The sequence below is a fragment of the Oryza sativa genome, chromosome 3 (genome assembly GCF_034140825.1).
Source record: "Oryza sativa Japonica Group chromosome 3, ASM3414082v1".
Lineage (NCBI taxonomy): Eukaryota > Viridiplantae > Streptophyta > Magnoliopsida > Poales > Poaceae > Oryza > Oryza sativa.
The window spans coordinates 33,744,973-33,860,625 of NC_089037.1; the positions used below are offsets into that span (position 1 = coordinate 33,744,973).

The 115,653-nt window shown below is 44.2% G+C and overlaps 13 protein-coding genes, 2 long non-coding RNA genes and 1 other non-coding gene across 22 annotated transcripts; 8 read left to right on the forward strand and 8 right to left on the reverse strand.

Moving 5' to 3' along the window:
• Window positions 1-5,064: 5,064 nt before the first annotated feature.
• On the reverse strand, window positions 5,065-9,399 carry LOC4334368 (fasciclin-like arabinogalactan protein 16). Of its 2 annotated transcripts, XR_003241385.2 has the most exons (4): window positions 7,924-9,399; window positions 7,063-7,178; window positions 5,979-6,176; window positions 5,065-5,279 (listed from the first exon to the last, which is right to left on the reverse strand). XR_003241385.2 is itself a non-coding variant. In XM_015776920.3 (2 exons), exons 1-2 carry the CDS (start codon window positions 9,287-9,289, stop codon window positions 7,105-7,107), a joined length of 1,440 nt encoding a protein of 479 aa, XP_015632406.2. In that variant the 5' UTR covers window positions 9,290-9,399; the 3' UTR covers window positions 6,816-7,104. The 2 variants fall into 2 exon arrangements, 1 of the variants encoding a protein (XP_015632406.2); XM_015776920.3 differs by lacking the exons at window positions 5,065-5,279; window positions 5,979-6,176 and having other exon boundaries at window positions 6,816-7,178.
• Window positions 9,400-10,216: 817 nt separating this feature from the next.
• Window positions 10,217-13,875, reverse strand: LOC4334369 (E3 ubiquitin-protein ligase RHF2A). The gene is made up of 9 exons (XM_026024119.2): window positions 13,763-13,875; window positions 13,314-13,498; window positions 13,169-13,215; window positions 11,909-11,971; window positions 11,736-11,835; window positions 11,257-11,624; window positions 11,060-11,167; window positions 10,630-10,975; window positions 10,217-10,504 (listed from the first exon to the last, which is right to left on the reverse strand). The coding sequence occupies exons 2-8, from the start codon at window positions 13,443-13,445 to the stop codon at window positions 10,675-10,677; spliced, it is 1,119 nt and encodes a 372-aa protein (XP_025879904.2). The 5' UTR covers window positions 13,446-13,498; window positions 13,763-13,875; the 3' UTR covers window positions 10,217-10,504; window positions 10,630-10,674.
• Window positions 13,876-16,092: 2,217 nt separating this feature from the next.
• On the forward strand, window positions 16,093-16,164 carry TRNAC-GCA (transfer RNA cysteine (anticodon GCA)). The gene has a single exon. It is a non-coding gene; the product is annotated as a tRNA-Cys (tRNA).
• Window positions 16,165-17,228: 1,064 nt separating this feature from the next.
• On the reverse strand, window positions 17,229-21,818 carry LOC4334371 (calcium-dependent protein kinase 11-like). The gene is made up of 8 exons (NM_001418752.1): window positions 20,867-21,818; window positions 19,871-20,014; window positions 19,632-19,784; window positions 19,423-19,538; window positions 19,173-19,340; window positions 18,523-18,747; window positions 18,320-18,445; window positions 17,229-17,830 (listed from the first exon to the last, which is right to left on the reverse strand). Exons 1-7 carry the CDS (start codon window positions 21,666-21,668, stop codon window positions 18,323-18,325), a joined length of 1,731 nt encoding a protein of 576 aa, NP_001405681.1. The 5' UTR covers window positions 21,669-21,818; the 3' UTR covers window positions 17,229-17,830; window positions 18,320-18,322.
• A 2,862-nt stretch (window positions 21,819-24,680) lies between these two features.
• On the forward strand, window positions 24,681-25,184 carry LOC136355696 (uncharacterized). The gene has a single exon (XM_066308519.1). It carries the CDS (start codon window positions 24,681-24,683, stop codon window positions 25,182-25,184), a length of 504 nt encoding a protein of 167 aa, XP_066164616.1.
• Window positions 25,185-27,269: 2,085 nt separating this feature from the next.
• On the reverse strand, window positions 27,270-29,668 carry LOC4334372 (myosin-binding protein 7). The gene is made up of 3 exons (XM_015775889.3): window positions 28,594-29,668; window positions 27,765-27,811; window positions 27,270-27,673 (listed from the first exon to the last, which is right to left on the reverse strand). Exons 1-3 carry the CDS (start codon window positions 29,512-29,514, stop codon window positions 27,571-27,573), a joined length of 1,071 nt encoding a protein of 356 aa, XP_015631375.1. The 5' UTR covers window positions 29,515-29,668; the 3' UTR covers window positions 27,270-27,570.
• Window positions 29,669-36,644: 6,976 nt separating this feature from the next.
• LOC107280339 (protein argonaute MEL1-like) lies at window positions 36,645-38,171 on the forward strand. The gene has a single exon (XM_066308636.1). The coding sequence runs from the start codon at window positions 36,938-36,940 to the stop codon at window positions 37,358-37,360; it is 423 nt and encodes a 140-aa protein (XP_066164733.1). The 5' UTR covers window positions 36,645-36,937; the 3' UTR covers window positions 37,361-38,171.
• A 2,467-nt stretch (window positions 38,172-40,638) lies between these two features.
• Window positions 40,639-49,618, forward strand: LOC4334374 (protein argonaute 13-like). Its single transcript, XM_015775890.3, is given in 27 exon segments — window positions 40,639-40,744; window positions 41,144-41,349; window positions 41,434-41,569; window positions 41,683-41,816; window positions 41,907-42,016; window positions 42,088-42,194; window positions 42,651-42,789; window positions 42,868-42,984; window positions 43,176-43,283; window positions 43,372-43,443; window positions 43,709-43,828; window positions 43,910-44,075; window positions 44,159-44,280; window positions 44,401-44,507; window positions 44,509-44,539; window positions 44,728-44,867; window positions 44,952-45,014; window positions 45,094-45,157; window positions 45,253-45,388; window positions 45,493-45,566; window positions 45,662-45,756; window positions 45,853-45,884; window positions 46,436-46,566; window positions 46,687-46,919; window positions 47,008-47,815; window positions 47,907-48,065; window positions 49,204-49,618. Coding segments are annotated over 23 exon segments (3,150 nt in total). The 5' UTR covers window positions 40,639-40,744; window positions 41,144-41,349; window positions 41,434-41,569; window positions 41,683-41,794; the 3' UTR covers window positions 48,060-48,065; window positions 49,204-49,618.
• A 1,994-nt stretch (window positions 49,619-51,612) lies between these two features.
• LOC136355747 (uncharacterized) lies at window positions 51,613-53,726 on the reverse strand. Its single transcript, XR_010740073.1, has 2 exons — window positions 53,565-53,726; window positions 51,613-51,906 (listed from the first exon to the last, which is right to left on the reverse strand). It is a non-coding gene; the product is annotated as an uncharacterized lncRNA (long non-coding RNA).
• Window positions 53,727-55,839: 2,113 nt separating this feature from the next.
• LOC4334376 (uncharacterized) lies at window positions 55,840-61,452 on the reverse strand. 2 transcript variants are annotated; one of them, XM_015776536.3, is made up of 6 exons: window positions 59,755-61,452; window positions 58,815-59,608; window positions 58,405-58,476; window positions 57,516-57,626; window positions 57,301-57,396; window positions 55,840-56,664 (listed from the first exon to the last, which is right to left on the reverse strand). In XM_015776536.3, the coding sequence occupies exons 1-2, from the start codon at window positions 60,799-60,801 to the stop codon at window positions 59,603-59,605; spliced, it is 1,053 nt and encodes a 350-aa protein (XP_015632022.1). In that variant the 5' UTR covers window positions 60,802-61,452; the 3' UTR covers window positions 55,840-56,664; window positions 57,301-57,396; window positions 57,516-57,626; window positions 58,405-58,476; window positions 58,815-59,602. The 2 variants fall into 2 exon arrangements, with proteins under 2 accessions (XP_015632022.1, XP_025879778.1); XM_026023993.2 differs by having other exon boundaries at window positions 58,405-59,608.
• Window positions 61,453-78,127: 16,675 nt separating this feature from the next.
• LOC4334379 (carboxylesterase 15) lies at window positions 78,128-79,450 on the forward strand. Its single transcript, XM_015773454.3, has one exon. The coding sequence runs from the start codon at window positions 78,156-78,158 to the stop codon at window positions 79,236-79,238; it is 1,083 nt and encodes a 360-aa protein (XP_015628940.1). The 5' UTR covers window positions 78,128-78,155; the 3' UTR covers window positions 79,239-79,450.
• Window positions 79,451-79,699: 249 nt separating this feature from the next.
• LOC136355832 (uncharacterized) lies at window positions 79,700-80,591 on the forward strand. The gene is made up of 2 exons (XR_010740323.1): window positions 79,700-79,976; window positions 80,084-80,591. It is a non-coding gene; the product is annotated as an uncharacterized lncRNA (long non-coding RNA).
• Window positions 80,592-85,468: 4,877 nt separating this feature from the next.
• LOC4334380 (probable glutamate carboxypeptidase PLA3) lies at window positions 85,469-93,239 on the forward strand. 4 transcript variants are annotated; one of them, NM_001402289.1, is made up of 10 exons: window positions 85,469-86,747; window positions 87,647-87,889; window positions 88,106-88,327; window positions 88,473-88,541; window positions 90,779-90,866; window positions 91,245-91,328; window positions 91,592-91,680; window positions 92,031-92,144; window positions 92,611-92,745; window positions 92,945-93,229. In NM_001402289.1, exons 1-10 carry the CDS (start codon window positions 85,698-85,700, stop codon window positions 93,167-93,169), a joined length of 2,319 nt encoding a protein of 772 aa, NP_001389218.1. In that variant the 5' UTR covers window positions 85,469-85,697; the 3' UTR covers window positions 93,170-93,229. The 4 variants fall into 4 exon arrangements, with proteins under 4 accessions (NP_001389218.1, NP_001389220.1, NP_001389219.1 ...); NM_001402291.1 differs by having other exon boundaries at window positions 88,175-88,327; NM_001402290.1 differs by having other exon boundaries at window positions 85,475-86,747; window positions 92,611-92,835; window positions 92,945-93,239.
• Window positions 93,240-94,320: 1,081 nt separating this feature from the next.
• LOC112938269 (LOB domain-containing protein 24-like) lies at window positions 94,321-95,687 on the forward strand. Its single transcript, XM_026023997.2, has 2 exons — window positions 94,321-94,521; window positions 95,373-95,687. The coding sequence occupies exons 1-2, from the start codon at window positions 94,321-94,323 to the stop codon at window positions 95,685-95,687; spliced, it is 516 nt and encodes a 171-aa protein (XP_025879782.2).
• Window positions 95,688-96,025: 338 nt separating this feature from the next.
• Window positions 96,026-103,959, reverse strand: LOC4334381 (probable aldehyde oxidase 3). 2 transcript variants are annotated; one of them, XM_066308185.1, is made up of 10 exons: window positions 102,913-103,021; window positions 99,703-101,379; window positions 99,339-99,601; window positions 99,009-99,218; window positions 98,574-98,792; window positions 97,298-98,251; window positions 97,015-97,110; window positions 96,780-96,878; window positions 96,459-96,648; window positions 96,026-96,374 (listed from the first exon to the last, which is right to left on the reverse strand). In XM_066308185.1, exons 2-10 carry the CDS (start codon window positions 101,156-101,158, stop codon window positions 96,166-96,168), a joined length of 3,696 nt encoding a protein of 1,231 aa, XP_066164282.1. In that variant the 5' UTR covers window positions 101,159-101,379; window positions 102,913-103,021; the 3' UTR covers window positions 96,026-96,165. The 2 variants fall into 2 exon arrangements, with proteins under 2 accessions (XP_066164282.1, NP_001405682.1); NM_001418753.1 differs by lacking the exon at window positions 102,913-103,021 and adding an exon at window positions 103,737-103,959 and having other exon boundaries at window positions 96,034-96,374.
• Window positions 103,960-106,078: 2,119 nt separating this feature from the next.
• On the reverse strand, window positions 106,079-113,133 carry LOC4334382 (probable aldehyde oxidase 2). Its single transcript, NM_001418757.1, has 10 exons — window positions 112,800-113,133; window positions 110,139-111,815; window positions 109,715-109,977; window positions 109,380-109,589; window positions 108,781-108,999; window positions 107,506-108,459; window positions 107,097-107,192; window positions 106,862-106,960; window positions 106,541-106,730; window positions 106,079-106,458 (listed from the first exon to the last, which is right to left on the reverse strand). The coding sequence occupies exons 1-10, from the start codon at window positions 112,948-112,950 to the stop codon at window positions 106,250-106,252; spliced, it is 4,068 nt and encodes a 1,355-aa protein (NP_001405686.1). The 5' UTR covers window positions 112,951-113,133; the 3' UTR covers window positions 106,079-106,249.
• Window positions 113,134-115,653: the final 2,520 nt, after the last annotated feature.

The following is a 115,653-nucleotide window of genomic DNA, read 5'->3' on the forward strand; positions in this document are numbered from 1 at the left end:
TTCTGGTGGATCTGTGTATGAAGAAGCTACCAAGAGCTGGAGAGTCAGAGAGCTCTTATTCTAAAAACCCTCTTCTCCTTTTCTTTTTTTTTTCTCGTGGGATCTCCTCTCCAGATCATCCCCCCTTCCAGCCTCTCCTCTTAAGTGGGCAAGGTCCTCCTTTTATATCTCAAGGGGATACCACATGCACCACTTCTCCCTCTCTCTCTTTTTGGGTGGGGGCCCATCCTATCTATAGTAAAACTTGGCTTGCCTTCTCTTGGAAGCTGAAACACTGCCTGTTTTTGAGTGTGGCCACGCGTCCTCGTTCGTCTGACCTCGGGGATCACCCTGTCATCCCTTCATAAATGGGCGGAGATTTGCAACGGCTGCTGCCCGAGTGACCCTTCTGATGGGACGGCCCATACCTACGTCCACTCCGCCGGAAGCAGGTGCAACGTGGGAACACGGTTGTCTTCCGGCGACATAACCAGTGTCAGACCGGTCACCTTTGTCCACCACGTGTCAGTTTAGCAATCTGCATGTTCGCCCTTCTTCATACAACGTCTTGCTTATAATGGTTGGGATAAAGCCTGGCATACATCTGACCAGGACCAACGTGCCATCTCCAGGAGCTAGCACGCTGGCTCCGGCTAGGGACGAGTGCCTAGAGACTCTCATCCTGATGGGACGGGGCGAGGCGTGTGTCAGATCGCCTGTTGCCTCCTAACCCGCAATCTGACCGATCTGTGACCGGTCACAGACCGGATAAATGAGCGTGCCATACTGCGCTACATGTGGCGTGACGCGCTCGTCCAAACCGCAATAAATGCGGTTAGGTGAGCCCCGCTATGCTCACCTACCCCATATACGCGGCGCAAAACCCACAAGGGGTCGGGGCGCCTCGGCCCTCGGGGCCGAGACGGGAGCGGTCCGACCCCTCGGGGAGACAAAGAGAAGGGCGGCCGTATCACCCTCGAGCCCGACCCCCCCCCCCCGAGGGGGTTAGGCCACGTGGGTGATCGTGTCTGCCTCAAGTCTCTAAGTCATGATACTCCCGGTCCCATGTCACCGACAATGTGATTTGTAGAATTTTCTAAATCTCTACCGAAAATAGGTGTCATTTGTGTGTCATTTCTTAAAATAGACGTAACTTTCTCATACGAACTCGGAATCAGGCAAATAATATAACCACAAAAATCTACAGAAAAAGTTACATCCGATTCTCCCCCGTTTTGCTGGGTTCGGCGAAATTAAAATATCCAAATTTTTCTTGCAAGATTGTGTTTTCGAGGCGATAAGCTTTTCGACGGAGCTTTGGAAAATTCTACATGCCACATATTTCGTCCGTTTGAGTTTATTTTTTTAGGGTTCGTTCTTGTGGGTTCCTAACTGTGAAAAAAATATCAAAAAAATAAAAGAAAAATAAAAAAAAAGTTGCACATCTCTCTCCTCTACACTAGAGAGGATAGAAGAGAAAAATTCTGCAGGTCACATATTTTATCTATTTGAGTTTGGTTTGTATATCGTTGGTTCTTGTATGCTCCTAATCGTGGAAAAAAAATCAAAAAATAAAAGAAAAATAAAAAAAGTTGCATCTCTAGACTGTTTAAGTAACTTATGGCTATCATTTTCATGTGGTTATATTTTGAGTTAGATTAAGCAATTTCATCTAGTGGTAGAGTGCATTATGTTTAACATGCTGACCGAAGGGTTTTGCTAAAAGAGTTATGGTATAATTTGGTGAAGGTCCAAAATTTGGTATGTTGTTTCCAGACTTTTAGCTAAGTTGAAGGATTTATTACATATTCCATTCGAGTTTAATTTTTTTTTGTGGTTTGCATGTATGTATCGTGATTCTAAGTGTAAAAAAATATCAAAAAAATAAATAAATAAAAAGGGTCAAGATTGGAAACGAGGTGTTGGGGGGGAGCCATGGTGGCGCCTCCCCCTGCCACCTCAGCACCACCCCGCCACGTTGGCAGGAGGACGGTGCCAGAGTGCCTGGCGCCGTTCAGTTAGAGGACGGTGCCAGCCACTCTGGTGCCCTAAAAGAAACCATTTGTAGGATAAATTTTTTTAGAGGTCTATTTTGCGAAATAATTTTTTTAAAAGGACTTAAATGTGAAAAATCCAGGCCGGCGTGCCGGTCTGGGGACCGGACAGTGATGAGTTAAAGCCGGTGAGATCCGCGTGATGGATTCGTACAATCGTACTCGGGTGAAATGGAGTAAATCCTGTGGTGGATACAGGAGTTGAGTACAGGGTACAGGCCTACAGGGTGAGTCCGAAAGGAGAGGTTAAGGAGCTCACTAATGAAAGTGGCCAAGTGCGTCGGTTAGGTCCATATGCCACCGGAACCGGATCGTATACGGATGCACCTAACTCTAAACGGGGTGTTATCGTGTTGGAGAATGGAGTTTTTTTTTTTTTAAGAACTTGGAGAACGGAGTTAATCTTTTATTTCTGAGGTCAAACAGGAGCCGCCATGTGCGTTCGCGATGTAATTAAGACGCACTAACAGCTCCCTCGAGTGCACTCGTGCTTAATACTTGCAGGCTTGCATGCTGCCAGTCAATGCAGAGCATAGTGCGTTCACAGATCCAAATGTTATACTCCCTCCCCTTTCATTTTAATTAACGCTGTGACAATAACACGCTCTACAAGATATACCTTTGACCTTATTTTTTATTATAATATATATAATAAATAAATGCATGTTTACTTTTATTATAGTGTTTTGAAAGACAAATCTATATATGTTTTTCTAGTTTCTTTAAACTATATATTTTTAAAGTTATTGATGGTCAAAATTATAAAAGTTTAACATCAACCTTATCCAAACGTCAATTAATATAGAACCATAGGGATTATTTATCCTGTCAGGTGTATCAACAGGTTAGGTTATGCATAATCAAATGGCCTCCCCCGGAAAATCCATTCGGAGACAGCTATACTAGCATCTCGTGATCTTGCATTGTGTTTACAAAGGACTAATGATATACAGTATCGATCTTCCTTTTTCTTTTCTCCTTTCCAAACATATCTTCTTCTTGGCATTTTTATCGTACAACCCAATTCATGAAAAAGAACACTATCATGGTGAGTTGGATGGTGTATTGTCCCACGGTGGTATGACCATGACTTTCGGTGTTATGCTAACATGTAGCTTCGCAGCATTGATCGTGATTTAATGATAGATCGTTGGATGGTCACCGTCGCCAAATCGTGCTTCAATTCGTCAATGAGCCAACGCCCTGAAAAAAGTAAGACGTACAGATATCACCGTACGGCCGCTTCATTAGCTTTCACACAATCAGATATCATTGTTGCTTTAATCCACTTCTTGAAATCATCGTTTAATTAATACGATCAGCCTCCATTTTTCTCATGTGGTAGTGTCACTTTGTATCACAAGGTATTAGGAGTACATCCAGCAATCGATTATCGGTAGTCACTCACTTTTGGTCGTTTCAATCGTCGGATTTTATTGTGTTAATGTCCGGGCAATAACACGTAAAGTGAGCCGTCCAACTTCTGGTGGATTTGGCCTGACGCGTCGCCTTTTTTTGTATGACGTGGGTTAGTCTCCACGCTAAGCTACCGGACGATCTACAGTTCAACCCTGCAGTTTTTTTTTTTAAGATAATGGAATAAACCCTCCAGATTTATGACAATGTTTTTTCCGATTTCTGATTCCTCCAATAGTTCGACGCTGGTGGGCTCGTTTATCACTTGGGCGGCTATTCTCCTTCCCGTCGTTAATTAAGCTGCATCCGGAAGCACAGCACCGGATGTACGCGCCAGATTGACGTGCATGTTCCCTCTACCTGGCACTTTCACCGGTAGCCTGTAACCCTTTTTACCCCTTTCGTCTACAACGGTAGCTCGTGAGCCATACACGTATACACATACGAATGCCGTGGTGTCAATCACCTTTGAAGCCAAGTTTTCTGTGACATCTCGTCTCCCCCGGCCGGTCGCTGCACCACCGGAGATCCAGTCGTAGGGTTCACCAAACCGTTTTAAGTGTGTTACTATCACTTTATAGTTTGGTGGTTATAGTAAGATTGATATACTGTGATTTTAAAAACTTAAAAAAAATTACTATACATGATAAACCAGCCGGTCCAAAGTACTGACCCCGCCACGAGCACGGCACGGGAAGGAATTCGGAATAACGGAAGAAAGAAAGGCGCCGAGTCGTTTCGTTGCGCGGATGCGCCAGCTGCCGCGTTGATTTCGCGGGGGGCGTCCGCGTGTGGTGCGGGGTCGCGTCGTCCTCGCGCGCGCGCGCGAGCGAGAGACGAGAGAGGGTGGATTCGTCGGTGACTCGGTGTCGGTCGGTGGTTTCGTCCGCTGCGGTTGCCGAGACGGGAGCGAGCGAACACCGTGCGTGCGTGCGTGCGCACCTGGTTCTCGTGAGCAATAAGCTGGCTACGGCCTACGGGCAGCGCACACATGACGCATTCTTGGTTTTGTTGGTTTTTGCTAGCGAGACCACCACCTGCGCTGCGCTGCGGACGCACATGGAGTGGAGTTCACTGGGTTGAGGTTTTGATCTGGGGAGATCATTGTCATGTGAGGGGCTAATCTCCGCGAAATGCTTGATGCCAAAGTTAAAGAATCACGAATCACGCATGGGACAATTCTGAGGAACTCTGATCATCATGAAAGCGAGGGCATTTGGATGGCAGATTTTTCTTTTCAGAATGTTCACGTGCTAGTACTGTTTTTTGTATTGTGGACTACCCCAGCTTGTAGAGACCTTAAATATTTCCAGGGTGTTCAACAGTAAAAAAAGGAGAGGGGAAGAAAATGAAACAAGCATGTCCAGCGCAGGGAAAAGGTAGGTAGATGCAGTACAAGGGATGCACTTCTGTGTGATTACTCACAAACTTATGTGTGATCACTGCGAACTTCCGTGAAAATTTATGTGTCTCATACAGAAACGTATCACTTCTATGCTTGTGATTACTGCGAACTCCTGTGTACATGGCAAATTTCCTCATAGGCCAAATTTGCATATAAGCTTGATTACTCACAAGCATAGGCAAAGCACAACAGGGGTGATAAGTGACGAACTGATGAATGACCGTACCCTTGATTTATAGGGATACCAACAAGAATTTCACAATCGACATTCGTTCTGTTGTGAATGATAACGATTACAATTCGTAACGTCCCGTGATCTGAACGCAAGAGCTTCCAACGACTTTTGAAGCACACAAAGATGATGAAGGCATGAAGCATCGCTGGATATCTCAGGTGCTCCGAACAAGCGGCTTTTCTCTCTGGACCTGACGAAAGTGAAATTGGCGGCGGTTAGAGAAACTTATGAAGGCTGAGTTTAGTTCCAAACTTTTTTTTTCAAACTTTCAACTTTTCCATCACATCAAAACTTTCCTACACACAAACTTCTAACTTTTCCGTCACATCATTTCAATTTCAACCAAACTTCCAATTTTAGCGTGAACTAAACACACCCAAAGGAAAAATGTTTGTTTCATCCTCTACAGGATCGAACACTCCTCTAAAAAGAATTGACTGGACGCCATTACATACATCATCTACCCGTGTAGCATTTTGCCCCAATTCCTGTCTTCAGTCTTCACGGCCAAGAACTACTGTAGGATAACGCAACAATCCCGGACCTCCCCTCCTTACTTCAAAGCTAAGAACTACTGTGGGAAAATACCTTTCATTCCATCTTGTGCGTACTCGTTGTTTTAGACCTGGCATTCTAATGAATGCCCATAAAATGCATATATTCAATGTGAAGGTGCTTTCAGGAGTTGGAGATTACTTCGTTGAAGCTGATAGCTAACAAGATCTCAACACGTCAGAGAAAAGCTACAAATCAGATGGTCCTACTGTATCTTTATTACAGGTGTAGATTGGTTTTCAGAGGTCCTGATTAAAATCGACATACAACGACAGTAAATCTCTTGAAAGGAAAATCATGTAAACATAGTACCATAGGTAGTAGGAAATAGTACCTGTTCATGTTCATTGCTCTATCACCAATTCACCACGTAGAGATGGATCGGTAGCTGTGAGCCTACAATGGCCATCTCTTCTACCATGATGGGAAATTGAGGGTGCGAAGTTCAGCATGGTAGAAGAGATAATGCGCAAGCGGCCAACTGCTGTATAATGCGCTCGCCAAGTTCAGCATCATCAGCTCCTACAGGTACCTGAAATCAGAAGGGAATGCGTCAATAGAACTGCATGGTACAAGGGCTACCTCCAGGGTGCAAACAGGCCACTGCACAAAGTCGCAAAGATTATGAAAATATCAAATGGTAGCAATATAATCGCCAAATCACCAACTGCTGGATGATGAAAAATTATCAGGAGGTTTGAAGCGGTTAGCTTGCATATTCCTCTCTCTTGTTCAGTCTCAGTAGTTCTTGGCTGCATACATTAAAAAAAAACAAAACAAAACGAGAACCACCTAAAGGGTGTGTTTGGATAATGGGAAATGGAGTGTGAGATTGAGATTGGGAAATGAATGAAGGGTTAGGATTAAATGAAAGAGGAAGAATGAATGGTTAGGATTTAAAGATGTCTTTTGGTGAGCGGGAAATCATTTCCATTTCCAATTAGCCAAACATTGCCAAAAGGTACATCAGCTCACTAAGGAGATGCAGAAAAGGTACATCATGTATTCATGTTCTCACACCGATTCATCCGGTGTCTCTACCAAGTAATGCAGGCAAAGACAATCACTAGTCTTTAGATAAGAAAAGGCAAGCATTTACCAGAATCTTCAGAGAAAAACTTACAAGGATTTGCAAAATTATTAAATCCATAAAAGATGCACACACAAATGATGAAGCTTTTAACCCATGGGATGCTGCGATCTTTACTCAAGATTAAGATTCTGTCAGAAACAGTAGCAAGAACAACGAACAAAACAAACCCTCCTATACACAGAAGATTTTGGTGTTCAAGTATGATTTTTTTTCCTGCCGTAAGACACACCTATACACACCTGCTTATATTGCCCACCTGATTTACTACTCATTTTTAAACAAAATAAAACAACCATATGTGGATGGCCCCAGCAGAGTCTATCACCTCTAGACCGTGTTTCAGTATCATGAGATCAATCTTTCCTGTCTACTGGCAGCGTGTGAATTGCGATCGCTGGCCAAGGATGCCAACCATTTGGCATGCTGCTTCTAGCAATTTGCCTGCAGTATTTTAAAAGGAACAAAGTATAAGAATACTATGGAATGGTTAACAAAATGATTTAAGAATATGAGTCTAGGGAGTCAGAAGATTATTGTCATATTACATTTAACAGACACCCTGTCAAAAAGAACAGCAACGGGTGTCAGGAAAATCTTGGCATTTTTGTTGTAGTATGAGATACGACAATGGCTTGAGGTAACTTAAACTCAAATGTAAAACCGTACAAGCAGTAAAAGGGTAAAGCCCAAATAATTTATCTATGCCACAAAGGCACATCCTATGTCACAAAATTGCAGTCACAACTGAAAACATAGGCCATAAATATCCAAAGAACTTATATAAGTTTGTAATCAGCATTGTTGCAATCCTAAAATTGATTAATCAAGAAAAGGAATCACCAAGGGAGCAAGATTCACAATCCATGGTCAGCTAACAATTGCACAAGGAATACTATATGCTTGCTGCTCACTATCATCCAATCTTGTAACGAGCACTCTTGTTCGTTCCCTATAGATTGGACAGCTTTGATTTACCCACTACTGCACTTTACTTGGCTATTCCTAGTATCCAAATCCAGCTTCATCGCCACTATTCGTAGCATCAACATGCATGGACTTAAACAATTTCAGAAAGAACAAAAAAACATCGACTAACCTCCCGAATCTAGGATGTGAACTGTAAATTTCTGAGGAAATTTTTGTACGATTAGGAAATTCAAGTTCAGATCTAAAGACATTGGCTGACCTCTCCGGTGTTTAATCTTGCTGACGCCGGTGATAGCGGGCGCCGTCCTGATCCGGGCGGTGGCCGGCTTCGTCTTCGTCTTCGTCTCAGCCGGCGGGAACAGCACGGCGTCAATGCCCTGCACTGAGATCCTGCCGTCGGCGAAGATGTCCGGGTCGAAGAGATACGCCGAGCCCTCGCCATGGCCAAACTTGACTGAGCCGTCGGCCTCGCGCGCCACCACCTTGTGCGGCAGCCGCAGCGTGTCGTAGCGCACCTTGCCGAACCGCCGCACCGCGTTGTACATGCTCTCCTCGGTCTGGTACTCCGGGATCATGTGGTAGTACAGGATGTTCTCCGGCGAGCCGGGCTCGCTGAGCTGGTCGGCGGTGAGCCGCGCCATGGCCTCGTCGTTGGGCGCGAGCACGGTGAGCGCGTACCCTTCGGAGACGAGCTGGGCTAACTCGGTGGCGAGCGAGGTGAGGTTGACGAAGATGTCGGCGAGCTCGTTGTAGCCGCCGTACTTGAGCAGGGTCTGAATGAAGTCCTTCACCTGGCTGTCGCCGTCGTAGTGGTCACTGGGCTCCGACGCCAGCGCGACGGAGGGATCGGGAACAGTCGCGTCGGAGATCGGGAGCACAGGAGAATCGCCGGGTGGCGCCGGCTTCTTGAGGCGATCCGTCCTCGGATCCACCTCGGGCGCGGCCGTCGGCGGCATGGCGGAGATGTCGGCGAGGCTGCGGCGGCGGTTGAATTCGTCCTGGACGGAGCGCGGCACGAGGAGGCGGTCGATCCCGTGGATGACGCCATCCGTCCTGACCACCGCGTCCGGGCGCGAGACGGCGGCGTGGGCGACGCGCATGCCGCCGCCGCCGTCGGCCGCGGCGAGCTCAACATCCTCGCCGGCGAGCGTCGGGTGGGTGGCCGCGGCGGGCCAGGAACCGGAGGGGAGGCGGGCGGGGAGGACGTGGAAGAGGAGCAGCGACTGGAGCGAGTTGAGATTCCGCGGCTCGAGCAGGAAGCGCTTGAACTCCGGGTCGATGTCCCGCTCCAGCGCCTCGTTCCGCGGCGCGAGGATGGTGACGTTGTGCTCGGCGACGGCGTCCTCCAGCGCCTGGAGCAGCAGGGCCTTCTCCACCAGCTCCGCCATCTCCGTGTAGCGCGAGTCCAGCAACGCCACCAGCACCGAGTTTGACACGATCCCTCCTCCCACGGCGCCGGCGCCGGCAGCTTTGCCCGCACCAGCACGAGCGCCGTTGCCATTACCGTCGATGGCGACGTCGGCTGAGGGCAATGTGGGACGTTCCACCGGCGCCGTCTCCGCGGCCGCACGGGCAACGAGGAGAACGAAGAAGCACACGAGTGCGCCACAAACCGGCGCGCCCATCGCTGCGGCCTGCGGCCACTTCTCTCCTGCGCGAATTGCTTGTGCTGCTGCTACCGCGCCCTCGTCGGCGAGGGATCCTTCTGCGGCACTACTACTCCGGCGATGGACTCGGGGAAGGAGAAGGGAGTAGCAAAGTAAATGGAGTAGTGGAGGTGGGGTTGTCGTGCCAGCGTCGTGCGCCCGCGCCGCCGCGCAGTGCGCACACAAGGTCGGCACGCCGTAAGCGAGGAAAGGCAAGGCCTCGCCGCAGGGATCGCGGGAACGCCGCCGGTTTCGTTTTGGCCCCCGCCATGCCTGCGTTGCCAGCACTCCAGCACAGCACCGACTCGACTCACACTGGGGGCGCCTAGTTTCCCGCAGGAAGAAGACGACGCGTTGTTTGGTTTCCTGCAGAAAACCGTGGGCCGACTCTAGCAAGGCCCTGAGAGAGGCATGCATAGCTGGCTCCAGCCCAAGAATGTGGGCCTCATATGCAGCCCAATGTTTAGCTTGCAGGACAGCTTATGTGCTTAGAATATTGAGCTCACTATTGTTAAGGATTAATCCCTCCGTCCCATGATATAAGGAATTTTGAGTGGATATAACACATCCTAGTACAATAAATCTGAACAGACGACCTGTTCAGATTCATTATATTAGGATGTGTCACATCCATCCAAAATCCCTTGTATTATGGGATGGAGTATCTACTAAATTCTGAGAATAAATTTAGTATTTTAAAAACAAACTTAACAAATATCTTAGAACAATTAGTCTAAACAATACAGTAGAAATGGAATTTTGAGAAAATGTATTTTTTGAAGAGTGGAGCAAATAACTGAAAGTTTTCTGATATCAGAAATTACCCCAGCAAAGTTGTATCAGATAAACTAAGGGTGAGATTATGAGTGTGAAGATTGAGTACTCACAAGTCAAGCGACGAACTGATGACTCATGACGCCCTTGGTGCACTACATTTATAGGGATATCAACAAGAATTTCACAACCGACATTCTTTATGTTGCAATTTACAGCGATTATGATTTCATAACAACCTTGCATATATATTACACAAGGTAAAAAAATGTAAAGGTTCATCCGCAAGCACAAGTCTTATGTCCCGCGATCTGGATGCAAATGCTTCAGCGAACTTCCTGAAGCACACAGACCTACCAAAGATCATGAAGCATCGCTGGATCTCAGGTGGCTCCGAACAAACGGCGTTTCTCTCTGGACCTGATCCAAGTGAATTTGACAGCGGTTTCAGAAACTACTAAAGGAAAATGTTTCTTGTGACATTTTGCCACCCCAAAACCTTAAAAATTTTAAAGCTTTCTCGTGCACAAGAAGAGCATATATACCTGTCTTCACAGTGTATCCAATTCTTCAACGAACATGGAGTGGGCTCATTGAGAGCCAGATCCTGACGCACAAGTCGTGGAAGAAGTTTCATTTACAACAGCAGCATGGTTGGGGGATACCGTCCTTTGATTATTTGCGTCTGAAGGAGAGCAAGCACTAGCTGCAGGAACAGCAGATGGTCCAGTATCGTCCTTTGTTTCTAGCCGTTCCATCATGCGAGATACCGCAGCAATCCCAGCGTTGACCTCCCTCCTTACTTCAGTGCCAAGACCTGATATAGTGTTACTCCGAGAAAACCATCTTTCCTTCCATCCACGCGTACTCTTTGTTATAGAATCTTTATACCTGGCATTGTAAAGAATGCCCACAAGTAAGACACTGATGCATACGTTCAATGTGTAAGGCATTTTCAGGAGTTTGAGATATTACTTCATCGAAGCTGACTGTAGGCGAGATCTCAGCGTGTCAGAGAATGACTGCAAATCAGATGGTCCTGCTGTATCTTGATTGACAGGTGCAGATTGATTTTCAGATGTCCTGATTAACATCAAGATACAAAGAGAGTAAACCTCTTGAATTTGGATAGGAATAGCATGCAAATATATACCGTAAGTTGTAGGAAATACCTGCTCATTGCTCTCTCATCATGCAGAGATGGATTTGAAGCACCCTGGTCAGAATGACCCACGTATAGCTGCGAACCACCACTCATATGTCCTTGGTCTACAGCAGCAAGAGCAGCAAAAGGATGAGCAGAACCTAAGTCAGAAGATTGTTCATGGTCTTCATCTTGGCCTGAACTTGCATGCAGGGAGCCACCAGGAATAGCCTCATTCCTTGAAAACACCACGATTTGTGGGCGGCTATGAGATCCAGATCGGCTACGATGTCCATCTCTTCTACCATGTCTGTGTGACCTACGCATTGCAGCAGCAGCAGCCAAGTGTTGTATAATGCGCTCCTCAAGTTCAGCATCATCAGCTCCTACAGGGACCTGAAATCAGAAAACGGTACATCAATATAGTTGTATGAATTAAGCCTACCTCCAGGGTGCAAAGAGGAATCATCGCAAATATCCAAATGATAGCAATAAAACGTGCTGCACCTCAAAATCACCCAATACTGGATGGTGAAAAACAGCGGCAGTGTTCAAACGGTTAGCTCGAATGTTCCTCTCTTGCTCAACAGCCTCAAGTAGTTCTTGGCTGCACAGTTCAAATATAAAATGAGAACCACTAAATTGGTTCACTAGGGAGATACACAGGATGCAAGTTCTACCTCATAGGATCCTTCATGCTGATAGGCTGCCAACACATGGGACACTGAGAGCTTCTCTGGCACCTAGATATCAAACAGTGAGAAGCACACATCAAAAATTAATATTGTCGAGGACAGTACAGTATTTTGACAAATTTTCACTACATATCGATTGGATATTGACTTTATATACAGCATTATCCTTGATCACATGAGCTCACCCTCAAAATCGTTCGTATTCATAAAAAGAAAGCATGAGAATATATTATATCCTCCATTTCAGATTGATCGCACATAAATTATTTTTTTGTACATCTCTAGTATCTGCAAGCTCGTATAGAATAAATATTTAGAATATGTCCCCATCAGTCCATAATAGACACCAGAAGGGCAACGATAGTTTTATGAGCATACTGCAGAAGAACTGCACGCTCACAACTACTACGACAAAGCTATCGTTCTAGACTGCTTGCACAGATGAAGGAAATCTTCCAGCTGGGCAGCTCAGAAGCCTTACAACCCCTGCCCCACCTGATGGAGGCTGGTATTGCTGAAATAATGAAAGTCTGTGGATCATATGCTCCTTAATGGCTTATTGAGTCTCATATGCTGGAGAATTTCTGTATGGTTATTCACTGCTTAAAGTGCAGGTGATCATCATTAACCTTCATATACAAGTCGATCATGGTTGAAGAGCATTGCGATGCCTAACACATGATCTGTTTCTGGAATGTAAGATCCCATTTTCGTCTTATAAATCATGTGGTAGTTCCACTTTACTGACAGCATTTCAGCACGACAACAAGCATAGATTCAAATAGTGTAAGCAGATAATCACCATCACCTTAAAAACAAATATTTTTTGCAACCCTAGCAAATTAGATGTAGTTCCCACAGCACAGTTAAATTGAACCATCGATGTGTAGTCACAATTGCCAGACAAACACTAACTTCCTTTATCACCTTGCAGCTAAAAGCACGGCCGTTTATTTTACTTTATCTAGGTGGAAAAGAAGATACAGAAACAAAACAAACAATCAGGGATTGCATCATATAAAACTGAGGTACACAAGCAAACTAGTCATGGTGATATCGGATAGTTTGCTTTGTGGAAACAAGAGCAACCTTAAATTTAGAATAAATTATGCAATATGCATGATTCAATTACCGTAATTTACATCTATATCGATTGCAATGCATCACCAGCTCCACAAAGAAGTACAGAAAAAGAAAAATACCACACAACAATATCGTTCCAATAGGCCAGAAAGGAAACATTACCATTCAAGAATGCACTGCAGATGGTACTCATGCTTGCAACTCGTCACCTGCAAGAGAAAACGCCAACATCCACACCAAGAAAACAAATGAGCGACTCGATCACAATCATATCGAATCCAAAATTTTCGCCTCGGCGGATGCAGACCGTGGAGGGGTCGTTGTCGCAGAAGGCCTCGAGGCAGATGCTGCAGGCGTCGTCGCAGGCGTCCTGCACACCTCCCTCCACGAACGCCGCCGCGGAGGACAGCTTGCTCTCCATCTTCACCTTCTCATCCATCTCCGTACAGCCCAACCGATTCGATTAGCCCTTCCCGCGCAAGATTCCTACGCCTGATGACCAAAGAAAAAACGAATTCTATGAGCAAAAAATTCCACGGATTAAGCCAAACCAAGCCAATCAACGATCGAAACAGGAGTCTCTTGCTCAATAATCCCCCCATCCACGATACGAAATCCACCGAAATGACCATAAACACACCACGAAATCGCCCCGCCCCCATGTCCCCAATCCAACCAAAACGATACGGATAAATCAAAAGAAAAACACCAAAAAAAACTATCCAGAAAGGAAAGGCGGATGGATTGCGAGGCTACCTTATCCCGATTGCTCAAGGGGAATTTCAGGATTCGGCCGGATTAATCAGCGAACTCCCCGCGGAATTGTTCCGCCTCGGCGGCGAAGGCGAGACGACGACGACGACGACGACGAGGGGAGGAGGAGACGGAGTCGGGAAGGCTTTCTCTTAATAAAAAAAAATACAGATAAAAGAAAATCCTAAATAAAAATCCCCCCTCCCGCTCTCTCCCTTCCCCTCACGCCAATGACGGGTGGGGCCGGAGAGCGGTGGGTCCCCCTTATCTAGTGAGGCTATTGCGGGGGTGTGGGGGCATTGGCGCGTTGCTAAAATCGACCGGCGCGCGTAGGGGGAGGGGGAGTGGGTGCGCACGAAACGTCCCACTGCGGCGTGGGCCCCACTCGCGATTTCGGGGGCCCACCTGCGAGTGAGACGTGCATTTCGGGGCCCCTCCCCTCGCCTCGGGTTCCGAGATATTATTTTTAGACCCGCATTTCGGTCAAGGGTGCGATAAATGCGTGTGTAAGAGCAAGTTCAATAATATAGTCAATTACTAGCTCCAATTTATCTATAGTCAATCTAATAGCTTATTCATACAATATTTACATACTACACTATTAATATTTGGTCCCACATGTCATAAACATATTGTGTCTTAGAGTCTATGCTACAGCTGGCTACAAATCTGTAGCCCGCTGCTCTTCTCTCTCCTTATTTATCTCCTTAAAATATGTTTACAGCTGGCTTATAGCCTACTATTGTACCTGCTCTATGGGCCTCCAATGGCTGATCGTCTCGTCTCAAAGAAAGTACGGTGTCGTCCAAACGTCTGACCAAGAATTGGCGTTCAAGATCAAACAGGGGTTGATGAGCAGAGTGGTTGGAAAACTTTGCGATAAGTTTTACTTTTCCGGTTCGATCCGTTCATGTACACAAAGTGGCCCACGTCTATAATTGTATTTTAAATTAATAAAAAATAGTGAGAATTGTGAGATCATTAATATATCATTGTTGTTTTTCTTTCATTTAAGCGTGTGTTAAGAAAAGTATTCAAGTGATACATGTGTGATATTGTGTACTTCTTCCGTCCAAAAAAAATGAATGATATGACATTGTAATGCAACGTATCTGAACAAAGGTACGTCCAAATTCGTAGTATTAGAATATGTCAAATCCAGTATTATATTGATTTTTTATGGGACTGAGAGAGAAAATATGCCCATCTTCAGTTTGATAAAAGAAAACGATGATGGCTAGAGCTCTTAAAAAATACTACTACCAAAACATGATTGGGTACGAGTAAATGTGGTGAGCATGATTAATCTATGACATACTACTAATTGTTGATTAAAATATACTCTCTCTTTTTTTAGTTAGTGTTACATGTCACATGTTATACTGGATTTATTTATTCGAGAATAGAGAGAGTGAGTGTTATTTATGACGAGAACAATATTTGTGTTTTATTTTTACGGAGTAGCGTATCTACTACTTCAAAGACTTAGTACAGTTAGTACAATTATGTGATACATCTACTTTGCATCAACACTTATATAAAGTTACAGACAATAGTCATAAATTGTGGTTAGTGCCTCTAATCACAAAAGGTTAAATGTAGTGCGTATTTGTCGACGGAAGCTGAAATCACTATAAAGTGCGAACTCATTTTTACGATGTTATGCCTACCAGACACAAATGCCTTCGTACAACAAACACATGCTTCATCCAATTGATTTGGAAAGCTTGAGCGCCGGGAGAATGTAAGTCCTATACATGACTAATCATCTAGAATAGGGTCTTGAACCTCGGACTGCCTGACGACGAGAGGGTGGCAAAACAATATACATTGTCCTCTCTGACGTAAAGAAAACGAAACAACCCTCTATCTCCTGGTGGGAAGCTATAGAAAATGTACAAGCTTGGTGGAAAAACCTTACAAACATGACATGTGTGCCAAAGTAGGGATTGCGCTCCCTAATCCTTCTCGTCGTCTGGGAGATACAGAAGAAGTGGAACCAACGAATTTTTGAGCACAACGAGAGCATGACAATCACCCTCCTAGCAAAAATTAAGGAAGAAGCCAAAATTTAACCCTAGGAGGAGCTAAACCACAGTTAATTCCTAAGAGCGTATAATCTGTAAAGACGGGCTTTTCCCTTCTTTTTTTTTTTCGTTACCAGGGGTGTATTTTTTTCCTCTCTATCTAACGAAAGATAAAGCACAATCTCACGCTGTCTCCTTTTAAAAAACACTTTCTTTACGCTGTTCATTGGCTGTAGCGGGTAGAATTCGCAAGGAATATGAATTAAATTTGGTTATAAATGAACGTACTTTTGTAATCACAACAAAGGGTCCATAGCTCAGTGGTAGAGCAATTGACTGCAGATCAATAGGTCACCGGTTCGAACCCGGTTGGGCCCTTATTTATTTATTTTTTTAAAAAACTGAATTGGGTTGCTATTTAAGACCGAATATAATTTATTTGAATTGGATAACTGTTTTTGAAGACCGAATTATTCATTTCATTTTAAAAAAACTGAATTGGATTACTGTTTTTGAAGACTGAATTATTTATTTCATTTTTAAAACTGAAATGGATTATTGTTTTTGAAGACCGAATTGGATTAATACTGCTACATAATTTCACATTTTTAAAATTTGTTGGAAAAACAACTGAATTGGATTATTGTTTTTGAAGACCGAAATGGATTAGTACTCCTACATTATTTCACATTTTTTAAAAACATTTGAAAATTGAATTGGATCAATACTCCTGCTTTAATTTTACCAATGCTTTTGAGTTGACTCCTACAATCATTTATCGGTGACCCTTTTGAGTGGTCAGGAAACATCTTTTGAGTTTTGATACATGATCCTGAAAAGGATGCCTCTTGATTTTATTTTTTTTTGACGTAAAGGTAAAAAGCCTTTGAGTTTTCACTTTTCATACATAAAATATGATCCTAAAAAATAATTTTGTTTTTTCTTCCTTTTGCACAATTGCCTTTATTTATCTTTAAAATAGCGAGATATGTAACGAAAGGAATCACATAACCTTCCAACAGAAGGAGCTTTCAGCTACCTCCCTTTTATCCAAGATCAAGGAAGAGGCCAAAACTTGGGCCTTAGCAGGAGGCGAGAAGTGTTAATAGCTGGCTTTTTTTAGTTAGCTCGGACCAAAGGTCCTAGCTATTTTTTTTCCTTTCGCTTTATAAAGTTCTCATTCTCTATTCAATGAAATTGGCGCTCGTCGATTCATTAAAAAAAAATAGCGAGACAAAACTGTAAGAAGGTATCAGCGCTACGCACCATCCACCAAATCCACCACTCGGTTTCACCACACAAATAGTCTTTTTGGATGCTTGGTTGCTTTTAACTTCCCTGTCAATGTCGTGAAAAATTCAGCACCAGCCGGCGGCGGCGGTGGCAGCAACAGTAAACGGCCGGCACGCCGCCGGCACAAGACGCAGCCGGCAACATGAAACTTCAAACAATCGTCATCATCAAGATCAATTAATTTGGTCTCTTCCATTCTTCTTACATACACCAATAGACCGGACAAAATTAACGGAGAAGATTCGTTTCATTGGTCAGACCTATAGTACAAAGCCTATTCTTACACGCATGACAACAGCTAAAACTGCTAACCAATTAAACAAGAAGAATAAAATGTAACAAATTAACTGGAATTCTACTCAGGAACGCTGATGCCTTCCTGTCGCTGTGGTCTTCAGACTTCAGGTTGGGAAAGGAGCAGCAAGAAACGAACCTTGCCTGCTCTCATGTGCTTTCCCTACTTACAAATGCATATACAAAGAAGATGAGCTACAGCGTATTTTGCCAATGAAGATGGGCTACAAAGATGGACTCCATACTTAATGGAGGCAAGTCAAAAATTGCTGCATTGTTCGGTCTATTGACAGTTAACTGTGAGATTGAAGCCTAGGAAATGTTGATGCTCAGGCATGTGGTAGCTTTGCTTGAGAGATCCAAAACTTAGCTTGCGGTGCGATGGTAGTTTGACATCGTGATATTCTGATGTTGGGTTATAGCCATTGTCTGAAATGGCAACTTCACTTAGCAGCACCTATAAAGAAACCAGAACAACCAGTGAGTTTACACTATCTTAATGAGCGTGTTCAATCAGTTACCCTGATGAGAATGACCAAAGTTCTAACAGAAGATCGTGGTGATTTTTCTCATTCAGAGCATGCATGATCCAAATCAGGAGTTACTTTAAACTGCATTACATAAGTACTGCAAATGTTTTTTTTTTTACTAGCTACTACAAATGTTTTAGTTTAGAAGAAGCGCAAAAGTTTGTTTTCAGGCCTATTTCACAAAATTTGAAGTTTTGGGCTACTGCAGATGGTACTCTATAGAGGAAATTCTTATTTTAAATTCACAATTACCGTCATAAGTAGTTCGTTGCCCAATTTTTATCATAAGATAAATGATTATAGACTGAAACAAATAATCCTGGTTCCAAGTAAGGCAACCGAAATCATACACTTTTGAAAGAATATCTAATATTGTCAAAGGATAGGAAAGAAAAGGTAGAGAAAACAACAATTACCTTTTACCGAAGTTTTAGCGCTTCCCCGAGGCCAAAGTTTCCGGTACTATGCTGACCCATTTTACCCATTGCATTATTTCCCTTCTGCATCATTTCGACAAACTCATTGTAGTCGATCCGTCCATCCTGCACAAATGATAGTCAAATGAGACAAAATTGTTGTTTGTCAATTTATCATGAAATACTTAGCATTTTCTACTCACATTGTCCTGATCAATGTCTCCAATAATATCCTCAATACGGGTATCACCTATACCGAATTCCTCACATGCCTTTTGAAGCTCATCTTGAGTAATGTAACCGCTGCCATCTTTATCAAAGTATGAGAAAGCTGCAAACAGCTTATCCTCCTTCTCTACTTTGTTTATATGCAAAGTTGCAGCAATGAATTCTCCATAATCAATTGTTCCGCTGTTGTCAATATCTGCCTGACATATTCAAGAAAAGGAGCTTCATTTGAGAAACAATCCAAAAGTCCAGTGGATATTCATCATAAATGTAAAGCGACACTGATATCCAAACTTCCCAGAATGTTCCGCATTTAGGAAACAGTTAATCCTCCTCACTACAAGCTATTTTCACTCAACAAAATTACCATATATTACAAATGCTGATAAAAATTCAACATGAAGCAAGCTCACGTTTCAAAAAAGAAGTGTATGCCAGTACTTTCGTGGTCAACACTTTACAACCAAGAAAAGGAGCCGGTGGGTACTTGTAAAAATTGATTAAAAAAACTTAATAAAATGGAAATTTGTTTGCAAGATACAATTACAGATCAGAACAAAATCTTGTTTACTAATTTCAGTATAAATGATGAATAGATGCGCAGAAACCTTCTTAGAATACTTACTGCCTCCATTAGAGCATCAATTTCCGAGTCCATCAAATTAGCACCAACTCTCTGCAAGCCTGTTTTTAGTTCTTCCAGTGTAATATGACCGCTGTTGTCAGTGTCTAGCATTTTGAACATCTCTTTTAATCCTGCAATTTCTTCTTCTGATAAACTCTCAGCAATAACCTGCAGTCACATACCAGTTCATATTAAAACATCAACATGAAAGCAGCCTATATATTACTAATTAGAAAAATATGCTGCTCACCCTAAGCGCCATTTTCTTTAGTTTGTTCATTGCAGAAAATTGTTTTAACCGACTCAAGACAGCGGAATCAAGAGGCTTGTCAGGAGCAACTCCATCAACACAGACCCAAGGATGACCTAGAAAATAATTGGATAAATTTGGTTGGAAGTAAAACTAGATGACTAGCAACAAATTATTTACAAATCATTGCATACTTCCAAACTACTCACATAGGGCTTCATGGGCAGTCAATCTCTTTTTTGGATCACGAATAAGCATTTTTCTGACCAAATCCTTTGCGCTCTCTGAGATATTAGGCCAAGGCTCAGATGAGAAGTCCAGATCACCTTTCAAAACTTGTTCAAATATCCCTTGCTCACTTTCTGCTCCAGAAGCCAATTTATCAATTGCATTAGTATTGCAAATATTACAAGGAAAATATATTTCACTAAAATACATATGATCTCACCATCCCAAAATGGAGGAACCCCACTCAACAAAATGTAGATTATCACACCAGCACTCCAGACGTCAACCTCACGACCATAATGTTTCATAAGAACCTCAGGTGCAACATAGTACGGGCTTCCAACAACATCCGTAAATGTCTCACCTGTCAAAGCATTTTTTTTTCCAATTAATATGACACATGAAGAATGGTATTTATAATTACATGTGCGGCATATACAGGATTATGTCAAACACATAGTACCTCCCATGCTTGGTTGTCTATAGCTACTTTAAGACTGTCATTTTGGGCCAACATATAGACGGTTCTGTTTCATATTTTATATAGCTAGGAGTTTGTGTAAGCGGAGCTAGAAATATAAACCTGTGGGGTCAATTACTAATAGCTTGTATTTAAGAGATGTCAATTTTCTAACTTTTTTGGATTTATACATGAAAATCAGGGGTATTTTTTAAAAAGCTGTGAGGTCAGCTGTCCCCACAGCTTGTACATACATCCGCCAGTTCACATATAGCTGTGGAGAAAATTTGACTTAAATATCCAGGTGTAAGCTCTCAACTTCACGTATATATGCTCATGAGTATTAGTTGGCACCTAAAAAATTAAGTTCTGGAGCAATTTTTATGAGCAAACCACAATGACATGGTCTACCTACAATCAACGTCAACAATCAGTAAGATATACTCTAATTGGCACCAGATTGTTTAGGACTTAGCATCGAGACTATAACAAATGTGTGCAATGAGGTGCACAACAAGATTAACCCATGGAAATGGAACTAATCCCCACAGCCATCTCAAAGTATAAATACATTTTTTAAAAAATCTTCTGATTAGATTAATCATAGCACCAATGCTAATGCTATCATCACATATACAGTCTCCCATTTTGCAGTCACCACAAATGCTCACATTATTATTAAAGTCTGAAACTAAAGTATATATTTTTGCAGAAAATTGCATTGTTAAGAGTCCCAGAAGGGGGAGGGCGCCATACCTGGCTTGAAGAAGATGGAGAGGCCGAAATCGATGGCCTTGAGAGGCGAATCCTCCTTCTGGTGGATGAAGAGGAAATTCTCCGGCTTGAGATCCCTGTGCATCACGCCGAGGGAGTGGCACGCCTCGATGACGCCGACGATCACCCGCGCGAGCTGCGCCGCGGCCTTCTCGGAGTAATGCCCCCTCTGGATGATCCTGTCGAACAGCTCCCCGCCGGCGCAGAGCTCCATGACGAGCTGCACCGCGACGGCGTCCTCGTAGGCCCCGACGATGGAGACGACGTTGGCGTGGCCCGCGAGGTGGTGCATGATCTGGATCTCGCGGCGCACGTCCTCGACGTCCTCCTGCGTGAGCAGCTTCCTCTTGGCGATGGACTTGCAGGCGAACTCCCGACCTGTGGCCTTCTCGACGCAGAGGTAGGTGGTGCCGAACTGCCCCTGCCCTAGCTTCTTCCCGATCGTGTATAGATCCTTGAGGCGGGCGGTGTTGACGTCGCGCTTGAGGACGGAATCGGCGAGCAGCCCGGCGCTCTGGACGCGCTTGACCTTGGGCGCCGCCTTGTTCGCCGGCTGCTCCGCGGCGGAGGTGGGGGTCGACGGGTCGGTGGAGCGGGAGGAGTGGTGGGAGGAGTGCTCCGATGGGGGGATTGTGACGGGCTCGGGCGCCTGGTCGGACGGCGCGGAGGAGGGCGGCGGGAGGGCGGGGGGAGCCGCGTCGGCGGGCCTGGGTCGCCAGAGGGCGACGTTGGCGAAGAACCCGTTCTGGCCGGCGGCGCTGGGGCCGACGCAGTTGTTGCCCATCGCCGGCGGGATGCCCCTACCCTACGCGGACGACGGCGGCGGCGGCTGCGGCTGCGGCGGCGGTGGCATTGGAGACGGGCGGTGGAGGGGCGGCGCGCGACGAGGCCGGCGGGCGCTTGGTTGGTTGGGTGGATCGGAGGAAGACAGAGAGGAGAGCGAGGAAGGACCTTCCTGGGACCAAATGAGGTGGGCCCCCTGGAACGGACCCTCTATCACTGACGTGTGGGCCATCCTCCCGTGTGGGGCAACTTGTCAGTGGGTGATGAGGGATAGCGGTGAGGCGACGGCGCGGGATGCGGATCGGGTTTCTGCGCGCCAAATCGGACGGTCTGGATCGCCCGGTTTACTTGTGCAGGCCCGAATTTGGAATGCCTTTGTGTATTACTTTGGGCTTTGGCCCATTTACATAGGACTTCCATAGTTCCCTTCCATTGGAGCATGAGATTGTTTGGTTTCAATGCAAAACTTTATCGATTTTGCTATATCTCACTCGAAAGATTTCTTCTTATCTCTCACTTGATTTTCTCACTCAAATTTACAGTGTGTTTTCTTGTAAATTATAGTGTAATTTATGAAATTTACAGTGTAACTTTTGTAAGTTACAGTGTAATTTTTGAATCTTTGCATGTAAGTTTTGAAATATATATTAGATTTGGTTTTTTTCTTGAAGATATGGTAATTTAGTGTCCATTATGGTGTTTTTTAGTTGCTTTTTTGCATTTTACTGTGCCCATTAGATTTTAATCTAAAGATTAAAAATCTGTGTGATATGATCATAAAAATCTTTCGAAAGATGCATAGGTACTCCCAAACTTTATTACTAGATTTTTTTATTACGCAGAAAATATATGCGCACACATATGTTTGTGTCCACCACTCCACCCCCCTAACACAACCGAAGAGTGAAGTACCTTGATGTCACTAGATTCCTATGAAGTATCGTGTGTGCACAATATTTATGGGCTTTTCTGTTAGAGGAACTTTTGGGTTGCGTTTTCTCCTTTGAATCCAAAGCTCCATAAACTTTTTTTTTTCAGATTATGAGAAGTTGTGATTGTAGAATAAAAAATAAACTAGGAAAGAAAAATTGGTTTTTACAACTTCTCCATATTCTCACCAGTTGAATTCCTACCCATGTTTCTCGTAATCTAAAGCTCCTCCAAACAAAAATCATGCACTCACAACTCCACTCTCTACATTAACATTCTGGATGAGATTATTGGGCCTGTTTGGCAATTGGCACAGGAGCTCCAGCTCCACCTCTTCTGTAACTGAAGCTCAGCCAAACAGTTTCATCTCTACCTAAAATAAGAGCGGAGTTAGGTAGAGTGCTCTTACAAAATAAACTAAAGAGTTGAAGCTGAATTTAGACTTTAGACAGTTCCGCAACTCCACTCTAGACTCAACTCCTGAAACTAAATTTAGAAGTTGGAGCTCTACCACAAACATGCTAGGAGTAGTGTTGCTCTACCATGCATGTTTCTTCACAGCCGACGAGTGTAGCAATCCTACGCGGTACACAAAGCCTTTCACGAGAAACCGTAGTGACACGCAAAATTCTTGTGTTCAAAACGGTGGTTGCATTGCAGGGTCAAAGGCTCATGCGTCATGGCGACCACGATGCCTGCTTAAACAAATCCGTGAATCGTCAACTTAGTTTTAACCCCGAGTAGAATTCAACTGCTTTGATTTTGATTTTGACGGTGCAATCAGATCCCGAGTACTGTACTACTGTATGCATCCCTCGTTTATAGGGGCGCCGTATTTCATTTGGCCGCGTAATCAATGCGTTTCCTACTCTGAAAGTCTGAATTTCTCAAGGACTGAAAACGAACAGAGGCATTTCTACTCGTCAGTTGACCTGCTCCTTCAACTTCAAACAGGCCTGGTAAAATGGTACTAGTAGTACATGGTGTTCTCGATCTTCCAGTTAATTAATTAAGAAACATCAAAATTCATGTTACATGATGTCACTAATTAAGAAACTTAAACGGTCTTACTGGTACATATATATGGATATCGGATGTCATGATCTTCTCGACCTCCCGATTAATTAAGAGACGATACGTCGACGGTGGACTCAACTGTGCCGTGGAAATATATGCAGTCCCATAGTCGAATTCTGCTCGGATTGAAGTCGTACGTAATTAAGCCCTTGAATTTTGTCAAATTGAGTGGTTAGTTAGGACAAGCAGCTAGCCAAATCGATCAACAGGACGCCTTTTTCAGCTTCATATCCCAAGTGGGATTGCAATTGGGGTTCTAGGTTAAATTTCCAAGTAAACGATCAATCAAAGGACGTGCAGAGAATTCAGAGTCTTAGCTAGGGATTCTTGTGGTCGGCTTGGGTTCTTTCTGAAGAACTGTCAGAGATTGAAGATAAAATTAAACCAGAGCTATATCTGAACACTCGATTAAAAGTTCATTCTTGTCCCGTTCAAACAATGGAGAAAAGTTCATTCTTGTCGCTGCAAACTTGCAACCCCACAGCTTGAGATTACCACATTACGCATCAGACAAAAGTGTTTGACATCGTAGTAAAGTATAGCTAGGTAGGTTTGGCGTTTGAACGCCTTGACTGATCAACTGTGGACGCGAGCTGATAATCCATACCGATTTGGTCAACGTTGGGCTGCAGCCGAAAGTAATACTAGTTATCATCAAGCCAATAAGTGAAAACTATCGCTAACCACTTCTAACCTACCTTGGCTTGCCTTCCAAATGGAAGTGTGTAACGCGTCTGACTTTTTCGCTAGCTAACTAATAATCGTAATCGATCGAAAAAAAAAGTCAGCAGTCATGAATCTGCCGTACTTGACCGACGACTTTTGACATTGTATTGCTACTATATCCATGTCTTTGCTACTAGTAGCATGTGAAAGTGTTTGCTACTCTCTATCTATAAAAGCATTGTGCAAAGTGCAATCCATTATAGTTGTCAAAGCATTGCAACTTTACAAGAAGCTACTCTTTACTCGTAGCGAGTTGAGCAAGGAGAGCTAGGTAGCTGCCATGACCATGACAGTGGCCATGCCGTCGTCGTCGTCGTCGAGGAGAGGTGGGCTGCGAGGGCCGAGGCCGCTGCCGCTGAAGGTGTCGTCGTCGTCGTCGAGGGGGTCGTCGCCGTCGTCGTCGGCGTCAAAGGGGGCATCCAAGAAGTCGGCGGCGGCGCCGGTGATCGTGTACGAGCACACGCCCAAGGTGGTGCACGCGCGGCCGCAGGAGTTCATGACCGTCGTGCAGCGGCTGACGGGCAAGCCACCGGCGGCGCCGCCGGTGATGATGCCGGCGTACGACGCGCCGGCGATGGTCGAGCAGGGCGCGGCGGCAGCATGCGGCGCCGGCGGCGACCCGCTGCTCCTCACCCTCGGCCAGCGCCAGGCCGCGGCGTCGGCGCCGGCGCAGCCTCCGGCGGTGCCGTCGCCGATGATGGCCGCCGGCATGCTGCTGTCGCCGGGCTTCGTCTTCTCCCCGAACACCATGCAGTCCATCCAGGAGCTCAGCCCCTTGTTCTAAATCAAACCGTGAGTTCACGTAGAATTCATCTAGAATGTACGATGGTATAATTGTATAGTGCACAGCTCACAGCAGATTAAACTGAAGGGAGAGTGTAAGCCAGTTAATTATCCGTGCTGTTCGTGCAAAATTTTGCAAGCGAAATTGAAATTTTGCACGCACAGCGGTTTGCATGGTGGTACAAAGCTTTGTAAATTTTCATCATTCTGTATAAGCAGTAGAGCACTTGTAAATTTCTGTTACCATGCATGGGAGCTTCCTGATACAAGTTCATATATAGGGCTGTTTAGATCCCTGACAAAATTTTTTACCCTGTCATATAAAATGTTTGTACACATGCATGGAGTATTAAATATAAACGAAAAAAATAACTAGTTACACATATTGCGTGTAAATTGCGAGACGGATATTTTGAGCCTAATTGCTCCATGATTTGACAATGTGGTGCTACAATAAATATTTGTTAATGACATATTAATTAGGCTTAATAAATTCGTCTCACAATTTACAGGCGAAATCTCTAATTTGTTTTATTTTTAGTCTACGTTTAATACTTCAAATGTGTATCCGTATATCCGATGTGACACGCCAAAAAATCTAAACACAACCATAGTATGTAGACAGTGTATAATAAATTTCATATATGCCCCTAACATTTACCAATTTATCATTCACCGCCTGCTGTCTAACTGACATGTGGGGCCCTGCGAAATTTTCAGTGGCAAACAAGTAAAATACAGTGTTCTTTTTTTTTTCCGCTTTATGAAACAGACTCATTTTGTTTGACCTGCTCCCAAATGCTCATGGCTATTTGAGATCACACCAGTGAATGGCGTTGCCGGCCCTACGAGGAAATCTTGAAAAAATATTGATTACAAGCTTTGGCACCGGCTGTAAGCATCGTTGTCTTCCTCCCTGGCATTTATATATGTTTTGACTTCTTGAAGCAGATTTCGGAAGTATTCAATCCAGTTGCACATTGCTGATAGTAATGCGTTCATCATGACCAAACAAAACTGAAACTGAATTTTTTTTTTGTAGAAATGTTATCATTTGAGAAATAGGCCTGGCTGTGAATTTCGGTGCAAATTTGACAGGCTATTTCAGGATAACAATGGAGCAGCTACGAGGGAAAACAATGACAAACGAAACATAAGAAGTGCAGTCTGCAGTTCAGCAACATTCCTATTCTGAGTGCATTGATCATATCACACAATCACAAAGCATAGAGAAAATCCCCTATGTACCCATGAAAGTTCATCTAATTCCTTCTATACCCCTGAATTTTGCTCAATCCCTTACATACCCCTGAATTTTAGTTTGGATCCCTTCCATACCCTTTCCGCTAGTTGACCGTTAGTTGACCGTTAAATTCTTTTGAAAAAGTCCATTTTGCCCTTTGCTATGAAGAAACATAATAAATTAATGAAGTATATTGTTGGAATGTAAAAATTTATTGGATGAGACTATTATATTTATGAGTATGTGATGCACCATATTATTTGTGACAAATTTACTTTTACATATGATATAAAAAGTTGATACTTATTTATTAGTTATTAAAAGTTCTTTTATGTAGCATATGTGTTTTCATAGTAATACAACATATTTGTTTATTACTTCAGAACACATAAGCTAAAATTTTTTTTAATAACTAATAAATAAGTATTAATTTTTTATGTCATATCTAAAAGTATATTTATCGCAAATAATATGGTGCATAACTATCTCATAAACATAATAGTCTCATATAACAAATTTCTATGCTCCAACAATATACTCTATTAATTTATATGCTTCTTTATACCAAAGGGCAAAATGGACTTTTTTATAAGAATTTAACGGTCAACTAACGGTCAACTAGCGGAAAGGGCATAGAAGGGATCCAAACTAAAATTCAGGGGTATGTAAGGGATTGAGCAAAATTCAGGGGTATAGAAGGGATTAGGTGAACTTTCAAGGGTACACAGGGGATTTTCTCCAAAGCATATGCCACTGTATTCAGACTCACAGGTAGAAGTTGCCATTCAAAATACACACCATTTAGACAGAGCAGACGTGCAAACCAGATGCAACACTCCAGCATTTCGGCAACCGCGCAAACAAGATCAGATTCCATAGCTTACTATGATGTACACTCTACACAGAGCATGTCAGTTAGCTCCTGATTACAAGCTATTCACGCCTAGGTTTGAATAAACACACTATAAGACAAGCTCAAAGCTTCCAAATAAAAACATACAGCTCAAAAACTGTGCTTGGGCAAAAAAGAAAAAAAAAAGAAGAGGAAGAACATGTCAAAGAATGCAATACACACACTTACAATGAAGCTGTAAACAATGATTCCAGGTTCTGATTTATAGACAATATGCCCGGGAAGGTCGTTTCATTGCCGTGGGCTAGGCAGACGACGCCAGGGACTCAACATGGTGGATCTGTCGAGCAGCAGTAGGAAGCCAAGGAACGTAGTTGACAGACCGAAGGTATACCTGCGAAATATCCATGGGAACAGATTTGGTCTCGATTCAGAACAAAAAGGATAATGATATATTCATAACCAAGCCATCATATCAAATCTACCTGGCTGTGGAACTTCTGTTTCTCCAAAAGATTATCGAGAGCACCCACTGCGGCAAAGAGATACAAGACTGTTAGTTTCTGATAGATAAACATAGCCAATGCTATTGGTATGGAACACAGAGAGAGAGAACTTTAGACAAATCGAAAAGGATCAATTATTAACTGCACGTTACGTTGGAAAGAAACAATCTGAAATATTTTATAGATTTCCTTCCAATTACAACTTCACATGTTGGCAAGCACACATTATAGAATTCCAGATATGGAATTGAGGTAGCATGCAACACATGTTACTGTGGTCATAACTCCCATACAAAACTGGGGCTCAAGTTTTTAGCAGTTGACCACATATAGCACATAAGCAAGTCTACAAATGAGTCCAGCGACAGTAAATCTAGATATGCCAAAGGACTAAAATGACTGACAATTAGATCTACTCAACTCAAGTGTACAACATAAGGAAAAACTTTGATAACCACAACTTAAATTTCCATTGTTGTACCAAAAGTACCAACTACAAATTGTTGTGTTACTGCTTTAATCTATAACAATGCAGTTATTCTACCCACCATATAGGTTGATTTCATCTACAGCTACCACAAGCAATTGTCTTACAAATGTAAGAATGCAATTTTATATCCCAACCGTCATTGATTTGGTGACATTTCATTTGGTTTTAGGCAGTAGTAGAAATGCTCCAACTAAATTCATCAATCTAAACTAATGAAACTACAAGTTCTCTGGATGTGCTACTCTCTAAATTTAGCATAAATGTGTCAAATGTGAACAACTTACTAACAGTGACCAATGTGAGCAAACTTAATTATACCTTGCAAACCCCTAGCACCGAGAAGCTTCGTGGTGAGGCAGCCACTTTCTTGGCTTTCTGTTCAGCAACCACCTCCCGGCACAGCCGCCGCGCCATCGCCCTCGCCATCACCAGCTGAGCTCTCTCTGCTCGCAATGCTGCGATTTCCCTCCGCATTGCCGCCCTGTCCGCCTCCAGAGCCTCCACCCTGGCGTACAATCCCCCTGCAGCTGCATTGCCCTCCCCCATGAACTCCCCAACAACCACCGCCCCGGATACCTTCGTCGTCGAGCTCGCGCACCTCACATCCACCGTGTACTCGAACTCCTTCTCCACAGGGGTGAATTGCTCTTCCTCATCATCGTCGACCATGGCTTTCACCTGCATGCCACCGATTGAGTCGCCGCCGCTGCTTCCATCTGTCTGTAGCGCGGCCGTGTCGATCTGTTCTACCTCTTCGCCATCTTCCTCGTCGTGCTGCTCCTCCTCGCCGTCGTCGGAGAAGGAATCAGGGTCGATCCCGTGGGACTGGAGGCGGGAGTGGTAGGAGGCGGCGAGGTCGGAGAGCGAGGCGAGCTCTTCCTGTACCTCACGCTCGCGATCCTCGCGGCCCTCGGCGTACCGCCGGAACTGGCGGGCCTCCATCTGCGCGGCCGCCTTCTCCCGCTGCAGCCGCTCGATCATGAGCATGGCCTCGCTGGTCGCCGTCTCCGCCGACGCCCGCTCCGCATCCAACTCGGCCTGCAGCTCCCGCGCCGCCTCCTCCGCGGCCTCCTTCTCGCCCCGCAGCCGCGCCGCCGCCTCCTCCAGCTCCTCCAGCCGCCGGATCAGCTCCGGCGCCTCCCCTCCCCACGCCTTCGGCGACAGCTCCGGCGATCGCGCGGGAGGCCGCCGCTTCACCGACCGCCGGGACGACGGCGATGGGTCGCCGATTGGATCCATGGAGGCATCTATATATCCAGCGAGGTTCGATCCCCCAATCCCCAACCCCACCCTCACCGCCGCCGCCGCCACCGCCGCTGCCGCCGGCGAACGAAGCAAACGAAGCGAAGCGAAGCGGCCGCTGCTGCTCGGAAGGGGAAAGGCAGTGGCGTCTGGTTGGAAGCGAGTCGAGCCAGGTTGGAATTTGACGCGAACCGGATCAAACTAAATTTTAATAAACTAATCAAATAACAATTGAATTTGTGTCGTACTCGATTAATTTGGCATTAGATTGGTGAGCTTTCCACGTCGTGGTTGGATAAACAAACTGTTTATGTATGTGTGTGTCCTTGGAAGCGAAAGGCTCGGTGAGATTGAAACAGCGGCTGTTACGATCCGTTTTGATTAAGCTTGGTGGGCCCGGGATTAGGGGGGGCGCAAAAGGTGTAGTAATACTAGTTGGGTTGTGTGCGTGGGTGGGGGTTATGATTCTACGTGCGCGGCCACTACCCGTGGAAATCGTGGAAGGGAATTTTTTGCGGCGAAAAGGTGGGGGAATTAGAGCGAATTTACCTATGCCGTGACAGATAACGATAAAAAGACACACGATTTTTCAGTGGAACTGTGGAAGGGAGTTTTTCTCTCTTTTTTTTTTTTTTTTGAAAACCGGAAGGGAGTTTTTCTGACCCTACAGAGACCAAACAGATCGCTCGTGCTCGGTGCTCCCTTCGCGTTGACACGGAAGGAAACGACGCGACGGCTCGTTTGTACCGAGAAAGCTAATGAAAGCCCACGGTTGCTGTTTCTTTTTTTGGCCCACGGTTGCTTCTATTTTGGGTTAAGCCCATCTTTTTTTAGCAGCCCAAATACAAGAAAGAGGAGAAGCCATGCACATGGGCCTCGCGGGTCACATATACGTTTTCGGTTGTTTTTGAAATTGTATTTAAAATTTATTCTCGAATTTATATGTGCAAAGTTTATGCATACAGGGTTTATACATGTACAGTTCATACGCACATGCTATCTATGACTCTATGTATTTCAAAGTTTAGGGTCTCGTTTGGTTTGCAATATTTTTAAAACATAGTAATAGGGAAAACATAGAAATAGAATGGGAATACATGTGTAAACTTAAGGATTAATAACCATATGAAACTTTTCTACAGTTGCGTACTAAACGATCAAAGGATTAAAAACATTAGATTGGAGTGGAGGGATATGAAATTTTCCTTTGATTTCTTTGAAACGAATGACAATTAAAAAAACGTAGATATTAGGGAAGTACCTAATATCAAATATAGAAGTGAGGCTTTGAATTTAGACCGGCTAGTCCACCATCTTGTGAAGCTAGCCGGAAGACAACGGGACGTTTCTCTGAAAAGAATGACAATTTAGTGTCCATTCCTAAAAGCTGTATATGCCTATACTTTTCCTTTACAATTCCTCTAAAACGAACGAACCCTATACGTATAAAGTTTTCAAATACAAATCTCCTGAGCTAAAAAACGAGTTGACCCAAACTCAAACAAGCCTAATGCAGGCCTATAAATACGGTACTGATGCACCTATGGGCTGAGTGATGAGAGGAATATCACATGGGTCAATATAAACTTGTTTTGGATCGAGGAACGTAGACTGCAACTCTGGGTAGGCTAAGAGCAAGTTTAATAGTAGAGCCCACTACTATCTCCAATTCATCTATACCCGATATAATAGCTAATTTATACAATAGTTGCTTACTATATTATTAATATATGATCTCACCTGTTATACACACATTGCGTCTTTAAGTCCGTGCTGCAGCTGGCTATAAATTTGTAGTCCACTGTTTTTCTCTCTCATCTTTTATCTCATTAAAATATGTTTATAGCTGGCTAATAGTCTGCTATTGTACCCGCTCTAAATCCACACGTTATAGCCACACGTGGGCTTTGGCTAATAGTCTGCTATTGTACCTGCTCTGAATCCACACGTTATAGGCACACGTGGGCTTTCTCATTGTTTTCCACCCGCTAGGCTCACCCGGCATGAATCGTGTGTTTCCTTATCGGAATTGTCTATCCATTTGTCAGGTGATTTTTAACAACACAAATCACTAAGATTTTTTTCTATTATTATATTTGCATTCAACGGACTAAAAAAAATAACAAATACATATTTACTTACATATTATTTTTTATCAAAATTACAGTGCACTTACATGCCATATCAATTAAATTTACAAATGTAATATTAGTTATATTGAACTGTAATTTTATATTTTAAAGAAAATAACAAATACATATTTACTTGCACATTATTTTTATCAAAATTACAGTGCACTTACATGTTATATAACTGAATTTATAAATGTAATTTTAATTATATATGACTGCAATTTTATATTTTAAATAAAATAACAAATATATATTACTTACAGATTTTTTTATCAAAATTATAGTGCATTTACATGTCATATCAACTGAATTTACAAATACAATTTTAGTTATATATGACTGTAATTTTATATAAAATGCAATTTTATATTACAACGTTAATAGTGTCTTATATATACAGTCAAATTCTCCTCATGCTCAATTAGCCAAGAGCTGCACATGGTAAGCATCTGATCGTGAGATTGAATCCTACCGCCCGAGGTTTGGTGGTAAGCTGCGTTAGTTTTTTTGGATGTTGTTAGCACGAATCTCACTATGAATTGGAGGGTTGAAACAACGAGTGATTTCCAACGAAAAATCTGTCAGGCGAAGATTTAGCAAAATCGTTTCCTTCATGCCATCTGACGTGAAAATGCATAGCGTTTCGTACATTATTCCATGCAAATTCTCATTCTTCTTGGACGTTAAACAGAGTTAAATCGACCGCCGACGCTGTATCCGACAAGATGCCCTTTTACTCCTAGAAATACATGCATGCCAGATGCTTGAGGAAATCTATCTTCTATCTATCTATTATATAATTAAAGGAATAGAAAAATGAGCCTCCACGTTCGCTCTCATAGCCTAGAAATTCTCAAATTAATCGGAGAAAAAGAAAAAACAGAGTCCATATAGAAATACAATTTAGAAATAAAAAGAAAAAGCAGAGTCCATATAGAAATACAATTTAGAAATAGCTGAAATTCGGAATTAAAAAATAAGGAATATTAGAAGAGGGGACTAGAGTCCATATAGAAATACAATTTAGAAATAGCTGAAATTCGAAATTAAAAAATAAGGAATATTAGAAGGGGGGACCAGAGTCCATATAGAAATACAATTAGGAAATAACTGAAATTCGGAATTAAAAATAAGGAATATTAGAAGTAGAGTATAGAGTCTATATAGAAATACAATTAGGAAATAACTGAAAATTGGAATTAAAAATAAGGAATATTAGAGGTAGAGTATAGAGTCCATATAGAAATACAATTAGAAAATAACTGAAATTCGGAATTAAAAATAAAGAATATTAGAAGTAGAGTATAGAGTCCATATAGAAATACAATTAGGAAAAAATAGAAATTTGGAATTAAAAATAAGGAATATTAGAAATAGAGTATAGAGTTCATATAGAAATACAATTAAGAAAAAAAATAGAAATTCGGAATTAAAAAATAAGAAATATTAGAAGTAGAGTATAGAGTCATATAGAAATTTAAAACTAACTAAAATTTGGAATAAACATAATAAAATTAAAAAAAGTGGAGACTAGAGTCCATATAGAAATACAATTAGGAAATAACTGAAATTCGGAACTAAAAATAAATATTATAAGAGGAGTATAGAGTCCATATAGAAATACAATTAGGAAATAACTGAAATTCGGAATTAAAAATAAAGAATATTAGAAGTAGAGTATAGAGTCCATATAGAAATACAATTAGGAAATAACTGAAATTCGGAATTAAAAATAAGGAATATTAGAAGTAGAGTATAGAGTCCATATAGAAATACAATTAGAAAAAAATAGAAATTCGAAATTAAAAAATAAGGAATATTAGAAGTAGAGTATAGAGTCCATATAGGAATTTAAAACTAACTAAAATTTGGAATAAACATAATAAAATTAAAAGTAGAGTTTAGAGTCCGTATAAAAATACAATTTACAAATAACTAAAATTCGAAATTAAGAAAAACATGGGAAGAAGAGTTTAAAGTCAATATAGGAATACAATTTAGAAGTAGCTGAAATTCGAAATTAAAAATTAAAGAATATTGAAAGATGAGTTTAGAATCCACATAGAAATACAATTAGAAATAATAAAAATTTAGAAATAAAAATAAATAATATTGGAAGAAGAACATAGAGTCTATATAGCAATACAATTTACAGAAAATTCGGAATTTAAAAAATAAATATTAAAAGACGAGTTTAGAGTCCATATAGGAATATATATAATTTACAAATAAATAAAATTTGATATTAAAAATAATTAATAACTAACACGTATATAAAATGTAATATGAATATTACATATTAGTAGTTTTGTAAAGTTAATGCAAAATTTAAAATTATGTTGTCATTTTAATATATTTGAATAATATAATGAGAAAACATATATGCTATTATATGAGACAAAATATAATGATGCTAGCCGCGCAATCTGCGCGGGCCACCATGCTAGTTGATATTATGCCATTATAAAAAGGCAAAATTGGTTCTATGGCATCGAAAGTACTCGATTTTGGTTACATAGCACTAAAAGTTTATGGTTCATTTTAATAGCACTCAAAACTGGAACCGTTACTATTTTTAGCATTCCGTCAGCAGTTCGTCTCCTCACCCCATCCTACATCTGTCTTGTTCCTCCTGCACTCTCCCTCCTATGGTTGACCACTCTTCGATTCAAGGCAGCAGGTGAGCTCGACCACGACAGTATAGCGCTGAGCGAGTTGGAGCCTTGGATGGTGGCTGGTTCTGGCAAGCTAGAGGCGGCGGCTCTTGACTTGGGTCAGCAGACAACGGATCCAGGGTAAGGAGGAGCAGGTCGGTACTCAGGCGAGCCCGCGACGAGCGCGAGGGTGGTGCTTCGGGGGCCGATGGATGAGCTCAAGAGCAGCATGTCGGAGCGAGCTCAAGGGTGCCGACAATAATCTGGAGGACGTTGCTTCGCTTCGGGCATTCATGGATCGGATGACGCATCTAGGGGAGAGACCGAGAGCAGTGCGCGCGGACGAACTCGGAAGCGGCACAGCCGCATTTGAACAAGCTCTAGCATGGCGGAATGGCAGATGAGATCGATCGACGATGGCGCTGTCCGGGCAAAGCTAGAGCCTAGAAAGTGGATAGATCACACCTAGCAAGCGCGGACGAATACAGTGGCTTGCGGATGATCAGCTTGTGAGGCTGGGCTCACGTACGTATTACATGACGAGCTTGTGGAGCCAGCATCGATCCTGTGTTCGCACCATGACTGACCGCTCTGAGCTCCTGTACGACTGCTGTTTGGAGGTGACAAGCAAGAGGAAGAGGGCCACCATTGGGGTTTGATTTAGTTTTTTGTTGAAGAATAATACTAATTAGAAAATAAAACTAACGGAAGTTTGGACGGAATGCTAAAAAGAAGCAACGGATGTAACTTCTGATGCTATCAAAATGAGATGTGAACTTTGGATGCTATAAAATCAAAATGGACAACTTTCAATGCTCCAGAACCAATTTTGTCTTATAAAAAATAGTAAAAGATTAAAGTTGTGTTCTTTCCGAGGGGTTGGGAATGCCCTCCCCTCCGCACGGAAAATGGAGCAAGGTTGGAAACCATTCCTCTCCACACGGAAAATGGAGCGATAGATTACCATGTGATAATTAAGTATCAGCTATAAAAAATTAAAAAATAGATTAATATGATTTTTTTAAAGTACTTTTCTATATAAATTTTTTGTAAAACACATACAATTTAACAGTTTGAAAAACGTGTACGTGAAAAACGAAGGATATGAGTTGGGAACTCAGGGGAAAGAAGTCAAAGAACCCTGGTTCGGAATCGGAGAGATGCAGGTGTAGCGCATGGGAACAATTAAAATCGTGCAGCATAGGTGCATACGTACGCCACCCTCTCATCCGATCGGCCGGTCACCTTTTCCTTTTCCTTTTGGGCATTCATGCATGACGTCTGGGCTGGGTGGACCCGTTTGGACGCATGCATGGAAGCATGTTGGCAACGCGGCTGCGCGCTGCGCCTTTCACCGGAACGGCACTGCGAGCGATAGACCGGGCGGTCGTGTCGTGTGCCTGCTTCTGTCTCGCTGCACCTCGCCGACTCTTTCAGCTGAAACGATCTTGGCGAATCTATTTGCAGAGAAGCGACTACTAGTGTAATCCAGGAATCCAAACCTCAAACGCGCCATATGATCATTAGTTTAGGGGTGTTTAGATGTTTTAGTCCAGTCTCATTGGATGTTTAGACGCTAATTTGGAGTATTAAACATAGATTAATAATTAAACTAATTGCATAGATGAGAGCTAATTTGCGAGACGAATTTTTAAGCCTAATTAATACATAATTAGCAAAACTTTTACTATAAACTTTTGATAATTATGAATTAATTAGGCTTAAAAAATTCGTCTCGCAAATTAGTTCTTATTTATGCAATTAGTTTTATTATTAGTTTATGTTTTAATACTTTAAATTAGTGGAATTTAGTCCATGTCTTCTAAACACCTCATTAGCTATAGCGAGTGCATAAACATTAAACATGCGCATGATGCGTGCATGCATGTATTGGTCATTCTTGTGCATCAGACTCTTCTTTTCGTTTTGGCTTGCTTTGCACAGAGAGAGAGAGAGGTGCGGGATTGTGTGCTTTTGTGAGGTGGGCCGAGGGGAAGCGAGCGACGGTGTCAGGCGGAAGTGGGTGTTCTGCTCATCTGCTGCTTTTGTGCAACGTCTCTATACGGTACGGTTTGGTCCTTCTCGAATGCGATCGAGGTTGGAGGGAGCAGATATTTGCATGCCAAAAGCAACATGGGAAATGGTTGCCTTCGATCGACCTCCATTTTGCCTCGTGTAGACTGTAGACCTCGCCTCGTTTCATTTTCCCCAGGGTTATGGTTGCCTTCGATCGACCTCCATTTTGCCTGTGTCTGGCACGTGGCACCATACTGGAGTACAGTACATGGTAAAAACAGGACAGGGAGAGTAAAAAAAAAAAGGGGACATTAATTTACATTGTCAAAACCTAGACTTGAGTAGCAAGTTTGATTAGCTTAATCACTCTTCCGTACAGACGAGCATACAGTCACCGAGCGGTAAGATCACCACCCCCTCCTGGCCTTCTCGATCCTTCCACCGGTTTAGGGTTTTCTCATCGCCTCACCTCTCACTTGCATCACCCCCCCTCCCCTCCCTTCCCTTGCATTCCCATAGGATCACATCACCCACTCCACCACCCTTCCCTCCTCCCTTTCAATTCTAGCCTCGTCACCACCCTCCCCTCTCGTTCTTGCCTTCCTCCACCCCTATGCCATGGCGGCCTACTGCGACGGAGGCGGTGGCCGCGGCGACCCCAGCGGTGGGGGAGGCGGCGGCGGCGTTGGAGCCCCGCCGTACCGTCCCGCTGCTGGCTCCGTGTGGTCGCTGCCGGGGATGACGCCGCGGCCGCCAGGGCCTCCTCCGAAGTACCAGCAACCCGGGCACCAGCCGGCCGTCGTCTACAGGGCGCCGTCGGCCAAGGAGGTCGAGCAGAAGCTGTTCGTGTCGGAGACCGCGCTAGCGCCACCCGCAGCGGCGGCGTCCGCGTCCGCTGGCGAGGCGCCGGTGTCGAAGAAGGGGCTCGCCCACCCTACGCGGCGGCCGGGGTTCGGAACGGCCGGGAACGAGGTGATGATCCGCGCGAACCGCTTCCTCGTCAACGTCGCCGACAACAACCACTACAGCAGAACAAGCTAGCAGTGACGGGCTCAAACCCTCAACTGTGACGGATAGACCCCCTCGTCACAGATCAATGGTCACTGATGACTTAACTCACCTTTGACGGGTGTAGGTCCGTCAGAGGTGACAGACACCTTTGACGGGTTGTGTCATGTGGTCACATATGAGAAAAATCACCCAAAGAAAAAAAAGGAAAAAAGAGCCACAACCACAGCTCAACACCCGTCACTGATGTAGATTTCGATAAAAAAAAACAAAAAAAAAGTGCTTCTGGGTAGTTGCCATCGCATTCATCACACACAACATTTCATCACACAGAAAAGTCTTCACGAACATTTCATCACACATAAAACAGCCATGGCAAGCAAGCAATTCATCAATCACCTGACGAGCAACAAAAACGAAGGGAATAAATGGTTGTGGGTTTTGCCGGGCAGGGCTTCTTCATACCACGGTGGGCTTGAACTCCTTGGCGCGCTAGACCTTCTTGAGCTCGGCCTGGAGGCGACCTTGCTCCTCCTCCTTGCGGATGACCTCGTCCCTATTACTGCTCCTCGACGCCGCCCTCTTCGCCTTCTGCACCCGGAAGCAGCCGACGGGGGAATCTGCAGTTCTGCACTCGTCAGTTGGGGACGCAGCCGGCGGACGGAGGAGACGACGCCCGGTGGCCGGATCCGCGTCCCCTGACCTTGTGGAGGACGGATCTAGAGCCAGGCGGTCGGAGGTGGCGCCCGTCAGTTGGGGGATGGAGGTGGCCCCCGGCGGTCGGGGATGGAGGCCGCGGCGCCGCCGTTCACCTCCTCCTCGCCTCCTCACCGCTGCGTCGAGCCGCCGCACCGCAGCACCGCCGCGCGCCGTTGAGAACTCCACGCCGCTGCCACTTCAAGAAAAACCGGATTGAGAAATAAGAGAAGGGAGAGGAGGGGAGAAAGAAGGGGGAGGAGGATGGGGGTACTGCCGCCGCCGCTCGCAGCCACGCGCCGCCGCACCACCTCGCCGCTTCACCTCCGCACCGCCGCCGCTGCTGCCACGCACCGCTGAGCCGTTGCCGCCACGCGCCGCCGCACCACCTCGCCGCTTCGCCTCCGCACCACCGCCGCCACCACGTATTGCTGAGCCGCCGTCCAGCGCCGCCTTGCCCGAGGGCGTCGGGTCCTCCGCCGCCGTCGCAAGAGCGGCGTCGCCCGAGGCATTTTTTTTCGCGGTGGAGAAAATGTGTGGATAAGGGAGAGAGAGAGAGTGTGAGGGAGAGAGGAGATATACATATTAGTCTGACCTAGTCAAGTCCCCACCCACACCTGTGACGGGCCTAGTGACCGGACCGTTTGAGGTGAGTTAACCTCACCTTTGACGGTTTATAATCATGCAACCCGTCACAGGTAACTAGTCACGGGCCAGAAGTGGAAGCCGTCAGAGGTGTAACTAGTTATCTGTGACGGGTTGCAGAAGGATGCCTCACTGATGACGGCATCCTGTAAGAACCGTCAAAGATGACCCTCATCACTGACGAGTGCTAAAGTCCGTCACAGATATGCCGTTAAAGGTGTGAGGATCTGGTGTAGTGAACCTCTTCCACTACGATGTGAGCTCACATTACCCGGCCTCTTCCTCTCCTTCCCACCCCCAGATCTACGTGTACTCCATGCATGCCGTTTACTACTGTGCTCCCGTGGATTTTGGATCTGTTTAATTTACCTCTGTATGGGTGTGTGTATGCACGGATTTTGGATGCTTTTTGTTTCCTTGTGTCGTTGCAAGTTCGTTTCTCTGATTCTTTCATTTGCAGTTTTGTATGGAGCGTGGCTTCCAATCTCATCCAGTTCGTGGGTGTTTGGTCGGAGCGTCGCGTTTCCTTTCTTGCATAAAGTTTCTGGTCCGTTTTTTGATCCTTCCCTTTTTGTTTGGTCTTTTCCACTTCGGTGCTCGCTGCTAGTTTGGTGCTAGAGATCTGGCTGATGTCGAGAGAAATCTCGTGGCCGCAGCACACGCAGCTCACCATTCGAACTTCGAATCGAAGCCTTCCGTTGTGTTCGTTTCGGTGACATGCATGCACATGTACTACGCATAAAGCATATCATGTGCTCAACGCCCGGCCTACATGCATGTCGTCGTTTTCTTGAGAACGTTGGTGCTGTGTTTTGGAAATGCTGATTTCGTACAAGGGTCGGCCTGATCTCTCCCTCGTGAGAGCTAGTTCGGGTCTTTCCCTCTGCAAGCAAAGGTCTGCTCGGTTCAGTGCTTTTGCATCTCGTTTTGTGCTGCTTTACAAGTTATTATGTTTCTTTTGTGTGTGAGAGATGGAAGAAGACGACGAAGCCCCTCTGTGCCCGTTCACTACCTCTCGGTTTGACTTTTTTTTTTGTTGTTTTTTGGAGACTGCTCTTTTTGTGTAAGCGGATGTGTTCGCGCGAGCTTCTAGCTGCTTTCTTGTAAGAACATGCTAATCTGTTCTTCATGTAATTAAGCGAAGCCTTTGCGTGAACTTTTACATCAAGTCGTCGTCACTGAACGCCTGGTAGATTCCCTTTTTCTGATCTTCGGCAAACACTCCATCCGAAAGATTGTCGCTGGAATGGTTGCAGAAATAGAGTGGTGATCCACTTTTAAAATATCTGTGAATACATATGTGGCTTTTGGTTCTGTGTTTTCTGCTTTTTTTTTTGGAGTAGCTATATTTATGGCACCATATTTTTCACCAAAAAATAGTCAGCATATATTTACATTGTAAGTCCCTAAATTATATATGTAATTATAGTGTAAGTGCTATATAAGTGCCGTGTAAGTGAATAAATTACATATGTAATTATAGTGTAAGTGCCGTGTAAGTGAATGTAAGTGGGTGGTAATTAGTGTATAAGTACTTTAAAATTCAATATTAATTTGTTTTGGCAATAAAGTGAATGGCAATACCGTGCTCGGTTGGTTAGGAGCTCTGTCTGCGACTTCGAAGGTCTGGGTTCGACTCTCCGTCACGGCGCCTTATGGCGACATATTTTTAGCAAATCTATTTTTTTTGGCATTTTTTTTTTGAAAATTTTAATTGTTGTCTTTGTCGGGATCTCGTTCTTTTTTATTCCATGCGAAAAAAAACCAGTCGTGTTCAACAGTAAGACATCGAGTTATAGACTTGTTCCGATGATTTTTTTTTTGTCCAATAACGTTTTTCAGTCCCTTTCTATGTTTTTGGGCTTTCGAAGATGTCGATTTCTGATTTCTGAGCTGTGGCCCAGTTTATGTGGGCTTTTGTGGGCCTTAGAAGACCCTATATCATCCATCCTTCATGTTCTAACCTAGCTATAATCTTCAACTCTCACTATCCATTCTTCCCTCCCCATTATTCCTCAACGCTTCGCCGGCGATTCCCCTCTAGACTCTAGCGTTCGCCATGGATGCCCGCCCCATGTAAGTGTCGTACCCCGTAGTATAGCAGCGTAGTTCTACCTCTATCGTGATTTGAATGGAGAAGATCAACCTCTATCACCTTTTTTTTGTTGTTTGATTTCTGTTGGTCCTTGATTTAGGTTTCGTTACTTTTGGGCATTCAGTTTTTTTTGGTGGTTTTCGCCTACATTGATTTCCACAATCAATAGGCTCTGATCTGAACGAAACACACTGAATTTTGAGTAGTTTGGTGTGTTAGTGATGGCTAACTGCTCTGATCTAAAATTACTTTGTTATTATGTGATGTTCATCTGTCGAGTTCTTCTTATTTTGCCCTAAGATCTTCTCTGTAAAAAAAAAAAATCTGCCCCTCATGTCCTATAGAAAGGCTGTTTATCTTCCTTTTGGATTATGTTACAGGTTTCAATCAATCCTGAGTCAAAATCAAGAGCAACAAATAGGGAAGTACTCAATGAGCTCATCAAGTTGCATGGGAAGACATCTCTTGGTGGCAAATTGCCTGCTTATGATGGAAGAAAAAGTCTCTATACTGCTGGTTCACTCCCTTTTGAATCGGAGGAGTTTGTGGTTAAGCTAATTGATCCCGAAAAGAAGGATAAAGAAAGGTTTGTATGATGCTAGCTAGATATTTTCGTTCTTATGAATTATGTGTTTTGTAGTCTCAGGTTATTGTTTATTGTCTTCTGCAGGGCGGAGAGGGAGTACAAGATCACAATTCGGATTGCTGGCAGAACAGACTTCTACCACCTCCAGCAGTTTTTGCTTGGAAGACAGAGGGATATGCCCCAAGAAACCATTCAAGTCAGTCATTGATGTTGTCCTCAGGTAGTCGCCATCTTGGAAGTATGATTTTTTTGTTGTGTTTGTTTTGACTTTTGCTTGATTATTTACTGACTAGGGTACTAATAATGCTGTATTGACAACTACTTGTTCTGCAGTTATGTCACAGTGTCCAGATCCTTCTTCTCTACCCAGTTTGGTCACCGGGGTGACATTGGTGAGGGACTTGAGTGTTGGAGAGGTTACTATCAGAGCCTGCGCCCAACACAGATGGGCCTTTCGCTGAATATAGGTACTTACCTGTCAGTTATTGTTTATCAGTTTTCGCTGAATGGAAGTGATCTTTTCAGATACTAACTACTGTTCGGTATGCTTCATTCAGATATATCTGCAACATCATTTTTTAAGCCTGTGACAGTGATCCAATTTGTGGAGGAGTTCCTGAACATACGTGACACCTCAAGACCTTTGTCAGACCGGGATCGTGTGAAGGTAATATTCCTACTGATGGAATTCATAAAATTATGCAATACTGATACTAACTCATTTTTCATGATGTTCAGATAAAGAAAGCATTACGTGGGGTTCGCATTGAAACAAACCACCAAGAGGACCAAATCAGAAGATACAAAATAACAGGGATTACCCCCATTCCTATGAGCCAGCTGATGTACTTATCTTTCCTCTGCTTCTGCTATAATTATCTTTTTGTTTACATGCTGTAAGATACAGCAAATCAATGTAGATTGTTGATGGAATATTTGAAATGTCTTTGTTTATGGATCTTGGGCATGGTAGTACATTAATTGTTTGTGGACTTGTGATAGAAACATTTTAATCCTTTTCAAAGGTTTATGCCTTAGATATCAATTTATGCGCCTTTGATATCCATACTGTCAATGTTGTTAAATGTCCTTCAATGTGCCTTTGATATCTATAAATGCTGTTAAATGTCCTTCAATGTTCTAAATTGATGTGTAAAGGATGATTGCACACTGTCCTGAGAATAGCAGTGCTTTGTCATCCTTTTTTAGGACCTGCATTTTGTTATCATGCTTGTTCACTGTTTTATAGCATGAACATAACTTGTTTTTCTCCAAACTGATGCCTGGTTTGATGTTGTTAGATTTCCTGTTGATGATAATGGGACAAGGAAGACTGTTGTTCAGTACTTCTGGGATAGGTACAATTACAGACTGAAGTATGCTTCTTGGCCCTGCCTACAGTCTGGCAGTGATTCTCGTCCTGTATACTTGCCTATGGAGGTATTGATTCATCATCCATTTACCTCTACCTGAATTGTGCATGCTGTGTGCAGTTTGTTCATGCAAATGTGGTTGCAGGTGTGCAAGATTGTAGAAGGGCAGAGGTACTCCAAGAAGCTTAACAACAAACAGGTGACCAACATCCTTAGAGCAACCTGTCAACGCCCCCAGCAGAGGGAACAGAGAATTCATGAGGTACAATACCATGTAGATGCAGAGCCAAATTTTTATGCTTTTGGATTTTGGCTCACATTTGAATGACCTTCTATTTCTGCACATTTTCTTAGAATAACATATCCGTAGAACATAAGGCTATTTTTTTTCTTGATGAGATAATGAAGATAATATCATATATTTGTATTGACTTCCATTTCATCTTCTATCAGATGGTTCTCCACAACAAGTATACAGATGATAGGTTTGCTCAGGAGTTCGGCATCAAGGTCTGCAATGACCTAGTCTCTGTTCCAGCCCGTGTGCTGCCTCCACCCATGGTACTATATAGGTTTTATTCCATTTCTTTTGTTCGCATTGTTTAAACTTCTGGGAATTTCTAACAACCTTAATCTTTGCGCTTTTCAGTTGAAGTATCATGATTCTGGAAGGGAGAAAACTTGTGCACCCAGTGTTGGACAGTGGAACATGATTAACAAGGTGATGCCTTGCTTTATTATTACAACTCAATTTCTCTCTCAAGTTAATTTTGTATTGCCTTTGTTTGAAAGTGAATTCTAGGTACACTTGCTTAACTTCTTTATGAATTGTTCATTAGCTTTATTTTTTGTTGGAGAGTATCTGAAATTGACAAGCCGGTACTGAAACATAATTTCAGAACCTGTAAAGATACAACTACTTAGCCAACATAATTTACTTTCTGATGTGTTTAAAGGAAGACTCTAATACTTGTTAATTTTTTCAGAAAATGATCAATGGAGGAACTGTGGATAACTGGACATGTCTGAGTTTTTCACGAATGCGTCCAGAGGAGGTACAAAGGTTCTGTGGTGACCTGATTCAGATGTGCAATGCCACTGGAATGGTAACTCCTGCATAGTTACAATGCTATTAAAGCAGTTTAATAATTATATGTGCTGCAATTAACTTTGACTTGACCTTGTAGTCTTTCAATCCAAGACCAGTTGTGGATGTCCGGTCATCAAATCCTAACAATATAGAGAATGCTCTGAGGGATGTTCACAGCAGAACATCAGAACTGCTAGCCAGAGAGGGAAAGGGAGGCCTGCAGCTTTTAATTGTAATTCTGCTTGAAGTTAGTGGTTCTTATGGTATGTATATTGTTGGTTGGGTAATCTAAATTTCCATTCCCTGATTTTTTTTATTAAATGTAGTATATGCATGATTTTTACAGGGAAAATTAAAAGGGTATGTGAGAATGACCTTGGCATTGTATCTCAATGTTGTTTGCCAAGGCATGCCAGCAGGCCGAACAAGCAATATTTGGAAAATGTTGCACTCAAAATCAATGTCAAGGTCTGTAAATCTGCTGGGCTTGTATTTTTTTCCCCTTGAAGTATACCAATTCTGTGGACTTTATCTTGTGTGCTTTTAGTGTTCTCCCCCAGAAATATGACAATTCTGTGCCATAACCAGGTCGGAGGGCGCAACACTGTTCTTGAGCGAGCCTTTATCCGCAATGGCATACCATTTGTGTCAGAAGTCCCAACAATCATCTTTGGTGCTGATGTCACACACTCCACCTGGAGAGGACTCTGCATCATCTATTGCTGCGGTTAGTACATTCCTAGCTAATGGTTCTTCAATTCATTACTTGGTCTATTTGATGCTGTCCTACAATATAAGATCATGGGCTATCCTGTGCATAACTTGATGCAATAGATGAACTATCTTTTTCTTCCCAAAGTTTATTGCTTCGCAGATGCAAACTTTACTGGTATTATTTTCTTTGTGATCATGTAGGTTGTGGCATCAATGGATTGGCCTGAAATCACCAAATACCGAGGTCTGGTCTCTGCTCAATCACATAGACAGGAGATAATAGAAGATCTCTTTAGTGTTGGTAAAGATCCAGTGAAGGTTGTAAATGGTGGGATGATCAGGTAAAATTTGTGGTTAATCTGGTATTGCAATTGTATATTATCGTAGGTTCATCTGGGAACTGACCATTATGCTCTTGTTTACAGGGAGTTCCTTATCGCATTCCGCAAGAAGACTGGCAGAAGGCCTGAGAGGATAATCTTCTATAGGTATGTCCTGCAAATTCTGTTCTGTTCAGTGATATGTCCAGTTAAATGAAATTTGTTGAGTGGTCATTCTCCTCTACAGAGATGGTGTAAGTGAAGGTCAGTTCAGCCGTGTGCTTCTTCATGAAATGGATGCCATCAGAAAGGTGAGCTTCGCATCATGATAAATCTGTCTGTGTTATCTATTCTGGACAAGCCAATTTCATTGTTTTTTCTGAGTTTAATCCTTTTACATTGCAAGGCTTGTGCATCTTTGGAGGAGGGATATCTACCACCTGTCACATTTGTAGTAGTCCAGAAAAGGCATCACACAAGGCTTTTCCCAGAGGTTCATGGGAGGCGAGACATGACTGACAAGAGCGGAAACATCCTTCCTGGTCAGTGTTCTTGTTGGTTGCTACTGAGAACATACGTCTGCTACTTCTTCAGGCATTTGATAATTGGATATATTGTTGTAATCTGTTTCTTTTTGGTCCTGCAGGAACTGTCAAGGACCGCCAGATTTGCCATCCTACAGAGTTCTATTTCTACCTGTGTAGCCATGCTGGCATACAGGTAAACCCATGCTGGAAGCTGTTTGCAGATTGCACAAATTTTTCCAGCCTACAAAATTTTCAGTTAATGTGTGCTGTTGACATTCCTTTTCTCAGGGTACTAGCAGGCCAACTCATTACCATGTCCTTTATGATGAGAACCATTTTACAGCTGATGAACTTCAGACCCTGACCAACAATCTTTGCTATATGTAAGTTCATTTCTCTCTATCTCCACTTAGTTGCTTAGCTCCCTTAGTCTTTCGGCTGCCTCAACTCTGATAATTCCTACTGTTGGCAAAATGCAGCTATGCACGATGCACCCATGCAGTGTCTGTGGGTGAGTCTTCTTTTCTTGCATCTTTGTTTCTTTTTATTTCTGCATCTTCGTAGATATGCTACCTTAACAGATGTATACACTAGTTTCTGTGAATGGTTTTACTGTGAATTGGACTAATCTTATTAGCATATTATTCTCAACAATACAGATTCTTATTTAGCATGTTTGAAATTGGGTCTTTGTTTACTTTAATGCACTCAATCCATCATGTGATATGCTTTTAACGAGAAGTGCACTACTGTCATCTTGTTATGCGCCACCAATGCGTGCGGCTCATTAGCTCAGCCCAGGTGCTGAAGGAAACACGACCTAAGGAACTACAGAAATATTTTCTTTACTTTGTTTTCCTCGCTGCTAATGCACCATCGATGTCATCATGTTAGCTGTTGCTCAACATTTGCTTTTCAAATCCATTGCATTCATATCCTAGCCTCGTCTTTGTGATGCTCCCATATTACTCTCTGGAACTAGCAAATGAACTATAGAAGAAATATTTTCTTTCCCTTGTTTTTTTCGCTGCTGATTGAGTGCTTCTTTTTCTTTCTGTGCAGTCCCACCGGCCTATTATTCTCATCTTGCTGCATCACATGCACACTGCTGCATTAAAGGACATAGTTCAGGTAGTGGCTCAACCCCTGGCAATGAGCATGACATAGTTAAAAATTCTGCTCCAACACTCCAGGTAACTAAGGGACTGTTTTCCTATGTAGTATTTTTTTTTTACTTTAATTCATTTGGGATGCATACATATATTTCAGTTAAAAGAGTGACTAACCAGGGAACTAAATTTCATGCCTCACAGATCCTTGTCAAAGTGCTGGACTTCCAAATAGTTCCACTGACAATGAAACTGAAGTCTTCAGCTGAAGACATTGTAGCTTTAGCTCTATCAAAACATCGCGTCTCTCTGCATGATGTCTATGTCTACCATGGTAGGCGAGTTATTGCCAAGAGCTTGACTCTTGAATCTTTAAAAGCAGACAGGGATTCAACTTTTCTTATAATGCCACGTATGAGGGGTGGATGCAATGATACGTAAGTATATTTTCTTTCATCTATTGCAATAATTATTTTTTTACTTTTGAATTTTGTTCTCTTATGATAGATAAATTTTAAAATGTAGGATTGGCGGTTTCAAGTGCATTCCTTTAGAACAACATATCAGATCATTAGGTGATTCCCTTTTTGAAATCATATGGATACCACCAGATCTGCGAGTGAGCGGGTTCTGTTCATATCTTATCATACTTGGAAAACCAGCAAGAAAAATCATCTGCCAACTTTTAAAGTTGTTGGAGATTATCCATGCTGCCAACAGATTTGCTTCCAGGTTTACAATAGCTGATCTGGTGTTCCTCCCTGATCTGGGTTGTATAGCTTTTAAGAAAGGAGTAAAAATAAGGTGGAACCTCAGGAGAGAGGAGTACAAACTCAACATGGGTGATGTAGCTAGCATAATTAGCTGCTGGTTCAGGTTTAACCGCAGGAAGCTTGAAGCGCTGGAAGCAGGGATCCATGAGCTTCGTCCTGGCCAAGGTGACTCTCCAATGTTTGTTGATATATTAGTTAAGGATCTTAGAAGCCCCACACATGAGACTGGTCTCAGTGCCAATTATAGAGGTTTCTACAAAAATTGTAGTGCTCTGAGATCTTGTTCGGCCCACATGAATTTGTTCACCTCTTTGGACATTCGTAAGGACTTCATGGTTGGTTCTGCTGATTGGGGTAATTTTGTCAAGGCTTTGGGTGATATCAAACTTCCAGGCTGGTATCGTACTGCTATGCGATCACCTGAAATGAGGAAAGTACTCTTCTTTGAGTTTAATGATCCACATACTGGGGAGTTACGAGGCAAAAGATATCGTGCCTTATCAGTTTTTTCATGGCTTGAATTTGCGCGGATATTTATTAAGCACATGAAGAAAGGGCTGGTAAAATCACTAACCTCATACATGTTTTAGTATAGACTTTTATTTGATGGTTTTACTTGATGGTTCTAATATAGACTTTTATTTTTTGAAGTGTACCGATAAACAGGCAACAGCACTTCTCTGTGTGATATTCTCGAATATTGTACCTGTTGTGGAGAAGAAACTTACTTACAGTTACAGGCCACCAGCTAAGGAGAAGAGCAATGAAAGCTTTACAGTTGAAGAAATCCTGGACCCATCATAGTCATAGGTATGAAGTGCAGCTTGTTTCTTTGTTTTCCTTGCATGCATGTCCAGTAATTGTTCTGTTTGCTGCTCCTAGATTCTGCAAGTTATATATATACGTATGTATATACTAATGCATCTGGGGATAAAGCGAGCATACATTTTCTGTTGGACACTATACATGAATGTAGGTGACATAGAATGATTTATATATCCACTGTCCAACAAGAAAAGTGAGTTGGTTTATATATCTACTTTCCAAGATGATAGCAAAAATGCAATTAGAGTTTTGCAAACTTTGTAATCAGAGAAACAACCAATCACATCCTGTGTGATTACCCTTTGGTTTGCTTTGCTTGGAGTGTAATTAGGGATATATGTGGATTAGGGATACCCTTGCAGTATAGGCAACAAACTCAATGTATACACTATGTGGATTAGGGATATGTATGTTAATATAAAACTAACAGAGGAAAAAGCTACTGTGTTGCAGTATAGACAACAAAGCTACTGTGACAATATAAAATTAGCAGAGGAATACATTCCCTTTCTTACTCTTAATATACATCGGCCGGCTATTCGCCGGCCCGGCGAAAAAAAAAATTAGCAGAGGAAAAAGATTAGTTAGAATGGACTTTGACAAAAAAAAAGGGGAGTTTAGCGTGAAATCCTTTTACAAAGCTATTAAAATGCAGGCGGTAGCCTCTGATATAACAGGAATGTATAAAAAGGTGTGGAAAATTAAGGTCCCATTGAAGATTAGAACTTTCATTTGGTTAATGATAAAAAAACAGCATCCTGACCAAAGATAACTTGAGGAAAAGGGGATTGAAGAAAGGAAACGATAATTGTCAATTCTGTGGAAAAAAAAAAGAAACGATACAGCAGTTATTTTTTGAATGTCCTATGGCAAGATTCAATTGAAATGTGGTGATTTGTGCTTTCAATTTAAAACCAGTTAAAGATCTGAAGCATATGCTTTGGGTTGATGGGCACTGAATGGTGATACAATGACATAGCTATTGTTAGTTGGAATTGCTGCTATTCTTTGGGCAATTTGGAAGGCCAGAAATATTGCTTGTTTTAACCAAATACTTCCCATTGATCCCACTGAAATTATTTTATGTGCTTGTAATTGGATTTCAACTTGGTCTGTTTTACAGATGTCGGAGGAAAGACAGAATGTTGCTGTAAGCTACAAATCTCAGTATGGTTGGAGGATGACTCTGCAAAGGTTGGAGTATGTATGACAAAGCGCGAAGAAAAAGCTTTCAAGGAAAGGGTTTCTGAAGTTTTTATTGGTTTGAACAGATCCTGGAAATGAATTCATATGGATGGGGAGCTATATCAGTTGTAGAAGTTCTTTTTTTCCTTAAGTTTTCTGTGTTTGTCAGTTTAGCCTGGTAGTGATAGACTGATAGATCCTGATGATGTAGCTGTGTGTTAGTTTGAACGATTTTCTGTTTTTAAGCTTTTTGTTCGATGCCCTGGAACTGTCCAGGCATGAGTGACCTTGTAGAAACTTTCACATTTCTTTTAATAGAAATGGAGGGGTATTGCCCTTTTGATAAAGAAAAAGGGATATAATATGTTGGGCTGGTATTCCTGTTGATTTCAATTATTCTTTTTATAGGGCAAGCAAGGGTTAAATATGGTAAAGGTCAAGTAGTTGCTTTGTTAGCTGTCGTGACTTGAAGCTTATGATTGATTTTTTTTGACGCAAATCGAAATATTCTGTTTGACGCAATGATTGATTTGAAATGATGTGTTTTTTAGCAACAAATTCCTTTTCAAACTTTTGACTTTGGTTTTTCGTGTATTTTCTCTACAGATGCAGTGGAAGATGATTGAATGTCTTCCTGGAACATGTGCAAGAAATTGTTAATCATCTGCACCCCTCAAGGACTGAGTGTTGGTTAAAAGTAGTTGTTCCCTGCCTCCCTGGGAGTTAGGGCTTTAGTAGAGTTTAGCGTTACTAGTTCTCAGGAGGAATGATGTCCAGTGCCTTTCGTTAAGAGTTGTGTAGAAACTGAGGTGGTCGAGTAATCTTCTCTGCTGAGCGTTTTCGTTTTTTAGCTGGAGTACCCAGCCTAAACTTGGTTTCCCTTTAAAGCTGGCAATACAAGCTGACTCTGTTTCCGTTTAAAGCTGCCAATACAAAGCTGACTCCGTTCAAGTTTTCAAACCCAATTGGGTTTGAAAACTTGAACATCGAACAACTGAACATTTGCATCATGATTTTAGCAGCTATCAGTTGGCATTTGTGGACTGAGTGAGATGATTTTGTCTTTGAAAATATCCTTTTTAAACCACCTATGCAAGTGATACATTAGATTTCTTTTCTACAGCGATGGAAGTCTTTGCAGAGAGGAGAAGACCGGAGCAGGTTAGAAGTTAGAACAACTAGTTGAAGAATTCCTGCTAAAGTATTGCTTCAAAAAAAAAAAAAGAATCCTGCTGAAGATGAGAGTTGAGACATGCCGACGTGCGGCCCGTAGATATCTAATACTACTAGTTCTCTTTTGTTTAGATCCTACTATTTGAGACTGATGATGTCTGGACTTGTGTGTGGTACTCCCTTCGTCCCATAAAAATTGCATTTCTAGCTCCAAGGCTTTGTCCCACAAAAATTGTATTTCTAGCCATGTGAGGCCCAACCAATTGATTCATCTATATAAGTTTTCTTCCATCCCACATAATTTGGGCTGCTAATGCTTGTAATTTTATTAAGTATGCTAATTATATGTGTTAATTCTCTCAAATTCTTTTTAATCATTTGTATATATGGAATGTGTGCATGTAGTGGGTTCATTAAATAAGGTTATCATGGTCATTTTCCAATCCTACTATTTTGTCCTAAATTAGCTAGAAATGCAATTTTTATGGGACGGAGGTAGTAACTGGTTTGATGCTTTGGTAGATGCTAGTTAGGAGGTGGTCTTTTGCAAGGGCTGTTCCTTTTTCCTTTAGGCCTTGTTCACTTAATTCAGGGAGGAGATTTATTCCGTACCTCGATATTGTAGTATAGAATTATTCCCCCTCAATCTCCTCCAAACCGAAAAAAGCCTCAGAGGTATTCCTCGAAATGACGTGTCCACGTGTGTGTAACTGTGTATGTCTAAACTCTAAAGCTTGTTCGGCAGCAACAGAAAATTTCCTAGGGAGATTCACCCCAGAGGGGGGTTTGGGTTTCTCCCGCCACCCAATCCCCTTCCAGTTCCCCTCCACCATGGGATGTTTGTTTGGATCAAGGGGATTGGTGGGATAATTCCTAACTAAACATTAAAATTTGAACACTTCACACAAGGCTTAAAGATACGCTACAGGAAATTTCATGATATTGTACAGAATTTTCAAAATCCATTTTTCTTGAGAAATCAAAATCCAAAGGCCTTGTCCGTTTCCTTGGGTTTCAATCCCCAAGGGGAATCTATCCAGGGAGGGAGTGAGTGAATCCCTCCCATATCACTCAATCCCATTGGGGTTTGAATCCCTTGCATGATCCTAATCCCTCTCCTAAATCCCATGTTCGTTTTGACTGGGATTTCATACAAAACAAAGCAGCAGTATACTAGTTGCGTTTGAGCTATTTGTATGCATCAGATCATGAAAAACATTAAGAAAAAGAAAGCCTGTTCTGTACACTGCAAGTAAGCACTGCTGAATCAAAAGAGCTCAAAAACATGGTTGTCACCGTAGCATAAACGGCAAGTGATGTCACATGTGTCCACTCACTACAATCAGTAAATCACATAAACAATGATGAATTCATCAATTTTACTCATGTCTTCAGGCCATCTTCATGCCATCACCTCAGCATAAGAAATCTTGCTGGGGCTTTGCATGATGGCAGATTGCCAGACTCCCTGCAACACATAATGAATTCGAAGACAAATTAGAAGGGTGAAAGCCTCCTACCAAATATATGCAGAAGATATCTCGATCATCATTATACAGCTGTGTTCGTTTCAGCCCACTCCCAACCCCTCTCCCTCGTTATCCGCGTGCACGCTTTTCAAACTACTAAACGGTGCGTTTTTTGCAAAAAGTTTATATATGAAAGTTGCTTAAAAAATTAAAATTAATCCATTTTTGAAAAAAATAGCTAATACTTAATTAATCACACACTAATGGACCGCTCCATTTTCCGTGCGGGGAGATGGGTTCCCAACCCCAGTAACCGAACACAGCCTGAAAAAGAAAGGAAAGTTCTTGATTTCAGCGGGTAAATTTTATGTTCAAAGAGAATCAATAGCATACAGGAAAAACAATAGCTCGTATTACTAAAGATGCATGCTAACTACTCAAGAGTAACCCCCCCCCCCCCCCCCCCCCCCCCGCGGAGGCAGTGACAAAAGTATGAAATATAGTGGTTAAATATAGCCAAGGGATAAACATTAAATTGAGCATATAAACATCACATATCATATACTTGTTGCCCTTAGCTGAGCTGACGGCTCTAATGAACTTCAAAAATCCATATTTGACTTTGGTTGTACTGCGTATACTTGCATATGTCACTATAATTACAAGTTGATACATGTATGCATTCCTTGTCAGACTCTGCTATCTAGCTTGATCAATCAGCATGCCTAGCTTGTGCATAGAATAGAAAAGTTGGATTCATCAACACTCTATTCAGCAATAGATGCATAATGAATAAAATCCGTTCAAAATGACAGTCCAACCGAGTCTGACAAACGAGTGATTGTAGCTTGCAACTGTATTCTGGAATCAACTACAAGTGAAAATCAAAATATCTGAACGACAGTAGTTGTGCGCGCTTGTGCAACAAAAGGAGTATCACGGACCAACCTTTTCCCTTCTAAGTTTATTGGCCATGAGTAAAATTAAAGCAAGAAAATCTACAAACGAAACTTATGTGCATCGTACTATGCTAAATACCGAATATCGCGAATTCAGAGTTCAGAGAAGAACACAAGAAACATAGTGTGTATAGTGAATGCAGCTTGACAGAGATGTCAATATGACTGAATGAAAGCAATCTTTTATGTTCTTGTGTTGCGGTTACAAACTGTTTATGCTCTGAGGCCAATAAAATTGTAGCAGTAAATCTTTTTGCTACGTTTTACAACATTTTTGCTCCTTCCATGGTTACTTCAGTAGTTCAATTCATGGATTGCTGATGATCCATAGCTCATCTGACACACAACTATACCACTTTAGTTTTTAGGAATGCTACGATGGGCTCATAAAGTCCAGGAATCATCCGAATATGACACACAATTATGACACTACTATGCTAGATACTGGAATTTCAGAGTTCAAATTTCTGACCAAGAACACAAGAAGAAGAAGAAAAAAAACAGCACCAAGAACTGCAACTCAGGCCTCCCACTCCTCCAATTCATTGCAAGCTATACCTCCTTATCCTTTCCGCTCACTCCTCCTCCTGTTTGGTGCTCGCCACCGACCGCCGCCGCCACGCGTGAGGTGGGGATTTAATGGCATCAAGGAACCCTAACCATAGGACGAAGGAGAGATGAGGGGAGTAGAGATTTACCGGCGAGAACGTGGTCACCAAAGGGGACTGCCGCCGGAGGGGGGGGCATCGCGGCGCCGTCGCCTTCGTGTCCGAGTCGCGCGGCCGCTACAGCCACCACTGCGTCGCCCTGAGCGCTCGCACCCCGTCGCGGGGGTTTCTTGAATTCTTCCCACACGTCTTGAGTGGGAAGACGCCGGGATGGGCCTGGTTAGAATCCCGACCAGGCTGAACCGAACACCATTTTTTCTGTGGGCCTGGATTAATTCCGTGTGGGGGATGATGGAAAAAGTACACCGAAGGTCCCTCAACTTGTCATCGAATTACAAAATCATCCTCCAACCGCAAAACCAGATATAGGACATCCTTCAACTTACAAAACCGTTCACTTTAGGTCCTTCGGTGGTTTTGACCCCGGTTTCGTCCGATGTGGTGGTTGAGTCAGCATGGGACCCACGTGGGCCCCACATGTCAGGGTGTACAGTCAGCACCTCTCTTCCCCCCTTCTCCCCCTTCCTCATCTCTCTCTCTCTCTTCCCCTTTACAGGATGCCCGCCGGGTGGGGAGCTCGTCGGGGCAAGGTGGGAGAGGACATCCGGCGGGCCGGTGATGCGGCGGCGGTGTCGTCGACGATGCGGGAGAAGGGAGAGCGTCACCGGCTCACCGCGCGTGCGACCTCGGGGTCGAGCCGTCAGAGAGGCTCGGGCGGTGGCGGCGAGGACGCCAAGGCGCGGGACTCCGGGTGGCGGCGGCGGCGTACGACGCGCCGCGTGTGCCGGTTTGGGACCGATTAGAGGAGCAGAGAGGATTAGGGCCAGGCCGTCATCTCCCGACGACGGCGGCGAGGCAAAGGAAGGGTGGCGCGGCGAGGAGGGCTCGACGAAGAAGATGAGGAGCGTGACGCTGCAGGAGGCCATGGCGGGGCTCCCGGAGCACGGCGACAGCCGCGTGAGGTACAGCGACGCGTGGCGGCGGGCAAACGAGGGCGGCGAAGGCGAGCCCGCAGCAGCGGTGGCTAAGGAAACAGCGGAGACGCGGTTGAGGAGTGGACGGCGACGGGCGGGAGCAGGCCGACGGCGGCAAGGGAGTTGGGCGCGACATCAAGCGATGCAGTGGAAGGCGTCGGCGGTGAGCCGCCTCGTCCCCGCTGCTCATCGTCGTCGGTGGAAGGCGTCGGTGGTGAGCCGGAGATCTCTCGACGCCGCCATCGCTGTCGCCTAACCCCGCCGCCACCGCCGCTGCCCACTCCTACGCCATTCCCTTGACGGGGAAGCGAGGGAACGAGGAAGAAGATGAGCGTGGCGCTGCAGGAGGACATGGCGGGGTTCCCGGAGGTACGGTCGTGGTGCCTCCCTCCTCCTCTCCGCTCTGCTCTGCCAGCCACCGCGCGCTCGCAGGCCGCCTCCGCCCTCCGCCACGCACTTGCCCGCCGCGCCCTCACACGATGCCTCCGCCGGCCCCCGCTCGCTGCTACCCGTTGCTACTCCCCTGCGGCAGAGAGAATAAAATAAAGAAGAGACAGAGCTACTCCCCTGCTCAGCTCCGCGTCACTGCCATCGCCGCCCCCGCCGCTGCGGCGTCGCTGGTCGCCGAAAATCCTCTCCCGCCACGCCCCATGTCCCCATCGGTCTCCTCCCCACCCGTCGGCCGATCTACGAGAGAAAAGTGAGAGACAGAAGAGGAAGGGAGAGAAGGGGAAAGAAGGAGGTGCTGACTGTACAGCCTGACATGTGGGGCCTACGTGGGTCCCACGCTGACTCAGCCGCCACGTCGAACGAAATCGGGGTTAAAACCACCGAAGGATCTAAAGTGAACGGTTTTGTAAGTTGAGGGATGTCCTATATCTGGTTTTGCGGTTGGAGGATGATTTTGTAATTCGATGACAAGTTGAGGGACCTTCGGTGTACTTCATGGGGTTCCAGCCCAATCCCGGCCGTTCCCGGCCCAACCGAACAAGGCGAAGAGTAAATCATGTCCAGCTGTGCGCGGCGCCGCACGTTTCTTTCTAGTATTGGGATTAGGGTGAGAGACGAGGGCTCTAGGAGAGGTGGCGGACACACGAACGGCTCCGATCGGCTGGGGCTGTCAGATCGGAGGGCTGACGCAAGGGGAGAGAGAACTGTTGCACTGTAGCTATGTGGAGGCCTCTCGTGAGCCTTGCACCGTTCGCAGGAAAACTAGAGGTTTAACTAGAAAGGACCTCGCGCATTGCCGCGGGAAGCTGGAAAACACTGTTTGAGCATATAATCATATGATTATATGTACAGAATTCACCAACTCGTAATATGTATAGACATAAGAAAAAAAAATCAGCATATCGCTTGAGATTACATAATGGCAGAACCAAGTCAACTTCATCGTGATTACAAAATAGTAGAACCACCAACTCAACTTCAGGTAGATCCCAGTTACAATATAGACCCATGTTAAAATGACAATAGTAGCACACAACTATTACAAGCTCAGATTCCTTTTTAAGTTAACATACGTAGCAGATAGTAAACCACATGCATCAAACCATAAACTCTACTAAAAGAAAGTCATGAAAAAAGGCGATCAATTATATATGTAGAAATTCAAATAATCTGGGACAAACTAACCATTATTTAATCAACAAAAGAGTGGTTGAATCAAATAAAATATGCTAGTTAGACTTAGTTTCCAAGCCAATGGGTGTGTAAAATATACTGCAGAATATATATGGCCTGTCAAGTTAAGTTTGAAATATTTTCTCGTACACAATTGAAAGCAACAATTGTAACGATAGAAATCCAACAAAACAACTCCAACTCATTCTCAACCAATACAATTAACTAAAAACCTAAACTGCTATATTATTGTCATGGTATACCAAACGTAAATTAGAAAAATTTTAAAATATCATAATCCCTTTATGTCGAAATGCAATTTAAATCTTAAGATATAAATGCAATGGTAATATAATATGGTTAGAGGTAACAACCACCATGGCATTTGTGTAGATCAAAAGCTCGTGTATCAGTAACATCCCCAACAAACATTTGACAATGACAACGGTAAGAAAAATAGAACATACGCAGACCATTATTTATCTTGAACTGAAGATCAATGCACCGAATGGAAATATTGCCAATATAAGCACCTGATGAAATTTGAACAGAATCAATCCATCATTTGGGAGAAAACGTTTTACTAAAATGGACATGTGAGACCTAATCAATCCTATAACTATAAACAACCAATTCACTAAAAAAATATTTTCATGTGTCAAAAACTTCATTAGTAATATCCAATAGACGAAGACCCTATTTCATACTCCGATGGATAATATTTGGAATGGATTGACAATATTTTATGAAATGGCAACAGCAAAGGTAACACCAGATGCAGATGTGTGGCTTACTATTTACTACTGGAAAGTAAATGAATATGTGAGTAAAAGTATACCATTGGAAGTCTTATGCTGGACAAGATTATGCAAAACAAATAAACTAATGTCATCAGGATACATTTTTTACATGCCTGTGCAGTGGTTGCAATGTCTAAGCATGGCACTTCTAATAAAATGGATAGAAATGATCAGTTGTGTCATAAAGTAAATGAGAGGACCGTTCATAGCATGTGTGATCTTGTCCTTATTATGAGCCAACAAAATAAAATTTTGAATGTAGCGTAGCATGCTACACATGATATCGTCCAAGAAGGGCATGAGATATGCTATGCAAGCATAAAGTAAGGCATGAAGAGCCAACAGCTTAAAAGTTGCACTGGGACATACCAATTGGACTGGTATATAGACACTGTGGCATTGATCGCCTTGAAGACAAACGGAAATATGTAGCGAACTCATCATCGCTAGCTAGTAGAGGTGCACCTGCCAAAACAGGTGTGTATAACTTATAAGCTTTTGGAATTGGAGAAAACAATACACAGATCACAGAACTGGAGGCCTTTACACATGGCACTCAAGAGTCAAGACAATAGAGCACTAACTTGGAACCAAGCTAGCAGAGATGACTCAGTTGTGCGTACGATATCGATATCGGTTTGGCGATGGTCTTCCAGAATGTGCAGGCATTGGTTAAAGCAGTACACCAATCACGGCTGAAGCAAGAAACAGGAAGGAATCACATCTAGACATGCCCACAAAGAAAAGGCAAACATTGAAAGGCAGTTCAAGCATTGAATCTCAAGCCACCCTATCATTATGTTTTCGAAGAAATGGGTGATTGAGTATGAAACTAAGGGATTAGTTCACAATTAAGCTGAGGTATCAGCTGTACAACTAAAAAAAAATGTGTGCCATGCCAACGTAGGAAGGGGGAAAACAAAGAAAGAACTTGGTATGTAGAAGCAAAGTTGGCATGCATATTAGAATGCAGATAACAGATCAACACAAAGAGTGATTAACAGATCAACACAAAGAGTGATAGATATAAGTGTTAAAATCAATTAAGTGACAGTATTAAGGAGAACACATGGCAGATTGCATTATGGTTAAGACAACTGTGGTGAGTTCAGAAAAGAATTGATCAAAATGCTGGCATCAAAAGGCAGCAGCAAAGAAGTTGTATAGACTATAATAGTGTGAAATTCCTTCTCCCTAGGATGGAAAGAGCAGTTGATCACCCTAACTATCTAGTAAGCACTCCAATGACAAAACAAACTGTACACCAGATGGGTGTAATAGACTACTAAATATTTGTAGATGATGAAGATCCTTTTCAAGTGTTGCTTCAATGCAAATTTGTGTCTAATGGCTCAAGTTGTGCTGAAATAACGTAGGCAAACATTCCCAAAACTACAGCTGGTTCAATTTTGCATAACAAAGTAGCATTCACCATGGTGGGAATCTGAGAAGGAAAAGGAAACAGGAACATACAGTTATTTCTGGTTTCAATAGTAGCCATTATATTCATGGAAGGTAGACCCCAAAACCTGTAAGACTTCAAAACTATAAAGATTGTCAGAAGGTTATCAGCTTATCATCAGAAGTAATGCTCGAGTGATGAGGTGAAAAAAATCTTGAAAGTCAAAACAGGGATTCACAATTTCCCACTAAAAATATTATGTATTACGAGAAAGCTCAATTGGAACGTGGCACCTTCCGCTGTAATTCTTCAGTAAAGGAGAATCAAAAGGAATCTAATAAAGGTTAATGGAAGGAATGCACAGATCAAGTCCATACATGATACATCAAATCCGGCTAATCGAGTGCATGGCTCAAAGTCCATACTTAATAGATCATGACTACACCAGGACCCACTCATGCATGGAGATATCGAATCTTACACGGTAAAATGGAGGCAGTGTTAACCTTGAACTGAATAAAAGCAAGGTAAACCGGAGCATGCAGATCGTTGCCAAAGGAGGGGAAAGCAAGGGCGCTGCTGCCGATCTTCTTGGACGCCACCTCAGACCTGCACACAGTGCTCATGGAGAAGAAAGGGAGCCAAGGGCGCCGCTGCTAAGAAAGGCGACGAAAGAAGCCGTGGCGGCGGAAGATGCGGCTGTGCGAGCGATTTCTGCGACGAGAGACGAGGATCGAACATGGCACGACGATTTCTGTGAGGGAGGATGGGGATCGACCATGGCGGATGGGAGGGGATCGATCTTGGCGATGTAGTGGCGTGCTTGCGTGGACTGGAAGAGATGACAGGATAAACACGGAATGGAAGAGGAAGAAACAGGGGCAAAATGGGAAAGAGGGCAGGCAGTCCGCACGGACGGCCAGATTGCGCACAGAGCTCATGATCAGACCAACGACAATGGTAGACTGTAGCTGGGAACAGTGTAACAGTAGCATGGGCAAATTGTAGGTAGGATTATTATGTTCTATAGATTAACATACCACAACCGGCTGACGGCCAGCGCCATAAATTAACATATCAGTACTAAGAACAGATGATAGAACAAGTGTAACAGCTAACAAAGTGTTCCCACATAAAAGACCAAGATGTGTGTCAACTACTATTAGCTTCCCTTTCAAAATTTCCCTTTCAAAATGGTCACCAGCAGCCTCCCTTCCAAATTGCTACAGTTGCCCAACAGTCCCAATCCACCTCCAGATTGCAGTCCCTTCATACCTGTCAAACAAAATAAGAACATAGACTTAGATGAATAATAGTACTATGCTATGTTGAGTTGTTGATTGAACATAGACTTCACACATATTCAACAATTATGAATTGAATGGTTCAAGTGAACCAGAATTTGGAAGCAGTGTAATTACCAAACCAGTTGCAGGGCCGAACTGATAACAGCCTGACATACTTTGGGATACAACTGAGCTTAGCACATCTCTGTCATAAAGAGTATCATGAGGGAGGTAACTTATGAAATCAGAGCCACCGACGACTGGCGCCAAACTGCATGCAGAAGGGAGGGGTGCAGACGACACGATTCTCCCACAGCTCATGTCAACCTGAAGTAAGTAGTAAGCACCGACTGGGAAGGCGATCCCATCCCGATCTTGGTTGAACTCGCCTAACATGAAGTAGATGATATGTTCCTCTAGCGAGCTCAGGATGGGGTACATTGGTGTCATACTCATCGGCAGGTTTGCATTACAAAATTCTTGTTGATTCCACAACTCCTTTAGACTGATCTCATATTCTTTCACCCAAGTGTTACTCTTCAGCAGCAGCCTCCATAATGTCACATAGCGATCCCCGGGATTGATGTACTCAAGGAATCCATCGATGGAGATGAATCGGATGGATCCCCCAGCATAACCCATGGTGCGATAAACTTCTGGTGCTGCCACCTGCCCTGTGTACCGGACATCAGCTTGATATCCCATAGGAAGATTGATGAAGCTGAAGTCCACCCGATCAACCTTGTCGGAGAGTAGGTCATCACAAGAGCAAAACAGTACGCCGCACAGGAGATCCGCCCAAAAACCATGTCCCTCAAACGAGAAAGTCAGGTCGGCTACGAACGAGCTCTCATCGTCCAGCCACTGGTTGGGTAGGTTGGCCGTCTTGGTCAGCTCCCACGGCGAAGAGGACGACGAAGGCCACAGGAGAAGGACATCTTGCCAGTTGATGTCGTTGTCGCCGTCGTCTTCTCCACCGGCGAACTCCACCTTCTTGGCCTTGCCCAGGAAGACGTCTTCTCCGGTGAGAACGTCTTCCTCGTCTCCAGTGAGAACGTCTTCCTCAGCGAACTCCGGCATCTTCCCCTTGCCCTTGGCGTCGTCCCCGCCGGAACTTGGCGTCGTCCTCGCCGGCGAACTTGGGCATCTTGGCCATGAGAACCAGTGCGTACGACTGGTCATTATAGCCGGGGTGGCGGCGCGCGATGAGAAGTCGTGTGGTACGGCTGACCTCACAGCAGGAAGGTTCACAAGGGATCATGGAGAGCACCTTGCCAATTGTGTCATAGATGATGTAGGCGCTACAAGGAGCTTGAGGCAGGTCAGATGTGAAAACCACAATGTTCTTGTCGACGGCGTGGACGAAGGGAAACAATCTCTCTCCACTGCTGCTCTCTCCTCCTCTCAGGGAGAAAGAGGAGAGTTTTGGGGCATCGGCGATGCGCGCTTCCAGATCCAGACACCACACCAACGATTCGGCGTCGAAGCCGGCTTGGACGTTGTCGCCCAAGGCATCGAACCCCCACGCGTGACGGCTTTTGGTAGCCAAGCGCAGGCACCGCAAGGGTGGTCTCTGATCTGCGTAGGCGGCGGCGTCACGGCTCGCGTCGCCGTCCAGCACGGACCAGGAAGGGAAAAGCGGAGACATGGTGGTGGAGGAGGCGGCGGAGGGGAGGGAGAAGGCGGCGGCGAACGCAAGGGCAAGGGGGGATTGGGAAGAGGGATCGATCTCGTCGTCTCGATCTGTAAGCGCCGTCGGAATCGTCGGATGAAGGACGACACGGATCGATGTGATTAATTAGACGGCGGATGCGTAGCTACAACAAACACAATGCGAGAATACGGCGTGGATTGCCTGTTTTGGTTCGAGAACGGCACTCCAGAGACTCCGCGGGTGCCACGCTGGTGGGTGCGGGTCAGATTGTATAAGTTAGCGTGGGAATTTTTTTAAACAAATTTCTTATACGATTCATTCTGTATTATCAAAAGTGAGCGATCTTCAGAACCGACTTAAATACGGATATGTATTTCTAAAAGCAAACGAACTTAAAAACCGACTTATACACGGATGACGTACCAAAATACCGGCAAAAACATCTTCTATCTATCTATCTATTATATTACTAGTAAAATGCCCGTGCTTCGCTACGGGTAAAAAGAACGTTTAAATGTAATAAATATTTCAAGAACGGATATAAAACACTGTCCCATTTTGATATACTCATATTGTCATAACGCGCTCTCTATCAACTCTCACATGGCAAGCGCATGATATTATTTACAAAATTGAGATGGTGCTTGGACTGTAAAATATCGTGTTTTGCGGATGACGGAAAGAAAATAATTACTTACTTAAAATTATTGATTTTTGAATTATCCGTTATTGTTCGTATATTGTCTGCATTATGCACCACACACAATATCCGTGGATCCACATAGTTGCCTCGTGTTGCAATAGATAAAAACTAAATTAAATTTATGTTGACGTAAAAATTAAACTATATATCATAATTATGAAAGCTAATGGCATAGCCAAATTATGAAAATCAGTGTTATTATTTTTTCAATGGGAGTATTGTTTTCCATTTATAAATCACATTGTCAAATATCGAAAAAAATAAGAAGCAGATTAGACGTAGAGAAAAAAAACAGAAATAAAAACTATGGAAGCAGAGTGACAGGGAAGGGATAAGAAAGCAGCAGCAGAGCAGTCTCGGACCTCTCGGTTCTTCCATTCTCAATTTATCTCTATACACGATACTCTGTTCTTATCCTCCCATCTCACTCTCTTAGACACTGGCAGGGACATGTAAAAAAACCGCTCCCCATCACTTTCCCCATTTCTCCTCCTGCTCAGCTGCTCTCGATGAATCCGCCGTCTTCCTTTTTCTGCTCTTTCCTCTTGGTTTTCTCTCCTCTCATCTGCTGCTCTCCCTCCTCGACCACCCACCGACGGCGCCACTCCCTCTCCGCCGCTCCCCCTCCTTGTCCCTCCACCGAGCCCACCGGCGATGGATCCAACTCCCCCGAACTCGCTGGCGATGGATCGGCCTTCTCTGAGCTTGCCGACGACAGATCCACCTCCCCTGAGCTCGGTCCAGCCGTCGTCGGCGTTGGGTGGCGAATCAGTCGACGCCGATAGCAGATCGAGCTCCCCAACGGTGGATTGAGCTGCCACAACGGTGCAGTTCGGTGCCGAGCGGATTGGGGCGGCTTTGGCCTTTAGGCGGAGGGAGTGGTCGAAGACGGGGGGAGGCTGAGCGAGTCGTGGATGCCGGATCCGGTGGGTTTTTCTTGTCTCGTGATGTCCTCCATGATCACTATTTGGTCTGATTGGTGTTTGTTTTGTTGGATTTCTCAGGATCTGGTACAGTGGACGAATGTCTGGCTCGACGTCCCGTTGGTGCTTCTTCTGGTCGTCCAGTCGGCTCTCAAGGCCTGGCTGCGGCCCGCCGAGTTTGAGAGCTCGCCTGCCCCGTGCCTGCCAGTGACTGATGTCCTTGATTCGCCGTCAGTTCCAGCCACTGACGCCTATGGTAATTTTCATTTTTAAGATAATATATCATGTTATTCATGTGAAATCTTGGGATCATCTTGCATTGGAGCAATTCTGTTTTTGAAATGGGGGAATTGCGGAACACCAGTGTATTTCCATGCTGATTAATTTGGAACATAGCATAGTGAACAAGGTGACAGGTGGTTATCTTGATCTTAAACTGTCTCCAACTCTTCATTGAATGTTTCTCAGATGAATTGATTCATTTAATTCATTAAAGCCACAGGCATATGCTGACCACTGCATTTCTTGTACAATGTTGAACAGGTACATGGAGTTGGCTCACTGAGTTGATGAGGCTTTGTGGTTCATGGCAGCTGATGGACTCACTATGGATCACCCTATTATGACAACAGAATTCTGGACATCACATGAGTGCCTTCTTCTTCCCTATGAGCAAGCATTACCTGAAAACATTAGAGTGAAACTCCCTCACCTCATACGTGCTGTTCATGTTGCTGTCCAGATAGTAACATGGGTTACCGACCCGATGCATGGTAACACAATGAAGGCTCCTTGTGGCCTCAAGACTCGCTCCTTTGCTACTTTTCAGTATTTGCTTGTTCCTATTACTTCTCAGTAGTATGTAACTGAATAATTGTCTTATTTTTGCTGGACAACCTAATTGCATATGCACTATGCTGCTATGCAGAGAGAAGCTGTTTATAGGGTGTTTGATGGTTGATTGCGGCGTACAATGTCTGACAGGTACGCGGAAGTTTCCGATGCTTAATTTGAATTGTTGATATTGCAAATTAAATCAGTAAATCTCATTCTAAGTCTTTTAACTCCTGTTATTCATTTTTTATTCCCCGCACAACATACACACACGCACAAGTTATATCTCACCTTCCAGTATATATGTTTTTTAAGATTGCTTTTGTATTCTAGTAGTTTTTATACTGCATAAGAGTAGTTTTTTTTTTAAAAAAAACAGAACAGTTAGTTAATTTGATTTCATTGGTTTGTAGCTCTACGACTTATGGAATACTGAGATGAATATAAACCTAGGTGGTACCTGTGGATTGTAATTTAAACTCTACACACATGGGTAATCTTATATGTCTTTTCGATGAATTAAAAAGCTTCACAATTAAGAAAACATAATGTATTTAAATAATAAAACAATAACGCGAGGATCTCTGCGTGCACAATAAGTTTAGGCCATTAAGAATAGAATGACTGATCTACATGATATATAATAGATTTCAAGGTTCTATCACAAAGCAGAATTCCATCAAGTTTATAGTGACAAAACACTAACTTTTGAAACATTAACAAAGTTCAGGAGATCAAAACTCAACCAAAAATAGCAAAATTAGAAGAGACCTTTAGGTGTTCTATCTAAAAGAATAGCATGCAAAGTATATTTATCTAGCAAGATATTGATTAGGAGATTATGTACTGGTAAAAACAAATAATTAGTTTACATTATGTTAAATAATTAGTTTACTTGCTTGATTCTCAAGTAATTTATCTCTCTGACCAGAAGGTCTGCATGATGTGTCTGTTCTAGCTGGAAGGCCATATTGGTGTATGAGAATCTGTCAAATCCCTATGGAATAGCGGGAACTCTCCTTCATGTCCAAGTCTCGCAGTCCTATCTTCCGAAGCCGGTAAGCATTCTGCTTCCATTCCTACTTTTCCAGGCAGCTTTCCTAGAGCCTATTCCTTACGTAAAAAATGACCTCTCGTGGTCCTACTCTGTCTATTCGTTTAAGCCAGCTGTGCTTTTCATTTTCTTTTATCTTTCCGCGAGGGCCTCTGCTTTCCTTTCTATCCCTTTATTTCTGGGGGCATTCTAAGGTTTTCATGATGATCTACTCTGTGGTGCTCAATTATATTACTGATTGATGTCTTACGTTTTTACAGCTGTTTTTGTTCGTTTTATTGAGCTGCAGGAGATTAGATCACTTCATTATTTTGACACTAATATGATATTCCAACATTGAATGGTATCCTATTGTGCTAATCATTTTCCTATGTTGATTCCTGTAGAAGTTTATTTTCAATGGCGGACATGAACTTTGGGAGTGGAGAAGCATATGGTAGGTGTTTTGCGCTGCCGCCAGTTGGAAATATGTAAGTTTTACGGTCTCTCAACCTCAACTCCTTCCTGCTTGTTTGTGTTGCATGATGTTTCATGGTCTGCACTGTTCAGTGGATGTGGTCATATGGATAGTCAACCTCTAAATGATACTACTACTCGTACTGAAGTAAGTACTTCTAGCTTGTGTGGACACTAAGATCTATACTATTATGTGGGTGTGGATGTTCAACCACTAAATGATACTTATCATACTGATTTGTGCAAACATTGATAATACCTCTAAACTGCACTTAGTTAGCTGTGATTTTGAGTGCCACCACGCAATCATGGAAGCAATCTCAGAACAACTTGATATGGATGCATGATGCATATGTATTGAGTATTTTGCATGCCACTGTTTGTCTTTATTTCATATTAGAATTGCATATAGTGTAGTAGTTGTTCTTGCTCCTACTACATTTGACCTGGCAGAGTTGATGCAAAGTTGGATCATTCTAAAAAAAATTAATCTGGTTCTAACCTTTTCATTTGTGTGTATGTTAAGAGTGAAAAATAATTGCTGCCAATGCTTGCTATATGTAATTGATTTTGTCTGAATTTACTCAATAATTTAGGTAAAAGGTGGGAAAGTAGTGAGCAGGAAGTAGAAGAATAATTTACAAATTCCAGTCTATGAGAGGAGACGAATAATTAAATATCCAGATTCAATTGTGATTGTTCCAAAAGTTATGCCAAAAAATAAATACAATTCTTAATATGTGCATCATTAAGGGCTAAAGAATTACCTGCGTCCATCATAAACGTAGATTTAGTATCACGTTGAACCAGAAATTGCTCACTTTGAAAAAAATAACAAATTTGGGGGCATATATTAGTGCCGAGTGAGAGATTGCTCAGTATCCACACCAAATTTTGGGTGCATATGAGTCTTATTTGTGATATGTGATTTCAGTTTTTTGTATAGGTTGATAAGATGTTTGTATTCTACTTGGACATGTAATTTCAATAGTTGGATTCTGTATGTAATTCGGTATGTAATTTCTATCATTGGACTGTGTGCAATTTTTGGGCCATCTAATTGTTCCCGACTCTATTTGGCCTTTGTAATTTCTGAGTCATGTATTTGTATCCTACTAAATTTGTGCTTCAACCCAATCGGATGGAAAAAAAGAAAACCACGGTAAAAAAAACCGGACATCCGAAAAAAAACAGGGTAGAAAACCGCAAAAAAAAACCGGATAGAAAAAATCAACGAAAAAACGGACCAGGAAACCGTGAAAAAACCGGACGGCCCAGAAAAACCGGACAGAAAAAACGACGAAAAAAAACCGGGTTAGAAAACCACGAAAAAACCGGATGGCAAAAAAACCGCGTGTGCGTTCAGGAAACCGCCGACGGACGAAAAAACCTCACGGAAGCCTTACGAATTTTTTTATTAGGTATAGATGCAGATATTATATTATATTATTAAAACAGCTTTCAAAGAAGTCACCACGTTCCCTGTGAGGGCTAGAAATTTCCACATTAATCGGAGAAAAGGAAAAATGTGAGTCCAAGTAGAAATACATTTTAAAAATTATTGAAATTCAGAATTAAAATAAGCAATATTGAGATAAGAGTCCATATAAGAACCAAATACGAGATTAATCAAAATTTGGAATAAAATAAAATAAAATTTAAAATTAGAAAAGAAAAGGAGATTCCAAGTAGGAATACGATTTAAAAATAATTGAAATTCGAAATTAAAAATAAGAAATATTGAGAGAAGAGTCGATATAATAACCCAATACGAGATTAATTAATATTCAGAATAAAAATAAAAATAAAATCCAAAATTAGCAAAAAGAAATTCCCACATTAATCGGAGAAAATGAAAAAGGAGAGTTGAAGTAGAAATATAATTTAAAAATTACTGAAATTCAGAATTAAAATAAGTAATATTGAGAGAAGAGTCCATATAAGAACCCAGTACGAGATTAATCAAAATTCGGAATAAAAATAAAATAAAATCCGAAATTAGAAAAGAAAAGGAGAGTCAATGTAGGAATACGATTTAAAAATAATTGAAATTCGGAATTAAAAATAAGGAATATTGAAAGAAGAGTCGATATAATAACCCAATACGAGATTAATTAATATTTAGAATAAAATAAAAATAAAATCCAAAATTAGCAAAAATAAAAGAAGAGTTCAAAGTAGGAATACAATTTAAAATTTACTGAAATTCGGAATTAAAAATAAGCAATATTGAAAAAAGAATCCATATAAGAAACCAATACGAGATTAATTAAAATTCAAAATGAAAAATAAAATAATATCTAAAATTAGAAAAAATAAAAGAGAGTTCAGGTAGGAATACAATTTTGAAACAACTTAAATTCAAAAATAAAAAATAAATTCTAAAATTAGAAAAAGAAAAAAAGATTTCAATTAGAAATACAAATTATAAATAATTAAAATTGGTGATAAAAAATAAAGACTATTGAAAAAAAAAAGATCATCTAAAATATATGACGAGATAAATTAAATAACAGGTTTATAAAGGAGTATAGTGGTGGCGGATGATACGACATATAAAAACTTTTAATAAAACACCAAATAGAATCCTAATGACGATTAAAGAAGGAACGACAAGCAGGCCATGGAGCTAACGGGCAAGGCGGTTTCTGCGACTTCTAGAAAGTAAAAAAAAGTAAACCCCATTGATAATTATATTCGACATTTAAAATCTCAACGATAATAAAAAGGAGAAGCAGCGGGCGGGGTGAATAGGAGTGTAGTTGCAGAGCCGCCGACAGTTGGCTGGACTTCTAGAAAATAAAAAATGAATTCCAACGATAGTTATGTACAATTTTCAGAATCCCAATGGCAATGAAGAGTAGGCGGCGGATGGGCCGTAAAGGAGTATAGTGGCATCGTTTGACGAGACTTCTAAAAATTATAAAAAATGAAACCCAACAAGACAATAAACTCTAAAAACTACCAGAACCAAATTTTAAAGGTTCGTAACTTCTAAAAAGTAAAAAAACAATGATAATCATGTTCGATGTTAAAATCTTAGTGACAATAAAGAATGGAGGCAGCGGGTGAGCCGCAAAGGAGTACAATGGCAAAGTGCCGCTGACGGTTTGGCAGGACTTCTATAAAGTAAAAAAATGAACCCGAACGATAATTATGTTTGATTTTTAAAATCCCAATGACAATAAAGAGAAAAGACAGCGGACAGACCGTAGAGGAGTATAATGGCAGCGTTTGACGAGACTTCTAGAAATTATAAAACGAAACCCAACGAAATAATAAACTCTAAAAACTCTAAGATTCAATTTTTAAAGGTTTCAAGGAGATTGAATAGAAATAGTGGTAGATCGAACAAGCAAATAAATAAGGATATGATAGAAGTAAGGGGTAGCGGTTGGTGTGACTTTTAAAAACTATATAATTAGAAATATGGGGATGATAAGGTTTGGTCTTTCAAAGTCTTAAGACAACGACATAGCTATTTAATAAATTTTAAGTAAAATCATACTAAAAATATATGATTTTGTTTGGGTGCTAGCCGCGCAGTTGTGCGGGCCACCCAGCTAGTTTTTATAATAGTAGAGATGTGGGCAACGCTAGACAGACTTACATTATGAAACGGAGAAAGTAGTAAGCAACTTGGCTATAGATGATTTGGAGCTAGTAGTTGGCTATACTATTAAACTTGCTCTTAGATGCGGATTCAGATTAAACGTGGGCACGCAAAACAAAATACTCCTTCCGTCCCATAATATAAGAGAAAACGGACGATATGCCATTCTATAAGATGTGTTGGGATAAAATGCTACTCAATACAAATGCACCGGATAAAATGCCACTCCTACCGGATGAAATGCCACTTTGAAGATTTTGTGCCTAAAATGTCCCTGGAAATATAGGGAACAGAGGGAGAGGGGAGGGCCAGCCAGGCGGCGTGGAGGCCTCGCAGGGCGGTGGCGGCAGCAGCGAGCAAGGGAAGGAGGATAGGGCGGGGACGAGCAGATGAAGAGGCAACGGCGGTGGAGGCGACAACGCGGGGAACAAGGACGGGGTGGCAAGACTACCCGTCCGTTCGCCAGGAGGCGACAACGGCGGGGGGGAGGGGAAGGAGGAGGAGGCGATGCGGGAGGAGGAGGGCCGGCCGGGCGGTGGTGGCGGCGGCCGACGGGGACAACGGGGGGAGGAGTACAGGACGGAGGAAGAGGCGACGACGGTGGAGCCTCAGACCGTCGTCCCCGTCGTCGCCCAGCCGCTGCTGCTCGCCGCGCCATCCTCCTCCCCCCGCGTCGCCTCCTCTTCCTCCCCCTGTCGGCTGCCGCCCTATCCTCCGCCCCTCGTCGGCCGCTGCTGCCACCGCCCGGCGAGGCCTCCACGCCACCCGGCCGGCCCTCCCTTCTCCCTCTGCTCCCTCTCTCTTTAGGGACATTTTGGGCACAAAAATCTCCAAAGTGGCATTTCATCCTGTAGGCAACGCATTGAGTGGCATTTTATCCCAAACCATCTTATAGAGTGGCATATCGTTCGTTTTCTCATAATATAAGAAGTTTTAGAGTTGGACACGGTTATTAAGAAAGTAGGTAGAAGTGAATGGTGGAGGGTTGTGATTGGATGAGTAATGGAGGTAGGTGGGAAAAGTGAATTGTGGAGGGTTGTGATTGGTTGGAAAGAGAATATTGGTGAATAAGTTATATTTTGGGACAAATACTAATGGCTAAAAGTTGTTATATTTTGGGACTGAGGGAATAGCTATTAGCGCATAATTAATTGAGTTTTAATTATTGCAAACTTGAAAAATGGATATATTTGATATTTTAAAGCAACTTTCATATAGAAATTTTTTTGCACGAAACACACCCGCTTAGTAGTTTACAAAGCGTGCTAATGAAAACCGAGGTAAAATCTTAATTTGAAGCCATCAATGATTTTTCTAGTTTTCGCTTTACTTTCTTCTTCTTATTTGTTTCTTTTTTAAAAAAAACAGATCTTATTTGTTTCTTCTCTTGTGAAATACCTCACAAACCCAGTGTCTATATCGGTCGGGCGATAGGACTTAGGTTTTTTTAGGAAGAGTTTGGGCGGCGTCACGTCTGCCTCTCTCCTACTCTTCCTTATATATTGACACTTGTTAGGCTCGGGGGTTTTATCTCTAACTAAATTCGAGTCCATTTTATACCGATCACACAAAACATATTTATCTCTTTTAGTTTGTTTTCTCGTTAGAAAAAGAAACCGGTATTTCTTTACTAAGGGGGTGTTAGATTCAGGGGTGTAAAGTTTTGGCGTGTCACATCGGATATTATATAGGGTGTCGCCTATGGTGTTCAGGCACTAATAAAAAAACCAACATTATTAAACCACGAGACAAAATTATTAAGCCTAATTAATCTGTCATCAGCAAATGTTTATTGTAGCACCACATTATCAAATCATGGAGCAATTAGGCTTAAAAGATTCGTCTCGCAAATTAGTCACAATATGTGCAATTAGTTATTTTTTAGCCTATATTTTATACTTTATGCAGGTGTTCAAACATTTGATGTGACACTGTGAAAAATCAACCAACACCAACATCAAATACTCCGAACTACCGATGCAGATTTGGCGCTCGACGCGCCGGGTCATCACAACAAACGAGAAAATAGTGGGCTACTCAGTAAACCATTTCTAGATTTTTGAGTGATTTTATTTTGATACTACAAAGTGCATGTTTCTTTCCTATTGCGGATACCTTTTTTTTCTTTTTTCTTTTTGCAGGGGATGATGAAGTCACAGCTGTGACAACCCCTGTTTGTGAATATTTGTGAAAATTGGAATATGTTCAGAAAATTTGGAGTGCCTCACGCGTGTATTAGAAAATTTGAGATACGACCTAAGCGCGCATACAATATGAGATATGTTTTGATATTTTCCCGTATAAAATTTCGAGGTATTTGCAATGTATGTACAAATTCAAGATTTTAAACATTAATATTTGTTTCATATTCACCCGGTGCAACACATGGGCATATTTGCTAGTGTATATGTAAAAATATAAAGTTTATATGTATAATTTTTATTGGGCTAATGTGCTACTGGGCTAGAAATCCTCTTGTTGGCCATCTATCTACTACCTCCGTTTTTTAATAGATGACGCCGTTGACTTTTTCTCACATGTTTGACCATTCGTCTTATTCAAAAAATTTACGTAATTATAATTTATTTTGTTATGAGTTGTTTTATCACTCATAGTACTTTAAGTGTGATTAATATCTTATACATTTGCACAAAATTTTTGAATAAGACGAATGGTCAAACATGTAAGAAAAAGTCAACGGAGTCATCTATTAAAAATGGAGGGAGTATCTATTATATACTAAAACTCTAAAAGTCCATTAAATTTACACTAAAAATTTTTAGTATTTTTTAGTACCTCTCAAATACTACAAAATTTATCTTTCAAAAAGACATATTTATAGTACCAAAGTTATGACGTACCGTTCCTTGTTGGAATCCAAAATGCACAGTTGAGAGATTCCTGATCTCAGACAGCCACCACACCAGCTCAACAAGAAGGGCTCCTGCCAAAGTGCCAAACCCTCAGCGCGGAAGACAATGCAATCATAGTCCATACATCGACGAGCCGCGGCACAAGGCCGAAGAGCAAGCCTCGGGAGACAGATAAGCTCGACGCGCGAGAACCAGCACTGCACGATCTGGAGCGCCACGAGCCGCGACCGCGGCGCGTCGATCCTCAGCGCGGCGTCGCGATCGGCATCTTTTGCACCCGCACAGCGACAGCGTCCGCAGACTCCGGCAGCATTGCCTCGATGATCACCACCTACGGCGACGACGACGGCTCGGCGGTGAAGAGGGAACAGGTTGTGCAGGGTGAGGCTCGCGACGCGGCCGAACAGCTCCGGCCGCGCGCGGCGAGGAACGACGTCAACCGGCGCGCGTATAGTACAGCGCCTGGTCGCGCTCCTCGCACCTGGTCATCGCGATCGCGGTGTGTAGCTCGAGCTCCAGGAGCTCGACGCGGACGCGGCGGGTGTCGATGGCGTCGCCGACCACAAATGCGTTGATCCGTGTCGTCCCACATCCAACGAGACGCTAACCGATTCGGTCTCCCTCCCTCCTCCGTTCCGTTCAGTCACCTGTGAAATATAAAAATAAAAAATAAATCGGGATGTGCCCCGTCTCCTACTAGTACCGCGCAACTACAAAAGAAATAAACCCGCAACAAGAAAAGAAAAGAAAAAAAACCCTCGCTGCCGCCGCCGCCGCCTTAGGTCGTCCACACAACGGTGGGTGGCCAGGTGGGGCGCCGCCGCCTACGCAATTACCTTGGTTGATTCGCCGGATTCACGATCATGTCTCGGACTTCGACTCCTCCTTCCTGGTGTTTGCTACTCCAAAAAGTACACTGCTCCGACTACATCGACGGCGACTACGCGAAGAAGCAAGGGCTTTTGAGCCTGGATCTGCTATGCGAAAGCAAGCGGGCTTGGGGATTCGACGACAGCGACTTGGTCGATGGTATCGACACCGAATCGATGATGGAGTACGTCAAGGTCCAAGTGCGCGTCACCGATGCACCAAATCTGTCCTTCCTCACGATGACGCTGGGAGGAGACGAGGAGGAGAAGGCCGTCTTCCCCATCCTCCATGCCATGGACAGGAATTTACTTGTGTTCGACCTCAGCTTTCCTGACAAGATCGATGGTGTCTACCTCATCTACGATACAATTGGCAAGACCCTCTCCATGATCCCGGCGCTATCTAGCCTATCTAGCCCTGATGGGATGGCCCATACCACTCAAGTTCTCATCGCGCGCCGTCATGCTGCTGTTGATGATGGTTCCTATGCTCTAGCCCTTCTGGGCAAGATGGGGGTGGTTGACAAGCCGGGAGAGATGCCTGTGATCAGCTGGCCAGATGTTATCTACCAATGGCGGCCATCATCGTCGATCTCACCGTGGAAGCTGATCAAGAATGCCAACCTTCCCCAACAGTGGATGGCGGACAAGAGTGCGTTCTCAGCTGATATGGCCTTCTCCTTTGAGGGGCATGCCTTCTGGGTGGATCTGATACACGGCGTCTTGTTCTGCTCTTGCGCTGACCTGCTCTCTGACGACGTCAAGGATGTAGACTTTGACTCCATCGATCTTCCTCTAGATTGCCTCAAGTTCACCCCGCATAGCTGGACAATGGCAGAGCGTCAAGCATATCGTACCGTTGGCTGCACTGGAAACTCCATCAAGTTGATCTCTATGCACTTCAGCGGATGCGTCAAACGTGGTGCCCCCAAGGTGACCGTATGGCGGCTGGAGGTGTATGCTAAGATTTGGGTGAAGGAGCATGTCCTAAATCTTAAGACATTGTGGACACAACCTGCATTCTTGGCTGCTAATTTACCCATGGACATGGCGGCCATGTATCCTGTGCTGAGTATGCACGAGGAGCATGTCATTTGCTTTATGCTTTGGCGAGTATGATCTCAGTGCCTCAGGAGTTGTCCTACCCAGCAATGTGCGACATTTCCTTCGTGTCGATATGCTTAGTGCCACGCTTGTCTCTTCCGCACCCATTCCTTCGGCTTACAGCTATGCCCCAGTTGTTGTGCCTTCCGACCTCACAAGCTATATCCCTCCTACTGCAGCTGTTGCCTTCCCTACTGTTGCTCCTACTGTCTCCACCGCCGCCATTGCCACTGTTGTCTCCCCACCTAATGTCCCTGCCTCCCCTGCTAGTAATGCCTTTGCCTTACCTGATAAAGCCCCGTAAGTAGAAAAGTTGTTGAATGTGCATGATAAAGCCCCGTAAGTAAAAAAAAATTGCAAGACTTCTATGTGCAAATGAAGGAATTAAATTTGAAAATATACATTGTTTTTTAATATTTTGCGTTTATATACATGTATGTAAAATATTTGCATAAATATACCTCCTCCGCAAGCGGTGCCGCGCTTCCATTCTGCGGGACCGACGGTCGCGCAGCACGGCCGTGCGACACCGCTCGCTCCCGCAGCCCGGGAGAGCGGCAGCGTGGTGGAGGGCGGCTGCACGCGGTGCTGAGGCGGTCGCACGGCGCCGATGCGCGGGACCAACCCGGTCGCGCGGCACCATGGCACGCAGCACCGTCCCGTCCCGTCCCGTGCGTGCACGTGTCGCGGTCGACACGCGCCATGCAAGCATCACCTGTCAAGCACGCATGGTCGCATGCAGGCAGTTGAGCCAGTCAAACCCCACAATACATAGTCACTAGCTTAAGGGATTTATTAAGCCAAATTAATCTGTCATTAGCAAATGTTTACTGTAGCACAACATTGTTAAATCATGGAGTAATTAGGTTTAAAAGATTCGTCTCGCAAATTAGTCACAGTCTGTGCAATTAGTTATTTTTTAGCTTATATTTAATAATTTATGTAGGTGTTCAAACGTTTGATGTAACATGGTGAAAAATGTTAGGGTGGGATTTAAACAGGCCTAGGGTGTGTTCGCTAGTATAGGTTCCCAACTAGGAATACGCGGAAAACGGAGCGGTCCATTAGCGCATGATTAATAAAGTATTAGCTAAATTTTTTTAAAAAATAGATTAATTTGAATTTTTTAAGCAACTTTCGCATAAAAATTTTTTAAAAAACACACCGTTTAGCTGTTTGAAAAGCGTGCGAGTGAAAAATGAGAGAGATGGGTTGGAAAATGGAGGTGCCGAACACACCCCTAAGCTAGTGCCTGGGATTTGACTGGGTCAACTGCATGCATGCGTGCTCGACATGTGATGCTTGCATGGCACGTCAACCGCGACACGCGCACACGCGGGACGGGACGGCGTTGCGCGACTGGCACGGTCCCGCGCCATGGTGCCGCGCGACCGGATCGGTTCCGCGCATCGGCGCCGCGGAGGCTCCGCGGCGCCTCGACCGTGTCCAGCTGCCCTCTACCACGCTGCTGCTCTTCCGGGCTGCGGGAGCGAGCGGTGCCGCACGTCCGTGCTGCGCGACCGCCGGTCCCGCAGAATGAAAGCACGGCACCGCCTCGGTCCCGCGTTCCCATCCTACGGAGAAGGTATATTTGAGGTATATTTGTGCAAATGTTTTACATGCATGTATATAAACGCAAAATATTGAAAAACAATGTATATTTTCAAATTTAATTCCAAATCTTCATCGGATGGCTGCAGATGCAATTGTAGATTTTGGGCCAGATGTAACAGCCATTCGACTGAAATGAGGTCCATCTATATTTGAAGAGAAAAGATGGGTCTAATTAGGGAAAAGAAGAAAATCTGATGCTAGTGTTGGCTGGCATAAACTAAAATCATATTTGGGGACGGGGATGTTACTTCAAATCTTACTTATGTTTCCCTGACTTATATGTTATGATGCCGCCATGTGTCCAAAAAAAATTTATCACTGGTAGCCTGGTAGTTTCTCCCTTTCTCTGAATGTGGTTTATTAGCTGACTTATGCTGAATATGATGCTTCCAGGTTACCAAACCAACATTTGCAAGATTCAATTAGTACTAGCTGCTAGCTAGTTTATATGTGAAAGTAAGTTTGGTTATCTGAAATTTTATTTTCATTCAGTGAATTGTTCCTCGCTTTCCACTCACAATGTTTACTATCAAATAGTCTTTGAAAGTACGCTGAGTTGTCTGAAATTTTGATTTCAGTGAGTTGTGCACTGCTTTCTTCTCACAGATTTCGTCAGATGCTTCATTGCTTGAGGAGCTTAAGTTCGCCTTGCTCTGCAGCTTTCAGTTAGAGACTATTGAAGCCATGAATCGATTACACCCTGTTCGGGTCGAGTCGTCCCACTCTCTCCGCGCCGTCAAAACCTTGGAACCACATGCTCCGCCGCCTCCGCGCTCATATGCTCCATCTGTGCTCCCCGTGGCCGCAGTCTCGCCATCATCGCCGCCGAGCACCGGCATTTTTTTTAGCAACTGAACGCGAATTAATCCCAGCTGCGGTAGCGCGAGACGCCATGCCTGGTCGCCGGAGATGAACACCCGGCCGAAATCCGCCGACGACTCCGACAGCCAGGGGTCGCCGGTCGCCACGACCTGGTCACGCACCAAGGACATGACGGTCGCCGCGTCGCCGTGGGCAGCGGGGAGGCGGTATATCGGCGGAGAGGACGACGGCGGGAAGCTCGTATGTACCCACTGCCGTGGAAGTAGACGAGCACCGGGAGATTCTGCTTCTCCCCAGCGACGGCGGCCTGTGGCTTGTACGCCCGAAGCTTGAGGCCGCGGCCGGCGTCGTAGACGACGTCCTTCCACTGGACGGCGGACAGCGGGGGTGGCGCAACTCCGGTACCGGAGGGAGGGTGTTCTAGTCCTCGAAGCGGACCACCGTGCCGTCGCTCAAGAGCTGGAGGTTAGGGCCGCAGTCCTCGACGACGTACGGCGCCGGCGTGGAGGATGCCGTCGCCATGGCCGGTGAGGTCGACTCAGTCATCTCAGTTTGATTTGAAGCTAAATACAGTCATACAGAGGACGAATCGAATCGATTACCCTGCAGCTTGGAGAAATCATCACTTCGGGTGCTAATATACAATGAGCTGATTAATTAGGCACGACAATAATATGCGGGGCGCTGTCGCAGCACGTTGATATACTAATATGGAGTAGTTTGTATATTAATCGAAGCTAAGCTCTAGAAATTAATTGCTTGCGCCTATACGAATGTGAAGTTGCTTGATAGCCACTGCATTTTTCGTTCTGTGATCTGACCTCTCCTGTAATATGTTGACTATTGAGCTTTCACTAAAGGGAGGAGTCGTCAACCATGTAGCCTACCCTCTCCGTTCCAAAAATAAACCAATCCTAGCTATGTATCTGAACTGAACATGTGTGTCCAGTTTCGTAGCTAGGGTTTGTTTTTATTGGAACAGAGTATTATGTTGAAAGATTATTCTAAAATTTTGAGGGAATATCTTTTCATTGTTTATATGACACTTAAATAGGTATTTTTTAAAAAAAATTAATAAAATAAATTAATATATGATTGATCACTTCATAAACATGGAAGTTAAAATTTAAGTTTTACATGTTAGAACGAAAAAAAATTGTAAATATATTTTAACTAGCTGTAATTTCATTTTTTTTAACTTGTAAGAATCAAAATTTAACTTGCATATTTTGTAGAGTGATCTATCACATGTTAGTATATTTTTTTAATATTTTAAAAGTAAGTTTATAACTATTTAAGTGACGTATACATAACGAAGAACGAGAGTTTAAAATTTATTCTGAGCCTGTGCCTTCTAAGTAACAGTTGTTCGTAGCGAACTTGCGTCAACGACCATCCAAAATGGGCAATGCAAAAAGATCTTGCAACACTAATCAGGCGCAGATCTTAGTGGCAACGACGGCATGTGCTGCACTTGACGCATTCATACAGATCTGGTGCTCGACACGCCGGTTCATCACAACAGACGAGAAAATAGTGGGCTACTCCGTAGTGGCGGAGCCAAAAATTTAACTATATAGGGTCGATTACTTCTAGTTTGTATTCTAGTGTAATTATTTCTCTGTTTTTTCTGAATTTATACATAAAAATCAAGTTTTATAAGAGCGTTTAAACAAGCTGTGGAGTCAGCAGATAGATTATGCGTGATCCGCCACTGCTACTCGGTAGGAGTACAGTCGTACACTACTCACATCGCATGACGATGAAAAGTCAAATCACCAAATCAAAATTGCAGTGGTCAACAAGCAACTTCGCATCCGTAGGTGCCAAGCAATTATCATGAATCTGTCGAAATTAGCCCTCGGCAACTATTCAACGAAATCCACGTGCTTCGCCACCCAATCGTCTCACACTTGCATCAAAGTTCTAATCGATTACTACTACTAGCTACTCCTGCTACAAATAGTACCGGAAAGCTCATTCCCAGCTGTAGTGGAGCCGAGGAGTCGATTACAGCATGAGTCAAACTGAGCTGCCTGAGTCCACTTCGCCAAGCGAGAGCTCGCCGGCCATGGCGTCCACCACGCCGGCGCCGTACGTCGTCGAGGACTGCGGCCCTAACCTCCAGCTCTTCAGCGACGGCACGGTGATCCGCTTCGAGGACTACAACATCCTCCCTCCGCCGGTCTTGCCTCCCGCGCTGTCCACCGTCCAGTGGAAGGACGTCGTCTACGACGCCGGCCGCGGCCTCAAGCTGCGGGTGTACAGGCCACCGGCGGCTACCGTCGCCGGCGAGAAGCTCCCGGTGCTCGTCTACTTCCACGGCGGCGGGTACTTCATCGGCAGCTTCGAGATGGATAACTTCCACGCGTGCTGCCTCCGCCTCGCCCACGAGCTTCCCGCCGTCGTCCTCTCCGCCGACTACCGCCTCGCCCCCGAGCACCGCCTCCCCGCCGCCCACGACGACGCGGCGACCGCCATGTCCTGGGTGCGCGACCAGGCCGTGGCGAGCGGGGACGCCGCCGACCCATGGCTCGCGGAGTCGGCGGATTTCGGCCGGGTGTTCGTCTCCGGCGACTCGGCCGGCGCGGGCATCGTCCACCACGTCGCCCTCCGCCTCGGGTCGGGCCAGATCGCCGTCGACCCGGCGCGCGTCGCGGGGTGCGCGCTGCTGTTCCCGTACTTCGGCGGCGAGGAGAGGACGAGGTCGGAGGCGGAGTACCCGCCGGGGCCGTTCCTGACGCTGCCCTTCTCCGACCAGGGGTGGCGCCTCGCGCTGCCGCGGGGCGCCACGAGGGACCACCCGCTGGCCAACCCGTTCGGGCCGGAGAGCCCGGCGATGGACGCCGTCGCGCTGCCGCCGCTGCTCGTGGTGGTCGCCCAGCTCGACCTGCTGCGCGACCGCGACGTGGACTACGCCGCGAGGCTGAGGGCGATGGGGAAGCAGGTGGAGATGGTGGAGTTCGAGGGGCAGCACCACGGGTTCTTCGCCGTCGAGCCGTTAGGCGACGCCGGGAGCGAGCTGGTCCGGGTCGTGAGGCGCTTCGTCTACGGCAACGGCGGTGACGCCGCCGCCGCCGCCGCCGCCGCGTCCAAGTAAATCCAGCCGACCAGACACCGATCGCTTTCTGTGGCATTGCGTCAGCTGCCACGTGACAGCATGAGACACGCCCCAGTTCCCACCATGTGATACACGCCCACGGCCCACCTTGGAAGCCTATTGGACATTGGATTTTAACTAGGCCCACTCATATACGACTTGTACCAAACCAATCTTCTCAAAAAGAAAAGGAATAAGTTCACTCTTGGTCCCTCTATTTGTCACCCAGTCTGATTTTATCCCATGATCGCAAAACTGGGTACGACAGATCCTCCAACTTACGAAACCGTTTAAAAAAGTCCCTCGGCAGAATCTGACACTGGTTTTGGCTGAAGTGGCGCTTACGTGGCTATTTTAACTCGGTCTTCATCCGATGTGGCATTGACGTGGCGTTTACGTGGCAATTCGATCTAAAAAATAATAAAATCTATGGGACCCACATGTCAGTTTCACATATACAATAATAAAAATGGTGGGGCCCACATGGACCCCACCTATCATCCCCTCTCTCCCCTTCCTCTTCTCTCTATCCCTCTCTCTCCCCTGAGAATGGCGAGCGGCGGCGGGCGGCGCAGAGAGGCGGCTGGCGGCGGGTGGAGCGCGACGACGACCACTGTAGCGTCTCTGAAGACCACGCGCTGCTCAACTGGCTCGTCGTCGGCGCGGCGCTCGTCGGCGACATGTCCTGGTGGCTGCTCAACACTCAACAGCATGAACTACCAGCTCTGGACACTGATGGTTGGCTTGGTTGCAGTTGGCTTTAATGCTGCAGTGAGGTTACATTGCTTCCACTAAACTCATCTGGAGCTCACACACATGCTTTGCCTGCCACATTTTTCTGTCAGTGTTAGCGTGGCAAACGAATTAACTAGGCGCGAACCACCCGAAAGCAGCCAAGTTCTCGGTCGTCGTCGCCCGCGGCCATGGTGATCTCCGCCTAGCCGCCCCCGCCTCGTCACCCGGATCCCGTCGCGGATGGCGCCGCGGCGGTGGAGTCAGCGGCGTCGAGCGCTCGCCACCAGCCGCGGTCCTCTCGTCGTTCCCGTCGCTGAAGACGTGGGGGAGCCACCGCGTCCTGCGGTGCGCCCACGTCAACCGTGCCGGTGACGCCATCGGAACGGGGTCAAGGAGCGGCTCCTGCTCCATCTGCGCGAGGTGGATGGGAGCGACGTGGTGGCCGACGCGGAAGTTGCAGCGGCGGTAGCCCGGCCCCGGCGCCGGCGCTCCACCCGCCGCTCGTCGCCGCTCCACCCACCGCCTGCCGCCTCTCAGCTCCGTCGCCGCCCCTCTGCGCTGCCCGCCGCTGCTCACCATTTTCAGGGGAGAGAGAGAGGGGGGTAGGGAGAAGAGAAAGGATAGAGGGGATAGAGAGAGAGAGGTGATGACAGGTGGGATCCACGTGGGCCCCACCATTTTTTTATTAGTGTGTGTGAAACTGACATGTGGGTCCCATATATTTTATTATTTTTGGATCGAATTGCCACGTAAGCGCCACGTCAATGCCACATCGGATGAAGACCGAGTCAAAATAGCCACGTAAGCGCCACCTCAGCCAAAACCGGGTCAAATACTGCCGAGGGACCTTATTTAAATGGTTTTGTAAGTTGGGGAACCTGTTGTACCCGGTTTTACGATCGAGGGATGAAAATCAGACTGGGCGACAAATAGAGGGACCCAAAGTGAACTTATTCCAAAAGAAAAATAAGATGAATTGTATGATTGCTGTTTTTTCTTTTCAATGACGAATTTGAAATTCCACATGCCATTTGAATTGTTCCCTACCATTTGTGCATTTGCGAGAGAGGAGTATGACAGGTGGGTCCCATATTTTTTATAAATAAAATGCTGACTGGACTACCACGCGTACGCCACGTAGGACAAAACTGCTCTGGATTGAGTCGAGGGGGGGTAATTTGTCTGGTATTGAAAGTTTAAGGGTGAACGATGTCTTTTTTGGGTTTAGGGGGGTAATTCAGTCGATCGCGATAGTTCAGGGGGAGGGGGGTTAATTCGTACTTTTTCTTAACCACTAATCCATTTGAGATGCATTGCTGGAGAAAGGGGCATCGGTCCCGGTTGATAAACTCCTATAGTCCCGGTTATTCGGTCGAGGGGGGTAATTTGTTTGGTATTGAAAGTTTAGGGGCGAACGATGTCTTTTTCGGGTTTAGGGGAATAATTCGGTTGATCGCGGTAGTTCGGGGGGAGGGGGGTTAATTCGTACTTTTTCTTAACTACTAATCCATTTGAGATGCACCGCTGGAGAAAAGGGCATCGGTCCCCGTTGATAACCCCCTATAGTCCCGGTTATGCAACCGGAATCACGAATCCGGGACTAAAGATGCCCCATCTTTAGTCCCGGGTGAAATAACCGGGATTAAAAATTATACCAACCGGGACTAAAGATGGACCCAGGTCAGGTCCGGTTGCTAGTTCTTTTTTCTTTTTTTTCCCATTGTTTTAAACATTGAATATTGATTTCACTCCATCCCCGAATCATCCCCAGATCGTGAAATCCCAAATCGATCATCACAGATCAGAGAACAAAAGGATATCTTCAAATCCTCAAATCGATCGTCTCCAAATACATCACAAATTCTAAAAAAAATACATCACAAGTTCTAAGAAAATCATCACAAATACATCACATATTTACATCACACACAAATCAAATACATCTAAGATCCGAATCATAAATTCTCAAAAAAAAAATCCGCCATCCACCACCCTCCGCTGGCCTCGCTCGATCTGCTCTCGTCGATAGAGGAGGAATAGGAAGGAGAGGATAAGAGAGAGGAGGAATAGGAAGGAGAGGATAAGGATAAAGGAGAGGAATGGGAAGATGAGCAATTTGGGAGGATAAGTCCTAGGGATTATATACTGTGTATGGTTTTTTTACCCACTGGGACTAAAGATTAATTTTCAATCCTAAAAATGCTTGGCCCCCTGACAGTCTCGGTCAGAAATAGGAAGGAGAGTGTAAGAGAGAGGAGGAATAGGATCACCTAGGACTAAAGATCACCTAGGGCCGACAGAGTTTTAAACCGAGATAAAAAAAATCATATTTAGTTCCGGTTTCTATTCAAACCGGGACTATTATGTTTTTTGTCCACCCAACAAAGATGGTTTATCCAGTAGTGATGACTAATAGGGGAATGACTAGAATGGATGCGGAGGGAGAATGATTGTTGCCGAGCAACCAAACAAAGCCTTCTGGATAGAAGCCATGTTGCTGTTGAGTGGATGGGCACATAACCGAGGAATCGGTGCCAGAGAGCCCTTGAGTCCATGTTGTTGTCGAGTGAATGGCACATGAGCCGATGAATCAGTCATAGCCCTTGAGTCGGCTACCCGTGCGATTCCTCTCTTGACTTCGCGTGTGGGTTCTCCTGTGCGAAAAGGCTAATGGTCAGCCCATTTCCTTTTTGGCCCACTCGGTTTTGGCCTTTCCTTTTTTTTACTAGGCCTTGTTTAATTCCAAAATTTTTTTTGTCAAAAACGTCACATCAAATATTTAACACATGTATAGGGCATTAAATGTGGGAAAAAATCAATTGCACAATTCGTATGTAAATTGTGAGATGAATCTTTTAAGCCTAATTACACCATGATTTGACAATGTGATGCTACAGTAAATATTTGCCAAGGACGGATTAATTAGGCTTAATAAATTCGCCTCGCAGTTTACATGTGAAATCTGTAATTTGTTTTGCTATTAGTCCACGTTTAATACTTCAAATATGTGTCCATATACTTCAAAAACTTTACACCCAAAGAACTAAACACACCCTAATCATTTTATAGGCTTATGGTCACTTAGCTTTCTTTATTCGGCAGATCGAGTATAAATTGAGCCTCTTTGTTTTCCTACTAGGCCATTTCTTATCATCCCACACGTATTTTTTGCCTTGTCTATTTTTCTAATTTATTTTAAAAAATTGATTGAAGTTATATGTACATGTTGTACGTACAAAGTTATATATGTATATGTAAAAATATAAAGTTTATATGTATAATTTTTTATTGGGCTAATGTGCTACTGGGCCAGAAATCCTCTTGTTGGCCATTTTAAAAAAAAGAGAAAAGGAGGCGTAGAGCACCGGAAAAGCTAATACGCGCGAGCCGGCGGTGCGCGTTTCGGGCCCAGAAGGCCCAGCGTCGCTGTGCTGGCGCGCGTGCGTCTCCTCCACTTTTTTTTTACCTTTTTTTTTTCCTTTTTTCCCACTTTTTTCGGTTTTTTATCTAGCATGTTTTGAGTTCGAAAGTTTTAAAGTTTTGAGTTGAAAATTTTCAAATCTGAACTTGAAAGTTTTTAAATCCCGACTTGAAAGTTTTCAAATCTCAAGTTGAAAGTTTTCAAATCTCGATGAAAAGTTTCAAAATTTTCAAATCTTAGATTTGAAAGTTTTCAAAATCTCAACTTGAAAGTTTTCAAATCTCGAGTTGAAAGTTTTCAAATCTCAAATTGAAAGTTTTTAAAATTTTCAAATCTGGACTTGAAAGTTTTCGAATCTGAGTAGAAAGTTTTCAAATTTCAAGGTGAAAGTTTTCAAATCTGAGTTGAAAGTTTTTAAAATTTGAAACTTAAATCGAAAGTTTTTAGATCTAACTTAAAAAAAATTTCAATATGTTAGTAAAAAAATCTCTAGAATCTTTCCTAATTACTATCATTAGTGTTAAGTACATTAACTAATATAGTTACTTAAGACTAAATGGAGGGAGGAATACTCGCTGCTGACGCGCACACGCCAACTAGCAACCTCCGTAGATCACACCCGTATTGGTTTTGTCCATGCCTTATTTTTTCGTTTCCAATTGTGCGTCCCTTGTGCGTGATTGACCGTGGATTAGACCACCCCTCTCCTGTGTTGTTCTTGGGCCAAAGCTGGCGTGGCACCCATGTTATCAACCTGGGTCCGGAATGCAAATATGATAAATGTATATGGTGATTAAATAAAACTATAGGGTTACCTTAAATTTATTGTAAAACTTTAGTAACTAATACTAATAAAAGTGATGAGTGAAATTAACTCAATTAAAAAAGCGGCATATGCTCTGTTGCTCACCTTAGCACTGGACACTGGTAGGTGTGAAGCAAACGTCAGTGGTAAAGTTGGTATCAGTTGGACTCCGTTGTTTATACGTCGGTGCTCGTCCTTTTCTGTTCTTCTTCAATCTGATTTGCTTAGGTGTGGAACCAACACCAAACCTTTAAATCTACTGCTCTACTTTTTTTTTAACAACTGTACTATTTGCTGGCATCCGTTAAAAGAGCAAACTGGAATTGTTTACACGTCCCTCTAGTCTCATGGTTCCAGTTCTAGTATACTAGAGAATCTGAACACTACTCCCTCCGTCCAAAAAAAAAAAAAGGCAAACGTTGGGTTTCCGTGTCTAACTTTGACTGTTCGTCTTATATGAAATTTTTTTATAATTCGTATTTTTATTGTTGTTAGATAATAAAACATGATTAATATTTTATGCGTGACTTATCTTTTTAATTTTTTTTATAATTTTTTCAACTAAGACGGACAGTCAAACGTTGAATACGGAAACCAGGGTTTATCTTTTTTTGGGACGGATGGAGTACGTTATAACCCATGTGGTCAATAAAATTGATAATAATCTCAAAGGATATCCAAATCCTATATACTTTCATAGAGTTGAAGAAAAAGTTTATACATGTACCATAACCCCTCAGCGTGATGTCTTCGAATGATCAATCCATAGTCTAATGTGTATAGCCTTTTTTCTATGATTGATCAAGGCCACAAATCTCTTTCATTTGCACCTTATTTCCATCTCTGCCAAACAATATTCCCGTGGCAAATGCCCGGAATTTTATCCAATAATACTATAAAAAGTAAAGAGCACTTGCCACAATTCCACTATCCATATGGCAAATTGTTTGGAGTAGCCGCCTTCGGATGAGATCAAGGATACACTACCTACATTCCCGAACAAAAATAAAAGGAACAATATACTCCATGGTGAACTGCTAGATAGCCACCAGGAATCCACGATGCGACAGCCTATCCATCCATCGCCAACCAAAGCGCCCGATGGAGCATCCTCTCACTCTCCCGATCACGCACCAGAATTTCCACGCGGCTGCAAACATGCAACTCTCCGGACGCGATGCGCCCCATCGCTGTCCACCGCTCGATCTATCAATCTTTCGGCGGCACACGCCGGAAAGGCGAGCTGCCGGCGACGGCCAGGGCCCCCTCGACACGGCCACCACCACAACCGAACACCCTGTTCCGAGCCGGTGAAAAAAAACGCCAAAAAACCCCACGTAGCGCACTAGCGTCTGTAGCTGCGCCACTGCCACCGCCACCGCCACCGCTGGCCAAAGCCAATCCAAGCTTCCCGTTCCGCCCCCGTAAAAAAAGGCGTTCCAAGCGGCGGCGTACTTATCGAAATGGAGCTTGGGCCCCCCTCCTCAACACGGTGCGAATGCCCGCATTAACTAGAGCGCTGCGCTGTGCACTGCTCGCTGCACGGGTGGCACTCGCACGCGAGAAAGCACGCCGCGCATTCGCCTCTCACGGCGAAATGCTGTCGCAGCCCGCCGCGGCGCTGGCTCGCTTGCCCCCCGCGTCGGTGCGCGTCCTCGTCGGGTTCGGGGCGGCGCTGCTCGTCTCGCTCGTCGTCCTCCACCGCCGCCCCGCCGCGAGGGGGGCGGCGGGCGGCGGCGGCCCCGCGGAGTACGACCCGGCCGCGCGGTTCCTGGCCCTGTCCGAGGGGGCGAACGCGACCATCGCCGCCGACCTGCGGGCGCTCACCGCGGGGCCGCACCTCGCGGGGACGGGCGCGGCGGCCGGCGCCGCCGCGCGGGTGCTCTCGGGGTTCCGCGCCGCGGGGCTCCGAACCCTAACGCGGGAGTACACGCCGCTGCTCTCGTACCCGGGGCACGCCTCCCTCGCGCTGCTCCGCGCCGACCGGACCCTCCTCGCGCACCTGTCCCTCGACGAGCCGGCGGACGTCGGGCGCCGCCTCGTGCGGCCGTACCACGCGTACGCCCCGTCCGGCGGGGCCGTCGCGGAGGCGGTGTTCGTCAACCTCGGCCGCGAGGAGGACTACCTCACGCTGGAGCGGCTCGGGGTGAGCGTCCGCGGCCGCGTCGCGGTGGCGATCCGAGGAGGAGGCTACCGCGGCGGGGTGGTGCGCCGCGCCGCGGAAAGGAGCGCCGCTGCCGTTCTCATTGCCGGCCACGCGGACGGCGGGGTCGAGAGGGGCACGGTAATCCTCGGAGGCCCCGGCGACCCGCTCACCCCCGGGTGGGCCGCCACGGCCGGGGCGGAGCGCCTGGATTTCGACCACGAGGATGTTAAGCGGCGGTTTCCGGCCATCCCATCTATGCCGGTGTCGGGCAAGACGGCTTCGGCTATCATACGGACACTAGGTGGCCCGGCTTTGCCGGCGGATTGGCAGACCGGAGTTGGACTCCCGGTGGATGTCGGCGGCGTTGGACCTGGTCCCACTCTGGTCAACTTCACATATCAGGTATAAAATACAAATCGCCTGGAGGATTGTCTATCTATGATTACTCGCTTAGAGACAAGGACGCTGGGTACGTTTGCAGGGAAACAGGAATCAAAGCCATGGACCGCTCCTTTGACCTATCTTGACTGGGTTTTCCAGTGATAGGCTGTTGCCATTTTGTTTTCAACTTAAGAGAGACGTCTGTGCTGAATGGGGAAAGAGTCATCGTAGTAGTCCATGTTGTAAACTGCCGTGTTGAGATTCTGGATAAGCTCCTAAATTGTTTGAGCTGTAAAAGATGTCACTACATTTGCAGTTTGATTAGGAAGCACAGTAACCATTTCCTTGTCCGCTTGACTATTTTGGTTTCAGTGGACAGTGGTCCTAGCACCTGTTGTTTTATTAGCCCTTTTTTATATCTGTGGTAGTGTGTACAAAACTACAAATAGCATTATGCTTGATGTTGAGCGTATTGACCAGCCTTTGCTCCTTTGTAGTGCATATTGGTTAAACTTAGTTAGATTATTATTGTTACAGATTTATACAGAATGAGAAATATTATTGTGGGCATACTGAGCTATGAGCACCAAATCATTGAGCACTTGTGACGTAAGTTTTGCAAGTGGTATGCTTTTATGGCTCCCTTTGTTATGTTGCTGTAGGCCTATTTGTCATTATTCTGTGTTGTTTCTATATGCTGGATCTGTTGTCATGTCTCTCAATTGGATGAGCTATATATATTGGACAAATAAAGCATTGCATAATAGCTGTCCGTGCTTGTCCTCCAGGCAAGTTAGTGTTTCAGGATGCATCTTTTCTTTTGCACAGTTTTGCATATTTGTATAACTGGCAGATGAGACTATGTTTTAGAGTTAAGTACAATCAAGACCATAATGGTTTTCTCTTATATCTTATTTAAGGAGGACAGGAAGATGGGCATGATACAGGATATTTTTGCTATTATTAAAGGGTACGAAGAACCTGATCGTTACGTTATCCTTGGTAACCACCGAGATGCATGGACCTATGGAGCAGTTGACCCTAACAGCGGGACATCTGCGCTTCTTGATATTGCTCGGCGTCTTGGAATAATGCTGCAGTCAGGCTGGACACCACGGAGGACCATCATTCTTTGTAGTTGGGATGCCGAAGAGTTTGGAATGGTGAGTTCATATTAAAGAAAATTGAGAATATGTTGCTGAACACCATGTGAAAAAGGAAACCATGCAGATGCCCCCACACCCTAACATTTTCAAAGTAACATATATGGCATTTGCATTTTATGAAAGGAACCCCACAAAAAAATCATATATAGTTGGCATGTTCGTAGCTATCCTTTTGAATGAACTTTTCTGGTTGATTTGATTCATCTGTCACAGTTCTCAAAGATCTCATTTATTTGTGTCCCGTTTATTTCTTTTCTACATTTTGAAGGTTCTTTTTTCCAGATCGGATCAACTGAATGGGTCGAAGAGAACCTCGAAGATCTGCAATCGAAAGCTGTAGCTTACTTAAATGTTGATTGTGCGGTGCAAGGAATTGGGCTTTTTGCTGGTTCTACCCCCCAGTTGGACAACCTCTTGGTCGATGTTACAAGACAGGTAGAGATTAATGTGTTTCCATTGCATTTTTCTATGAGCTTGGGTTTTCATTTAGAAACCTCAGTCCACTCAGCTATTTATACCAAATTTTAGAATTGTTCTGAAGTGAAGTTATGTTTATTCATTCAGAACTTTTTGCTTCTAGGTAAAAGATCCAGATGTTGAAGGAAAAACAGTCCATGATACATGGAATAAAATGACCGGAGGCATCAATGTAAGATCTCGAAGGTTTAAACATGCTTTTCTATATACATATTGAGATGTACTCAATCCAGGTTGTCACTAGCTGTTCTAAACTGGTTTAAAGTCAAACATCACTTTTATAATAGCCATCTAGTGGTCACACTTTGTACACTACAGGGTTGGTAACTTTGAATTATCTATGCCGACAACTAATCTTCTGCATAGTGAGTTACTGAGTTGGTTGTTCTTTTGTTTTGAGTTTTTAGTAGGGTAAGGTATGCAGTTCTACATTGGGTGCAGTTGCTCCAAGTGCAGGGGGCAGGCCCATATAGATCTCAGTTCCTAGAGTGAGACATCCCCCACACAAGATATACTTACGAGATGTGCTAATCTGGTGTCGTCGAATCTTTGTTGTAGTCGACAGTCTACATGACAACTATACAAAAATGAAAGTGAAAATTACTACTTGCTATGCACTGATCTTATACTTCTGACGTGAGCAATTCCTTCTTTCTTTTTTTCAAATCCTTACAAAACAGGTAATATAAATACATGAAATTGTTATTTAGATAAAGATATATCGATATTGGTTTAGTAGAACGCATCAGTGGCACAAAGAACGAACCAAAAATAATAGTAATAAAAGATAACGATAACTTCATGTTTCATAACTTCACCTTATATAGGCATCTAGCCCTCACCACCTTCATGGGCTAACGCAGGCCCCTGGCTGTGGCCCAGGTGGCCTGGGGCCTGAAAGTGAAAACCTATTCATAGAAACTAGCCAAATACAGGCTGGGCCAACCCGGAATTAAGCCCCTGACCACCTTAAAGCTAGTTGGGGGTGGCACCTCCAAGATAACCCTCTAATTATTAGGACTATCACATAGTATGAATTAACTAATTACTTGGTATCTGGCTGGTTGATCTTTCAAAATTGTTTCGCTGAAATTCTTTGTCAGAATTTTTGAAAAACCTTCTGAATGAAATATGGTCAACAATTTATCCATCAGCAATGATTAGTTGGCATGAACAGCTAATTTTGTAACATCTGGAATGACTCCCACTCATTTTTGTGTCAAGCCCACGTCATAATTACTCCAAGCACTCCAAATGATGGCTTCCATAAATACCATGGAAAGCTCCAAACCTTACAAAATGTCATTTGCTTTCCACGACAATCAGATTTACCATTTAAGGGCGATACCTTTATGTAGAAAAAATTTCCGTTCTGTTGAAGTTGACATGGCTGTACCAGTTGAAGGTGCATGTGAAAGTCAGCTGTATCGGTTGCAGAGAATAATCGCTACTCGGTTGTCTCCATCAAGTTGAGCATGCAAGGTCTGGATCCCACATGCAATCTTAGTGCTAGTCAAAATTCACACTTTCTACATAGAATTGTGGAATAAGATAATAACCAAATTGTGTCGATGGATATTCCAGTTCCAATAAATTAGGCTACAAACTACCTGTACCTGGTTATACATTTTTTGTGTTGCATACTGTTACATATTAAGAATATGCAGTCCGGGTTTATCACTGGACTAACTTTGGTCAAGGAGCATCAAGGTGTGATGCATCACCCAGTTGCTCACTCAACAACTGTCTCAAGTCCCACTGTCCCTTTGAAACTCTTGTTTCCGACCATGCAATTAGATGCCTTGGCCCATTGCTTCTCAAGGCCTCAACCACATACTAAGTGCTATACAACTTGGTCCCTACCATGTTAACCCAGCCAGGACGTCTGAAATAATTGTCCTAACTGGCGCGGGGAAAACCTCACCTATATCAGGCACATGTATGTCCCACTTTCCCATGCCTATTTACCAGCGGGTGCACAAATACAATGTAGATTGATGAGGTACCTATGATGTGTATGATTAAAATCATGTGTATGTGTGAAGTGTAGAACTGTAAATTAGGCAACTAATTTCCACAGCCAGTTCACGTGTCCATGACACTCCATCTGTCTTGTTCCCTGTCTTCAATGAACAAACTGCTTATTGTGGTCCTCCTTGCTGTAGTACCTTCCATCACCTCACTTGTGTGCCTGAAGGGTGAGCTTCTGGCGCAGGAGGCCAAGCATTCTGCCAGACGCCCGAGGAGCCATTCCATCTACTTCACTCTGATTTTGTCTAAACTTTTTTATTGTGCTGTAAATTAATTACTATCGCTTGCTACCGTAAGTGAAAAAAAATTCTGGTTATGATCTTTTGAGCGTCTAACTCATATATATGTTCTGATTATTTACTGACAATGAATTCGCAGATAGAAAGACTTGCCAGAACTGATTCTGACTTTGCTCCATTTCTACATCATGCTGGGATCCCCTGTATGGATTTATACTATGGAAAAGGTATTTTAAGCATGCAATCACGTCTTTCTGTTTATTATTGTTAAATTAACTTATAACTTTCCTTTTCCTTCTCCAATATAGCATGTAATATACGGAGAAAAAGACTTGCTTTTTTTGCTCAAAAAATAAACTGTTTTTTTCTCAAAAGAGAGAACAGTATATGTTTTCTAAGCAGAGGACATTAATGCAACCCCATTTTTTAGGATCGTTACTGCTTGCTCATTTTTTAAAATATTTTGTTGAGCTATGTGATTTAATTTTGTACATCTCTCAATCGTTTCCTGGTTCCAAGATAAAGTTAGAAGAGACAAAATATTTCCCCATCACCCCACTTTCTAGAGAGAATGCAGGACATCATCTAACTGGTCTAATACGCAGAATTTCCTGGATATCATACGGCTCTTGACTCGTATCATTGGATGGAAAAGCATGGTGATCCACTGTTTCTTCGTCACGTGGCTAGTAAGTAGCAGTAATGATCTTTTAAAATGATTCTGAAAGGGAGAAAATGTGCAATACCTTACAAACTACAATTTTGCTTGTTCAAATTACTGTTAACTTGAATGCACTGGTACAAGACCAGTCAATTATTATAAAAATTCTATGGACTATCCCATATAGAACTAGACATAAGGTCGCAGCTGAGTTTGGTATTTTTGTGCTTTAAAATATGTTGTACACATCTCTTATAATACTCATCATGCTCATTTACTTTGGCTCAACAGTTGTGGAGATTTGGGGACTACTGGCCCTTCGATTAGCAGATGACCCTGTGCTGCCTTTTGATTATCAAACATACGCTTCCCAGTTGCAGGTACATCGATTCTTTCAGAATTAGCACAAGCATTTAACATTTTCATATGATTGGCATTTATCATCCTGAAGGACTGTACGTGTATGTTTATGTAGCATATTCAATTTTTGCTTATGCAATGGGAGCTTGACCCAAAAACAGGGTTTTGCTCAAAACAACATTGTAATTGACAATTTTGAATGCACATATGCTCAATCTAGTTGAACTGAACTTTAGAACACAAATATAAGTCACGCATGATGACCAACTTCATGGGTTCATAGATCATATTAGAGTAGGGGTATATTTCCTTTTCCCACAGCATCATGGTCTCATCTTCTGATGTACATTTTGAACTTGCAATGTCGCAGGAGCATGCAAATGCATTCTCTAGTATGATGGAAAATAGCAAATGGGTTCATTTGCTGAATAGATCCATTGAAGATCTTTCTGATGCAGGCTTAGAATTTCTGAAAGAGGCAAAGGTATGTTCAAGAATCTTTTTTTCTTTTGCTTTATATTCTGTTTTGTCTTTCTGTTTCCATGTAATTAGGTAGTCTGTAGTCCATTATAGTTGCGGTTGGCTGAAGATATTTTCTTCTTTAGCTCTTTCACTCTGCACACTGCATATCACTTCTGTATGTACAACCAGTTTGAAACGGCAGTATGTATATTTGGATATCCAATTTTATTTAGACATTTGCCTTTTGCAGTTTTGCTGCACATACAGGCAATAACTTTAATTTCTTAGAACTTAGTAATCCTTTTGGTGCCTGACATCACATTATTGATGCTTTCTCTTAAAAATTATTATATCAGTACAGTTATTTTTCCATTCCCATGATGGATGCCATTTATTTTGCCACTTGGATCTCATGTTTTAAATATTTTGTACCAATCTATATTGCCGATGATAACCTTATTTTCTTTTGTTGATTTGGAACATTCTAGAAATTACAGGACCAAAATATATCCGATGGGTACTCTCTGATGAGGCGGCGATTGTTGAACGACCGTCTTCTACTTGCTGAAAGAAGCTTTCTGCAAGCTGATGGACTTCAGGGAAGAGGATGGTTCAAGCATCTGGTGAGCCTTAAGTGGGTCAGCCATGAACCCACTTATAGGTCAAAATAAGCAGGTCTGCGGCTTATTTTGGCCTATAAGTGGGTTTCGCGGGTTAGCCACTTACACTCTTAAGCCTCCCGCTATTCATAAGTCATAAGTCATAACCAAATTTAGAAAAAAAAAATGTTGTGCGTGACCACGCTTTTATATTTCTTGCTAGATGTACTCGCCTCCGGAGGACTACGAAAGCAAGCTCTCGTTTTTCCCTGGGGTGGCGGACGCCATCTCCCGGTCGAGCAATCGAAGCGCGAAAGAACAGCAGGCGGCGGTGCGGCATGAGGTGCGGAAAATCTCTAGGGCAATCCAAAGAGCAGCTGATGTTCTTAGAGGCGAATTCAGTAATAGGAACGAATCTTTATACTCTAGCCTTTCTGTGGCTCCATAAAAACTGTGTATAAATAAAATCGATTGGGGTTTGAGAAATGAAATCTTGTTCCTGTGCGAAGGTGGTTTTATATTGCGTTTCTTGACACTACTCTTTTTAGAGGGCATTATGCTTAATTAAAACAAGAAGCCAGGATTGCAATCTGAACAGCAACAACAGAAATTAGGAAGTCTGATGGAAGTCTAAGCTAAGTTTGAAGAAACTAGGATCGCAGCTATTATTTGCACCGGCAAACCAACTATTCCTAGCACCTCAATTTAGTCTTTGTTTTTTCATAACAGAAAAGAAAAGGAGACCAATAGCACTTTGGAAAACCAGTGCATGTTAAACCGCCCACCAACTACCAGGGTTTTTAAACCGCCGAGCCCGGAGTTAACCGCGTAGTAAGGCAAACCCTGCCAACCACACCTCAAACCCCCCTTAAAAAAAACCTAGAGCTCATATTAGCTAGTACTCCCTCCATCCTAAAATATTTGACGCCGTTGACTTTTTAAAAAATGTTTGATCGTTCGTCTTATTAAAAAATTAATTAATTATTAATTCTTTTCCTATCATTTGATTTATTGTTAAATATACTTTTATGTATACATATAGTTTTACATATTTCACAAAAGTTTTTGAATAAGACAAACGGTCAAACATGTTTAAAAAAATCAACGGCGTCAAACATTTAGTGAAAGAGGGAGGGAGTACTTTACTGTACACCACGTTCATATTGCTGTGAGCTCAAATTAAATGGAATAAATATAATAACGAAAATCCTACCAGCTACCCACAAACGGTAGCCGGCAGGAACAGCCCAAACCTGCCTGAAATGGAACCGCGAAAAAAACGGAAACGTGGGTAGCGCGCGCGCGCGCTCGCGCTCGCGCATCTGCTCATGCCGTTGCTTAGTATTCTTTCTCGTGCAATTATTCAACTAATCACAAATAATTATAGCGTTAATTTTTTCCCATGCAAAATACTCCAACTAGCCGTTGCCACACTTCCATGTAGAGACGAATCCACCGTCTCCTCTCCTCTCGTACGCACATACATAGAGCCGGCCATGGATTTGCCAAATCCCAATCTCCCCATGCAAAATCTTGCCAAGATCCACGAGATCCTGAACCAAATCTCCATCTCCCCTCCGTGAGATCTCCCGGTAGATCATGTCCCCCGGTGAGGAGGACGTGGAAGCCAGCAGCGACAGCGGCGGCTCCGCGACAAGGCGTTGCGCCGCGTGCAAGTTCCTGCGCAGGCGGTGCTCCCGCGACTGCGTCCTCGCGCCCCACTTCCCGGCTTCCGATCCCCACAGATACGCCTGCGTTCAGCGTGTCTTCGGCGCCGGCAACACCGCCAGAATGCTCCAGGTGATCACTGATCACTACTACTAGTAGCTAGCTATACCACACATACTACCACACTCATATTTCTAAACGGAAATTACACGAGCTGGTATGTTTTTTCTTTTTTTTGAGCGTGGTATGTTTTTTCACTAAAATAATTTTACCATTATTAATAAAAAAAATACCAATGTAAATCTAGCAGTATTTCGAGGTATCAAAATTTCTCTTTTCACTATCACTTGGTAGTGTGCGTGCGTTGGTTTACGTCTTCTATGCAATTGAAAAAAAAACATATGGGGCTATATTGGTGTCACTAGCTCACTCACTGTACACCTTATTCAGTTAGAAGTTGGCACGTGATCGAAGTTGTTACTTGTTAGTGATAAAATTGTTGATGTGTAGTGTAATTGGGGAAAGTGAATTCATCCCTCGAGAGGATATCCCGTCGTTTCACATATGTCACATAAATAGTTATTAAAAAATATGAAAAAAATTTAGTAACATAGATTAATGTGAAATATATCACTCCACAAACATACAAGTTTAAATTCAACTTTTACAAGTTGTAACAAAAACAACAAATATAGTTGTAAATGTGCGATAACTATTTTCAATTTAATTTGTTATTTTTGTTGCAACTTATAGAAATTGAATTTGGTTTTGCATATTTGTGGAGTGATATATTTTATATTAATCTATATTGTCAATTTTTTTTTAAATTATTTAATAACTATTTAGATGACATGCAAACATGTCCTCTCGAGAGATGAAAATCCACGTCCTAATAATTGGGCTGCAAATTGGAACAGAGCTATACTCCATATGTTAATTTCGCAGTGATGCGCGTCTCAATTCTATCGTTGTATTGCGTGCAGCAACTGCCGGTGCAGGAGCGCGGGCGGGCGGCGGACTCGATGGCGGCGGAGGCGTACCGGCGGGTGCAGGACCCGGTGTACGGCTGCGCCGGCGTCATCAACCGCCTCCAGGACCAGATCCGCGCCGCCCAGTGCGAGCTCGCTTGGACCCACGCGCAGATCGCCATGCACAGCGCCGCCGCCGCCCACGCGCGTACGACCCTTCCGCCGGGGCAGCGAGACGGCGGCGGCGGCGGCGCACCGTCGACGCAGCAGGCTACGACGTCTGCCGCGTGGCAGCTGGAAGACTTCGCATCTGAATTCTCGTTTCCTTGATTGGCTTCACAACACGTCGACTGATGAGCGATGAGACAGAAATCTGTAACATCTTCATGTAATAAAACTGCATTTCATTCTCAGATTCAGAGTGGCCTGAAATTTGGCGCCGCGGTGGAGAACGCTGCACACGCCATCTCGTCCGTTGGATGAAAAATCAACGGCTCTAATTAACCTATTTTAACAAACGGCACGTCAAGCGCCCGATAATATCTAGGTTCGGTCCGACCCAACAACGACCGATCCCATCTAAAAAAGAATGGCATTATTTTTCCTTTTTATCGGCATTTTGGAAAAAAATAAACTCCCTTTCATTTGGATAGCCATGAGACAAGATAGAACATTACCATCAATATGATTTTATTTTTCCAAAAAAAAAAAACACTTTTCTTCTGTACATATATACCACATCAACACAAATCCAGGCACAGATTATTGTTGGTGTTTATACAAAGCTACGCCAAAGAACCCACTATCTCTAGGCTTTGGCAGCAAAGCTCTCGAGATCTCTCTCCACGACGTCGAGGCCGCAGAGCTCCTTGACGATCGGCATCGTCGCCGGCACGTCCATCTGGAACGTCAGCGACGAGCCGCCGGCGCCGGCGAACTCCTTCCTGGCCGCCCTGATCGCCTCCCTCATCGCGCAGTGCACCGACGACGCCAGCAGCAGCGGCGGCTCACCGGACGCTGCCACGATGGATCACAAAACAGTTTCAGATTTCGATTTCCTTCACGATTTCAGTGCTCAAAGGAAGAAGACGATGATTTCACCTTTGGAGGAGAGGACGCGCTTGTGATCGCGGGCGCTGTTGATGAGCTCGACGTTGAACTGCTTGGGGATGGTGTCCACGGTGGGGATCTTGTACGTCCACGTGCCGTCGTTGATGACCAGCCCATCGGAGTTGGTCGTGTACTCCTCGTTCGTGAAGAAGCCGATCCCTTGCACGAATGCGCCTTCCACCTGATCACAAAAAACAACGATTGCACATTCAGATCACATATAATTTACATCTCATTCTTGCAATGATTTTGCAACGCGCAGAATTGCAGATGCAACTGATATTTTGAAGGTAATTTAGTAGATTGACTGACCTGGCCCAAGTCCACAGCAGGATTCAGGCTCTGCCCACAGTCGTACACGAGGTCGCTCCTCAGGATGGTGGTTTCTCCCGTCAGCACATCGACTTCCACCTGGAGTGTTCATGTGCAGATTTTGGATGGACAATGCATTAGCTTTGAGAAGGAGATCAAGCTCAGCAAATTGGCTCGGCAAATGCATTTTCAGAGCTTCTGTTGTAATTTGTATCTGGGTATCTTTAGTGTGTACCTCACTAATTGCAGCTCCATAGTTCAAGTAGCTAGTGAACGTGGGGTCAGGCGTCCAGTACGCGTGCTCTGTCAGCTTCACGCTCGCCATGCTTGCCTGAAAGCGAGAACGAGCAAATGCCATCACAAATTTGTAAATTTACAATGCTGTCAGACACAATGATCTTTCAGAAAACAATATTTTCTTTACTGATGCTTGCAGTTTACTGAAAAAGTTATTAGTTTTTTTAAGGACGAGAAAACTCAAACAAGAATTTACAAGGATGCTATATTGCTATCCTCACCTGGGCAATCAAGGATTTCCATGGTAGCGTGCCAGCCTTCTCCTTGATGGGCTTCAACCTCTCCACGAGGGCGGCGCACGACTTCCGAACAGCCTCGCAGCTAGTCTCGGAGGTCGTGCTCCCGCCGGTGAAGCCTCCCTGGATCATGCTCAGGGTGTCGGCCTGGATGACACGGACCTTGTCGAGGAGGCCCTCGCCGCCATCATCGCAGAGCTGGCCCAGCGCGAACGCTGTCATCTGCTTCACTTTCGTCCACAGCCCCTGCCCGATCTCGACGCCGCCGACCTCGACGGCGATGGAGCCGTCGTTCATGATGGACACCTTCCCCGGAGATGGCCGGAGCCTCACGTCGTAGGTGATCGGCACGCAAGAAATGCCCCGCTTCTTCCACCTGCTGCCGGCGTTGAAATGCTCGACCACGGCGGCCCTCTGCTGGTACTCCGGCGACGACGCCAGCTTGTCGAAGATGGTGACGAGGCTGTACGTCGAAGGATCACCGGCGCTATTCCCGTAAAACACCTTGAGGCTCTCGAAGTCATGGAGGTTCTTCCTCCTGATGGCGTTCGTGTCCACTGAGAGAGTAGACGCGATGTGTTCGACGATGGCCTCGGCGATGAACGAGCCCTGCGCGTCGCCGGGAGCCCGCATCGCCGACTTCGACGAGACGTTCGTCTTGCAGAGCTTGATGTCGAAGGAGAGAGCCCCCCAGTTGTACTTCTTCAGAGCCCCGACAATGGCGACTGGCAACGCCGGGCTGCAGTCCGGCGATATTCCGCAGTTGATTCTGAGATCAACGTGCAGACCCGTGATCTTGCCGTCGGACTTGAAACCGACGGAGTACTTTACCTTCATCGGATGCCGCCCTCCCGCCATGATCATGTCTGTCTTGCGATCGAGGTACATTCGAACCGGACGCCGCAGCTTGAATGCGGCGACAGCACAAGCAGTTGCAACCTGTCAAACAACAGGTACTTCTGGTCATATCTAGATCTTTCTGCATTCCAAACAAATTCTAAGTTCATGCTAATGACGCTATCAAAACAGACATTTAAACCGTCGATAGTTGGTTCACATTTTAAAATAGCCCACAACAATGAAATATGTATTAAGTTCTCACAATATTTTTAGTTATGAAATACTATTGTACTACTATTATAATTGTTAAACAAAAGCATATGCATTGTAGTACGAATAACTACAGAGTTAGACGAGAAATTCCACCAGTTCAAGAATATAATTGTTCTGCAAATGCAAATCATCATAGTCAGATGCTCACATGTATTGCTTTCATTGCCTTTCCACCAAAACCTCCTCCAACTCTTCTCGTGATGATACGGACGTTGTGATATGGAATGCCAAGGCACCTCGCAACAGTATTTTGAGTAATCTCAGGTAGTTGCGCCGACACATAGAGGGTTATACAGTTATCTTCATCAGGGATAGCTAAGGCCGTCTGTGTCTCCATGTAGAAATAGTATTGGGATTCAAGTTTCACCTGTAACAAAAAAATAGAAATTGGGTGTAAGTATTTCTCCTAAAATTGTTAGGAACTCTCAACTATAATAATCTTGGTTGCTCCTTTCATTCTTAGCACCTGCTGCTCAATAGATAGTGTGCATCAAAATTGTTCTACTATTATACTAGCATATTAAGTCATGCGTTCACACAATTATAACCTCTCTGTCTATTTTTAAAAGTGTTAAGTACATACCTCCCCATCTATGATCTTGTGATCAGCTTCAGACATGGCTTGGTTGAACTCACCAATTGGCGTAGGAGCTAAAAATGGGGGAACTTGGAAGTAGCTGTTATGCTGGACAGCGTCTTCTACTGTCAGAATTGGTGGCTGAAGATTTTCAGTACTATATTCGATCACAGATTGCTTCGCCGCCATATAGGCATACTTTTGAGTTTCAGCAATCTGAATGACAACAAGGCAATATGACATGGTAAGCTCGAATTTATTCACAAAATTTCTGAATATTCAGACATGTTACCAGTTCTGCCTCATTTGAATGAAAGTTGGTTTAGATGTAAGTACCACAACACCAATATTCTGTCCAGCAAATTCAGAAACAGGATCAACGAAAAGCGCTTCATCTCCTAGCATTGGGGAGCATGATCCAATATTTTTTCCATTGGTAGGAATGTCCTTTAAAGTGATAACTGTGATGACCTTCTGTGAAGCCAAAGATGATCTGAAGTTTACACCTTTTATGTGAGCGTGAGGGTGTGTGCTGTAGATAAATGCCCCATAGAGGCAATCCTTTGGAGCAGAGATGTCATCGACATACACTGCCTCCCCTGCATAACAAGTTCAGATGTTCAGGCTATGAAAGTCCAATTAAAAGTAAAACATGTGAGCTCGGATTGAGAATAGGAATTTAGGATAAGAGAATATGTACCAGAAGCTTGGAGCTCAGCTCCCGTTTTCTCGATCGGTTTTCCAATAGGTCTGTATTCATCAGAGAAAACCATCTCTTGCCTTGATTTTATTGGCAAATAAGAGCTGTCAACATTTGAGTGCTTCTCTGGCGAGGAATCAACAATACCATTTGCGGTTCCATTAGTAAATGAACCATTGGGAACATTAGCATTTTCAGGCTCATCCAAGCCATTAGTAAGGGAAGACAGGAATTTGAACAGATAACTGACGGCCAAGCTGACTCTGTATTCAGGATGTGTTGTGCCTTCAGCTGGTGAAACAACACCTTTCAGAAGACGAACTGCTTCAAGTATCACTGGTGCACTAACCAATTTTCCCTTCAAGAACTTCTCAACCTCCCTAGCTCTGATGGCGTGCTTGGCCCCAAAGGGGCCGAATGCCAAGCAAACATCCTCAATGAGATGGCTCCCTGATGATCCATCCACTGAACTTCTTGCCAAGAATGCAGAATTAACATATGACACAGCATTGCCAAGTGGACGAGGAGCCGCACGAAACGTCTGAAAGGTGATGCCATCATCTGAACCCCAATCCGGGATAGAGATGCTGACCAGCAATGTCCTGGAATCACATGGAGGCTGCTTCAAGAACTCCTCCAGAGTGATGCACATCCTCTTGGCGGCCACCTGGATGGTGACAGTTGATCCTGCAGCGAGAAGAACAGTTGCGATGTCCGACGAGAAAGACAACCTCTGCGCCATGATGATGTTGCCTCCAATGGTCGCCGTGTTCCGGACGAACGGCGAGGCCACTTTGCTCAGGTGATCAGCGATCTTTCTAAACACCGCGCCTCCATCCGACAGTATGTCGATGGCTTGGGAGATAGACACGACAGCTCCGATCTCTACGCCCTTGCTGCTTCTATTGATGGCTGAGAGTTCCGGAATCTGCGAGATGTTGATGTACTTGTCATGGAGGTCTTGATCCTTGTACACTCCGGAGCCGGTGTTCGATGCCACAATCTTCACAGACCTTTCATCGAACAGGTTAGAGTCAAACAACCTGTGGAACTCCTCGACGCTCTTGGGGTGGAACCAGCCGTCGCCGGTGACCACCACCGCCGAAGTGTCACCATTCGCTTGACCCATGGACGACCTTATCTCCGACTTGAGGAACTCCGGGAACGTACAGACGGCGGCGCCACCGGAGTATGCAGGCAGCTTGTTGATGTCAGCGTGCTCGTCGTCGACGCCTTTCTTCCAGAAGGCGTTGAGGCCAAGATCCTCGAGGTCGACGTCCGCGGCGAAGCTCTTGCAGGCGTCGACGATGGGCCTGTAGCCAGTGCAGCGGCACAGGTTGCCGGAGACGGCCTTCTCTGCCTCGGCGGCGGTGATCTTGGAGAACCCCGTCGGCGGCGCGGGGCGACCGGATGCCTTGTCAGCCTTGGCGAGCGCGGAGTAGATGGACATGCACATGCCCGGCGTGCAGAAGCCGCACTGTGAGGCGTGGAAGCCGGAGAGCCGCCGCTGCACAGCGTGGAAGCCATCCCTGGAGTTGCCGATGCCCTCGCTGGTGGTGACCGCGCAGTGGTGCAGGCTGCCGAGCAGCGTCAGGCAGGAGCTCGCCGAGAACTCGGTCACCTCGTCGGCGACGGCGTCGTACTTGGACACGACGACCACGCATGCGCCACATCCACCTGAAAAAAAAAAGAAGAAATCCTTAGTAATTTATCCGTACTGTCAAATTGATAATTACCCCCTCACTGTTACTCTATTAGTATTAAACTAAAAAAATACCCTTGCGTTGCATCGGGTGAAGTTTATTTTAATCTTATTATTGTTGTACGGTTTAGTTAAGATGTAATTTACTGCGAGAGTTCGCTTGGATATATATATTTTTAGAAAATCATGGCCTGGAGTTAGGAGTCCAATCACCTCAAGTTAGCATGTAAGTTTTTTTAAATAAATTTCTTATATGATTTCTTCTGTATTACCAAAAGTGAACGATCTTAAAAACCGACTCAAATATGGATATGTATTTTTTTCAAAAGCAAAATAACTTAAAAACCGACTCATACACAGATGACATACCAAAATACCGGTAAAAACATTTTCAATTTTTATAAAAGTAGAGAAGAGAAGACATATAGATTAAAACCAAAACATAAAATTAAAACCGACTCAAATACGGATGACGGACCACGGAAACATCTTCAGTTTTTATAATAGTAGAGATTTATATTTTAGAACTTTAAATAAATACTACAGATTAAGTATATCATAAAAAATAAGGTATGTAGATCTCTTTTCTTTATTCACTCATATATATTTCTACTATTATAAAAATTGAAGATGATTTTGCCGGTACTTGTAGGTTATCTGTGTTTGAGTCGGTTTTTAAGTTTTGTTCGCATTTGGAAATACATATCCGTGTTTGACTCCGTTTTTAAGTTAGTCCACTTTTGAAAATCAAAAGGAGTCGTATAGAAATCTCTTTAAAATACACTCGCATGCCTTGAGACAATCAGACTCCTAACTGCAGCTCCTGATTTTCTAAGAAAATATATATTCAAGCGAATTTCCACAGTGAATTTAACTTTAACTAAACCTATAACAATAATAAAATTAAAATAGTTTTCACCCGTTGCAACGCACAGTCATTTTTCTAGTACTCATATATATGTATGTAAAAATTGCCTGGGTATGAAACCAATTAGAAGGAGGGGCAGCTTTATGGTATAAATAAAACATATTTATTGATAATAATATTTTTTTAGGATTTGTTAAAAAAAATAGAGCACCTAAACATTCAACTTAAAAGGAAAATCACCTTATTTTTAATTTGCACTTAATTTGTTAGATATTTGTTTTAAACAAATTAAGTTAACCTCCTTTTAAGATAATGAAAAATGTTATAATTAATTTTTTGTGGGTATGAAGAAAATATCGTATAGTTTAAAGCTAACAAACAACCTGGAAAATTTATACAAACAATTGTGATGAAGAAAATTTATGGAGAAATAATTATTTTGATGCACGGTATGTAGGTGTTATATCCGGTTGATATTCTGCCGTTATGTCTCCTAGACACAATATTCCATACATGCTACCTGATAGCTATACATCCTAGTTGTTCTAGTAGTTGCGTATATACTTGCTACCTGATAGTGATACCAATAGAAAAAAAACAAAAGAAAAACAAAAAGAAGTGCAATTTGCATGCGGAAAACCTGGATAATTCGTTTTCTAGCTCCTCCGCTCCAACAACTGCAAATAATACGATAATCCAGTAAGCTACTGGGCACCTTCTTCTTGGTTTGTTGTGAATTCGTTGCTACGATATTCTGCATGATATGTGCTTGCGTACGGTTAATTTCCTCTTCCCGGAGGACATGTACAGCGATCAGGTGAGCTAAACAGTGCTAAAAAAAGTACTAATTATTGCCACATCCGGGAAACACCAATAAAAACAGTAGAACTACTTAATTACATGGAGATTTTACCTGGCGAGAAAAACTACACGCAGACTTAATCAAGTGACCGTCAAAAAAAAACAGACTAGAAACTGGACAGACTAACAAAGGAAGAATGAGGCTTAGTTTAGTTTCAAATTTTTTTTCTTAAAAAACATCCCATCAAATCTTTGGACAGGTACATGAAATATTAAATATAGATTAAAAAAACTAATTAAATGGTTAGGGAGAAAATCGCGAGACGAATCGTTTGTGCCTAATTAGTACATGATTAGCCATAAGTGTTACAATAACTCACGTGCTAATGACAGTTAATTAGCTCAAAAGATCCGTCTCGCGGTTTCCAAACGAATTATGAAAAATTAGTTTTTTCATTCATATCCGAAAACCCCTTCCGATATATCAGATGTGACACGAGGAAAAAATTTCTTTTCGCGAAATAAACATGCCGACGAACACCAAATCTCATGGAATTAATGGATGGACCAGTATAGCTCAAGATTCCGACGAGCAAGCAGAAGAAGAGATCGAAGCAAACAGCCGTAATTAAGATCGAGAAGGAGAGAGATGGTAGTTCTCACCTTCGCCGCAGCCGAGCTTGGGGCCCCTGACGGGGGTCCGCGTGCGGAGGAACTCGAGCAGCGTCGTCGACGGGTCGACCCCCACCGCCTCGTACCTCTCCCCGTTCACCGCCACCACCACCGCCCTCGCCGCCGCCGCCGCCTCTGACCCCATCTCGATCAACCGACCTCTACCTCCTCCTGTGGCCACAGCCCGCGCGCGCGGGTGCAGGACAGGAGACGCGCTAGACGGCGAGAGAACCTGAATCTTGATATAAGATCCTATGTGAAAAATAAAAAAAAGAGCTGAAAAATCTATTGTAAGTAAAATAGCAAAACCGCTATAACAATGTAACCTTCTTAAAAAGTTAATTTTGACGCGTCAATAATTAAAAAGTATGCTAGGACTTTTTTTTTCTTGTGAAGGTATGGCTAACATTTTTTAATTTAAATATTAACAGAAAAACTATGAAACATGCACTACTAGAAAAAGCATTTTTCCCAACGTAAGGGTCTTATTTTCGCAGGCGGACATGACGTTTAGAGCCAAATGACCGGCTACAAAAATATAAGTCAGGGTGAAATTTGATGTCCGCAAGCGGACCACTTAAGCGGCGCCTGCGAAAATCAGGCGGACCACTTAAGCAACGCCTGCGAAAATTAGCGTGATATATATACATGGCAGATGGCCCGAATTTTTTTCTAAGTCCTTTCCTCTCCCCCTCACTCTCCTCTCCTCTCCCCTCCCCTCCCCTTCACCTCTCCTCTCTCCTCATTCTCCCCACCGGCAGAAGGGGCGGACGGCGCGGGGCGGCCGGCGGGGAAGACGGCGTGGGGCGGCGGCTCCCCTCCCTCCCTTCCTCCCCTCCAGATCTGGCCGGAGGGGGTAGGGGGGAGGCCGGCGGCCGGCGGCCGGGCGCGGGGCGGTGGCGACGTGTGCTCCTGGCGACGGCGGCGGAGGGCGGCAGCGGCGAGGAGGGTCGAGACGGCGCGGCTCCCGGTCCCTCCCTCCCAGATCTGGCCGGAGGGGGCAGGGGGAGAACGGTGGCCGGCGGCTCCCAGCCCCTCCCTCCCAGATCTGGCCGGAGGGGGGCGGGAGGAGCACGGCGGCGGGCGGTGGCGGCGAGGCGGTGTGGCCACGGCGGCGAGGGGGGTTGAGGCGGCGGAGGCGGCGCGGACGACGGCGGGCCGCGGCCGTGCGGCAGCGCCGAACGACGGCGCGGCGCGGACATGCAGCGGCGGACGACGGCGTGGCGCGGACATGCAGCGGCGGCGATGGACGACGGCTGGGCGGTGGCGGACGACTAGGCGGCGGCCGTGATTTTTTTGAATGTCTTTATTTGCTTTCTTTGCTACAATTGACTCGGTGATTCTGGACGAATTGAATGGATTGGATGGGGATGGTGATTTTGGATGAATTGAATGGATTGGATGGGAAATGGATTGGGAACGGGAAGCTACCGCCGTCCGGTGGTGGCTGCCCATTTTTTTTTTAGCGCTCGAAGCTATTTTCGCAGTCGGACGTGTTGCCCGCCTGCGAAAATCAACTATTTTCACAGGTGTTGAGGTGCAGGCGGATGGCTTGTCCGCCTGCGAAAATATGATTTGGCCGCTTGCGAAAAGCCTTTTTCTAGTAGCGAGGATACCGTGGCAACAAGATAAATTATGAGTTAATCGTTATTTTCCATGATTTAGATATGTTCTGAGCGGATGTGACGACGGGCCAGACATGATGTGAGGAGGCTGAGCGTGACTAAGCTGGTCAGAGGCTAGAGTAGCACATACGCTTAGGGCCTGTTTAGTTCGCGAAAAGAAAATTTTGGGTGTTATATCGGACGCTTGATCGGATGTGGAAAGAGGTTTTTGGACACGAATGAAAAAACTAATTTCATGACTCGCCTGGAAACCGTGAAACGAATCTTTTGAGCCTAATTAATTCGTCATTAGTACATGTGGGTTATTGTAGCACTTATGGCTAATCATGGACTAATTAGGCTCAAAAGATTCATCTCGTGATTTCCCCTCTAACTGTGCAATTAGTTTTTTTAATTTATCTATATTTAATACTCCATGTATCCAAATATTCGATATGATGTTTTTAAAAATAAAAATGGGAACTAAACAAGGCATTACTTACCTTCGGGTCTCTGTATGCTATCGTACTAGTTAGTTCAACTGTATACTAAACTTTTCTGCTAAAGTATTATTATTTTTTTTCCAGTATGTCTTAAATGTCTTTTTATGCTCTAGAGTTAAGTCCTCTTTCTTTTTTCTTTTTTTTATGCCCGCTATATCTCGCTTCAGTCCGACCCAACACCGACCGATCCCATCTAAAAAAGAATGGCATTTTTTTTGTTCCTTTTCATTTGGATAGCATGACTCCATGAGACATGATAGAACAATACCATCCATATGATTTTATTTTTCCCAAAAAAACACCTTTTGTTCTGTACATATATACCACATCAACACAAATCCAGGCGCAGATTATTGTTGGTGTTTATACAAAGCTAAGCCAAAGAACCCTTCTATCTCTAGGCTTTGGCAGCAAAGCTCTCGAGATATCTCTCCACGACGTCAAGGCCGCAGAGCTCCTTGACGATCGGCATCGTCGCCGGCACGTCCATCTGGAACGTCAGCGGCGAGCCTCCGGCGCCGGCGAACTCCTTCCTGGCCGCCCTGATCGCCTCCCTCATCGCGCAGTGCACCGACGACGCCAGCAGCAGCGGCGGCTCACCGGACGCTGCATGCCATGAAGGACAGCAACAATATCAGAATTCAGATTTGAGAAAAAAAAAAGGAGCAAACGAAGAAGAGATTTTCACCTTTGGAGGAGAGGACGCGCTTGTGATCGCGGGCGCTGTTGATGAGCTCGACGTTGAACTGCTTGGGGATGGTGTCCACGGTGGGGATCTTGTACGTCCACGTGCCGTCGTTGATGACCAGCCCATCGGAGTTGGTCGTGTACTCCTCGTTCGTGAAGAAGCCGATCCCTTGCACGAATGCGCCTTCCACCTGATCACAAAAAACAACGATTGCACATTCAGATCACATATAATTTACATCTCATTCTTGCAATGATTTTGCAACGCGCAGAATTGCAGATGCAACTGATATTTTGAAGGTAATTTAGTAGATTGACTGACCTGGCCCAAGTCCACAGCAGGATTCAGGCTCTGCCCACAGTCGTACACGAGGTCGCTCCTCAGGATGGTGGTTTCTCCCGTCAGCACATCGACTTCCACCTGGAGTGTTCATGTGCAGATTTTGGATGGACAATGCATTAGCTTTGAGAAGGAGATCAAGCTCAGCAAATTGGCTCGGCAAATGCATTTTCAGAGCTTCTGTTGTAATTTGTATCTGGGTATCTTTAGTGTGTACCTCACTAATTGCAGCTCCATAGTTCAAGTAGCTAGTGAACGTGGGGTCAGGCGTCCAGTACGCGTGCTCTGTCAGCTTCACACTCGCCATGCTTGCCTGAAAGCGAGAACGAGCAAATGCCATCACAAATTTGTAAATTTACAACGCTGTCAGACACAATGATCTTTCAGAAAACAAGATTTCCTTACTGATGCTTGCAGTTTACTGAAAAAGTTATTACTCCCTCCGTTTCACAATATAAGTCATATTAGCATTTCCCACATTCATATTGATGTTAATGAATTTAGACAAATATATCTATCTAGATTTATTAATATTAATATGAATATGGACAATGTTAAAATGACTTACATTGTGAAACGGAGGAAGTAGTTTTTTTAAGGACGAGAAAACTCAAACAAGAATTTACCTGGGCAATAAGGGATTTCCATGGTGGCGTGCCAGCCTTCTCTTTGATGGGCTTCAACCTCTCCACGAGGGCGGCGCACGACTTCCGAACAGCCTCGCAGCTAGTCTCGGAGGTCGTGCTCCCACCGGTGAAGCCTCCCTGGATCATGCTCAGGGTGTCGGCCTGGATGACACGGACCTTGTCGATGAGGCCCTCGCCGCCATCATCGCAGAGCTGGCCCAGCGCGAACGCTGTCATCTGCTTCACTTTCGTCCACAGCCCCTGCCCGATCTCGACGCCGCCGACCTCAACGGCGATGGAGCCGTCGTTCATGATGGACACCTTCCCCGGAGTTGGCCGGAGCCTCACGTCGTAGGTGATCGGCACGCAAGAAATGCCCCGCTTCTTCCACCTGTTGCCGGCGTTGAAGTGCTCGACCATGGCGGCCCTCTGCTGGTACTCCGGCGACGAGGCCAGCTTGTCGAAGATGGTGACGAGACTGTACGTCGAAGGATCACCGGCGCTATTCCCATAAAACACCTTGAGGCTCTCGAAGTCGTGGAGGTTCTTCCTCCTGATGGCGTTCGTGTCCACTGAGAGAGTGGACGCGATGTGTTCGACGATGGCCTCGGCGATGAACGAGCCCTGCGCGTCGCCGGGAGCCCGCATCGCCGACTTCGACGAGACGTTCGTCTTGCAGACCTTGATGTCGAAGGAGAGAGCGCCCCAGTTGTACTTCTTCAGAGCCCCGACAATGGCGACTGGCAACACCGGGCTGCAATCCGGCGATATTCCGCCGTTCATTCCAAGATCAAAGTGCAGACCCGTGATCTTGCCGTCGGACTTGAAACCGACGGAGTACTTTACCTTCATCGGATGCCGCCCTCCCGCCATGATCATGTCTGTCTTGCGATCGAGGTACATTCGAACCGGACGCCGCAGCTTGAATGCGGCGACAGCACATGCAGCGGCAACCTGTCAAGCAACAGGTACTTCTGGTCATATCAAGATCATTCTGCATTCCAAACAGTTTGTAATTTCAAGCTAATGACGTTATCAAACAGAGATTTAAACCGTCCATGGTTGGTTCACATTCTAAAATAGCCTACAACAATGAAATATGTATTAAGTTCTCACAATATTTTTAGTTATGAAATACTATTGTACTACTATTATAATTGTTAAACAAAAGCATATGCATTGTAGTACGAATAACTACAGAGTTAGACGAGAAATTCCACCAGTTCAAGAATATAATTGTTCTGCAAATGCAAATCATCATAGTCAGATGCTCACATGTATTGCTTTCATTGCCTTTCCACCAAAACCTCCTCCAACTCTTCTCGTGATGATACGGACATTGTGATATGGAATGCCAAGGCACCTCGCAACAGTATTTTGAGTAATCTCAGGTAGTTGCGCCGACACATAGAGGGTTATACAGTTATCTTCATCAGGGATAGCTAAGGCCGTCTGTGTCTCCATGTAGAAATAGTACTGGGATTCAAGTTTCACCTGTAACAAAAAAATAGAAATCGGGTGTAAGTATCTCTCGTAAAGTTGTCAGGAACTCTGACTATAATAATCTTCTACGATCTTGGTTACTCCTTTCTTTCTTAGCACCTGCTGTTCAATAGATAATGCGCATCAAAATTGTTCTACTACTAAACTAATTCCTCCGTTTCACAATGTAAGTCATTCTAGCATTTCCCACATCCATATTGATGGTAATGAATCTAGACATATATATCTATCTAGATTCATTAGCATTAATATGAATATGGAAAATACTAGAATGACTTACATTGTGAAACGGAGGGAGTACCTAATTAAGTCATGAGTTCAGGAGACTATAACTTCTGTATCTATTATATTCAAAGTGTTTAAGTACATACCTCCCCATCTATGATCTTGTGATCAGCTTCAGACATAGCTTGGTTGAAGTCACCAATTGGCGTAGGAGCTAAAAATGGGGGAACTGGGAAGTAGCTGTTATGCTGGACAGCATCTTCTATTGTCAGAATTGGTGGCTGAAGATTTTCGGTACTATATTCGATCACAGCTTGCTTCGCCGCCATATAGGCATACTTTTGTGTTTCAGCAATCTGAATGATAGCAAGGCAATATGACATGGTAAGCTCGAATTTATTCACAAAATTTCTAAATATTCAGACATATTACTAGTTATGCCTCATCTGAAAGAAAGTTCAGGTGGTTTAGATGTAAGTACCACAACACCAATATTCTGGCCGGCAAATTCAGAAACAGGATGAACGAAAAGCGCTTCATCTCCAAGCATTGGGAAGCATGATCCAATATTTTCTCCACCGGTAGGAATGTCCTTTGCAGTGATAACTGTGATGACCTTCTGTGAAGCCAAAGATGATCTGAAGTTTATATCTTTTATGTGAGCGTGAGGGTGTGTGCTATAGATAAATGCTCCATAGAGGCAATCCTTCGGAGCAGGGATGTCATCAACATACACTGCCTCTCCTGCATATCAAGTTCAGATGTTCAGGCTATGAAAATCCAAGCCTCTAAGATGCTCTAACATGGGTAGCACGAATTTAGATTGTAGTATTCGAAATAGTAATTAAAAGTAAAACATGTGAGTTTGGATTGATAATAGGAATTTATGATGAGAGAGTATGTACCAGAAGCTTGGAGCTCTGCTCCGGTTTTCTCGATCGGCTTTCCAACAGGTTTGTATTCATCAGAGAAAACCATCTCTTGCCTTGATTTTATTGGCAAATCAGAGCTGTCAACATTTGAGTGCTTCTCCGGAGAGGAATTAGCGCTACCGTTTGCGGTTCCATTAGTACATGAACCATTGGGAACATTAGCATTTTCAGGCTCATCCAAGCCATTAGCAAGGGAAGTCAGGAATCTGAACAGATAACTGACGGCCAAGCTGACTCTGTATTCAGGATGTGTTGTGCCTTCAGCTGGTGAAACAACACCTTTAAGAAGCCGAACTGCTTCAAGTATCACTGGTGCACTAACCAATTTTCCCTTCAAGAACTCCTCAACCTCCCTAGCTCTGATGGCGTGTTCGGCCCCGAAGGCGCCAAATGCCAAGCAAACATCCTCAATGAGATGGCTCCCTGATGATCCATCCACTGAACTTCTTGCCAAGAATGCAGAATTAACATATGACACAGCATTGCCAAGTGGACGAGGAGCCGCACGAAACGACTCAAAGGTGATGCCATCATCTGAACCCCAATCCGGGATAGAGATGCTGACCAACAACGTCCTGGAATCACATGGAGGCTGCTTCAAGAACTCCTCCAGAGTGATGCACATCCTCTTGGCGGCCACCTGGATGGTGACAGTTGATCCTGCAGCGAGAAGAACCGTTGCGATGTCCGACGGGAAAGACAGCCTCTGCGCCATGATGATGTTGCCTCCAATGGTCGCCGTGTTCTGGACGAACGACGAGGCCACTTTGCTCAGGTGATCGGCAATCTTTCTGAACACTGCGCCTCCATCCGACAATATCTCAATGGCTTTGGAGATAGACACGACAGCTCCGATCTCGACGCCCTTGCTGCTTCTATTGATGGCTGAGAGTTCCAGAATCTGCGAGATGTTGATGTACTTGTCATGGAGGTCTTGATCCTTGTACACTCCGGAGCCGGTGTTCGATGCCACAATCTTCACAGACCTTTCGTCGAACAGGTTAGAGTCAAACAACCTGTGGAACTCCTCGACGCTCTTGGGGTGGAACCAGCCGTCTCCGGTGACCGCCACCGCCGGAGCGCCACCATTCGCTTGACCCATGGATGACCTTATCTCCGACTTGAGGAACTCCGGGAACGTACAGACGGCGGCGCCACCAGAGTATGCAGGCAGCTTGCCGACGTCAGCGCGCTCGTCGTCGGCGCCTTTCTTCCAGAAGGCGTTGAGGCCAAGGTCCTCGAGGTCGACGTCGGCGGCGAAGCTCTTGCACGCGTCGACGATGGGCCTGTAGCCGGTGCAGCGGCACAGGTTGCCGGAGACGGCCTTCTCGGCCTCAGCGGCGGTGAGCTTGGAGAACCCCGGCGGCGGCGAGGGACGGGACGAGCACCTGTCGGCCTTGGCGAGCGCGGAGTAGATGGACATGCACATGCCCGGGGTGCAGAAGCCGCACTGCGAGGCGTGGAAGCCGGAGAGCCGCCGCTGCACGGCGTGGAAGCCATCCCTGGAGTTGCCGATGCCCTCGCTGGTGGTGACCGCGCAGTGGTGCAGGCTGCCGAGCAGCGTCAGGCAGGAGCTCGCCGAGAACTCGGTCACCTCGTCGGCGACGGCGTCGTACTTGGAAACGACGACCACGCATGCGCCGCATCCACCTGAAAAAAAAAATGATATCCTCAGTAAGTTATTCGTACTGTCTAATTGATAATTACCATCACTGTTACTTAGTACAGTAGAAATCCTTAGGTCTACTGATTGCAACTGCTTGTATTGCGCACTGTTGCTGATGCAGAAACATCATCTGATTACTGATGAACTGTCATGTCAGTCACTGATGAGGTGTCTGTTAACTTTTGTGAATTCAAAGAAAATCATTTTCTCATTATCTCAGGAAAAGCATTGTGGAAAACGGACCACTCAGCTTTATGGATTAAATTTAAGGAGAAAAGCTGGAAGTATCCAGAATTGAGAACTGTTATAGTAGTTGCATATATACTTGCTACCTGATAGTGATACCTATAGAAAAAGGACAAAAGAAAAACAAAAAAAAAAAACAATTTGCAGGCGGAAAGCTGGATGATTCGTTTTAGAATTGAGATGGCGCTGTCGCTAGCTACTTCGCTCCAACAACTGCAAATAACACGATAATCCAGTAAGCTACTGGGCACCTTCTTCTTGGTTTGTTCTAATTAATTTATTGCTACACTATTCTGCGCGATATGTACTTACGTACAGTTAATTTCCTCTTCCTGGAGGACATGTTTTGTAGTACTCCACTAGTTTTCTCATGCTGTGAAATACTGTACATCAGCACAATACTAGTGTACTCCAGCGATCAGGTGAGCTAAATGGTGCTAAAAAAAACAGTACTAATTCTGTGGCCACATCCGGAAAACACCAAATAAAACAGTAATAGTACTACTTAACTATACATGGAGATTTTACCTGGCGAGAAAAACTACACGCAGACTCAATCACTTGACCGTCAAAACAGACTAGAAACTGGACAGACTAAGAAAGGAATGAACAAATGGAATGGATTTGACCAGTATAGCTCAAGATTCCCACGAGAAAGGAGAAGAAGATCGAGAAGGGAGAGAGATGGCAGCGCCGACATGCATGGTGGTGGTAGCTCTCACCTTCGCCGCAGCCGAGCTTGGGGCCCCGGACGGGGGTCCGCGTGCGGAGGAACTCGAGCAGCGTCGTCGACGGGTCGACCCCCACCGCCTCGTACCTCTCCCCGTTCACCGTCACCACCACCGGCCTCGCCGCCGCCGCCTCTGACCCCATCTCGATCGATCGATCGACCTCTTCCTCCTCGTGTGACGAGACGGCGAGAGACGACGGGAGCTATTGCCCCCCACAAACTTGGGCTTTGGTTGCTCTCGCCGCTTTTGGGTTTTGTTTATACTCGGCGTCAACAGGAGTGGCCGCCTAGTGGAGTACTCCTCCACTGGAGTGGGGGCGCAGCATGCGCGTGCGTGCGTACTCGCTGACGCCGCTGTACTTATTATTAGCGTTTGGTTAATACACTACTAAGTCAAACTTTACCACGGTTAACTACGGCATCGTTCGTTCGGGTAGACTGGGGAGATTGAGTCTCGTTTTCCACGCGTACGCTTTTTAAACTACTAAACAGTACGTTTTTTCAAAAAAAAATTATAGGAAAGTTACTTTAAAAAAATCATATTAATCTATTTTTGAAATTTAAAATAGTTAATACTCAATTAATCATGAGCTAATGGCTCACCTCGTTTTGTGTATCTTTCTAATCTTTTTAATCCTCTTCTCCTCGAACACACCCTACGTCTATGTTTTTTTAAACTCTACTACGTCTATACACGTCTATATTGTTCCCCCGTTTTAGGTTATAAGACCATTTTAACTTTGATTAAAGTCAAACTGTTTAAATTTTAACTAAGTTTATAGAAAAAATAATAATATTTATAATACTAAATTAGTTTTATCAAATCAATAATTGAATATATTTTCATAATAAATTTGACTTGAGTTAAAAACATTACTATTTTTCTCTACAAACTTGATCAAAGTTAAAGCAATTTGTCAAAACATCTTGTAACCTGAAACGGACGGAGTGTATACTAGTGTTAGATAAGTTCGATTAATTTGAATAGTTATTGGTTGAAACTAACCACAATTATAACAAGGTATTGATCTTTCAATAGTAGATTTGTAGTTTAAATCTTACAGAATTTTCCATCAAGGGATATATTTGTTTTGAATGAAATAAAAAAAGACAATATATCAAAAATCATAAATTAAAAAAACAGTTATATTTAAGTGCACTGTAACTGTAAATTGGGTCTTCAGGAACATGAATCTTGATGTGCAAGATCCTATATATGGATGAAAGGTAAAAAAGCAGGAGCCCAAAAAATCTATTGTAAGTGAAATAGCAAAACCATTACGACAATATAGCCTTTTTAACAAGTTAGTTTTCACGCGTCAATGATTTAAAAAGTGTGCTAGTATTTTCTTTTTCCTGTTAAGGTATGGCTAATAATTTCATTTTAATTAATATTTTTATTAACAAATGGTGACCATGTATGGATGGGAACTAACAGCCCCTATCCCCCAAAGTCCAACGCCTGCGTGATGCTACCGTACTACTACGGGCCTGTTTGGTAAAGCTTCAACTCCTAAATTTAGCTTCAGGAGTTGGGTCTGGAGTGGAGTTGTGGAGCTGCCGAAACCCATTTCCATCTCTCTAGTTCATTTTGTGACAGAATTCCACCCAGCTCCGCTCCCATTTTAGATGGAGCTGAAACTGTTTGGCTGAACACCAATTGTAGAAGAGGTGGAGCTAGGGGTGGGCATTCGGTCTAACCGAAAAGTTCGGTTCGGTTCCTCGATCTTTTGGAAAATTTGGTCTTCCGAATCATAAGACCGACCGGTGTTCAAGAAAACTCAAGACCGAACACTTCGGTCTTCGGTTAGTTCGGTTCGGTTCGGTCTTGGTCATAGACCAAACTAACCATAACAACAGTTTAAACAGCAAAAAAAATTAATCACAAAAAAAATACTCCATACAAGATCGATGAATCGAAGCAACTCGGATAAAGAACTACAATATGATGCCACTAGAGCATGATTCAGAAAAAAGAAGAAGCAAATCAAAACAAATCGATCTTGCCATGACTTGGATCCCGTCGATCCACCTGAAGCTCTAGATCCCGTTGATCTCCCATGGTCGCTTTCATCCTCGACCGGCCTCCTCAGCCATCTAGGTCTCCGGCGCAGCAGGGTCATCGGAGGGAGCACGATTTCTTCCGCCATGACAGGTGAAAGGGCGGTGCCGAGGCGGAGGCGTCCTGGCTGGAGGCGGCGCCGACACGGTGGAGGTTGGAGGCGGAGGGTGGAAGCGGTGCAGTGGAGGCAGAGGCCGAGCGGCGGTGAGCGCGAACGCGTGGTGGATGGGGAGGAATGCAGCGTTGAGGAGGGGGTGAGGGGCGTGACGCGTGAGGCAAGCAGTGAGAGATAGGGTAGGATTAGGGTTTATGTTACTGGGCTTATTGGGCCTCGTAGGCATGTTTGGCCACAATTCGATTATCTCGGTTAATTTGGTTAACCGAGCCCAATGACCGAAATACCCGAAATAAATTTGGTCTTTTGATGGCTGAGACCAAACTACTAATCGAATTTCTCGGCCTCGGTCTTTTCGGTTCGATTCTTCGGTTCGGTCTAATTATGCCCACCTCTAGGTGAAGCTGGAGCTGCGTCAAACAGACTCTACATCACTTGCCCTGGTTTAGTTTACTCTCTCCGGTGACTGCTGCGTGTTGGTGGCATGCAGCGAGCAATGGCCGCGTTTATTTTAGCAGGGGATGAGCAATGTGGGTGGCATGCAGAGAGCAAGATTGGTGAGGATGAGACGCGAGAGGAGCAGCGACTTCTCCGGTGACGACGACAACCACGTGAGGGCCGGGCTGGCCGCTTGCTAGTCGCCCTAACATGTGGTCGAGGTGCGATATT

Excerpts from the sequence above, each read along its gene's own strand:
- LOC4334368 (XM_015776920.3), bottom strand. The coding sequence starts at position 9,289 with ATGGGCGCGCCGGTTTGTGGCGCACTCGTGTGCTTCTTCGTTCTCCTC. Across the intron at positions 7,179-7,923 it reads CAAGATTAAACACCGGAGAG|GCAAATTGCTAGAAGCAGCA; the intron begins GTCAGCCAATGT and ends AAAATACTGCAG.
- LOC4334369 (XM_026024119.2), bottom strand. The coding sequence starts at position 13,445 with ATGGATGAGAAGGTGAAGATGGAGAGCAAGCTGTCCTCCGCGGCGGCG. Across the intron at positions 13,216-13,313 it reads GCGACAACGACCCCTCCACG|GTGACGAGTTGCAAGCATGA; the intron begins GTCTGCATCCGC and ends TTTCTCTTGCAG. Across the intron at positions 10,976-11,059 it reads CTACAGTCAGCTTCGATGAA|GTATAAAGATTCTATAACAA; the intron begins GTAATATCTCAA and ends TTACAATGCCAG.
- LOC4334371 (NM_001418752.1), bottom strand. The coding sequence starts at position 21,668 with ATGGGCAACAACTGCGTCGGCCCCAGCGCCGCCGGCCAGAACGGGTTC. Across the intron at positions 19,341-19,422 it reads TAAAGAAAATGGCGCTTAGG|GTTATTGCTGAGAGTTTATC; the intron begins GTGAGCAGCATA and ends ATGTGACTGCAG. Across the intron at positions 18,446-18,522 it reads GAGACATTGATCAGGACAAT|GATGGACGGATCGACTACAA; the intron begins GTGAGTAGAAAA and ends TCATTTGTGCAG.
- LOC136355696 (XM_066308519.1), top strand. The coding sequence starts at position 24,681 with ATGACCATGACAGTGGCCATGCCGTCGTCGTCGTCGTCGAGGAGAGGT.
- LOC4334372 (XM_015775889.3), bottom strand. The coding sequence starts at position 29,514 with ATGGATCCAATCGGCGACCCATCGCCGTCGTCCCGGCGGTCGGTGAAG. Across the intron at positions 27,812-28,593 it reads CGGTGCTAGGGGTTTGCAAG|TGGGTGCTCTCGATAATCTT; the intron begins GTATAATTAAGT and ends TCTTTGCCGCAG. Across the intron at positions 27,674-27,764 it reads AACAGAAGTTCCACAGCCAG|GTATACCTTCGGTCTGTCAA; the intron begins GTAGATTTGATA and ends GATATTTCGCAG.
- LOC107280339 (XM_066308636.1), top strand. The coding sequence starts at position 36,938 with ATGGCGGCCTACTGCGACGGAGGCGGTGGCCGCGGCGACCCCAGCGGT.
- LOC4334376 (XM_015776536.3), bottom strand. The coding sequence starts at position 60,801 with ATGACCAGTCGTACGCACTGGTTCTCATGGCCAAGATGCCCAAGTTCG.
- LOC4334379 (XM_015773454.3), top strand. The coding sequence starts at position 78,156 with ATGAGTCAAACTGAGCTGCCTGAGTCCACTTCGCCAAGCGAGAGCTCG.
- LOC4334380 (NM_001402289.1), top strand. The coding sequence starts at position 85,698 with ATGCCCGCATTAACTAGAGCGCTGCGCTGTGCACTGCTCGCTGCACGG. Across the intron at positions 91,681-92,030 it reads CATACGCTTCCCAGTTGCAG|GAGCATGCAAATGCATTCTC; the intron begins GTACATCGATTC and ends GCAATGTCGCAG. Across the intron at positions 92,145-92,610 it reads AATTTCTGAAAGAGGCAAAG|AAATTACAGGACCAAAATAT; the intron begins GTATGTTCAAGA and ends GGAACATTCTAG.
- LOC112938269 (XM_026023997.2), top strand. The coding sequence starts at position 94,321 with ATGTCCCCCGGTGAGGAGGACGTGGAAGCCAGCAGCGACAGCGGCGGC. Across the intron at positions 94,522-95,372 it reads ACACCGCCAGAATGCTCCAG|CAACTGCCGGTGCAGGAGCG; the intron begins GTGATCACTGAT and ends TATTGCGTGCAG.
- LOC4334381 (NM_001418753.1), bottom strand. The coding sequence starts at position 103,890 with ATGGGGTCAGAGGCGGCGGCGGCGGCGAGGGCGGTGGTGGTGGCGGTG. Across the intron at positions 99,219-99,338 it reads GACAGAATATTGGTGTTGTG|ATTGCTGAAACTCAAAAGTA; the intron begins GTACTTACATCT and ends GTTGTCATTCAG. Across the intron at positions 97,111-97,297 it reads GGAAATCCTTGATTGCCCAG|GCAAGCATGGCGAGCGTGAA; the intron begins GTGAGGATAGCA and ends TCTCGCTTTCAG.
- LOC4334382 (NM_001418757.1), bottom strand. The coding sequence starts at position 112,950 with ATGGGGTCAGAGGCGGCGGCGGCGAGGCCGGTGGTGGTGACGGTGAAC. Across the intron at positions 111,816-112,799 it reads CAAGCTCGGCTGCGGCGAAG|GTGGATGCGGCGCATGCGTG; the intron begins GTGAGAGCTACC and ends TTTTTTTTTCAG. Across the intron at positions 106,961-107,096 it reads ATGGAGCTGCAATTAGTGAG|GTGGAAGTCGATGTGCTGAC; the intron begins GTACACACTAAA and ends TGAACACTCCAG.